General features: G+C 47.9%; 2 protein-coding genes across 5 annotated transcripts in view; both read right to left on the reverse strand.

The window, feature by feature from the left end:
* Positions 1-16,910: 16,910 nt before the first annotated feature.
* Positions 16,911-78,258, reverse strand: rnf4 (ring finger protein 4). Of its 3 annotated transcripts, none has more exons than XM_038805885.1 (8): positions 78,103-78,258; positions 58,190-58,478; positions 50,932-51,031; positions 42,350-42,426; positions 39,250-39,262; positions 37,249-37,438; positions 24,763-24,829; positions 16,911-18,133 (listed from the first exon to the last, which is right to left on the reverse strand). In XM_038805885.1, exons 2-8 carry the CDS (start codon positions 58,196-58,198, stop codon positions 17,984-17,986), a joined length of 606 nt encoding a protein of 201 aa, XP_038661813.1. In that variant the 5' UTR covers positions 58,199-58,478; positions 78,103-78,258; the 3' UTR covers positions 16,911-17,983. The 3 variants fall into 3 exon arrangements, with proteins under 3 accessions (XP_038661813.1, XP_038661815.1, XP_038661814.1); XM_038805887.1 differs by lacking the exon at positions 78,103-78,258 and adding an exon at positions 61,158-61,399; XM_038805886.1 differs by lacking the exon at positions 78,103-78,258 and adding an exon at positions 60,608-60,865.
* Positions 78,259-106,817: 28,559 nt separating this feature from the next.
* Positions 106,818-144,179, reverse strand: part of cfap99 (cilia and flagella associated protein 99) — a 252,550-nt gene continuing 215,188 nt past the window's right edge. For both annotated transcript variants that reach the window (XM_038805891.1, XM_038805892.1), the window contains 4 exons: positions 138,953-139,104; positions 122,095-122,306; positions 120,901-121,078; positions 106,818-107,097 (listed from right to left, as the gene is read on the reverse strand). In XM_038805891.1, the coding sequence (XP_038661819.1) occupies positions 106,987-107,097; positions 120,901-121,078; positions 122,095-122,306; positions 138,953-139,104 (653 nt within the window). In that variant the 3' untranslated portion in view covers positions 106,818-106,986. The remainder of the gene's footprint in view (positions 107,098-120,900; positions 121,079-122,094; positions 122,307-138,952; positions 139,105-144,179) is intronic.

Consider the following 144,179-nt stretch of genomic DNA (forward strand, 5'->3'; position numbering starts at 1 on the left):
CCAGAACAGGTTTCCTTCCCAAAAGGACGTGAGTGAACCAGATGGGTTTTTACAAGTGACAATGGTTTCATGGTCACCATAACGGAGACTAGCGTTTAAAAATATATATTTTTATTAGGCTCTTTTTTATTTTTTTTACAAATAACGCAACATATTTTCAATGCAAAGCAGGCATGGTGTAGAACAAGAATTATTGCAAATATAAGAAAAAAAAACACAAACAAAATAAAGAAAAAGCGAATAACTTAAACTCTGTCCCTAACAACTGACAGTGTCTAGATTTTGAAAAAGGAGATGAACAGTTGCCATCTCGGAATTTAATTTTCTCCAAATGCGAGAAGGACATGGAGTCCCTTACCAGCCAGGGGCACTAGGCGGAGCGGGAGACCTCCAGCCGAGCAGTATGCGTCTCTGGGCTATCAGTGAGGCGAAGGCGATAACGTCCACCTCTACTCCAAGGTGAATTGTCGGAGAGTCCGAAACCCCAAATATGGCCACCAGGGGGCATGGCTGTAAATTTAACCAGAGAATATAATGATGTGGAGATGCCGGCATTGGACTGGGGTGAGCGCAGTAAGAAGTCTTACAACACCAGGGGACTTTAACCTGGTGTCGTAAGACTTCTTACAGAGAATATTAGACACTGTTAAAGGAGCAAGTCCAGGAGCTGCAGAGTCTGGGGCACGAACAGAAACACATGCATGTGATCGGCGGGGCAAGCGAACAGCGGTCACATCTGTTCTCAACAATCGGGGAAAACCTGCTCACCCTTACCTTGGTCAAGTGAGCCTATGTAGCACTTTGAACTGAATTAGGCTCAACCGGACACATGAGGACATGGAGTAGACCCTGTATAGGGCCTCTCTCCAAACCTTGCTTGTGAGTGTAAGGCCCAGTTCGTTCTCCCGTTTCACCTTCACCCTGTCCAGTGGAGAAAGGTCAGATGAGAAAGTGTGGTCACATAGGCCAGAAAAACCAGCCCCAGGGGCTGGTTTAGCTCAGTGGGCTAGACAGCTGGTTTGTAATGCAGAACAAGGCCAGCAGCGCGGGTTCAATTCCCGTACCAGCTTACCCGAACAGCCGCCGGAATGTGGCAACTAGGGGCTTTTCACAATAACTCCATACTTGTGACAATAAATGATGATGATTATTATTAGGTAGACCCCCCTGCCTGGCAGTGGAAGGCGGAGTCAGAGGAAAGGAAGGGAAAGATGAACAGATGAAATTGCAAACTTGAAAGTAGCGAAAGTTGCAACTTAGGGTTCGATCCTGGCCCCGAGTCACTGTCCGTGTGGAGTTTGCACATTCTCCCTATGTCTGCCTGGGTCTCACCCCCAAAACCTAAAGATGTGCAGGGTAGGTGGATTGGCCACACTAAATTGCCCCTTAATTGGCAAAAAAAAGAATTGGATACTCTAAATTAAAGAAAAATGTTTAAAAGGAGTGGTTGAACATATCTAATAGCAAAGGTGTGAGTTGTTCTTAGAATTTCTACAGGAAATCTCGTTGGGGCGTAACGGGAAGTTCAACTCACAACTCTCGTTTCGACAGATGGGATGGGCAGGCTGTCAGGAATACAGGCACGGTCGGCTGGAGGCTCAAAGTTTTACAGGTCACAGGTCATAACAGACACATTGACCTGGAGAGGGGCGGAAACGAGGCTGTGCAGGGTTGAGTGTCTGGGGGAGCCTCACGGGAGGCCGGTTGGTGTTTAAGTTGGTGTGGTAAAGCATGACTGGCCTCTCCCCATATTCATAGAAAGTACCCCTGGAGCGCTGTAGCTGGCGTACGGCCTTATTGATGGTCAGTAGCTGAAACTGGGTTTCCCACTTTATTTAAAAAAAATCTTTTTATTGGTTCTTCTCGTTTGTGAACTGTTGTGTGTATACATTACATTTTTCTTGCCCGCGCTAGTTTACTTTACTGTACAGAGATGTTTGTTTTGACTTTCATTTAACTAACTATATACATTTCATTGCCCTCTGAATCAGTCTATAATCCCCCCCCTCCCCTTGTGGTTTCCCTGCCTTCCTTCTGCCTCCCCCCCCCCCCCCCCGGGTTGTGCAGTTCTTTGGTTCCTCGTCTATCGTGTTGTTGTTTTCTTTTTATTCTTAGCTTACTCCTTGCTGCTGGCCTCAAAAGAGGTTTTGGAACAGGCCGATAAACTGCCCCCAGGTATCCGGGAATCCCTCCTCCGACCCTCGGATGCCATCTTCTCCAGGTGGAGAAATTCCGAGAGGTCAGGGAGCCGGTCTGCAGCTTTGGGTGGTGCTGCCGATCGCCAGCCGAGCAGGATTCTCCGGCGATTAGGGAAGCGAAAGCAAGGGCTTCGGACCCCTTCCCCATGTGTAGCTCTGGCTGCTCCGATACCCCGAAGATTGCCACTATTGGGCATGGCTTCACCCTCACAACCTTGGATATTGCCTCGGAGAAGGCTGTCCAGAACCCAGCCAGCTTGGGGCAAGCCCAAAACGTGGGTGTGGTTGGCCGGGGCCCTCTGGCACTGTTCACATTTATCCTCCACCTCCGGGAAGAACCTGCTCATTCGGGTTCTGGTCAGGTGCGCTCTGTGCATCACTTTGAGCTGCATTAGGCTGAGCCTTGTGCAGGAGGAGGTGGAGTTCGCCCGGCTCAGTGCTTCGCTCCAGAGTCCCCATCCCACCTCTCTCCCCAGTTCATCCTCCCATGTTTGTCTGGTCTCGTCCAGTGGTGTTCGGGCTCTGCCCAGTAGCTGTCCATATATTTTCCCACATAGTCCCCCCTTCTTGCTGCTTGTGCCTATCAGGTCCTCTAGTAGTGTGCTTTCTGGGGCCCCGGGGTACCCTACTGTCTCTTTGCGGAGGAAGTGCTTTATTTGGAGGTGTCTCAATTCCTGTCCTTTTGCTAGTTTCCACTTCCTCGTCAGTTTGTCCAGTGTCGCCAGTCTGCGCCCTACGTAGAAGTCCCCGACCGTCAGTGTGCCCCCATCCCGCCTCCATCTTTTGAAGGTGGTATTTGCCGCAGATGGGGGCCATAGGGGACATTTTAGTTATCCCAAAGTGCTGTCTCAACTGGGTCCACGTTTTAAGCATGGCCGCTACCACTGGGCTTGTTTTATATCTTGTTAAGGAGGATGGGAGTGCTGCTGTGGCAGGATGCCTCCTCCATTTGTACCCAATCTGTGTCGGGTTCTTGTACCCATCCCCTCACTCTTTCTGCCGTTGCTGCCCAGAGGTAGTATTGTAGGTTTGGTAGAGCCAAGCCCCCTTTGACTTTTCCTCTTTGCAGTGTCGGTTTGGGAATTCTCAGATTTTTACTCCCTCCCCCCACCCCACACACACACACACACACACACAAACGCCATGATCAGACTGTCTACGTTTTGGAAAAAGGCCTTGGGGCTGAAGATCGGGATGGATCTAAACAGGAAGAGGAACCTTGGCAGTACGTTCATCTTGATCACCTGCACTCTTCCCGCCAGGGAGAGTGGGAATGAGCCCCACCATTGAAGGTCTTTTCTTACTTCCTCCACCAGGCTGGTCAGGTTCCACTTGTGGATCTGTGTCCAGTCTCTGGCTATCTGGATCCCCAGATAACGGAATCTGTTCTGGGCCATTTTAAACAGGAGCCCCTTCAGCTCTGCCCCTCCCCCATTTGGGTTCACTGGGAATGCTTCACTTTTGCCCAGGTTAAGTTCGTAGCCCGAGAAGGTTCCAAACTCTTTCAGTATTTGCAGTATTACCTTCAATCGCTCCTGTGGCTTTGAGACATAGAGGAGCAGGTCATCTGCATAGAGTGAAACTCTGCTCTCTTTCTCCTCTCCAGATTCCCTTACAGCTTTTTGCATCCCGCAGGGCTATCGCCAGGGGTTCGATCGGGAGCGCGAACAAGAGTGGGGGCAGCCCTGTCTGTAGCTGGAAGCATTCAGAGCTGGTGGTGTTAGTTCGGACACTTGCTTTGGGAGCGTTGTACAGGAGCCTCACCCAGGCAGTGAATCCCGCTTCTAGCCCAAACTGTTCTAGTAACTCGAGGAGGTAGTTCCATTCCTCTGTCGAAGGCCTTTTCTGCGTCCAGGGAGACAAACACCTCTGGGGCTCTTTCCTGGGGGGGGGGGGGGGGGGGGTTATTATTACATTCAGCCGCCACCTGATGTTCACTGTGAGCTCCAGCCTTTTGGCCAGGACTTTTGCGAGTATTTTCGCATCCACGTTCAGCAGTGAAATGGGTCTGTATGATCCACATTCCATCGGGTCTTTATATTTTTTGGGCATCAGTGAAATTGTGGCTTGTGCTAGTGTGGGGGGGGCAGGGAGACTTCAGTGCCTCCCAAAACGTGGAGGGTGAAACCTCCCCGCTTTGGTTGTTACTAACGTAATCGCCAATGGCTCACGATCTTTTTTGGCAGAAAGCCTTGTCGGCCAGGAGGTCCGCGCTCAGCCTTCACTTGGGACGCTGACATGTCCCGAACCTCACATCCATATAGTGTGGGGCATGGTCGGAGATAACGATCGTGGAGTGGTCCGTTCCCGTGATCCCTGGAAGCGCCAATTTCCCCACTGCAAAGAAGTCGATACGGGTGTATACCTTGTGTACCTGTGAAAAGAACGAGAATTCCTTTTCTCCCGGGTGCAGGAACTTCCATGGGTCCACCACCCCCATCTGTTCCATGAAGGCTCCTAGCTCCCTAGCCATGCCAGATTTCTTTTCCCATTCTGGGGTTAAATCGGTCGATCAGAGGGTCCAGCACGCAGTTAAAGTCGCCCCCCTCATCAGTCAGCGTGTCGCTCTGTCGGGAATTTCCACCACGGTCTTCTTTATGAATTCTGTATTGTCCCAGTTGGGAGCGTACACATTTACCAGTATGACCGGTGCCCCTTCCAGGACACCGCTGACCATGATGTACCGTGCCCCTGGGTCCGTAACTGTCTTGGTTTCCGTAAACCTTGTCCTTTTGCTAATTAATATTGCTGCCCCCCCCCCAGCCCTCATCCCATAGTATGAGTGGTAAGTCTGTCCCACCCAGCCCTTCCTTACCAGCAGTCAGTCCTTCTCCCTCAGCTCCATCTCTTGTAGGTAGATTATGTCTGCTTTTAGGCTTGTTAAGTGGGCAAAGACTCTGGCTCTTTTCCACTGGGCCGTTGAGTCCCCTTACGTTCCAGGTAACAATCCTGCTGGGGGGTTTCTGCCCCCCCCCCGCCCCCCGTCGTGTGGGATCACCTATACTTACCTGGTGCCCCTGCCCTTTGGGGTTTCCCTTTGTTAGGGGTCCATCCAAAATGGCCAGAGTCGCTCTCTCACCATGGGGTCGGGCCCCAGCGCTCCAGGGTTTCCCTTTGTTAGGGGGCACCCAACATAGCCACCAGCTATGTGTATGCCATGTGGGTGCACCCCTGCCCTCCGGGGTCTCCTTTCGCACTGATGCCCTCCCGAGTGGGTGATTGCAGCGCCCTCTTGTTTCCTCACCCTGCTCCATGCCCGCCGAGGCCTATGTCTGCCTTGCTTCTCTATCTCACCCTTCTCTTTTGTTCTGCACTCTCCCCAAGACTCCTCTCCCCCACCCCCCGCCTCAGCCCCGCTTCTCTATCTCAGCCCCGCTTCTCTATCTCACCCTTCTCTTTTGTTCTGCACTCTCCCCAAGACTCCTCTCCCCCACCCCCCACCTCAGCCCCGTCCCTCTGTGTGTCCCCATCCCCCCCCCCCCCGTGTTCTTCCCTCCCCACTCCTTGTGCCAGGTGCTCCCTCTCCCCCGAGAGGCACACCTTTTCCTTTCTGCCCTGCCGGACTGGCCCTCCTCGTTGGCACGGTGGCCCTCCTCCCAGTATTCACTCAGCTCTGGCCTTGTCTAACCTTCCTCCTGCTGGCTCTTGTCCCGCCCTCCTGTCTGCTTTTCTTGCCCTCATTTCCCTTGCTTCCCCCCCCCCCCCCCCATCACATTGAGAGAGGAGACAAGCCCCGAAACGAGGCAGCACAGTCCCATGCAAAACATAAAACACATCTGCACAGTTCATGATCTTATTGTCCTGGTTTGTGGTCTGACCTCCGCTCTTTGTACCGATTTTCCTTTTCTTCTCCGTTCCCATGGCTTTCATCGAGATTGCGGCTGCTCCTCCCCCCGTTAGTTCGCTCGAACAAACTCCTCAGCCGCCGCTGGGGTGTTAGAATACAGCTCTTTCCCCTGAAACGTTACCCAGAGTTTGGCCGGGAATAACATCCCAAATTTCACCTTGCTTTTATAGAGTGCTGGTTTTGCCTTGTTGAATTTGGCTGGTCTTTTGGCCAGGTCCGCCCCAATGCCCTCATGTTCTTCCCTTCCCATGTGCTCAATCTCATTTGCCGGGCCCACTTTAGGATTTTCTTCTTGTCTTGGAAGCGGTGCAGCCTTGCCATAGTCACTCTGGGCTGCTCCCCGGCTTTGGGCTTGGGTCGGAACGACCTGTGTGCCCTGTCTGGGGGGGGTTTGGAAATACCTTTCTTCCCACTAGTTTGCCCAGCATTTTGGCGATGTAGCCCATTGGGTCTCTGCCCTCTGGTAGACCCACTATTCTAATGTTCTGCCATCTGCACCTATTTCCTGGTCCTCCACTTTCCCTCTTAGGCTCCCCTGAGACGTTACCAACCTTTTCACCCTGGCTTACAGGGCTGTCACCCTTTCGCTCTGGTCCGAGACAGCAGTCTCCAACTCCAGAATTGTTTTCTCCTTCGCCTCCACTTTCCTTCCCAGGCCTTCGATGGTCTGCTGCATTTTGTGCGTCAGCTCCGCCTGCGCCTCCTTCATCATTGCGTGGAGTTCAGACCAGAGCACCTCCTTTATGATGCTCTCCTCTTTTATCACCTTTCTCCACTCTTTCCCCCCCCTGTGCGGGGGGTGGGGATGCTGGTCGCTGCGTTCTGCTCCCGCTGACCTGTTGGTCCGCCATCCTTTCCCCTTCCAGGCTCCCCCGAACCTCCGTCTGGTCTCGTGGGGCTGCCTGCCTGAACTTCCGCTGCTTGTGCACTTTTCTCCTTGCGTCTCGCCGCCCCTTCACTTTGGTGTTTCTCTCTCTCCACGCTGCTGTTCCTTACCCTGCGGTTACTCTCTCTGCTGTTCCTTACCCTGCGGTTACTCTCTCTCCTGTTCCTTACCCTGCGGTTACTCTCTCTCCTGTTCCTTACCCTGCGGTTACTCTCACTTCCCCACTCTTCTGCTCTCATGTTCTTCCTCGCTCAGGTCTTCCTAAGGTTTCAGATTTTGATTTTATTTTCTTTTTCTGGCCATTTTACTTGAGTTTAGTTTATGTTTTTTGGTTCATTCCCGTCCCTTCCTTTTCTTTCCCCTTCTCTCTCACACACACCCCGGGTCAGGAGGGTTGAGAGAGAGAGGCTTCTTAGCGGGCCAGGAGTCCTCCTTCGTTTCGCCACCGCTCACCTGGTGGTCCCCACCAGAAAGGGGGGGACGCCTCCGACTTTTGTCTGCTTATATATAATTCCGGTGTGGGATCGAGTGCTACCGTTAAAATGGAGTTCACCAGCTTCTGTTCTAATTTCTTCACCTTTAGCACCATAGGAAATTAGCGCTACAGGAAATAGGTTTCCCCCCCCGAAGGACAGCCTTAAGAGCCTCCTAAGGACAGCCTTAATGAAAAATGCTTATTGTCACAAGTAGGCTTCAATGAAGTTACTGTGAAAAGCCCCTAGTTGCCACATTCCGGCGCCTGTCCGGGGAGGCTGGTACGGGAATCGAACCATGCTGCTGGCCTGCTTTAAAAGCCAGCGATTTAGCTCAGTGAGCTAAACCAGCCTCTCCCACAAGAGCCTCCTACAACGTAAAAGGGGAGATGGAGTCAGACATATTTAATTCAATGTAGTCATCAACAGAGGTGGACAGGGGCTCGCAAAGCAGTATCCAACCTCCAGGGTGGAATTTGGGTGCGGCCAGACTCCAACAACAGATTAACAAAGTGTGGGGCGTGGTCAGAGATCAATTGCTGAGTACTCAGCCACCAGCACCAATGGGAGGAGAGCACTACCCAGAATGAAAAAAAATTAATGCGAGAGTACACCTGGTGAGCACGAGGGAAAAAGGAGACATCCCGGTCATTCGGATGCTAAAATCGACAGGGGTCTACCCCTCCCACTAGAGCCATGAAGAAAGACAAAGATCTGGCCACCCCCGATGGGACAAAAGATTTGGATTGTGATCAATCCAATTTTGGGACCAAAACACCGTTCAGGTCGCCTCCCAAAATAAAATAGTGTGTCGAGGTTGGGGAGGGGAGATAACAAAGAGTTGATGAAATTTGAATCATCCCAATGAGGGGTATAGATGTTGACCAGAACTACTGGGGTGTGGTGGTGATGGTAAAGCCATTGATACATTGCAGTAACTCACCAATGTTCCTTAGACAGCACCTCCTATACCCCGACCACTACCCTCTAGAAAGACAAGAGCAACAGATACCTGGGAACCCCACCACCCATAGGTTCCCCTCCAAGTCACTCACTACCCTGACTTGGAAATATATCGGCTATTCCTTCACTGTCGCTGGGACAACATCCTGGAACTAACAGCATTGCGGGTGTACCTACACCTCAGGGACTGCAGCGGATCAAGAAGGCAGCTCACCACCACCTTCTGAAGGGCAACTAGGGATGGGCAATAAATGCTGGCCAAACCAACAACACCCATATCCCGTAAATAAATGAAAGAAAAAGATAGATGGGACACAAAGAAAATGTTTCCTTGGTGGGATCAGAGGGCACAACCTCAGACTGAAGGGACAATCCTTTAAAACTGAGATGAGGTGGAATTGCTCTGATAAAGGAGATTGAGTGGCGACTTGAGAGAGGGTGTACAAGATTGCGTTTTAAAATGTATTCTTTCATAAAAGGTGTTCATCATTGGCAAGTTGTAAATCCCTAAACTGCCCTTGAACTAAGTGGCTCACTCAGTCTTTCCAAAGGGCAATTGGGAGTCAGGTATAGTCCAGACCAGGTAAGGATGGAGATTTCCCCCCCTGAAGGATATTTGTGAACCAGATGGGTTTTTACCACAATTGATGATAGTTTTATGGTCACCGTTACTGAGACAAGCTTTCAATTCCAGATTTATTAATTGAATTTAAATTCCACCAGCTGCTTTAGTAGGATTTGAGCCCATGCTCCCAGAGTATTATTCTAATGTGAGAAATAATAGAGAGCTGGCATGAATTTGATGGGCTTAGTTGCCACCCTAATGTGCTGTAATGACACTATGACTCATGGCTCCAGCACGGAGTACAGTCCTGGTCACCGTATTACAGGAAGTGACGGCACTTGAGAGGGCACAGAAGAGATTCATTAGGATGTTGCCAGGAATGGAGAATTTCGGCTCGGAGGAAAGTTTGGAAAATTGGGATTTGTTCCGTTGGAGGGAAGATTTAATTGAAGATTCTGAAATTGGAAAGGCCCATTCTCTTTAGTACAGGGGTCATTAATAACTGGTGAAATAGGATGAAAGAAATTAATAGAAGGATTCAAGGGGAAGTGAGGAGAGATTTTCTCATCCAGTGGCAGGTGGAGCTTTGGGACCTCTTCCCGAAAGAGTGGTCGAGGGAGAAAACTTCATATTTTAGAAAGTACTTGGATATGTACTTTCTGAATTGCGGAGTGATGGAAAGTGGGATTAGACTGGACAGCTCTTTTTCAACCACCATAAAACACACTGCATCAACTGGCCTTCTTCCAAGTGGACGGTTACTAAGTTTTCAAAAATCAAGCATGGCGTTGATGAATTAAAAAAGTAGAAGCTATTTCCAGTGGCAGAAGGGGGTCAGTAACCAGAGAACACAAGATATAAAAAGGTGATTGGCAAAAGGACCAATGGACATGAGAAACTGTTTTGAAAGTGAGTTGTTGTGTTCTGGAATACACTATATGAAAGGGCGAGGGAAGCAGATTCAGTAGATGCAAAAGAGAATTGAACTGATGATTGAAGGAAAACATTATAGAATGACGAATGGGAGGGGAAAAAAAAAAGAGTAGGGGACTGATATAATTGGAAGAATGAGTACAGCAGGCGCATGGGAACACCATCACCTGAAAATTCACCGCAAAGTTGGAAGTTTGTTGCCATTCAGAACATCAGACTTAGGAGAAGTAGGCCATTCGGCCCCTCAAGCCTGCTGACATTCACTAAGATCATGGTTGATCTGTTTGTGCTTTGAATTCCACATTCCCAACTAGCCCCCCCCCCACATAACCTTTGATTCCGTTGCCTAACCGGAACCAATCTGCCTCTGCCTGAAAAATCTTCAATGACCCAGCTCGCCTCCAGCACCTTCTGAGGCAGAGTTCCAAAGAGGCACAACCCTCAGAAAAAAAATTATCCTAATCTCGGTCCTGAAAGGGTGACCCTCAACTTTCAGAACCGTGCCCCCACGTTGTGGACTCGCCCCCAGAAGGATCACAAACCATCATTGGATCAGAATGCAAGAACTTCTTTCCTGATGTACCCGTGCAAAATGAACTGCAATAGTTCAAGGAGGTGGTTTACCACCACCTTCTAAAGGGCAACTAGGGAGGGGCATAAAACTCTGGCCTTGCCCATGACCGCAACATCCAAAGATAAATATTGAAAGATACTTCTGCCAAAGAGCACCATAGAGGGCCTTCTTGCAATGTTGCTGGGTTCGGTCCTCTTCTAGTCTTGACTTATTTTTGCTGGGATAGAGTTCCACACCTGAGAACAAATATGTTACCATTCTAAACACATCGGCTTGCCTGTGAATCGTCAGTCTGTTCCTGTCCTCACCCAATGCCAAACATGTTTTTCCACGAGAGGGGGGGGGGGGGTCACCAAATGGAAATTAGAAGCAGAAATAGAGGGTCAGTCAATGCTCCCTTGTGACAGCCAGCAAGCTGGAAGGCTTTGCAAACTCCCCTCTCACGGAAATCGCCTCCCTCAGGAGAGCCTTGGTCCTGTTGTGTGTGTTCCGGTTATTGACTACATAACTTTGAGTTTTGAGGGAGGTGAGAGAATCGTGTAGAAGTTAAGCTGGCATGAAGGAACAGAAAGATTAATGCAAAGTTTAAAAATTTTTTTTAGAGTACCCAATAATTTTTTTTCCAATTAAGGGGCAATTTGATGTGGCCAATCCACCTAACCTGCACATCTTTGGGTTGTGGGGGTGAAACCCACGCAGACACGGGGAGAATGTGCAAACTCCACACGGACAGTGACCCAGGGCCGGGATTCGAACCCGGGTCCTCAGCGCCATAGGCAGCAGTGCTAACCACTGTGCCACAGTGCCACCCTGATTAATGCAAAGTTAAGCATCAGCCGATTCTCAGTGGGTAGCTGTCACCTGCGTCAGTAGGGACTGTACTCACTATACACACGACTATGTGGCAAGATTTAACTCCAACTCAATCGATAAGTTTGCGGATGATACGACTGTGGTGGGCCGTATCTCAAACAACGACGAATCAGACTACAGGAGGGAGATAAATCACATGGTTGCATGGTGTACCGAAATCAGCATCTTTCTAAAAGTTGGAAAGACCAAGGAACTGATCATCGACTTCAGGAAGCGCAGCACGACACACACTCCCGTCTGCATCAATGGCTCCGAAGTGGAGATGGTAGATAGCTTTTAGTTTTTGGGAGTCACCATCATCAAGAGTCTGTCCTGGTCCACTCACGTTGATGCAACAGTTAAGAAAGCCCAACAACGTCTCTACTTCATACTAAAGCTAAAGAGATTTAGCATGTGTGCATCGACTCTCACAAACTTCTACAGATGTGCGATAGAGAGCATCCGATCCGGCTGCATCACAGCTTAGTATTGCAACTGCTCGGCCCAAAAGCTCTCCCAGACGTCCTGCTCAATTTTTAATCCTCAAACAAAATCCAACTAAAAACCATGATCTGGCGATGAATTGTTTTTGGAACCTTGCTGTACAAATTTTCCTGCAGTAACTAAACTACAAAAGAAACAGTGAACACTTCATATTGATGACTTCCCATCAGGACCCATGTAATTGGCCCAAAACCTTAACTTCGTCACCCTCCACAAATGCTGCCAAACCTGCTGAGCACTTCCTGCATTTAATCTCAATGTAATATTTAGATGTAGTTCAGAGGGATGGCAACTCGTCAAAAGCATTGAACTGGATTGTGGAGCTGATTTTCTATCTTGTTTCTTCACCAACTGGAGTTATTTTACCCAAGTTATTCTTCACCAGAAGTTTCATTGCCATCTTTAGTTAGTATTGTGAAACTTTTGAGAGGTTTCCTTTAGGGCAATTTGAAATAATCGTCTCGGCAAAGGGTTACAGATATCGGAACCCTCCTGGACGTGGTGCAGGAGAGGCCGATGACCCTATAGTCTGGCCCGGGAAGGAGGCTGCCAGGCACCGCCAACCATCGTGCCTGGGCTTGGTGGCAGAGGCAGTCAGCGGCGTGGGCACCGTCACCTGGACCAGCATGCAGTGAAACCCCACTGAGTTGCGGTTCCCTATGACACATGTCACAAGTTCAAGGTGAGGGGGGGGGGGGAGAAAGATTCCAGAGAGTGGTGGTGGCCTGGAATGCACTGCCAAGTGAGGTGGTTGAGGCAGATAGGTTAGCGACCTTTAAGACTTATCTGGATAGGCACATGAACAGACAGGGCGTAGGATACAGGCGTTTGGTCTAGATAGGACATGTGATCGGCACAGGTTTGGAGGGCCTGTTCCTGTGCTGTATTGTTCTTTGAGTCGATACTTCTCCCTCAGCCCCACACCACAACTCTTGCCCATCTCCATTCCCCCATTGGTCCGCGGTTTAATTATGCATGTTGTCTTGTGTCTTGCAGGACCTGCCGGAGATGGGGCGGATCCATTGGCGTCCCCAGCCCCCTGTGCTGGAGCCCCCCAGTGAGCCAAGCAGATATGTTGAGAGCAGCTCGGACACCAGCCCTCCGCCCGGGGCTCAGGACACCCCAAAGCTCAGATCGGAGGTTGAGAGTGAATTTCCATCACAGCTGTGTCCAACATCCTCCACCATCCCAGAGACTATCACCTCGGTTGGGCACTTTAGTGAATAAGTTCCTGGGTCATTATCTGGTGCGCACCACACACAGAAGGTGGAGGAGGAGCAACCGAGGGGCCAGATGGTCGGTGGGCAGGCCGACTCTAGGAACCAGCTGTGTCCAGACGGGCCCCAGACTTCTGGGGCATCCAGTCCCAGCCACGGTCCAGATGCAGTCAGAAACTCCGGGACTAGAAGAGGGGATGTCGGCGAGCATCCAGCACCTGCAGGCGCATGTGGAGGAGACCAACCTCATGCAGGAGCGGGAAGTGGTGCCAACCATGCATGCCATCCAGGCCAACACTCACAGATGACATCTGCTTTGGAGGCATTGGGGGGGCGACGGTTTTGTCTATGGATCAGCATGTCCAAGGCCTGGGGTGTCTTGTACAGGCACTGGCCGAGGCCCAGGACAGAGCTGCCCTCTCACAGACAGCCATGTGTAACAGCCACCTGGACATTGCAGCGACGCCGGCGTGGCACAGACAATGAGGGAGGTGGCGCAGTCACTGACTAATGTGATGGACCCAGAGGGTGGTGCCGCGGTTGCAGTGTGATGTGGTGCAGCCCCAGAGGGAGATGGTTCATTCCCTGTGCTCCATGGCCACGAGCATGCAGATCCTGGCTGTGATCAGAGCAGGCCTCCAGGACTGAAACTGCCAGGAGGCAGGGAAGCCTCAGAGGATTGCACCGCTCGCATCCCCAGCCCATGGAGTGGCCCAGGGGCTATCGGGCACCCCAAGGGAGGAGGAAGTGATGGGGCCAGTTCCTGTGTCCGGCAGATCCTCGAATGTCAGGCGGTGCCAGTATTCAGTAGGCCTCATGCCGCTCCTCCTTGGCTCCCCCACGGCCTGTTGGGCGGTCAGCTCTCCAGCCTGGGCGGCAGCCACCTGCCCCTCTGCAGAATGCTCTGCTGCTGCAGCTTCCACCTCAGCTTCGAGTGGCTCCCGCTCATTTGGCTGCAGGGCATCTCGCAGAGCTGCAGTGACCACCAGGGCGGCCACCATTGCTGGTTGAACTCCAAAATCCATTGTCTGCAGGGGGTGAAAGGCCAACATGGGTGCATACTCCCTGTGCCCGACTAGGTTTGACGGGCTACAGGGTGGCCCCTGTTGGCAATGTGGTCTCTGCCCCCGCATGTCACTTCTCCACCCCCCCCTCCGATATCCACTCGCCCCTGTCTCATCGGTGGCCAGCACCGTGGGTGTCCGTCCCCGATGCCAGGGTACATTGGCAGGCACTGCCCTCTCTGGGAGCTGCTGTGGTTGCTGCCCTGGGTGGTCCAACGGTAGGTGGCGGCCAGTTGGGCGGATAGTTTGGGGCGAGCGGTTGGGGCACCCATACAGCCGGTGCCACTGTGCAGAACCAGTAGCCAAGGTGGGTGGTCAGTCAGGGACCTCAGCCAGTGTCTGGGCCGGCAGCCCACGGTCGCTCCTTTCTGGGTCCTACCTCCCCTCTCTCTCTCGCAGCACCCACCACGCCAGGTTCACGATTTTTGAGCGTACATATGGACTGCACCGTCAGGAACTCAGTCCATCGGAGGCAGAGAATCGCAGGTGGGCCCACTAATGAGATACACACGGCGTCGTATTTACACCATTTTCAGGGTGACTGAATTGCGATTTGGGGTCAAACTGCCGCAATTTTGGCATCGGAAGCCATTCTCCGTCCAATTGCACTTCCTCATTTTGGGTGTCAGCTGACGGAGAATCCGCCCAAGAGCTTTCAACCTAAACTGAAACATCAGAATTAAAAGAGAAAAAAAAGAGACAATTATTGCTTACCAACATGGAACATTTTGTAGCTCAACTATAATCCTGAACATATATAACCTGTCTCTTTTGGTCAGTTTAATGTAAAACACAATGCCCATCAGCATTTTGGATGCCCAGTTGTATAACACTGGATGCTCAAATTGCTGATCGGAAAATCCTTACAGTGCAGGAGGCCATTTCACCCATCGAGTCTGCACTACCCTCCAATCAGCCACCCTATCCCCGTAACCCCAACTCACCCGTTAGCTACTAAGGGACAATTTATCATGCCCAATCCACGTGACCGGCACATCTTTGGACTGTAGGAGGAAACCGGAGTATCTGGAGGAAAAACATGCAGACACGGGGAGAATATGCAGACTCCACACAGTCACCCGAGGTCAGAAGCGAACCCAGGTCCCTGGAGCTGTGAAGCAGCAGTGCTAACCACCGTACACATATTGATCGGTATAATACAGTATTGATCGGTATAATCCAGCCAATCTTAGCTCAGTGTGATAGTTTGATAGCTGGTTTGTGATTCAGAACATGGCTAGCAGCGTGGGTTCAGTTCCCATACCTACTTCCAACCAACTCCACTATGATTCCCAAAGCTAAAAAGGATGGAAATCCCTTTTCACAGGAGACTTATAAAATGGGTCCTTGATGCTATTCAATTTCAGAGTGTTGCTGCTGACTGTACTCATTCAATGCAAAGCTGCTTTAATACCAGGATGGAGGGGGAGGACTCAAGGCAGCGAGCCACTTTCTGGAACTGCTGCAATTGATGCAGCATAGGTACATCCACAGTGCTGTTAGGAAGGGGATTCCAGGATTTTGAGACAGTGAAGGAACAGCGATATAATTCCAAGTCAGGATGGTGAGTGGCTTGGATGGGAACTTGCAGGTGGTGGTGTTCCCATGTGTCGGCTGCCCTTGCCCTTCTCGATGGTAGAGTTCACGGATTTGGAAAGTGCTGTCGACAGAGACTTGGCGAGTTGCTGCAGGGCATCTTGCAGACAGAACACACGACTGCCACAGTGTGTCAATGGTAAATAGAATTAACAGTGCAGAGGGAGGCCATTCGGCCCATCGAGTCTGCACCGGATCTTGGAAAGAGCACCCTACCCAAGGTCAACACCTCCACCCTATCCCCATAACCCCACCCAACACTGAGGGCAATTTTGGACACTAAGGGTAATTTATCATGGCCAATCCACCTAACCTGCACATCTTTGGACTGTGGGAGGAAACCCACGCACACACGGGGAGGATGTGCAGACTCCGCACAGAGAGTGACCCAAGCAGGAATCGAACCTGGGACCCTGGAGCTGTGAAGCAATTGTGCTATCCACAATGCTACCGTGCTGCCACGGTGGTGGAGAGAGTGAACAGTTAAGGTGGTTACTTAGGCCTTGATGATGTTCAGCTTAAGTGTTGCTGGAGCGGCATTCATCCAGGCAAGTGGAGTGCATTCCATCATGTTCCTGACTGATGCCTTGTAGATGCTGAACAAGTTTTGGGGATTCAAAAGGCGAGTTTTTCACCGCAGAATTCCCAGCGTCTGACCGGCTCAGAAATGGCTGGTAGAGTTCAGTTTCTGTCAATGGTAACCCCCAGGATGTTGATGGCGGGGGATTTAGCCATGATAAAGCCAGTGAGCCAATTACATTCGATGTTGTTGCAGGAAGGAGGTGGCTGGGCTGATGTGGTCCATACCTCTCACCGCACAAACGCTAGTGCTCACAGAAATTCAGCAAGAAATTAACGTTATAGCCAACTTCTTACCTGTAATTAAATGAAAGCAAAGGCTGAGAGCGCATGCACAAGATACCATTAGAAGAGATAGTTAAACACTGCTTAGGCACTAAGCGGAAGGGAGGAAGAAATTAAGCTGAAAAGGAGACAAAATGGGAAGGAATCATTCAGGGACTAATACTTTATTAATTTTTTTAGCCCCCGACTTTCCCCCCAGAAATTTTGCCCATCTTTAGGGGAACAAAGGCAGCATCAGAACTGACAAGAGGTTGCGGACACAGGACATTGTTGAACAGTAAACTACCCACATCGATAAAGCATCACTCTGCACAAAGGTTCATAGGCAATGAAAACAAATATTCCACCAATTACTCAAAATACTTTCATTGGAGCATTTTTAAAAACAAATTTCATCTTTATTGTTTTTTTGGAAAGATATCGGAATTTCAACACACGAAATTTGATTGGTTTCCTCACAGCTGCAATTGCCAGGTACCTGTCATCGCCAAGACAAGGAGCAGCCGGATGTACAAAGTATCATTCTGGGAACTTTTGGTCAAAGATACTGGTGGCTCAGACCTCAGTTATAATAAAAGATTGAAGGAAAAAAAAAACAGCAAGATATTCCCAAAATAGAGGGAAGCCTAAAATCATGCATAGAGTATTCCCTGCTCTCTTTAATATCAATTTCTGAATCCCAACCTTCAGCACATGTAAGGCTTTGAAAGATTTCCTGAGCAGGAGTAATCAAAAGCTTGTGTTCCTCATTCAACTTCTAATTGCATTAATGGTACACAACCCCCGCCACCCTGCTTAACCACTCCATTTATATACCGCACACTGTCATGGCGTTTTCCACAGACCACGATGCGCACACAGTTGAAAGAAAAAAGGCACCACTTGCTGTACACCAGGGACACGAGCCAGAATCAGACCAAAACCGCAGCCCTTAATACTGATCTGTACATTAGCAGGGTCCATTAGCGGAAATAGCTTGCAAGTCAACACAATGGAACGCCACCTGTACACAGCAGGGTGACAAATCTTGTGCAGTGATTACCTTTCAGTGAACCGGGGAGGGGGGGGGGTCAGGGAAGAGAGAAAAGAGAGGGAGGACAAAGAAAGAGAAACACATACAAAACACACATGGGAGTTTAGTTGGTGATTGGAATATGCTGGTGCTTTGTTGTATTTCTCACCTTCCCTCTCCACTCCCACCCCCCTCCTCCTCCTCCCCCCCCCCCCCAAATACCATTCTAAATTCTTCACAGGATCAAATTCTTCACAGGATCACGCGGTGACGGATGTTCAGTCGACAATGCGTGCTTTCCTGCATCCTGCAAACTCATTTCCGTCTCCGACAAGGGGTTGCCCGTTTCGGAATAGAAAGCTGAAGAACGGGAGAGGATTTCAAGGTGGCTGACGCTGTGTCAGTTACATAAAGTTAAGGACGACGACCTCACAGTCAAATGTAAATGGGATGGTACTGGCGAGAGTTCAATTTCTTTCTACAGGTCGGACACGTGTGTGAATTTTTGAGACTGTCCCGGATACACTGGCTGCAGAAGATGTGACCACATTTAGTCGAGACGATAAGCCTCCCACTTTGGACAATCTAGACAGGATCAAAAACAATATACGTATATTTTTTAAACACAAGTATCAACAACCGGAGCAGGCCATTTGGCCCCTCAAGCAAGATTGTGGCAGGTCTGAGTTGTGGCCAAACCCCCACTCTGCTTTCTGCAACTCCCCCTCACCCAGAACCCTCAACTTCTGCCTCATCAATCAGAATTCTGTCGGATCGGCCTCGAATCTATTCAGCGACCCAGCTCCCACTGCTCTCTGGGAAAGGGAATTCCAGACTAAAAACCTTCCCGAGAAATATTTCCTCCTAGTCTTGGTCTCAAACGAGACCCCAATTGTTTGGAAAGTGTGCCCCCTAGTTCTAGATTCCCCCACACGGAGAAACATCCTCTCCGTATCCAACCCTGTCAAACGCCCTCAGACTCTTACATGTTTCATTAGGATGTGGAGATGCCGGCGTTGGACTGGGGTAAGCACAGTAAGTCTTACAACACCAGGTTAAAGTCCAACAGGTTTGTTTCAAGCACGAGCTTTCGGAGCGCAGCTCCTTCCTCAGGTGAATGGCGAGGTATGTTCCAGAAACATTTATATAGACAAAGTCAGAGATGCCAGACAATGCTTGGAATGCGAGCATTTGCGGGTAATCAAATCATTACAGATCCAGAGATAGGGGTAATCCCAGGTTAAAGAGGTGTGAATTGTGAAATAGGATTTTGCAAGTCCAGGCCAGATGATGGGGGGTGAATGTAATGCGACATGAATCCAAGATCCCGGTTGAGGCCGCACTCATGCGTGCGGAACTTAGGTATAAGTTTTTGCTCGGCAATTCTGTGTTGTTGCGTGTCCTGAAGACCGCCTTGGAGAACGCTTACCCGGAGATCAGAGGCTGAATGCCCTCGACTGCTGAAGTGTTCCCCGACTGGAAGGGAACATTCCTGCCTGGTAATTGTCGCACGATGCCCGTTCATTCGTTGTCGCAGTGTCTGCATGGTCTCGCCAATGTACCACGCTTCGGGACATCCTTTCCTGCAGCGTATGAGGTAGACTACATTGGTCGAGTCGCACGAATATGTGCCGCGTACCTGGTGGGTGGTGTTTCCACGTGTAATGGTGGTATCCATGTCGATGATCTGGCATGTCTTGCAGAGATTGCTCTGGCAGGGTTGTGTGGTGTCGTGGTCGCTGTTCTGAAGGCTGGGTAATTTGCTGCAAACAATGGTTTGTTTGACGTTGCGCGGTTGTTTGAAGGCAAGTAGTGGGGGTGTGGGGATGACCATGGCAAGATGTTCATCTTCATTGATGACGTGTTGAAGGCTGCGAAGATGATGTCGTAGTTTCTCCGCCCCACGAAAGTACTGGACGACGAAGGGTACTCTGTTGGTTGTGTCCTGTGTTTGTCTTCTGAGGAGGTCGGTGCGGTTCTTTGCTGTGGTGCGTTGGAACTGTCGATCGATGAGTCGAGCGCCATATCCCGTTCGTACGAGGGCATCTTTCAGCATCTGTAGGTGTCTGTTACGCTCCTCCTCGTCTGAGCAGATCCCGTGTATACGGAGGGCTTGTCCATAAGGGATGGCTTCTTTAATGTGTTTCGGGTGAAAACTGGAGAAGTGGAGCATCGTGAGGTTATCCGTGGGCTTGTGGTAAAGCGAAGTGCTGAGGTGACCGTCCTTGATGGAGATGAGCGTGTCCAAGAATGCAACTGAATTTGGAGAATAGTCCATGTGAGTCTGATGGTGGGATGGAACTTATTGATCTCATCGTGTAGTCGTTTCAGTGATTCTTCACTGTGGGTCCAAAGGAAAATAATGTAATCGATTTATCTGGTGTATAACATCGGTTGAAGGTCCTGTGCGGGAGGAAGTCTTGTTCAAACTTGTGCATGAAGATGTTGGCATATTGAGGTGCGAATTTGGTCCCCATGGCTGTTCCATGCGTCTGGATGAAGAATTTTTTGTCGAAGGTGAAGACGTTGTGATCTAGAATGAAGTGGATGAGTTGCAGAATTGCGTCTGGAGATTGGCAGTTGTCGGTGTTGAGGACTGAGGCTGTTGCAGCAATGCCGTCGTCATGGGGGATGCTGGTGTAGAGTGCCGAGACATCCATTGTGACGAGGAATGTTCCTGGTTCAACTGGTCCATGGGTGCTGAGTTTCTGTAGGAAGTCCGTTGTGTCGCAACAGAAGCTGGGTGTACCTTGTACGATGGGTTTCACGATGCCTTCGATGTGGCCAGAGAGGTTCTCGCACAGGGTCCCATTGCCTGATACGATAGGACGGCCTGGTGTGTTGGCCTTGTGTATTTTTGGGAGGCAGTAGAGATCTCCAATGCGGGGAGTACGTGGGATGAGAGCACGTAGGGTGCTCTGAAGGTCTGGATCCAAGGTCTTGATCAGTCTGTTGAGTTGGCGGATGTGTTCCTTAGTTGGATCTGCGGGTAACTGTCTGTAGTGTTCCTGGTTGTTGAGTTGTCTGGATCTGTAATGAATTGATTACCCGCAAATGCTCGCATTCCAAGCATTGTCTGGCATCTCTGGCTTTGTCTTTATAAATGTTTCTGGAACATACCTCTCCATTCACCCGAGGTAGGAGCAGGGCTCCAAAAGCTCGTGTTTGAAACAAACCTGTTGGACTTTAACCTGGTGTTGTAAGACTTCTTACTATGTTTCATTATGACCACCTCTCAATTCTTCAAAACACCAATAAGAACCCAACCTGCTCAACCGTTCCTCATAAAACATCCCAATCTAGTCAAGCTTCCCTGAACTGCTTTCAATGTAAACATTTCTCTCTTGGAATAAGAGACCAAAAATGTACACCGTATTTCTCAGCATGGTCTCACCAATGTCTATACAGTTGTAGCAAGACTTCCTTAACATCAACATTCTACCCGTCTTCCTAATTACTTACTGTACGTGCACGTCAACATGGTGATTCACGGACAAGGGCACCTGAATTCTTCTGTACTTCAGCATTCTATAGTCTTTCTCAATTTAAATAATATAATGTTTTTTCTATTCTTCCTGCTGAAGTGCCAAATTCTTTGGCCCACTCACTTGACCTATCCTCTCCACACAGGAAAATCAGTCATTCGGCACGCTCCAGGAATGGGTGGGTGCCGGTCAATTGTAGGTAGGTCCTGCGTCATCATTCAATGAGTGCCTCAGAATGACCATGTGGATCTTCAGGCCTCGAGGGGTGGGGGTGCACAAATTGAGTGAGCGGCACGGGGGGGGGGGGGGGGCAAGATTGGAGTGAGGGCAAGCCACCAATAACGATTACCAGTGAGTTTGACAGGTCCAACAGACTCTACCTCAGAATTCCAGTTGAGAGTGGTGCGGTTGGTAGGGTGATGGTAGTGGAAATTTTTCTGTACATCTTTGTGAAAACTTGGTATCCACCTCACAACTTGTTTTCCTACCTCTATCGCCAGCAAATTTGGCTAAAAATAAAACCCACTCTTCTAGGTAATTAACATAGATCAGAACTAGTTGAGGCTAGTACTGATCCCTGTGACATTCCACTCATTATAGTTGGCCAAACTGAAAATCACCCATATATCCCAACTCTTCCTTCCTGTCAATTAGCCAATGCTGCATCCAGGGTAATCTATTACCCCAACACCATCAGCTCTTACCTTGCAGTAACCTTTTATATGGCAGCTTATCAAACGCCTTTCGGAAATCCAAGTACATTACATATGTTGGCTCCCCTTTACTTATTCTGCTTGTTACCACCTCAAAAGAGTTTTAATAAATTTGGTAGGCATAATTTCCCCTTCATTCGACCATGCTGACTCTGTTTGATTATATTATGTATTTCTAAATGCTCTGTTATTACATCCTTTATAATGGACTACACTATTTTCACAATGACAAATGCCAAGCTAGTTACCTGTTTTTTGTCTCCTTCCCTTTTTGCAGTTTTCTAATCTATTGGGGCTTTTCCAGAATTTCAGGATTTTTGGAAGATTACTACCAGTGCATGATCTATCTCAGCCCATCAGGTCGAGGGGACCTATTAGCATTCAGCCCCATTAATAATAAACTTTATTGGTGGCACAAGCAGGCTTACATTAATACTGCAATAAAGTTACTGTGAAAAGCCCCTAGTCACCACATTCAGGTACCTGTTCAGGTACACAGAGGGAGAATTCAGAATGCCCAATTCACCTAACAGCGCGTCTTTCGGGACTTGTGGGAGGAAATCGGACGCCCGGAGGAAACCCATGCAGACACGGGGAGAATGTACAGACTCCGCACAGTCACCCAAGCCTGGAATCGAACCAGGGTCCCTGGCACTGTGAAGCAACAGTGCTAACCACTGTGCTACCGTGCAGTTTTCCTAGTACTTTTTTTGTGAATGATAGTTATATTTATTTCCTTCCCCACTTTTGCCCTTTGGTTATTTAGTATTTTTGGAATGCTATTAGCATCATCTACCACGAGGACTAATGCAAAGTATTTATTTAATACCGTTGCCGTTTCCTGGTTCCCCATTATTACTTCCCCAGTGTCATTCTCTACTGGGCCTATGTTCACTTTGACTTCTCTATTCCTTTTTATATATTTAAAGAAACACTTGCTGTTCATTTTTATATTACTTGCTAGTTTACCCTCAGTTTATTGTCTCCCTCTTTATTTTTTTGGTCAGCTTTTGTTGGTTTTTAAAACTTTCCAAATCCTCTGGTTTACCACTAATCTTTGCCACATTGCATGCTTTTTCTTTCAGTTTAATACTATCGCTCACTTCCTTGGTTAACCATGGATGACTTTAGTAAGGCCTTTGGCAAGATCCCTCATGGCAGACTAGTACAAAAAGGTGAAGTCACACGGAATCAGAGGTGAGCTGGCAAGATGGATACAGAACTGACTCGGTCATAGAAGGCAGAGAGTAGCAATGGAAGGGTGCTTTTCTGATTGGAGGGCTGTGACTAATGGTGTTCTGCAGGGACCATTGCTGGGACCTTTGCTGTTCGTAGTATATATAAATGATTTGGAGGAAAATGCAACTGGTCTGATTAGTAAGTTTGCGGACGACATAAAGGTTGGTGGAATTGTGGATAGCGATGAAGACTGTCAGAGGATACAGTAGGATTTAGATCGTTTGGAGACTTGGGCGGAGAGATGGCAGATGGAGTTTAATCCGGACAAATGTGAGGTAATACATTTTGGAAGGTAGGGAATATACAGTGAATGGTAGAACCCTTAAGAGTATTGACAGTTAGAGAGGTCGCCCCTCAACCTCCGACGTTCCAGTGAGAACAAACAGAGTTCATTCAACCTCTCCTCATAGCGAATGCCTTCCATACCAGGCAAGATCCTGGTAAATCTCTTCTATACCCTCTCTAAAGCCTCCACATCCTTCTGATAGTGTGGCGACCAGAATTGAACACTATACTCCAAATGTGGCCTAACTAAGGTTCTATACAGCTGCAACATGACCTGCCAATTTTTATACTCAATGCCCCGGCCAATTAAGGTAAGCATGCCGTATGCCTTCTTGACTATCTTCTCCACCTGCGTTGCTCTTTTCAGTGACCTGTGGACCTGTACACCTCTCTCTGGGAAAAGAGGGATACAGACCCCAGAAATGTAGAAGATTTTAGTTAAGACGGGCAACACGGTCGGCACAGGCTTGGAGGACAGAAGGGCCTGTTCCTGTGCTATACTTTTCTTTGTTCTATGATTTATTCCCTTCCTAGAATCCTTCTTCCTCAGTGGGATATTTCTTTGTGTGAGTCATGAACTATTTTCAGAAACATTTGCCATCGTTGATCAACCGTCTTTCCTGCTAAAATCCGTTCCCAGTCCACTCTTCACTCATTGCTTTGTAATTATCTTTATTCAAGTTCAGGACAGTTGTTTCTGACCCAAGTTATCATTCTCAAGCTGAAGGGCAAATTCTACTGCGTATGGTCACAATTTCCTTTGGAGATCTTTTACTCTGAGACGGTTTATTAAACCTGCCTCAATACACATCACCAGATCCAAAATATCAAGATTCCCGGTTGGATCCACAACATATTGTTGTAGGTAACTGTTCCGAATACACTCTGAATGCTTCCTCATGGCTACCTCTGCCATTTTGATTTTCCCAATCCACTTGAAGGTTAAAGTCACACATGTTTAATGTACATACCCTCATCATTTCCTGATTTATTCTCTGTCCTAGAGTATAGCTACTATTAGGGGCTAAGAGACTAACTCCCACCATTGTCTTCTTCCCCTTGTTATTTCTTACCTCCATCCACAGGGAGTCTACATCTTAAGATCAAAGATAATTTCTTGCTGTCGTATTTATTGCATCTCGTACTAACAAACCTACTGACTGCCCTTTCCTTCCTCCCCTTATGAAAAGCCACACACACCTGAATACTCAAGTCCCACCTCTGATCTCCTTGTAACGTCTACAAGATCATACCCGTTAACCTCAATTTGTGCTGTTAATTCATTTATTTTGTGCTGAATGCTACGTGTATTTAAGTAAAGAGCCATTAATTTTGCCCTAATACTATTCTTTCCCCCCTTTGATCCTATTTGCTGCTTTGTTTTTCGGTTGGTACGCTTTGTCCCTTCCCGTCATACTCTGGGTATTATTATCTAAATAGCTGCCTTGCCAGGAAGGCAGAACAATTTCATTTCTCCACAGATGTCTCTTACCTCTGTATAACCATCCATGCAAATGGGGCAGCTAATTGTTCCTGAGGAAGTCCTGGGGCAAGCAGATCTGCCAAAAAATACAAACAAGCTCAAGCAGGTTATTCAACTATGTGCAGTTACTGGCGAACATCCCCACTTCTGACCTTATGATGGAGTGAAGGTCACTGATGAGGCAGCAGAAGAGATTAGGCTTAGGACACTATCCCAAGGCACTCCCGGCAGTGATGTCTTAGGACTGAGATGATTGACAACAACCATTTTCCTTTGTGCTCGGTATGATTCCAACCAGCAGGAACCTTTCCCACTGGTTCTTGTTGATGCCAGTTTTGCCAGGGCTCCTGGATGCCACATGTGGTCTCATGACACCTTGATGTCAAGGGCAGTTGCTCTCACCTTGAGCTCAGCTCTTTTGTCCATGACACCTTGCATGACTAGACTGATGATTGAGAGTTGACTGATCGAATAGTAATTGGCTGGGTTGGGTTTGTCCGGCTTTTTGCGTAAAGGCCATACCTGGGCACTTTAAGGGGCTAGTTTAGCACAGGGCTAAATCGCTGGCATTTAAAGCAGACCAAGGCAGGCCAGCAGCACGGTCCAATTCCTGTACCAGCCTCCCTGGTACGTTGGAATGTGGCGACTAGGAGCTTTTCACAGTAACTTCATTTGAAGCCTACTTGTGACAATATGCGATTTTCATTTCATTATGGTCAGGTAGATGCCAGTATTTTAGCTGTAATGGACCAACACAGCTCAGGACACTGCTGGTTCTGGAGCACAAATCTTCAGCACTGTTGGTGAAATGTTGTCAGGATAATAGACTAAGCAGTATCTAGCGCCTTCAGCCATTTCTTATATTACGTGAAGAGAATCGCCTGAAGACACAACACCATTTAAAGGAAGCACGGAAGGTGGCAAGGGTGCAGAATATACTCTGGGTGGGGGATTTCAATGTCCATCACCAAGAGAAGCTGGTAGATCCACTCCTGACCAAGCTGGTTAAGTCCGAAAGGACATGGCCGCTAAATTGGATACGTGGCAAGCTGTGAGGGAACCAAAAAGGGGAAAACCACACTAAACCTCACCCTGCGTGCCACAATGCATCACCCATGAAAATATCGGTGGGAGTGACCACTGCACAGTCCTTGGGGAGGCAAGGTCCCATCTTCATATTAACTAAACCCCCCATCATGTTCTGTGGCACTCCCACCATGCTAAATGGGATAGAATTTGAACAGATCCAGCAACTCAAGATTGGGCATCCATGAGGTGCTGTGGGCCACCACCAGCAGCAGAATTGTACTCGAGAGACAACCTGCAACCTCATGGCCCAGCATATCCCCCAGCCTGGCACATCAGTACAAGAGATAAGGCGTTAGTATTTGCTACAATTTTCAGCCAGAAGTGCCAAGTGGATGATCCATCTCAGCCTCCTCCAGGGTCATGGATGTCAGTCTGCAAACAATTTGATTTATTGGAGATATCAAGAAACAGCTGAAGACTCTGGATACTGCAAAAGCTGTGGGCCCTGACAATATTCTGGGAATAGTACTGAAGACAGTACTCCAGAACTTGCCGCGACCCTAACGAAGCTGTTCCAGTACAGCTACAGCCATGGCATCTAGCCGGCAATGTAGGAAAATTGCCTAGTTATGTCCCATACACATAAAGCAGGACAAATGCAATCCAGACATTTACTGTCTACTCTCGGTCATCAGTAAAGTGATGGAAGGGGCCATCATCAAGTGGCACTTGCTCAGCAATAACCTGCTTACTGATGCTCAATTTGGGTTCTGCCAGAGACAGCTCCTGATCTCATTACAGCCTAGGTTCAAACATGAACAAAAGAGATGAACTCAAGAGAGGAGAGGTGACATATTAAATTAAATATTGAATTATTGTTAATATTAAAGCAGCGTTGGACTGGAGTGGGTCAAAGACCCCTGGTAAAACTGGAGTCAATGTGAACCGAGGGGGTGGTGGGGTATTGTACCACAATCATCTTCCTTGGATGTGGTTATTTGGAAGTCAGTCATCTCAACTCCAAGAATTCATTGCAGGAGTTCCTCAGGGGAACGTCCTACGCTTAATCATCTTTTGTTGCTTCGTCAATGACCTTTCTTCCATCATAAGGTCATAAGTGGCGATGTTCACTGATGATTGCACAATGACCAGCACCATTCGTGACTGCTCAGATACTGAAGATGTCAGTGTTTAAATGCGGCTAGACCTGGGCAATATCCAGATGTGGCCTGACAAGTAGCAAGTGACATAATAAGAATAATAATAATCTTTATTAGTGTCACAAGTAGGCTCATATTAACACTGTAATGAAGTTACTGTGAAAATCCCCCTAGTCTTCATACTCTGGCACCTGTTTGGGTACACCGAGGGAGAATTCAGAACGTCCAATTCACCTAACAAGCACATCTTTCGGGACTTGTGGGAGGAAACCGGAGCACCCGGAGGAAACCCACGCAGACACAGGGAGAATGTTCAGACTCCGCACAGACAGTGACCCAAACTGGGAATCAAACCTGGGTTCCTGACGTTGTGAAGCAACAGTGCTAACCACTGTGCTACTGTGCCGCACAAGTGCCAGGAAATAATTATTTCCAAAAATAATCAACTACAAACCGTTCAGAAAGTGACATGGGACCAACTAAAGCTGCTGATTGGTCAGCAAGTCCCAGTGAGTATTTTCAATATATTGAAGTAATTCATTGCTTAATACTAAAGGTAGAGACTAAATAAAAGGAATATAGAAGAGTACTGTACAATTATAATAAAAATGTTTGGTAAGAAACAAGGTTCCTAGCTAAAGCAAATAAGGCCCCTAGCTAATGCAATTTAAAAAAAGGGAGTAACTAGTTTAATCGAGGGATGTCATGGAGACCTCAGACCCGTGATATGCTACTCCTGCACAATGTGGGAAATAAGTGATTGTGTGTGCACAAGGTGTGTACAAATGCAGCTTCGCGATAACACGATTTCAGCAATGCAGAGGAAGTCATGGATAGTGTGTTTTAGCGAGGTGGGCACATTGCAGGTGAGGATTGTACAGACAGAAAGGGAATGGGTGACCATCAGGAACAGCAAAAGACTCAAGAAGGTAGTGCAGGTTTCCCTTGTAGGCATTCCCTCTCAAACTGATATGCCGCTCTGGAGCATTGGGGTGGAGCATTTATTGTGCATCCCTAGTTGCCCTGCAGAAGGTGGTGGTGAATTGCCTTCTTGAACTGCTGCAGTCCCGGAGGTGTAGGTACACCCACTGTGCTGTTAGGGAGAGAGTTCAGGATTTTGACCCAGGGACAGTGAAGTCGGGTGGTGAATGACCTGGAGGGGAACCTCCAGGTGATGGAGTTCCCAGGTATCTGCTGCTCTTGTCCTTCTGAATGGTAGTGGACATGGGTTTGGAAGATGCTGTCTAAGGAACCTTGGCGAGTTTCCGCAGTGCATCTTGTAGATGGTACACACAGCCATCACTGTCTGTCGATGGTGGAGGGTTTGAATGTTTGTGGAAGGGGGAGCAATCAAGTGGGCTGCTTTGTCCTGGATGGTGTCGAGCTTCTTGAATGTTGTTGGAGCTGCACTGATCCAGGCAAGTGGAAAGTATTTTGTTACACTGCTGACTCATGCCTTGTAGATGGTGGACAGGCTTTTGGAGGGGGGGGGGGGGGGGGGGGGGGGGGTCCAGGAGGGGAATTACTCGCTGTAGGATTCCTCGCCCTTTCACTTGCTCTACTGGTCACAGTATTAATATGGAAAGTTCAGTTCAGTTTCTGATCAATAGTAACCCTAGGAAGTTGATTGTGGGGGATCCAGCAATGGTAATGCCATTGAATGTCAAGGGGTGATGGTTAGATCCTCTCTTGTAGGAGATGGTCATTGCCACTGCCTAGCAATGGGGTGAATGTGAATTGCCACTTCTCAGCCCAAACCTAGATATTGTCCAGGTCTTGCTGCATTTGGACATGGACTGCTGATTATCTGTGGACTTGTGAATGGTGCTGAACATTGTACAATCATCAGCAAATATGTGCAATCATCAGCAAATATCCCCACTTCTGATGGAAGGGAGGCCATTGACAAAGCAGCTGAAGATGGATGGGCCTATGACACGAACCTGAGGAACTCCTGCAGTGATGTCCTGGGGCTGAGATAAGTGACCTCCAACCACCAGAATCATATTTCTTTGTGCCAGGTACGACTCCAACCAGCGGAGGGTTTTCCCCCTGATTCCCATTGACTCCAGTTTAGCTAGGGCTCCTTGATGCCATATTCGGTCAAATGCTGCCTTGATGTCAAGTTCAGTCACTCTCACCTCTGGCATTCAGCTCTTTTGACCATGTTTGAACCAAGGCTGTAATGAGGTCAGGAAATGACCCCGGTGGAACCCAAACTGAGTGTCCGTGAGCAGGTTATTGCTGAGTAAGTGCCGCTTGATAGCACTGTTGATGACTCCTTCCATCACTTGCTGACGATGGAAAGTAGACTGATAGGGTGGTAATTAGCTGGGTTGGGTTTGTCCTGTTTCGAGTGTACAGGACACACCTGGACAATTTCCCACATTGCCAGGTAGATGCCAGTGCTGCAGCTGTGCTGACCAGTTTGGCTAGGCCTGCAGCAAGTTCTAAAGCGCAGGTCTTCAGTACTATTACCAGAACATTGTCAGGACCCAAAGCCTTTACTGTCACCAATGCCTTCAGCCATTTCTTGATGTCATGTGAAGTGAATCTGTCGGCTGAAGACTGACATCTGTAGCCACCTGGGGTGGCCACGTCCCGATTTCAAAATGGGCACTTGCAAAGAGTACAGGGAACATAAGAACAAGGAGCAGGATTAGGCCATCTGGCCCCTCGAGCCTGCTCCACCATTCAATGAGATCATGGCTGATCTTTTGTGGACTCAGCTCCACTTTCCGGCCCGAACACCATAACCCTTAATCCCTTTATTCTTCAAAACACTATCTATCTTTACCTTAAAAACATGTAATGAAGGAGCCTCAGCTGCTTCACTGGGCAAGGAATTCCATAGATTCACAACCCTTTGGGTGAAGAAGTTCCTCCTAAACTCAGTCCTAAATCTACTTCCCCTTATTTTGAGGATATGCCCCCTAGTTCTGCTTTCACCCGCCAGTGGAAACAACCTGCCCGCATCTATCCTATCTATTCCCTTCATAATTTTAAATGTTTCTATAAGATCCCCCCTCATCCTTCTAAATTCCAATGAGTACAGTCCCAGTCTACTCAACCTCTCCTCATAATCCAACCGCTTCAGCTCTGGGATTAACCTAGTGAATCTCCTCTGCACACCCTCCAGTGCCAGTACGTCCTTTCTCAAGTAAGGAGACCAAAACTGAACACAATACTCCAGGTGTGGCCTCACTAACACCTTATACAATTGCAACATAACCTCCCTAGTCTTAAACTCCATCCCTCTAGCAATGAAGGACAAAATTCCATTTGCCTTCTTAATCACCTGTTGCACCTGTAAACCAACCTTCTGTGACTCATGCACTAGCACACCCAAGTCTCTCTGCACAGCGGCATGCTTTAATATTTTATCGTTTAAATAATAATCCCTTTTGCTGTTATTCCTACCAAAATGGATAACCTCACATTTGTCAACATTGTATTCCATCTGCCAGACCCTAGCCCAGGGGTGGGCAAACTTTTCCGTGCAAGGGCCACATTCAGAAATTCACAATTTTGTCTGGTCAATTATTACAGTACTGGGCGGCCAACATCGCTATGATAAGGAAGTGGATGGTGGGTACGGGGTCTATTTGGGAGCGGGTGGAGGCGGCTTCGTGCAGGGGCTCCAGCTTAGAAGCCCTGGTCACGGCTCCTCTACCGCTGCCGCCGACCAAGTACACCACCAGCCCGGTAGTGGTGGCGAATCTGCGGATATGGGGCCAGTGGAGGAGGCATGTGGGGGAGATGGGGGCGTTTGTCTGGGCGCCAATCTGCGACAACCATCGGTTTGGCCCCGGCAGTATAGATGGGGGGTTCCGAGTATGGCGGCGAGCAGGGGCGGGGAGGGTGGGTGATATGTTCCTGGAAGGGAGCTTCGCGAGTTTGAGGAGCTTGGAGGAGAAATTTGGGTTGGTAGGGGGAAATGATTTTAGATACCTACAGTTGCGGGACTTTGTTCGTAGACAGGTCCCATCTTTCCCGCGCCTCCCGCCAATGGGGATCCTCGACAGAATAGTCTCTAGGAGGGAAGATGGGGAGGGCAGAGTCTCGGGTATATATAAGGTGCTCATGAGGGAGGAAGGGTCCCAGACAGAGGAACTGAAACTTAAATGGGAGGAGCTAGGTGGGGAAATGGAGGATGGGCTGTGGGCAGAGGCCCCGAGTAGGGTAAATTCGACCGCGACATGTGCTAGGCTCGGGCTGATCCAATTTAAGATCGTTCACCGGGCCCATATGACGGTGGCTCGGATGAGCAAATTTTTCGGGATAGAGGACAAATGCGCTAGGTGCGCGGGAGGACCAGCGAACCATGTTCACATGTTTTGGGCATGCCCTAAGCTGAGGGGGTACTGGGAGGGATTTGCGGGGGTCATGTCCCAGGTGCTAAAAACAAGGGTGGTGATGAGTCCAGGGGTGGCAATTTTTGGGGTTTCGGAAGACCCGGGCATCCAGGGGGAGAAAGAGGCCGATGTGTTGGCCTTTGCTTCCCTGATAGCCCGGCGACGAATATTATTGGCGTGGAGGGACTCAAAGCCCCCGAAGACTGAGTGGTGGCTTGCGGACATGTCGAGTTTCCTGGGGATGGAAAAAATTAAGTTCGCCTTGAGGGTATCTGTGCAGGGGTTCACCCGGAGGTGGCAACCATTTATTGACTTCTTTGCAGGAGAGTGAGCGTCAGCAGGGGGTGGGGGGGAAGGGGGGGGTAGAGTAGAGTAGGAGGGAAAATATGGCGGGTAGTACCGGTGGGAGGGGAGCGGGCTTGTGCAATATGTTACGGTGGAAGTATTGAAAGTACGTGGATGTTTGCACATTTTTGCCTTTTTTGCTTTCTTTCTGATGATGTCTGTAACTGTTTATAAAGCCAAAAACTACCTCAATAAAATTGTTTATTAAAAAAAAAAGAAATTCACAATTTTAAAGGGCCGCATAGTATATTAAGTATAATTAATATTTAAAATAGCCAAAATAAAAGGTTTTTAAAGACAAAAAAAGCTATTAATTTTTATTAATTTATATTTTAAAGTAGAAACTTCACATGAAACATATGTTGTGCCGAGCAATGATCACCCTACTCAAGTCAACGTATCCACCCTATACCAGTAACCCAACAGCCACCCCCATTAACCTTAAAATTAAAAAAATAAATAAATAAAATTAAAAATTTTTTTTTTTTAATTTTTTAATGACTTGATCTTGGTGGGCCGCATAAAGACCTTTGGCCCGCGGGCCGTAGTTTGTCCACCCCTGCCCTAGCCCATTCACTTAACCTATCCAAATCCCTCTGCAGACTTCCAGTATCCTCTGCACTTTTCGCTTTACCACTCATCTTAGTGTCGGCTGCAAACTTGGACACAATGCCCTTGGTCCCCAACTCCAAATCATCTATGTAAATTGTGAACAATGGTGGGCCCAACACGGATCCCTGAGGGACACCACTAGCTACTGATTGCCGACCGGAGAAACACCTATTAATCCCCACTCTTTGCTTTCTATTAATTAACCAATCCTCTAACCATGCTACTACTTTACCCTTAATGCCATGCATCTTTATCTTATGCAGCAATCTTTTGTGTGGCACCTTGTCAAAAGCTTTTTGGAAATTCAGATATACCACATCAATTTGCTCCCCGTTATCTGCCGCACTGGTAATGTCCTCAAAAAATTCCACTAAATAGGTTAGGCATGACCTGCCCTTTATGAACCCATGCTGTGTCTGCCCAATGGGACAATTTCCAACTAGATGCCTCACTATTTCTTCCTTGATGATAGATTCCAGCATCTTCCCTACTACCGAAGTTAAGCTCACTGGCCTATAATTACCCGCTTTCTGCCTACCTCCTTTTTTATACAGTGGTGTCACGTTTGCTAATTTCCAATCCGCCGGGACCAGCCCAGAGTCTAGTGAAATTTGGTAACTTATCACTAGTGCATTTGCAATTTCCCTAGCCATCTCTTTCAGCACTCTGGGATGCATTCCATCAGGGCCAGGAGACTTGTCTACCTTTAGCCCCATTAGCTTGCCCATCACTACTTCCTTCGTGATAAGAATCATCTCAAGGTTCTCAGCTGTCATAGCCTCATTTCCATCAGTCACTGGCATGTTATTTGTGTCTTCGATTGTGAAGACCAACCCAAAAAACCTATTCAGTTCCTCAGACATTTGTTCATCTTCCATTATTAAATCTCCCTTTTCATCCTCTAAAGGACCAATATTTACCTTAGCCACTATTTTCTGTTTTATATATTTGTAGAAATATTTACTATCTGTTTTTATATTCTGAGCAAGTTTACTCTCATAATCTTTCTTACTCTTCTTTATAGCTTTTTTAGTAGCTTTCTGTTGCCCCCTAAAGATTTCCCAGTCCTCTAGTCTCCTACCAATCTTTGCCATTTTGTATGCTTTTTCCTTCAATTTGATACTCTCCCTTATTTCCTTAGATATCCACGGTCGATTTTCCCTCTTTCTACCGTCCTTCCTTTTTGTTGGTATAAACCTTTGCTGAGCACTGTGAAAATCGCTTGGAAGGTTCTCCACTGCTCCTCAACTGTTCCACCATAAAGTCTTAGCTCCCAGTGTACCTTAGCTAGTTCTTCTCTCATCCCCTTGTAATCTCCTTTGTTTAAACACAAAACACTAGTATTTGATTTTACTTTCTCACCCTCCATCTGTATTTTAAATTCCACCATATTGTGATCGCTCCTTCCGAGAGGATCCCTAACTATGAGATCATGGATCAATCCTGTCTCATTACACAGGACAAGATCTAGGACCGCTTGTTCCCTCGTAGGTTCCATTACATACTGTTCTAGGAAACTATCGCGGATACATTCTATAAACTCCTCCTCAAGGTTGCCTTGACCGACCTGGTTAAACCAATCGACATGTAGCTTAAAATCCCCCATGATAACTGCTGTACCATTTCTACATGCATCAGTTATTTCTTTGTTTATTGCCTGCCCCACCATAACGTTACTATTTGGTGGCCGATAGACTACTCCTATCAGTGGAAAATTGGACAGTGCTAGGAAAACAAGCAGCTGCAAGGTTTGCCGGTGGATTGGAACTTGCAGCTCCCAGACAGAACTGATACTACAAGCCATTAGCATAGTAATGAGCTATCTCCGGGGACAAAAGAGAAACATTTAAGCAATCGGTACCAGAGCAGACTCCCCGGCGCCCGTGGAGACTAAAACAAAGGCAGGCCAACGGCCACCTAGGGCCCGCCCAGTGGTCAAGCAAGAACCCCTTTATTGGAGACAATCAATACAAATGATTGGGACATGGTCCAATTAATTGGGGCCAAGTTCAGGAACCGCCCAGAAGGGCGCAAAACCCTTTGGGGTATAAAGAGGAGTCCCAAAAGACAGATTGCTCTCTTCTTCTTCACCTTCATCTTGGCCGTGGCTCTCAGCTACAAGAGGCCCGCCAAGCACCAGCCAAGTAAGTCGAAGATCAACGCACGCTACGAGATAGGCGCTCCTAGCTACTATTCTATATCATTTCGAAGACAGCAGTATCAGAACCAGACAACGGCCATTGTTCCTCTGACTGAGTGGGCGCCCAAAGCTAAGTATAGGCTTTTAGTAGTAGTTGTAGTTTAGTGAGTAGAGTTTGTGCATGAGTAATAATTGACTGTGTGTAAATAAATGTGCATTGATTTAAAACTTACTAACTGGTGTATCTAGTCATTGATCAGTATTCGGTTTTGAACCTTGTGGTGGTATCACAAAGATACCTGGCGACTCTTGAGCAAAGGTAATTAAAACACAGCAAGTTAAGGAAAGCATAACGAGCAACATATCTGTGATGCTGGGGACCTCCGGAGGAGACCAAGGTGGATCATCCACACGCCATTTTGTTGTGAATGCTTCAGCCTCGTCTTTTGCACAGATGTGCTGGGCTCCTCCATCATTGAGGATGGGGATATTTGTGGAATCTCCTCCTCCAATGAGTTGTTTAATTGTCCATCACTGGATTTGGCAGACTGCAGAGCCTAGATCTGATGCATTCATCTCGAGATGGACAAAAAGCTGGTTAGCAAACAGGGAGTACAAAGTTGGAATAAATGTGTCTTTTTATGATTGGCAGGCAGTGACTAATGGGGTACTGTAGGGATCTGTGCTCGGTCCCCAACTGCTCACATTAACAATTCGGATGATTGAACTAAATGCAGTATTTCCAAATTTGCAGATGACACAAAGTTGGGTGGGAGGATGAGCTGTGAGGAGGATGCAGAGATACTTCAGTGGGGTTTGTACAGGCTGAGTGAGTGGGTACTTCCAGTATAACATGGATAAATGTGAGGTCATCCACTTTGGTAGCAAAAATAGGAAGACAGGTGATTATTTGAATGGGTGTAAGTTGCGAGAAGTGGATACACAGCGAGACCTCAGTGTCCTCGTGCATCAGCTGCTGATGGTAAGCAAGCAGGTACAGCAGGCAATATTGGTATATTGGCCGTCATAGCGAGAGAATTTGAGTATAGGAATAGGGACGTTTTATGACAATTGTATAGGGCATTGATGAGGCCACACCTGGAGTATTGTGTGCAGTTTTGGTGTCCTTATCTGAGGAAGGCTGCTTTTGATGGAGTGCGCCGAAGGTTTACTAGGCTGATTCCTGGGATGGCGGGACTGTCATAGGGTGAGAGACTTATATTAGATTCAGATTTGTCACGTGTATCGAGGTAGAGTGAAAAGTATTGTTCTGGCAGATCGATCCATAGATGAAAACATAGAACTTATGATAAATACACAATGTAAATACATAAACATTGGCATTGGGTGAAGCATACGGACTGTAGTGCTATATAGTAGAGAAGGTGCGTAGAGATGGGCGGCACGGTAGCACAGTGGTTAGCACTGTTGCTTCACAGCGCCAGGTTCCATTCCTCGCTTGGATCACTGTCTGTGTGGAGTCTGTACGTTCTCCGTGTCTGCGTGGGTTGCCTCCGGGTGCTCCGGTTTCCTCCCACAAGCCCGGAAAGACGTGCTGTTAGATAATTTGGACATTCTAAATTCTCCTTGTGTACCCGAACTCTCCCTCTGTGTACCCGAACAAGCGCCGGAGTGTGGCGACTAGGGGATTTTCACAGTAACTTCATTGCAGTATTAATGTTAGCCTACTTGTGACGCTAATAAAGATTATTATTATTAACATCCCCACTTTGGACATTATGTTGGAGGGAAAGTCATTAATGAAGCAGTTTTTTAAAGAAGTTTTTTTCAGGGGCCAATTTTTAGCATGACCAATCTCCTAGCTTGCACATCTTTGGGTCTGGGGGGTGATATCCAAGCAGACACGGGTAGAACGTGCAAACTCCACATGAACAGCAAACCAGGGCTGGGATAGAACCCGGGTCCTTGGCGCCATGAGGCAGCAGTGCTAACCACTGTGCTACCTACAAAGCAGTTGAAGATGGTTATATTATTTCTTTGCACGATGTCATTGCATAAAATGCTGGCCTACCAATAGGTCAGTGGGCTGTTCCCATGATCTCCCAAAGAAAATTCAAGCCAGCTGTGCTTTCAGTGAAACAGCCAGTCGGCACTCACTGGTTCCCCATGTGACATGACAAGGTGCCTTCTTTTCACATGTGCCAGAGGGTTGGAATCTAGTTGCTATCTTCACTCATGCAGATGGGAAATAATCAACGGTACAAAAAAATAGTGTGCCTCGGGACATATTTAGGATAAGGACACAATGGGCAGACTGATTTGATGCCAGCTGCAGCTCAGGAGTGTGTGGGTTCAAGTCCCACGACAACTGCACAATCTAGGCTGGCACTTCAATGAGGCAGAGGAAGCACTATACTGTCAGGATGTGTTGGCTTTTGGATGACACGTTAAATTGAAACCCTGTCTGTCCTCTCTGGTGGAAATGCAAGATCCCATGGCACTATTTAGAACGGACAAATTCTCCTCGTGTCCCGATCAATATTTGTCCCTCAACCATTTATCACCAAAAAAACCAGATGATCCAGTCATTTTCACATTGTTGTTTGCGTGGGTTTGCGCAAATTGGCCACAACGCTTTCGACATTACACTGGCTGGAAAGCACTTTTGGATGGATTACAGGGGCTGGTTTAGCTCACTGGGCTAAATCACTGGCTTTTAAAGCAGACCAAGCAGGCCAGCAGCATGGTTCGATTCCCGTACCAGCCTCCCCGGACAGGCGCCGGAATGTGGCGACTAGGGGCTTTTCACAGTAACTTCATTTGAAGCCTACTCGTGACAATAAGGGATTTTCATTTCATTTCATGTCCTGGGGGTTGTACAATTTCTTTTTACCTTAAGCCTTTGTTACACAAGGCAGGATGAAGATGATTTTCCTGAGGTACAGCTGCTGCACTTGTGACAGACAGGCTGCTGCTCCCATCTGCTCTGGCATCTTCTTCATCACTGCAGAGAATACAGCTGTCTGACTGCGTTCGGCCTGGCTGATCATCAGAACTTGTCTGACTATTTGAAGAGGAGAGATCTGCAAAAATTACAATGAGCAGAATGTTCTGCTGTTACTTGATCAATTATGTTAAAAATATATTTATATACATTTTCCAAAAAGCTCTCCATCGTTGCTTTACTGGTTTTGGGAGTAAAATTAGACAAGTATGTAATCCAGTTTGCGAAGAACAAACATATACACACACTCCCTTATCCCCTACCTCTGATTTGCAACATTTTTGACAGGGATCTTTGCACCCTAGCACAAAGCAAGGATTCGACTGACAAAAGCCTTTCACCTCAATATCTTTTGAACACAGAGCAAGTTCATTCAAATGAATGACAAGTGTAGAGCAAAAAAAAAAAAAATCAACTGACAGTGAACAAAAGAGCAACCAATTTATCCATTGTCAATTTACACAGGAAATAAAGAGTACACAGCAAGGGGTGGGGGCGAGGGGATAAATCTCTATTAATCGTTTGCTTTTGAGAGAAGGGGCAAGAGAGACAGTCAAATTATTCTCTAAACAATGGGCTGCATAATGCTTAACCCACTGGATTTTGGAAAAGGATTGGACTGTTAATGACAGTGTCTTCCCCACTTAATGTGGATTATTGATCTTTGAACAAATACAGGTTCAGGAACTGCCACAACATCCATAACAGACTAATTACAACAATGAGATTAGATTAGAACTGCCGCTTGCACTTTCGCTGTGCCCTCAATCACTTTATTCATTACTTGTAGTCTGCAGTGATCATTGCACGAGAGTGAAATCATGGGAACCAACATGGAAACCTATGGTATCTAGATGTGCTGGCGGCCTAAGGGTTGGTAGGAAAGTAAGTTGTGAAGACGACAAAAATGTACAAAGGAACAAGCAAAATGCTGGCAGGTGAAATATGTGGGAAAGTGAATGTGTTCACGTTGGCAGGAAGAATAGAAAAACAGTACCTTATTAAAATGGAGAGAGATTGCAGAACTTGACAGTACAGAAGGGATTTGTGCACTCTGGTACATTAATCATAAAAGGTTAGTATGCAGGTACAGCAAGTGATTGATTAGGAAGGTAATAATGGTTGGCATTTATTTCAGGGAAATGGAATATAAAAGTAGGGAAGGGTTGCTACAGCTGTACAGGTCCTTAGTGAGAGTGCATCTGGAATACTGTGTACGGTTTTGGTCTCCTTATTTGAAAAAGGATATAATTGCCTGAGAAGCTGTTCAAAGAAGGTTCACGTCACTGACTGCTGGGATAAGGGGTTAGCTTATTAGGAAATAAGCTAATTATAGTTCAGAAACTGAGTTGGTATTAATGAAACGCGCAAGATCCTAATGGGACTTGTGAGGCTGTTTCCCCTGTGGTGCAGGGGCAAGGTATAGGACACAGTTTTAAAAAGTAGCGGCCTCCCATTTAAGACCGATGAGCAGAAACTTTTTCACTTGGAGCGCTTCTGGTCCATGAAATCCTCTTCTCCAGAGAGCAGTGGAAGCAGGATCATTGAATATACTCAAGGCCGATGGTTTTTTTGATAGTCAAGGGTTGTGGGGGATTAGACAGGAAAGTATAGTTGAGCCACAATCAGATTAGCCATGATCTTATTATTTTATTACGTTCAATAGCCTCTGCTTATTGAATGGCAGAACAGGCTCGAGGGGCCAAACTGCCTACTCAGAAATCTTATGTTCCGGTGAAACAAGCATCTAAATAGTTTGTCTGCTGCCACTAATACTTGGAAACTAGTTGTTGATTCCCATTCTATCCCTAAACAAAAACCGTTTGCGCTTTTTGCAGAATGCACAACTTAATTTAAAAAAAAAGAAATGCCTTAATTTTCTCAACTCACCTTCATCCACGATCTGGACAGTGCACAATGTTAGTCGCAATAAAAAAAAAAGAGAGAAGTAGATTAGACAAGGCAAGATGCAGCAAATGTAAATTTGATCATGGTGCTCGTAGGTTTGTTCCACAATCCACTGCCTGCATTTCTCTGCACTGCAAATCTTGTTGATTAACAAGGAAGAGAAAACAATGCCAAACAAGTGGCAATCAGTAGCTAGTGGTGTCCCTCAGGGGTCCGTGTTGGGCCCACAATTGTTCACAATTTACATTGATGATTTGGAGTTGGGGACCAAGGGCAATGTGTCCAAGTTTGCAGATGACACTAAGATGAGTGGTAAAGCAAAAAGTGCAGAGGATACTGGAAGTCTGCAGAGGGATTTGGATAGGTTAAGTGAATGGGCTCGGGTCTGGCAGATGGAATACAATGTTGACAAATGTGAGGTTATCCATTTTGGTAGGAATAACAGCAAACGGGATTATTATTTAAACGATAAAATATTAAAGCATGCCGCTGTTCAGAGAGACTTGGGTGTGCTAGTGCATGAGTCACAGAAGGTTGGTTTACAAGTGCAACAGGTGATTAAGAAGGCAAATGGAATTTTGTCCTTCGTTGCTAGAGGGATGGAGTTTAAGACTAGGGAGGTTATGTTGCAATTGTATAAGGTGTTAGTGCGGCCACACCTGGAGTATTGTGTTCAGTTTTGGTCTCCTTACTTGAGAAAGGACGTACTGGCACTGGAGGGTGTGCAGAGGAGATTCACTAGGTTAATCCCAGAGCTGAAGGGGTTGGATTATGAGGAGAGGTTGAGTAGACTGGGACTGTACTCGTTGGAATTTAGAAGGATGAGGGGGGATCTTATAGAAACATTAAAAATTATGAAGGGAATAGATAGGATAGATGCGGGTAGGTTGTATCCACTGGCGGGTGAAAGCAGAACTAGGGGACATAGCCTCAAAATAAGGGGAAGTAGATTTAGGACTGAGTTTAGGAGGAACTTCTTCACCCAAAGGGTTGTGAATCTATGGAATTCCTTGCCCAGTGAAGCAGTTGAGGCTCCTTCATTAAATGTTTTTAAGGTAAAGATAGATAGTTTTTTGAAGAATAAAGGGATTAAGGGTTATGGTGTTCGGGCCGGAAAGTGGAGCTGAGTCCACAAAAGATCAGCCATGATCTCATTGAATGGCGGAGCAGGCTCGAGGGGCCAGATGGCCTACTCCTGCTCCTAGTTCTTATGTTAAGTGAACTCGTTCACATATTCAAGATAGCCAACATTCAATTTGCATTGCTGAACATGGTGGCAATGCTGTGCTGTACTCCTCTCCTTTCCCCTCCCCGCTTCCCCCCACCCCCCCCCCCCCCCCCCCCCCCCCCCCCCCCCCTCCCGGGTCTGTGAATCAGGAAGAACAAAGTCCATTTCGGTGGCACGCAACTGAACAAAGGGCAAAATCAACCCACAGGACTGGAATGTTTATGCAACTGAGAACGGGCAGTTGTGTTTTCAGTTCTTCAAACTGACTGATCATCAATAACTAATGATGTATCGGAGAAACAAAGTAGAGAAGCTTAAAGAACAATGACTTAGAACATTAAGGGCCTTGAGTGCTTGGCACTGTAAGTCTCCCTAATGCAAGAAGTAGGAGACAAATTTTAAGCAGTTGAATGATAGCTTTTATTCATTTGCGATGTGGGGGTCACTGGCAAGGCATGCATTCTTTTGCCCACCTCTTGGAGTGACTTGCGAGGCCCACCGAGGGCAATGAAGCATCAGCCATGTGCAACAAGTCACACATAGGCCAGACCAGGTATTGACAGCGATTTTCAATCTTAAGAAGGACAATGAACCAGTTTGGTTTTCACGACACTCTGGACAACTTCCTGGTTGATTTTACTGACAGCAGCTCTGTAGGAAAAAAACCTCGATTCACAAAAACTGAAAATGGGACTTGCAAGCCTCTAGATTACTGCCCAGCAACATAATGACTGCACCACCTAAAAGTACTGGGTTTGGGCAGCATGGTGGCGCAGTGGGTTAGCCCTGCAGCCTCACGCCGCCGAGGTCCCAGGTTCGATCCCGGCTCTGGGTCACTGTCCATGTGGAGTTTACTCATTCTCCCTGTGTTTGCGTGGGTTTCTCCCCCCATAACCCAAAGATGTGCAGGTTAGGTGGATTGGCCACGCTAAATTACCCTTAATTGGAAAAAATGAATTGGATACACTGAAAAGTACTCGGTTTGCACTGCCCCTGAGAGGAAGTCTGGAAGTTCGTGGCGCTAAAATCAACACCATGTTAATCTCTTAAAAAATTCAAGCTGAACAGGAAGTGAATGGTCGAAGTCTTAAGGCTGCTTCATGAATTACACATTTGTGAGACTAGCTTACAACAAGTCAACTGTAATTTGCAAAGGCTTGGTTTGCAGACACTTGGAAGCCTCTGCAAAAGGAACCTTATTGTGACAACACTAGACAAAACATGAACCTTGCATCCATGAAGGCAGTCTTCTTGCAGACAAACAAAATCAACTCAGTGGCAAAGCACAAATCAATATTGTCTACAACTGGAGCAGGTGGGACAATAATTGGACATGGGTTAATAGTTGCAATTGAGTTCCCATTTTAATTAGGGCTACTGATCCTTGAATGAAATAGAAAACGTTCAAATTTCCTGCCAATATTTGCATTGGAAATGCCCAAGTAAAGCTGTCACATTGAAATTACTGAGAGATGGGTCTAATAACTCAATTTATTTACTGAATGAGCATACTTTACTTTTGAGCACCGACCCACCCCAACGAGATGTTGGACAGTGGCACTTAAAAGGCAGACAAATGACATTGAAAATTACAACAGAAGGCAGAAAAAACATACCATGATGTTCTCAACTATGAAAACTGGTAAGAAACAACAGTGTTTTTAAAAAAATGAGGTCTGTGTGAAAGGGTTTTTTGGTGGTACAGACAGGACTCAAAGAAGTGTCAGTCTCCAACACGTCATTCCTGTGCTGCAAGCTTCTCTTTCCATCTTTGCCCTTATTACTAGATACAACTGATAGCCATTGGCTGCAAACGTGACAAGTGAAGAAGGCAGAAAGCTCATCATCACTTACCTCAACAGAATCATTATTGGTGAGGTCGACAACCACAGGTTCAGAGGATTCACAGGTCAGGTCAACTACCTCAGCACCTGAGGGCACCAAACAAAGAATGTGCTGAGAATTAGACCGTATAATTTGGATTTAATACAAAAAACACAAAAACATGCGTAAATATGCAACAATTGTACAGCACAGAAATATTATACACAAGAGGCCATACCTACACAAAGGAGGCATGCTAAGCTATCGTATTTCCCCTGTTAAAAAAAAATGATTTGCAAACAGGTGGAGTTCGCCCATTTAAACAAATCTTTGTTCTAAAACTAAGTTTGGCATACATACGAGTTAATCCGGCAGCCTTATTTTCATTATGCTCAATGTGAAGGTTGCCAGTTCTAAGAAATGTAACTTTCCCTTTTCGTGTCATTATTTCTGCATTAGTATAACCAATCAGACTTGCAGTAAAGCTTACGACAATCGTTGCTCAGCAGCCGAGCTCGCGCTTTAGACAGGAGGCTGCAGGTTCAAGTTCCAATCCAAAGACATGAGTGCGTAATCCAAGCTAACAGTACCAAGCTAAACAGTGAGTTTAGTTCACCAGGCTAAATCGCTGGCTTTTAAAGCAGACCAAGCAGCACGGTTCGATTCCCGTACCAGCCTCCCCAGACAGGCGCCGGCATGTGGCGACTAGGGGCTTTTCACAGTAACTTAATTGAAGCCTACTCGTGACAATAAGCGATTTTCATTTAATTTCATTTAGTACAGAGGGATTGCTGCATTGTTGGAGTTGCTATCTGTTGCTATCCTTTAGAGGAAATACTAATTTCAAAGCCATGCCTGCACCCTTGAATAGATGTGAACGATCCCACACGTTAGTACTGGAAGACACTGTCCTGGCAAATATTTATCCCTCAAGCAACATCACTAAATTAGTCGGTGACAATTTTCCCTTCAAAAAGATATAACCCATCCTGAAGCACATTCTGCAATTTAGCTTTCTGTTGGAGGTGAAATTTCTCCTAATCTTTTCCTTCAATCTTGTGATTGCTTCAAAGTAATAATTCCTTGTCACAACCACCACCACCAGAAGAAGTGTGTCTTTGTCTATTCATCACATGAAAACCCTTCAGAATTGTAAAATCTTTGCTTAGATCTCCTCTTGGGGTTTCTTTGTGCCATTCGAAATAGATCACTTACTTCTAATCCCAAAGTGTAATCTCCCACCCCCACCTTTTTCTTACCTCCTATTTTCTAGACCCTGTGGAATTTGGGTCAAATTACTTGCATTCTAACAGTGAGAACTGTCATCCAATGGCAGAGAGTAACATTGGGAATTTCGTTATGCCAGAGCAGATATTTGGCCCATCAGCCAGAACAAACTTCAACAGTGAATCCTTCAGTCAGTCACTAAATCTTTATACATTCGTTGGGTGATGCTGCAATTGAAGGTGCAACAGGAAAAACTGGCTGGGCTTCTTTTCTCCAGAAAACATAGTAGTCACTAAAAAAGCAGGGTTACCTCTGGTCACTCGGTAAAGATCCATTCTTGGCCTTGTAAGGCCGGTTTTGTGTTTCTCGCTTAACGCCTGTCCTGCTGACTGGTTTTTAAATTACAGACTTCAGGTTTGTGGGCTGATGCAGCAGATCCCCTCTGATTCAGTATGTTCTGCGGCATAGCCCATGATGTTATGTTGATGGACTTGGCAAGCAGCCAATCAGCTCGTTTAAAATTTGGGCCTTGGACAAATTTGGGATTAGTGGCGCTTTTCAGAAACTTCTGGAACAGGGGAAGCAAGCCCCATTTTGTCAGTTCTGTGAAAGATCCAAGGCTGAAGCAGCTTTAAGGAACTCTCTCTCTGCCAGGCAAGTTAAGAGGCTCCCAGCCAGACCTGTGGAAGGCACTCCTATTTAAAAGACTGCAAGCAATAGCCATACCCGTGAAGGGAACTACTGGTTTGAAAGGCTGCTTGCAGATTCTCCCACCAGGTCCGTCACAGTTCATTTTTTATTAAAAAATAATTAGAGTACCCAATTATTTTTTTCCAATTAAGGGACAATTTGGTGTGACCAACACACCTACTGTACACATCTTTTGGGTTGTGGGGGTGAGGCTCACACAGACAAGGGGAGAATGTGCAAACTCCACACGGACAGTGATTCGGGGATGGGATCGATGCTATGTCCTTAGCCGCATGAGGCAGCAGTGCTAATCTCTGTGCCACCGTACCGCCCCAGTCTGTAACAGTTTAGTCCTCTGTCTGAATGGCGGGTCAAAGCCCAGCCTGAGAACTCTCTTCACAATACAGCCAGAATCTCTGCACACATAACAGACAAGTAGTTGAAAGACAGAGTGGATGTAAAATTTACTGTAAACTCGCAGCAGAAAACTCAGGGAGACGGAGAGTCCTTCAGGTGTCGCATGACAGAATTGCACAGACCTGAATCTCCTGTGTGAAGGTGATTCACCAGAGGAACACCTAAGGTCTGGGAGTTCTAATAGATGGTAGTCAACTCACCGACTGTTTGCAACATCTCACACTCTGAAGAGATCACTGCCTACAAAGCCCTCAAATCTCTGACATCCTTTTAATCCTTCCCCTACCCCCTATCGTATGTTTGTCTTATGTGTCTTGGTTGGAGGGGGTTTTGAGGATAGGTAGATTTGCAGACCACAGTTCTATTATATGTTCATCTTTTACTCTTCTGATAAATAAAATTTGTTAATGTTTTACTTATAAATCTGGTGCCTGTATCTCATTGCAGCAGTCAAGGGTTAAAGATCTCAGGAAAATACACAAATTATTGGTCAATTCCCTTATGTTGGGACTCCGGGATCTGTGGGGCTGGAACTGGCTGCTACTTGCACAGTGTCGTAAAAGCCTCCTTCCGTTTCTCATCGACATGCTGCTCCTTGATGACAATAGCACAATATCAGTTCCCACATGTACCCCGAATCTTTCTCTCCTTGGGAAGTCACTTGGGACGAAGTATGACTTTCTTCCAGTCCAGGATTGTGGGTCCCCAGTTGACTAAAAAGTCCAAAGCTGTATCTGCACATGTTGCAGACGGGGTTTGATGAGGTGCGTGGGTGGGTTGTTTGGATTTTGGTCCACTCCTCCAGCTTGGCCCCCACCTGGGCCTGTTGGAGACATTTGAAAAGTTTGGCACCTTTGCAGATGCTTCTTCTCCAGCTTGGGTGGTCTCCAGAGATTCCCACAAATTGGGGGGGATATTACATTTTTTTCAGGGAGGCTTTCAATACATCCCCAAACCATTTCCTTTGCCCTCCTGTAAGTGCTTGACAAGGAAAAGCTCAGAACGGACAGCTTGGTTTGGGGTTCTTGTGTCAGGCAGGCGGTGGATGTGGCCCGTCCAACGTGGCTGATTAACAATAACCAGCGCCACGATACGGGGGCTGCCGGCCTGAGAATAGACACTGATATTAGAAGGCCTATCCTGGCATTGAACTTGCAGAATTCTACGGCGTTGCTGGTGATATTTCGCCAGCGATTTAAGGTGTCCGCTGGAAGTTGTCCACGTCCCTGCTGAATATACTGCCAATACCTAGTTGTATCTCACCATCACCTCTCTCGACTCCTGTACTGGATGAGCAGAAATTTTCCCCAATTTATTACTGACAAGACTGCAATCATCACTTTCAGTCCCCACTCTAAACTCCATTCCAAGCTACCGACTTCATCCCTCTCACTATCACCCCATACACTCACTGGCGTACAGGGGCTGGTTTAGCACAGTGGGCTAAATAGCTGGCTTGCAATGCAAAACAATGCCAGCAGCATGGGTTCAATTCCCATACTGGCCTCCCCGAATAGGCACCGGAATGTGGCGACTGGGGACTTTTCACAGTAACTTCATTGAAGCAAAAAGCAATTGTTACTATTATTAGTTTTCGGTGAATCAACGTCTTGATTTAAAAGTTCTCATCCTGCTTCCAAATCCCTCCTTGGGTCCACTCCTCCCTAACTCTGTAATCTTCTCCAACTTCACATCCCTTTGTTAAGGGTCAGGGTTTAGAGAACCCCAAAGTGTATCATGGAGTTCACCTAACCCATTTCTTAAAGGTACTCTCACTACAGATATTTATATACATACCAATTTATAAACACCCATTTCTTAAAGGTACTCTCACATGACACCTTGTTAAGAATTCAGGAATATTAAGATTTAAAAAATGAAACTAGGATAAAAGAAAATAAAACAGTGAGATATCTGAAAAGATGTGAATTAGTATATCAGAGGGAAAAGCAAGTGTTTACCTCGGTGACTAGAGGACAACAATGGGAGTTTGGAAAAGGTAACATCAAATTCAAAATGGAGATTAAAAAATTGACACATGTACATCAAAAGCAGACTCCACAGGGTGGATAACATCAAAGGGAAGGAATGATGTATCCATGACTGTGGAAAAAGTGAGACAAACACAGCTACCATCAGCCAGCTGCAGAAACAGTCTCCCGAAAACAAGTTATTGCTAAACAGACTGAAACTTGATTTCACCTTCGCTGACCCTGAAGATCATAACCCATGCATGGTAATTATTTGCTGGATTAAGCTCAGAGTTAAGTGATACTGGATGCTGGTTGGGAACAAAGGAGTGTCCGAGTTCAGGGTAGGTAGGTAGTCGGAATCAAGGGGTAATTTCCTGTAATATTGTGAGAGTAGCTTCATCAGTGTACTCACATGTAGTACCGTATTATCGTCTTTGTCTTGTTTTTTCCCCCCCTTTTATGTTAATAAATATTCTTTATTAAGTGTTCACACAATAACTGGACCATTTTCTCCCTGGTTTACACATTTTTCTCACAACATACCACATTTAAAATATACCACTCAGAACCAGTGCTCCAAGTTACCCTTCTGGGTTTTGTGTGGGTGTTAAGAACACCAGCGAGGTTCTTAACACCCAAGATCTCTATTCCCTTCCAATTCACACATCTTGAGTGACTCAATTTGAATTGCTCCATCATTGGCAGCCACACCTTAGTTATCTAGGTGCCAAGCCTTAGTTGTCCAGTCGACCATGTCTTAGTTGTCTAGGTCCTAAGCTGTGGAAGCACCTCCCTAAACTTCTCTGCCTCCATACTTTCTTTTCCTCCTTTAAGACACTCCACAAAACCTACCCCCTTTGACTAAGCTTTAGGTCATCTCAACTAATATCTCGTTCTGCACTTGGTCGCACATTTTGTTTTATAATGCTCCTGTACAATACCGTGGGACATTTTATATTAGATGCACTGTATAAATTGTAGTTGTTACTGCAATAAATCCAGTAGGGAATGCAAAAGAAATATCATTACCAGGAGATTGGTTACATGGAGTAATTGAAGTAAATATCCCATATTTAAGGGAAGGTGAAAGGAACGGAATGATTTGTTGATGGGGACAGATGGAAAGGGCGTGGGAGGAGGCTTGTGTGTAGCATAGACACCCTTATGGCCCATGTTAGGTTTACATACAATTTCTCCCCTCGTGTTTTTTTTTGTTCCAGGTATTCACCTGTGACAGGTGATGTTATTTTAATGGAATAGAGTTTCTATCTGCCATGCTGAAACATCTTAATGTTTACACCTGGCCAAGTGGCAAAATAATGCTCACCCTGGTCTCACATTTATAGGTTAAAATTACCCTCTCAAAGGCCTCACATTTGCGCTGATCAGTAAGCAGAGAACACATTTTTCAAACAAAATTTTCAGATAGATAGATAAAAGGGAAATTTGCCACATAATAATAATAATAATACTAATAATCGCTTATTGTCACAAGTAGGCTTCAATGAAGTTACTGTGAAAAGCCCCTAGTCGCCACATTCCGGCACCTGTTCAGGGAGGCCAGTACAGGAATTGAACCCGCGCTGCTAGTCTTGTTCTGCATTACAAGCCAGCAGTTTAGCCCACTATGCTACATAAAGCTCAACTTATAATAAGTACTTAAATGCCAGCAGTGTGAAAAACTTATCTTCCACCTGTTGCATACATCTGGTCAGCTCTCAACAGTGGCTAAGGGAATAAACTAGAACCATTACGTTTTCAAGGTGGTGTGGAAAGATCAATTCATTCCAGGGGTGATATCATAAGAAATAGGGCGTGCATGGTCATTTTATAAACAAACTTCATTAAAACAAATGCAAACTTTCAAACTTCAACCCTAACAATAACACATTACATGTAATTTCTTAACTTTAATACACGAGTTCCCAATAAGCATCACTTCAAAATAACATACAGCTTTCATTCCATTTACATAGGCAGACAAAGATGATACTTGTGCTTACGAAGCAATTTTCAGCTATTAATCAATTCCTTTAGAACCCTTTTCGAAAGCCTGCCTCTGGGACAGTTTTTTCACGACATCTCTCGGTGGCTTTTCAAGTCCTTCTCCTGACCTGTTCAAAACAGGATTCTTCTCTCTCCGAGCTCTGCTCAGCCCCTGGGTTGCCCAGACATGAACCTATCATCGTTATCTTGGCCGTTTGATTTCCCACGTTTCGCCAAAAGAGGGCCATGCTATTGATATGCAACTAACCTCCCATTGACAGACAAAGAGACCACCAGGCTCTGTAATGGGCTAATAGCTGGACAGTCAGGAGTGTCCCGAAGGACATTGGCTCTCGAGTGACTCACCCTTGCTGAACAGGGGCATCCTGTGTATTCTCACTAACAAGTTTAAGCCTGGGATGGCATGGTGGCGCAGTGGTTAGCACTGTTGCCTATGGCACTGACGACCCAGGTTTGAATCCTGGCTCTGGGTCACTGTCTGTGTGGAGTTTGCACATTCACTTCCCCCGCCCGTGTCTGCGTGGGTTTCACCCCATAACCCAAAGATATGCAAGTTAGGTGGATTGGCCACGATAAATTGCCCCTTAATTAGAAAAGAATTATTACATTTAAAAAAAAAAAAGTTTCAGCCTGAATGGGGCAGTGAAACTAAGGCCACGTATGGGCAGATCCCTCTGACTCAGTCCGTGCCAGCAGTTTTTTCCCCTCAGTCTGCTTAACCCCTAAATTGCCTGCCACAACTTCAATCCCATTTTTGGATCCAATTTCCTAATATCTCCCTCATTTAAAAAAAATTTTTTTAAATTTTTTTTTTTTTTTTTATAAGAGTACCCAATTCAGAGGCAATTTAGTGCAGCCAATCCACCTAACCTGCACATCTTTTGGGTTGTGGGGCGAAACCCACGCAAATACGGGGAGAATGTGCAAACGCCACACGGACAATGACCCAGAGCCAGGATCGAACCCGAGGCCACAATGCTAAACCACTGTGCCACCGTGCTGCCCATATCTCCCTCTCATAAGATTGTAATAAAACCTTTCATTTTCTTTACATAGCAGTGTTCCAACCATTCACAAGATGAATCACAAGAAAGCACAACAGCGCCTATACTTCCTCAGGAAACTAAGGAAATTCAGCCTCTCCACATTGACTCTTACCAACTTTTACAGATGCACCATAGAAAGCATCCTATCTGGCTGCATCACAGCCTGGTGTGGCAACTGCTCGGCCCAAGACCGCAACAAACTTCAGAGAGTCGTTAACACAGCAGTCCATCACACGAACCTGCCTCCCATCCATTGACTCCATTTACAACTCCCGCTGCCTGGGGAAAGCGGGCAGCATAATCAAAGACTCCTCCCACTTGGCTTACTGATTCTTCCAACTTCTTCCATTGGGCAGGAGTTACAAAAGTCTGAGAACACGCACGAACAGACTCAAAAACAGCTTCTTCCCCGCTGTTACCAGACTCCTAATCGACCCTCTTATGGACTGACCTGATGAACACTACACCCCTATATGCTTCACCCGATGCCGGTGTTATGTAGTTACATTGTATATCTTGTGTTGCCCTATTATGCATTTTCTTTTCTTTTATTTTTATATACTTAATGATCTGTTGAGCTGCTCGCAGAAAAATGTTTTTCACTGTGCCTCAGTACACGTTACAATAAACAAAATTCAATCAAATCTGTATCAATCCAATGGTGTCTATTTAAATAAGCTGCATTTCTACTCAAACGTAAAGTACAAGAAGAAAATTTCCAGATTACTTTTATTAACTCACTGGGATGTAGTACATGCAATGGTTAGACAGAGGTTGGGTGTGTCAGATTTTTTACACTTCCTGGATGGAGTGTGTAAGTATTTGCAGCACTCGTCAAATGCAATATTGCAGATGCTACTTTCAAAGCCTGCTTCACACAGGTGCTAACAAACCCAATGTGAACAGGGGCTGGTTTAGCTCACTCAGCTAAATCGCTGGCTTTTAAAGCAGACCAAGCAGGCCAGCAGCACGGTTCGATTCCCGTACCAGCCTCCTGAACAGGCGCCGGAATGTGGCGACTAGGGGCTTTTCACAGTAACTTCATTGAAGCCTACTTGTGACAATAAGCGATTTTCATTTTTCATTTTGAACTGTGCACCAGAAGGTCTGGTTTAAGGTGGACTGTTCACTCCACGTAAAAGCAAATTGACCTCCAGTGGTCACACTTTCCTGCCAAGCATTTCCACAGTATCTTTAATTGGTTTGGTCTCACCCACAAGACGGTTTGATGGAGACAAACCTTGCTCCTTACCAGTCTCTACGATTTCCGCCTCTGGTTCAGCCGGAGCTCTGCGTTGGTGGCGTACCCGTCTGGATTCCTGAGAAGGCATCATCCTACGTTTTCTGTGCGTCTGAAAATATAAAGCAATATATACTTTATAGACAACGACAATTGCATTGATCTACTTCTCAATTGGTTTTCTCCTTTATTCGAGATCAATTTCTCAACAAAAATAAAAAAAGGCATTCCTGGCAGGGAATTCTGGATTGGCTCTGCTTTTCCTGAAATAAAAAACTTCATTTCTGCAGTAAAGTGAGGACATGGTTCAGGAGGGACTTTATTAAAGTACAGAAAATATTAAGTGACTTAAAAGGGGGCAAATTCAGAAAACACTTTAAAATAAGCAGGACCAGATGGTGAAAAAAAATATACTTCAGAGAAATGAGACATGTACATCTTTCACATAAATGCCGGGAATACTCTGTAAGGCAGGGCAACAAAGATACAAGCTTTAGTTAGGGAGCTTCGGAATACAGCTGAGTCAATTGTACTCCAAGGAGGAGCTCCGTTGAGTAGAATGGTCTGTCTAGAACATTAGTGTTTATTGCAAAAGGACTGGAGTATAAAAGTAGAGAAGTGTTGTTGCAATTGTATAGGGTGTTGGTGAGACCACACCTGGAGAATGGTGTCCAGTTTTGGTCTCCTTATTTGAGGAAGGATGTGGTGACATTGGAGGCAGTTCAGAGGAGGTTCACCAGATTGATTCCGGGGATGAAAGGGTTGACGTATGAGGAGAGATTAAACAGTTTGGGCTTATACTCACTGGGAGTGAGGGGGATGTGATTTAGAATTAGAATTTACAGTGCAGAAGGAGGCCATTCGGCCCATCGAGTATGCACCAGCTCTTGGAAAGAGCACCCTACCCAAGGTTAACACCTCCACCCTATCCCCATAACCCAGTAACCCCACCCAACACTAAGGGCACTTTTGGACACTAAGGGCAATTTATCATGGCCAATCCACCTAACTTGCACATCTTTGGACTGTGGGAGGAAACCGGAGCACCCGGAGGAAACCCACGCACACACGGAGAGGATGTGCAGACTCCGCACAGACATTGACCCAAGCCGGAATCGAACCTGGGACCCTGGAGCTGTGAAGCGATTGTGCTATCCACAATGCTACCGTGATCGAGGTATATAAAATACTAAAAGGGATTAATAAAGTAAATGTAGACCAAATGTTCCCCCTTGTGGGGCAATCTAGAGAGAGAGGTCATGGATCGAAGTTGAGACACGGTATATTTAGAACAGAGATGAGGAGGAACTACTTCTCGCAGAGGGTGGTGAATTTGTGAACTTGCTGCCCCATAGTGCGGTGGAATCCGAGTCATTAAATGGATTCAAAAAGGAGATAGATATATTTCTGATAAAAGACAGGTTAACGGGATTATGGGCAACAGGTGGGAGGTGGATTTGAGATCAGGAAGAGATCAGCCATGATCTGATTGAATGTCGGAGCAGGCGCGAAGGGCTGAATTGCCTACTTCTGCTCCTAATTCGTATATCTTTCCCTATTCTCCACTACCCGTTGGAGAGAAAGTGCAGAGGAGATTTATCAGAACAATTTTGGGGAAAGCAGCTTGACCTGTGAAGATATGAGAGAAACTGGGATTATTCTCCTCCGAGTAGTGAAGTTTAATAGGAGATTTAATGGATGTGCTCAAAATGGTGTCAAGTTTTGATCAGAGTAAATCAGGAGATTTTTTCCATTGGTGGGCGAGTTGGCTGGTAACCAAAGGTCACATAGATAACTGACAAAAGAACCAGTTTTTGTTTTATTTTTACACAGCTAGTCATGATCTGGAATGCTCTGCCTGAAAGGGAGGTGGGAACTGATTCAACAATAAATGTTAAAAGGAGAACTGGATCTATATTTGAAAACAAAATTGCAGGGTATGGAGAAAGAGCAGAGGGAGTGGGACTAGCTGTATAGCTCTGGCAAAAGAGCTGGCAAAAGGAATACTGCCCTGAATACTCCTATGCTGTTTGATCCTCTGAACAAATGGAGCATAAAAAGTTATGTCTTCTGACACTCGTGACATTTTGTTTGGATTACAACTGCTTGTTGTATACAATTGTAGAAAGAGCAAATAGCTTGTGACTGCAAGAAAGTGATGTGGTTCAAAGGGTGTAGCAGCTGACCAAAAATACAGCGCCAAGATTTAGAGTATTCTGTGTTCAATCAGAACAGGCAAATATAAATGGGTTTAATCCAAAATGGGAAAGGTCACAAATGCAGTAAGAATTAGCTGCATGCAATTATCTATATGCATTTAGACTTAGTTTATTTGTTTAGTGTCTTGTTCGTATTCCCCATCATAATTTTACCTGTCTACTTCATAGGAACCCACATATACTTCTGCTTTATCTTTTGAACAAACATATTGTAAACGTTTTTTTTTATATTGCTTCTGAGTTTACCTTAATTCTAATCCCTCCCAACACCCACAATCAACATTTAAGTCACAGAACATAGAACAGTACAGCGCAGAACAGGCCCTTCGGCCCTCGATGTTGTGCCGAGCAATGATCACCCTACTCATACCCACGAAGCCACCCTATACCCGTAACCCAACAACCCCCCCCCCCAACCTTACTTCCTAGGACTCTACGGGCAATTTAGCATGGCCAATCCACCTAACCCACACATCTTTGGACTGTGGGAGGAAACCGGAGCACCCGGAGGAAACCCACACACACACACAGGGAGGACGTGCAGACTCCGCACAGACAGTGACCCAGCCGGGAACTGAACCTGGGACCCTGGAGCTGTGAAGCATTTATGCTAACCACAATGCTACCGTGCTGTCATCTGTTGCTGATTATTCAATACCTCCCAATCTCAGGAGGATTATTCTTTTGGGCAATATTAGAAGATTCCTCTTTTAAAAAATAAATATAGATCATCCAATTAAGGGGCAATTTATCATGGCCAATCCACCTAACCTACAGATCTTTGGGTTGTGGGGGTGAAACCCACACAGGCATGGGGAGAATGCACAAGCTCCACATGGACAGTGACCAGGATCGAACCAGAGTCCTTAGAGACGTGCTGCAGCAGTGCTAACCACTGTGTCGCCATACTGCCCTGAAGATTCCTCTTTTAATCAAATACTGTCCTTAACTTTTCTCTTCAGCTTCAGTTGTAGCTCTTTTCCAAACCATCTAATTTCTCAAACCATTTCAGCCAACTTAGCCCACATAAAACTTAAACAAAGCCTGTAATAGGCAAGATCCCAGTATCCGACTGAACCACATCTCTCTTATTCGTATAGCTGGGGAGCAGCTGAACCATTGATTGAGCAGCTTCAGCTGACAGTGTGAATAGATCTCTTCGGGCAGGATTTCAGTATGCGGCCGATGGTCTGACTTTGGCGGCTGCTGTCACAAATTGAGCTGCTTCTACAAATGGCCATATCTTCCATAGCAAATTGGCCTACCCCCAGAGGTTAAACTTAATATGGATACTGATTCTGAAAAAGATACCTCAGCAACTGCATTCCTCAGGAAGAGGGAAAATGGATCGCTTCAGGAAGTGGAGGATGATGAGTGTGAGGATTCAAAACCACTCCTGAAGGAGTTGGACATTGATCTAAATGGCCATAAATAGTAGGCCATTTAGGCCTTCAAGCCTGCTCTGCCATTCATTACCATGGCTTCCATGGAGGAACCAGTACAACATAGCCTCCAGTAGAGCATCCAAGTCCAACACCATCAGTCTTCCTTGCATCCCACACCTAGTACAGAATCTTCTGCGAGGGGCTAAGATAAACAACTGTTTATCCCTCCAGAGGGTAGAGAGGAGGTTTAAAAAATAAATCATTTACAGGGTGTAGGTGTCACTGGAAAGGCCTACATTTATTGCCCATCCATAGTTGTCCCGGAGAAGGTGGTGGTGAGCGGCCTTCTTGAACCGTTGCAGTCCATGGGGTGCAGGTACACCCACAGTGCTGTTAGGAAGAGAGTTCCAGGATTTTGACCCAGCTACAGTGAAAGAACAGCGATATATTTCCAAGTCAGAATGGTGAATGACTTGGAGGGGAACCTTCAGGTGGTGGGGTCCCCATGTATCTGTCACCCGTGTCCTTCTAGATGGCAGTGGCCGTGGGTTTGGAAGGTTCTGGAGTTATTTTCCTCTGAAAACATTTCCCGTGCCTTTTGACACAAATCTGTGTAGTTTCATTAGCCTGGTCATTTTGCTGGTTCAAACGTTTTTTTTACAACTAGAGCAAAATCTGCAAAGTTTGCACTCACTCATCCCAAACATCAGACGGGAAAACTAGAAGCCCTTTTAAGCTTAGGAACTGGAGTAGGCCATTCAGCCCCTTTCCAGCAGCGAAATCATAGCTGCTCTGTTCCCCAATTTCTTTGAACTGCCTTCACCACAGCTATCGAGAAGTATGGGCCGAACAGAAAATAATCAATCTCAGATTTGAAATGAACAATTCATTGGTCTGTCAAATTGCTTTTTGTTTGTGGAAGAGAGTCCCAATGTACCACAGCTCTTTACATTTTGACGAGTTCCTCCAATTTCACTCCTAAAGTTCTGGCTCTAATTTCTTGACTCTGCCCCCAGTCTTAAACATAACTAGGTGGAAACAACTTCTCCCCACCTATCCTTTGAACTTAATATCTTTAAAACTGTGCAAATCACCCCAACCTCCAAAATTGCAAAGAATACACCCCTAAATTCTGTGATCTCTCTTTGGCATTTAATCATTGTAGCCCAGGTAACATCTATGTTACACTCCTTCCGAGGCCAATATATCCTCCCTAAGCTGTAGTAACCAGAACTTCTCTCAGTACCCCCAAGTGTGGTCTCACCAGGGCGTTATACAGATAAAATATGTTTTTATGCCATTGTATTTTATTCCACTAGATACATGCACCTCTTGGATTAGCTTCTGTATCTATTCATCCCATAGTCTATGCCTAAATTCCTCCATACAAAGTGCATAACCTCACACGTTTCCACATTGTATTTCATCTGCCACTTCATTGCCCACACTCCTAGCTTGTCCAAGTTCCTCTGCAGCCCCTGTGCTTCCTCAATACTACCTGTCTTCTACAGATCTTTGTATCATCTAAAAACTTCGCAACAGTGCCTTCAGTTCCTTCTTCCAGATCATTAATGTATATTGTGAAAAGTTGTGGTCCCAGCACCAACCCCTGAAGCACACCGATGCTATGTCTTTTCGTCCGACGTCATTTCGTCCAACGACACTTCGTCCACGTCTTTTGGTCCAACGTCTTTTTGTCCGCCCGTCTTTTGGTCCAACGTCACTTCATCCAATTATCCAATTACAAATAGTTTAGTTTAGTTTTTCAATGTTACTGCTCAAGAATCCTCTCCACCTATTTCGCCTCTTGAGGTCGAGTTCTGCTTTTGTGCTGCTTGATCTCCAGACATTATTAAGATAAGCTGCAGGATATTCACCCATGTATGCTCCAGCGTGATGAGAGCCATTGTATCTGATGGAATATTTGATCATTTCAGACCTGTAATGTCAGAACCCACTGCCAACCAGAGGTTTTAATCACTCGACGAAATCGAGTTTAAATCTGCTTCTTTCAGAACTGCACTCATTGTCTAAATCCAATTAGACTCCCACTTATATCTGTGTCTGTCGGAATTGTAGAATATCAAATCATCTTGTCCTCTCCCCATTATTCTCTCTCGGATACAGTTCTGGAAATCTAACTTTTAGGGAATTTCGGGAATTTACAATTTACATCAATTTTAAGTAATTTCGGGAATTTTAAGTAATTAGTAAACTTTTAGATTTTTTAACTGCATTTTTAGATTTTTAACTTTTTAACTGCATTTTTCAACTTGCATTTTACTTGCATTTTATCAATTACTTGCATTTTAGCAATTAAATTCACTTGCTGTATTGTACTTGCATTTTATCAATTAAATGGTTTTATACGGAGTTAATTTGTAATTGGATAATTGGACGAAGTGACGTTGGACCAAAAGACGGGCGGACAAAAAGACGTTGGACCAAAAGACGTGGACGAAGTGTCGTTGGACGAAGTGACGTCGGACGAAAAGACGCAACACGAAGCACACCACTAGTCACCGGCTGCCACCCTGAAAACGACCCCTTTATCCCCACTCTCTGCCTTCTGCCAGTCAACCAATCCTTTATCCATGCCAGGATCTTACCCTGAACACCATGGGCTCTTAACTTATTAAACAGTCTCCTATGCGGCACCTTGTCAAAGGCCTTTTGGAAAGCTGAATAAATCACATCCACTGGTTCTCCTTTGTCTAACTTCCTTGTTACTTCCTCAAAGAACTCGAACAGATTTGTAAGACATGACCTCCATTTGACAAAGCCATGCTGATTCAGTCCTATTTTATCATTCACATCCAAGTACTCCGCAATCTCACCTTTAATTATGGACTCTAAAATCTTACCAATGACCGATGTCAGGCTAACAGGCCAATAATTTCCTGTCTTCTGCCTCCCTCCCTTCTTAAACAGTGGTGTTACATTCGCCACCTTCCAGTCCTCTGGGACCCTCCCTGCCTTCAGTGATTCCTGAGAGATCACCACCAATGCCTCCACAATCTCCTCAACTATCTCTTTTAGAACCCCGAGGTATAGTCCATCTGGTCCAGGTGACTTATCCACCTTCAGCCCTTTCAATTTCCCCAGACCCTTCTCCTTAGTAATGGCCACTGCCCCTCTGATTCTCCTGGAGCTCTGGCATCCCACTGGTGTCTTCCACCATGATGACTGATGTAAAGTAACTATTCAGTTCCTCTGCCATTTCTTTGTTTCCTACTACTTCCCCAGCCACGTTTCCAGTGGTCCAATGTCTATTCTTGCCTTTTATATGTTGAAAAAAACTCATCCGATCTTCTTTTATATTACTAGCTAGCTTGTACTCATATTTCATCTTCTCTCCCCTTATTGCTTTTTTAGTTGTCCTCTGCTCGCTTTTAAAGGCTTCCCAATCCTCTGGCTTCTCACTAATCCTCGCCACTTTGTATGCTTTTTATTTTGCTTTTATGCTGACCTTGACTTCCCTCAGCAACCATGGATGCCTTGTCCTCCCGTTAGCATGTTTCCTCCTCCTTGGGATGAAGTTCTGCTGTGCCTCCCGAATAACCCCCAAAAACCCCTGCCATTGCTGTCCCACTGTCTTCTCTGCTAGTCTCCTATTGCAATCAAAGTTAGGACACCGACGTAAAATGAGTGAGTATTAGTACTTACTGTGCTCATTGTGTTCTGAAATTAAAATTAAGACAAGAGACGAGAAGATTTAAAAAGCTTTTCATCAGTTAAACTCAAGGGATGGCTTCCGACCCAATGCTTAACTTCTGTTTGGCCACATGTCTTCTGCCGGTCGATCCTGAAGATCTGGCTTCCCTTAATTTATAGTTAGTATTAAAAAGTTGTTTGCTCCGTCAAATGAAGTTCAGAATCTTTGATAAAGCTGACAATCCTTTAGGAGAGATAATCTACCAGGATATACGGTAGCTGGACAGGACACGGGGGTAAGCTGTATTAAAAAGAAAAAAAAAACTTGCATTATAAAGCACCTTTCACAACAACCTCTTGCCGAAGTGTTGTACAGCCAAATGACAACACTTGTACTTTTGAAGTACTTTTGTAGCATGGAAAACAGTGATCAATTGATGCACAACAAGATACCATAACTGACAATGGGGTAAATGAGCAGATAATCTTTCAGTGAGGCTGGTTAAGGGACAAATGTTGGCCAGGACATGAGGTGCACTGTGCTTCTTTGTAGTCATGGTATGGAAATGTTTGTGTTCACTGGAGAGAATAGAGCAGATGAGGCTCCTGTTTAAAGCGAGCACCTCCCACCTCAGCATTTCACTGGGATGTTCTCCGAGGAGGATTTTAATTCACATCCTCCTGATTGAAGAGTCAGAAGTTTTTATTTTTATGTGCCACACACCGAGCCACTGACACTCATTACGGTGACACTGCGCCATAATAGTAGAGCAGATGCTGCCCCAGCTAACACAGCCTCTAACAAACTGATGTAAGGAATGTTACCACTTTGTTGCAGTAAGCTATGCTGCAATAATATGGGAAATTTCTTAACTTCCCAGGCAGTAGCTGTGCTGGCAACTTGCTCCAGAAAAATGGGCTAAATTCAGCGACGTTGGCCGTGAGCTTCGTAACTGGTGGTTGAAGAGTGGGCGAGGTGGAGTTCAGGGGCAGATCACATGCTGCTGAAGACTAAAAAGACAGGATGTGAAACATTTAAAACAAACATGAAATTGGGCATTTGGTTGCGGGGCCAAAGGGCAATTAGCACTTACAGAACCATGAGTCAACCAAGATCTAGGTGGGGCAAAAAGCCAGTGAAAACTCAGCCTCTCAAAATAGTGAGAACGATATACCTGAAAACATATTTACATTTGCATTTCACACTTATCACCAGGTAATAATTCTCAAATTTAATAATCCCATTGACAATTTATGCAACGTTCCACACAACAGCTCAAATTAAAAAAAACCTGAAGGATCATAAAGGTATAGAACATAAGAACAGGAATTAGCCACAGTCTCTCGAACTTGTTGCACAATTTAAATTAGTTCATGCTGATCGGTTTCAAAACTGCATTTACTTGCCCTTAATCCTTATCCCAGAATTTCCCAGCCGCTTGTAAATTCAAATAAGCACAATTTCCCAACATATGTTTCACAAATATGTTCAAAGTTACTGTACTGTAGAAGACAGTTCACTTCCATTGAACAAAATAGCCAGGAAACACAAGTCTGTATTCGCATAGATTGATAGTGAGATTCCCTTGCTAATGCGCAACCGTGTACTCCTAGAATATTTCTGGGGAGTACGAAAAACCTGGAAAATAATGAGAACTGGCTTAGTTCATCCACCTTTTTAAGAAAGAATGTGCATTTACACAATTATTTTCACACATTCCAAAACGGTTGATAACTAAAAATACTTCTGAGCGCAGCAAGGTCCCACAAGAGATAAAGGCCGAGGTGCTTATTGAGGTACAAATAGAGTTCTAGAGTCTACATAGTATGGAAGGATTCAATCTGGCCCAGAGTCCATGCCAGCTCTCAGAGCAACCCAGTCAGCCCCATTTCCCCGCTCCATAGTTCGACAAGTGCCCATCCAATTCACTTTTGAAGTCATTAATAGTCTCCATTTCCATCACCTTTCTGGGCATTGAGTTCCAAGTCATTACAACTCTCTGCATCATAAACGTTCTTCCTCACATTCCGCTCAGCGTTTCTTACCCCAAAGCCATGTCCCCAGTCCTCATACTATCAACTAATGCAACCAGTTTGTATTTGTCTACCTTAACTAAACCGGTTATAATCATCTTGTACACCTCTGCCGCATCTGCCCTCAAACCCCTTTGCTCCAAGAACAACCTCAGCTCCTCCAACCTAACCGCACAACCACATTCTCCCATCATGGGAACCATCCTGGTAAATTCTCCTCTACACCCTCTCAAGAGCCCTCACATCTTTCCTAAAGTATGGTGACCAGAAGCGGATGCAACGCTCGGGCTATGACCCAGAGCTTCATAATGGTTCAGCATAAATTCCCTGCTTGTGTACTCAATGCGTCTCTTCATAGAACCCACTTGGTTTTGTAGGCAAATCATCAGAACTCACCTGCCCATCCAAGAATAACGCCATGGGGTCCTTTAGCGTCTGCTATGAGCAGACAATTGAGACCTCTGAAAGTCTACTGGCACACAAATCCTGGTGGTGGGGAGACTCTTGTAACCTTCACAGACCGTGGAAAAGAAGCTTGTTTCACAGGACTGAAGCCTGAGAGTTCAAGCAGGTCTACCGAGGAAGTGAGAGAAATTGTGGCAGAATGGGTTGGGTGGGGGGGGGGGGGTGAGATCCTGATCACGATGGTGGTAAGATCGGCACTTGGCTCATGGATTCAGCTCCCTTGCCTCCTGTAAGTTTCCTGAAGCCTCTGGTTAAATATTAATGATTGTTAAAATGAAGGCACACAGCCTAATTATAATATTTCAATGACTAATCAGTATCCTGCCGGCAGATTGGTTACCCACTTCTGCTAAAACCAGAATGGGCAGGTTCGAGATGGTTTCAGTTCCTGCTCCAGATTTTTTATTTTGACACCTGACAGGAACCCAACTCACTTGCTTTTTTGTGGAATTAAGCATCAGCTCAAACTATTGATACTCACACATCAATAACAGCTGCAGAGAACATTAGGCTCCACTCCTCCTCCATCCATGGTCTCTGAGCAAGACAGGAAGGACCAGGTAAAACCACCACTTCCAAGGGACTGGCATGAGAGCTGAATTTAACAGAGGCATGGGCATATATCTATGGCCATTTTTGGGCTCAGAACATGAAGAGGGAAAGAGTGAGTTTTCAAAGCACAATAGAGGCTTTCACTGATTATCTAGATTATTGCACAGGAATACCTTCGTTTCTCTACTTAAAACAGTCGACCATGGCTTCAACTTCACCCATTTTTCAACATTATGTCACAATGTATCTCAGGGGTTACCTTTGTTCCCCTGTCATCCTGATAACCGGTTTAGCTCAAGTTGGCTGGACAGCTAGTTTGTGATGCATAGCGAGGCCAGAGCGCGGGTTCAATTCCCGTACCAGCTGAGGTTGAAGGCCTGCCTTCTCAACCTTGCTCCTCCTCACCGGAGATGTTAAATCACCACCAGTCAGCTCTCCCCTTCAAAGGGGAAAACAGCCCATGGTCATCTGGGGCTATGGCAACTACTTTACACTTTACCTCTCAATACCAAAGCTCCTATTGCAAAATACATAAACATGGTACACCAGGGAGAAAGATCAACAGCAATCAATGTGGCACAGGGATTTGCTGCACACCAAATCTCCTTTATGGAGCTCTCTGATCACCGAATTCTGCCTCTCTTTGATCACTGTCTTCCTTGCTGTCAGATTCAGAGCCGTGGCCAGTATTTACATCACTAAAATACATCACATCAACAACTTGCAATTCCCTGGCCCTCACCACCTCCTCTTGGCCATATATGTCCAATCCCTCTACCAGGTCGGAGGGCTCTCCGTTTCTTCCTCAAACAGAGGCCCCAACAATCCCCATCCATCATCACTCTGCTTTGTCTGGCTGAACTTGTCCTCTCACTCAACAATTTCTCACTTGTCTCACTTCCTCCAAACCAAATGCGTGACTGAAGGTACGTGCATGGTTCCCTGTTTTGCCTGTCTCTTTATGGGGTATGTGGAACATTCCCTGATTCAGTGCTACTCTGACCCCATCCCACAACTCAGTACATCGAACACTGTTTCGCTATCGCTTCCATGTTCCCATCTGGATCTGAAAAGTTTTATTAAGTTTGCTTCCAATTTCCACCCGTGTCATCTTCACATGGTCCATCTCCGACACTTCCCTTCCTTGATCTCTCCGTTTCTGGTGAGACAAATCCAACTCCCAGAGCTATCTCGACTACAGCTCTTCACACCCCTCATCTTGCAAGGACTCCATCCCATTGCCCCAATTCCTTCGCCTCAGTTGTTTCTGTTCTGATGCTGCCACTTTCCCATAGAATCCCTACAGTGCAGGAGGAGATTGTTTGGCCCATCGGGTCTGCACCTCTGAAAGAACACCCTACCTTGGTCCACTCCCTCGTAACCCCACCCAATCTTTTGGACACCAAGGGGCAATTTGGCTTGGCTAATTGACCCAACCTTCACATCTTTGGACTGTGGGAGGAAACCAGAGCACCCTGAGGGAACCCACACACACATGGGGGAAATGTGCAAACACCACACAAATTCACCCAAGGTTGGAATCGAACTCAGGTAACAGGACTCAGTGCTAACTACTGTGCCACCAAAATGGTACTGCTGACATTTCTTCATTCTTCCTTAATCCTCAATTCTTCCCACTCAGTGGTCAATAAGGCTCTCAACCATGTCCGAACCAACTCCCGCACCTCTGCTCTTACTCCACCCCTCCCAGAATGTGGGCAGCACGGTAGCACAATCGCTTCACAGCTCCTGGGTCCCAGGTTCGATTCCCAGCTTGGGTCACTGTCTGTGCGGAGTCTGCACGTTCTCCCCGTGTCTGTGTGGGTTTCCTTTGGGTGCTCCGGTTTCCTCCCTCAGTCCAAAAATGCTCAGGTTCGGTGGATTGGCCATGATAAATTGCCCTTAGTGCCCAAAAATGTGGGGTGAGGTTACTGGGTTAGGGTGGAGGTGGGGCTTGGGTAGAATGCTCTTTCAAAGGGCTGTACATACACGATGGGCCAAACGGTCACCTTCTGCACTGTAAATTCTATAAACCAGGAGAGGTCCCCCTGTCAGCCCATGGGCCTCAGCATTCAAAGAATCATCCTTAGCCAGTTTCACCAACTCCAGCATGATGCCACCACCAAACACATCTTCCCTTCACTCCCCCGTCACCACCCTCTGGGTAAAAAGGTTTTTTCCTCAAATCTCCCCTCACCTTGAACTTGTGTCCCCTCGTAACCGACCCTTCAACTAAGGTGAACAGCTGCTCCCTATCCACCCTGTCCATGCCCCTCATAATCTTGTCCACCTCGATCAGGTCTCTCCTCCGTCTTCTCTGCTGCAGTGAAAACAACCCAAGCCCATCCAACCTCTTTTCATAACTTTGTGCCATCCCAGACAACATCCTGGTGAAACGCTTCTGCACCCCCTGCCGTGAAATCACATCCTTCCTATAATATGGCACCCAGAAATGCACACAGTACTCCAGCTGTGGCCTCACCAACATTCTGTATAATTCCAACATGACTTCCTTGCTTTGTAATCTATGCCACGATTGATAACGGCAACTGTACCATATGCCTTTTTCACCACCCTATTAACCTGCCCTTCTGCCTTCAGAGATCTATTTATAACCATGCCATGGTCTTTGTTCCTCAGGACTTCCCAGTGTGATGCCATTCATTGAATATTTCCTTGTCAAATTGCTCCTTCCAAAGTGTAAGATCTCACACTTTTCAGGGTTAAATTCCACTTGCCACCTTTCAACCCATTTGACCATCCCGTCTGTATCTTCCTGTAACTCAAGACTCTCAGCCTCACTGTTAACCACCCAACCTATATTGTGTCATCCACAAACTGACTGATCCTACCGCCCCACATAGCCATCCAAGTCATTTATATAAATGAGGCGGCTCCTTCATGAAATGTTTTTAAGCTAAAGATAGTTTTTTGAAGAATAAAGGGATTAAGGGTTATGGTGTTCGGGCCGGAAAGTGGAGCTGAGTCCACAAAAGATCAGCCATGATCTCATTGAATGGCGGAGCAGGCTCGAGGGGCCAGATGGCCTACTCCTGCTCCTAGTTCTTATGTTCTTATGAATAATGGGGGACCCAGCACAGATGCCTGTGGTACGCCACTGGACACTTGCTTCCAGTCACTAAAGCAGCCGTCTGTCACCACCCTTAGTTTCCTACAGCTCAGCCAGCTTTGAATCCACTTTATCAAGTTCTCCTGTGTCCCATGTGCATTTGTCTTCTTTATAAGTCCCCCATGTGGGACCTTGTCAAAGGATTTGCTGAAATCCATGTAAACTACATCAACTGCACTACCCACATCGACTCACCAAGTTACAAGCTCAAAAAATTCAATCAAATTTGTCAGGCATAACCTCCCTCTGACAAAGTCATGCTGACTATTGCTGATCAAACCTTGCCTCTCCCAGTGGAGATCGAGATTCTCTCCTTCAGAATTTTCTCCATTAGTTTCCCCACCACTGACGTGAGATTCACTGGCCTGTAGTTCCCAAGCTTACTCCTACAGTCTTTCGTAAATAGCAGGACCACATTTGCCGTTCTCCAGTCCTCTGGCACCTCTCCCATGGCCAGAGTAAAATTCAGTGCCCCAGCAATCTTCTCCCCCGCCTCCCACAGCAACCTGGGACACAGTTCGTCCGGACCTGGAGATTTGTCCAGTTTTAAGCCAGCCAATACCTCCAATACCTTGTCCCTCCCTATGCCAATTTGCTCAATAACCTCACTCAATCTCTCTGAGAGTTTCATATCTGCCTCCTCATTCTCTTGGGTGAAGACAGATGTGAAATATTCATTTAACAGCCTACCAATGTCCTCTGGCTCCACCCACAGATTCCCCCCTTGGTCCGTAATAGGTCCTACTTTTTCCCTAGTTATCTTCTTCTCATTAATATACTTATGGAATATCTTGGTATTTTCCCTACTTTTACCAGCTAGTGATTTCTCATATCTCCTCTTTGCTCTCATCATTGCTTCCTTCAGCTCCATCGTGCACTTTCTGTACTCCACTGATGCCTCCAAAAGAGGAAATGTTGGGAAATCTCAGTAAGTCTGGCAGCATCAGTAGGGGAGCAAAGAGCTAACGTTTCAAGTCCAGAGGACCCTTTGTCAAAGCGGGTCTGATGCCTCTGTTGGTTTGCTCCCCTTGTACTTACTAAAAACCTCTTCCTTCTCATTGCATCCTGAATATCTCTGGTCATCCATGGTTCTCTGGGCTTGTTACACTTTCTATTACCCTAGAGGGAACATGCTGGGCCTGTACCCTCCCCATTTTCTCTTTGAACACCCCCGACTGTTCTTCTGTCAATCTCCCCACCAGTCACTTGTTCATTAGTATTCGCAGATATCTTCAACACCTAATTTCTCCGCTCTGAGGTCCCCACCTCCTTCAACAAGACCACCATAATACCAGTACCAAAGAAGAAGGTAGCCTGCCTTAACGACTACCAACCGGTGGCCCTGATGTCTGTTATCATGAAATGCTTTGAGTGGCTAGTCACGAGACGGATAAATGCCAGCCTCCCAGATGGTCTCGATCCACTGCAGTTGGCCTATCTCTGCAACCGGTCCACAGCAAATGCTATCTCCCTGGCTCTACAATCAACACTCTAACAGCTTGACAACAAGGACACCGATGTCAAGACTGCTGTTCATAGACTACAGCTCCACCTTCAACACCATTATCCTGCCAAGATTAATAACCAAGCTCTGCAATCTTTGACTTGACCCCTCGATGTGCAGTTGGATCCTTGACCCTCACCATCAGATCGCATCTGTCAGGATAGGCAACAGCATCTCCTCCACAATAGTCCTCAACACCGGGGCCCCGCAAGGATGTGTGCTCAGTCCTCTACTGTACTCCCTATACACACGACTGTGTGGCAAGATTTAACTCCAACTCAATCTATAAATTTGCAGATTATACGACTTGTGGTGGGCCGTATCTCAAACAACGACAGACAACAGGAGGGCGATAAATCACTTGGTTGCATGGTGTACCGAAAACAACCACTCTCTAAATGTCGTAAAGACCAAGGAACTAATCATCGACTTCAGGAAGCGCAGCACAACACACTCCAGTCTGCATCAATGGCTCCAAAGTGGAGATGGTCGATAGCTTTTAGTTTCTGGGAGTCACTATCACCAACAGTCTGTCCTGGTCCACTCACGTTGATGCAACAGTCAAGAAAGTCCAACAACGTCTCTACTTCCTACAGAAGCTAAAGAAATTCAGCATGTCTGCATAGACTCTCACATACTTCTACAGATGTGCCATAGAGAGCATCCTATCCGGCTGCATCACAGCCTGGTATGGCAACTGCTCAGTCCAAGATCGCAAGAAACTGCAGAGTGTGGTGAACTCAGCCCAGCACATCACACAAGCTGGCCACCCCCACATTGATTCTGTCTACACCTCCCACTGCCTCAGGAAGGCAGACAGCATTATCAGAGACCCCCTCCCACCCAGGCATTGCCTCCTTCCAGACCCTTCCATCAGACAGAAGGTACAGAAGTCTGAGGAACCACACATCCAGACATAGGAACAGCTTCTTCCCCACAGCTACAAGACTCCTCAACGACTCTCCGTTGGGCTGATCAGTTCCCTGTAAGAACACTATTCACGATGCCCTATGCTGCTCTTGCTCATGTATCTGCTTTGTTTAGCCCCTTGTTCCGCACTGTAACCAATCACTGTTTGTCGATGCACTCTGTTAATTATTCTTTTTATCTACTATGTACGTACTTTGTACATTCCCTTGGCCGCAGAAAAATACTGTACTTCGGTACATGTGACAATAAATCAAATCAATCTACCATGGCCAAATCCTGCTCTTTTAAGTTAAAGATAGTTTAAATGAAGTCTATGAAGCCTATGTTTTTTGCACCTTTCTGTAAATGTGTTCTTTTTTAGCTTTCCGAATAGTTGGTGGTCTATAACAGTGTTTTTCAAACTTTTGCCCCTGGGACCCACTTTTACCAACCTTTGGGACCCACGCTGGCCAATGTTTGTGACCTATGCCGGCTGACCTGAGCGACACACCATTATTGCTTACCTTTAATCCAACAGGTGAGGCTGCTTGGTCCTCACAATCTTGCTTGCTTTGTCATTCAATGTTACATTTCTGCCAAGGCCTTCAGCTGATTTAAGTTCTTGCTGCAGAAAATAAAATCAGGAGGTTTGTCCTCAAAATCGCCATGCTTAGTTTTCAACAGCCTTTGAAGATTTGAGGGTTTTAAACCTTCAGTTGCCAGTACTTCCCTGCATATAACACACATGGGCACTGCATCCTGATTTGCATTGGCAAGATTAAAGCCATATCGCAAGAAATCACCTTTATACTGCTTTGTTCCCGCTTTTAGTTTCTTCTTAATTGTTCACCAAAGGCCCTGGAGCTCTGGATACCGCACACACCGGCACTGCTTTGTCCTGCCGTGGACTCTCCTGTGACGCTCTCTCCACAGATTCAGTTGCAAGATCCTGGCCTGTTTGTCTCTGGCCCTCTCTTCATTGTTACAAAATAATCCATCTTCCATTCTTCACACAGTCCTGTTGCTTGCTTGCTGGCAGCTACAATATGGAGAAATCTCTCCTCCATGATTTCGCGCCCAGAGCACGGAGGTACAGGGCGTGTGGTGTCTCTGTATGTGCTGGGCGTGTGACGTGCTCGCTGCCTCTGGCGGAATGACTCCATCGCTCATATTTAAAAGCCGGTCGCAGCCGACATTGTTTTGTTTTGCTTTCATAAATACCTGATTTTTCCAAGTTTATGATTTTTTACTACTGAAAATTAAAACAATTTCAGATGACCATGCACATCCTTACATTTTAACACAAACTTTGTTTTAAATATATTCCCATTTCTTTAGAAATTTAAAACAAGTATAGAAAAAAGTACAATCTTGCTTTTACTTTTCAAACTATTACTGTAGACTAGATTAGGTAACTTGTCAAACCCATGCAATGCCACGATATTTCTTACTGGTTCCACTGCATTGCATTATCCAAACATCCAAGTCATCTCCTTCTCACCAAAAGCACGGACTTCCTGGTCGCCTCCCAGCCCCCCCCCCCCCCCCCCCCCCCCCCCCCGGTGCAGTGATCAGCACACATCCCAGCCTCACGACGCCCCCTCAAATCGCCATAGACTGCCCACGGCCGGCATTCTTAAAAGCCGGTCGTGGCCATTGGGGTCTTCTTCCCACGACCGGGGACGCCACAACCGATCACATCATGACCCTGAGTTTGGAAAGCCCTGGTTTACAGAATACACCTACTGTAGTTACACTATTGCTTCTTAACTCTAATATTTTGTCCTTCGCCGTTCTTGGACATCCTTTCTCTCCAGCACTATAATAAAAAGAACCACCCACATTAATACCTGCTTTTCAATCAGGCTGAAAGACTGCTCAGAGCAGCATGATTCAGCGCACATTTAACTTGCAATGTAAACCCTTCGGTCAATAGACTGATGTGTAATCGCTGAGCAAACCCTCACCTCATGTTTGCAACATTAGTGTCAGCAAAACAATCAACTTTTCTTCAAAAAGCTGACTAAAAAAAGTGAATTTAAGATGGGTGACAGATTCCTGCAGCTACCAGTGTATTCCTTTTAATCGCTGACAATTTTCTCTCCTCTAAAGGATAGATCAGAATCCCTACACTGCAGGAGGCCATTTGGCCCATCGAATCTGCAGCGACCCTTCGAAAGACCACCGTACAGAGAGCCCATCCCCGCCACCCGACTAAGGACAATTTATCATGGCCAATCCACCTAACCGGCACATCTTTGGACTGTGTGAGGAAACCAGAGCACCCGGAAGAAACCCACGCAGTCACGGGGAGAACGTGCAGACTCCACACAGTCACCCAAGGTCAGAATTGAACCGTGGTCCCTCGCGCTGTGAGGCTCATTTCCCAACAGGCCTTCATTGATCATATTCCCCAGTCTATGGGCAGGTCTTTCAATTACAGGGCAGTGGGCCGATGAATCAAGTATTACTAAAAGTGCTCAGCAATCAAATTGAGCCCTTGCTTGATTTCCTTCTCCTTAGTCCAACACCAAGTTTAACTGTGGCACCACAAATACTCACTGTCCGGTCTAAAGTCACCTAACTTGGTATGGAACTTGTCAATCTGCCAGAAAATGTCAACACTTTTTCTGCTCCTTAGGTAACAGCACAGATGGAATATACATTCCAAAGATTAATCATATCTATAAATGTGGCTACATCGATCACCACAATATCAGCTTTTCATTGGATGAAATTAAACTGCCAGGAAAGTTAGAAATACTTTTATTTGTAAAACAAAAAGCCCCCTCCACCCCCCAGTGAAGTAGAGAAACAAAAATAAAACAAGTTAAATAATGGACGAAAGAGGAAAGTAAAACTAAAAGGGAGATCGGAGAACAAGTACAGTCAAAATATTTTCTTTTTCTGTAATGGTGCATTGTATAATAAAATGTTTTAAAAAGGTTTTATTACAGAAACAACAGGAGGGGGAAAAAAAAGAGTATTTAGAAATATTGCGAAGTCTTGGTGTCTCTTGTAGGGTTTCCTAAGACTGAGTTAAGTAGCAGGAAGTAGTAATTATGTCATCCAACACTTGTATTATAAACAGAAACTACTGGCTGTACAAGAAAATTAAGCAAAGCCAAAAGGACTCCGCAGTTTTGGGGGTCCCAAAAAGGAACATTGAGGTTGAAAAGGGACTGATTTCAACAGTAAGGCAATGAGATTGCAGAAAGGGGCAAAGAGTGAAATGGATGGCAATTGGAGGCTACAAAGTATAATAACAGGGTGCAGAATGGAAAGTGATAGAGCAACAATGCAGGAAGAGCTCTTCATAGAATCAGACCCCATGAATTGCATCCTCGTGTACTCAAATTGCTAAATTGGATCTTGCCACAAATGAACACATTCCAGCATTTCAGAAGAATTTGCCAAGAAAAATTGCAATTCGTTCCTATGTTTTAATTCGAACATGCAGCAATGCAGGCGAATCTTAACACACCCCCCCCCCCGCTTCCACTGAAATGTCCATGGCAAGCCATTAGGTTCAGGGGGCAATTAGGGATGGGAAACAAATGCTGATCCAGCCAGCGACACCCACAGCCCAGGAACAAATAAAAAAACAAACAAATGTAAAGTCTGCTTACCATTCAATAATAACGTGGCTCATGTGTTGCGGCCTCATTTAAAAAAATGTATTGGTGATGTGGGTGTCACTGGCTGGACCAGGCTTTATTTCCCATCCCAGAGGGCATTTTGAGAGTCAACCACATTGATGTGGATCTGGATTCACATATAGGCCAAACCGGGTAAGGGCAACAGATTTCCTTCTTAAAGGACACGAGTGAACCAGATGGGTTTTTACCACAGTGGTTGGTCATCTTTACACTTTTAGTTCCAGATTTTAGTTATTGAATTCAAATTTCACCATCAGCCATGGCAGGATTCAAACCTGGGTCTCCAGAGCTTCATTCTGGATTATTAGTCCAACAACAATACCACAACGTCACTGCCGCCTCTCAATTATGATCGTAGATCAGACTCCCCCAAGTTTTTTTTGAAAGATCTTGTTAGGGACCAGGGAACGGAGCCAACGTTTCGAGTCTGGATGACCCTACCTCAACGATTTGACAAAGAATCATCCAGACTCAAAACATTAGCTCCATTCTCTCTCTGCACAGATGTCAGATCTGCTGGGATTTTCCAGCATTTTCTGTTTTTGTTGCAGATTCCAGAATCTTGAACCGATGGGCTGAAAGGCAGACTGGGCGAAATTTGAATATTTGTGGAGTTGCTAGTTTTAATTTGATTCAAAATTACTATTTTTAAGCTGATTTGCATTACTATTTCTTGAATTTTAAATCTCACTTAAATAACTATTTTGGATTGATTTAAATTACTATTTTTAAGCTGATTTAAATAACTTTTAAATCTTAATTAAATAACTATTTAATTTGTTATAAGATCAAGCAAGATACTCAGGGATAAAGTTAATTGAATAGTACACGGGGATTTGATTTAATCTGACACAAAAATATCTGAAGTTTAATTTTAAAGGTTTAATTTAAAGGAAGAATTCATGGCAGGACTGGTCCAAGGCGTGGTCTGCTCCTCTTGCTCCATGTGGCAGGCTGGGGACAGTTCCAGTCCCCAGGGTCAGCATGTGTGCAGGAAGTGTCTCCAGTTACAGCTCCTGGAAGCTCGAGTTTCAGAGCTGGAGCGGCGGCTGGAGACACTGTGGAGCATCCGCGAGTCGGAGAGCATCATGGATAGCATGTATAGAGAGGTGGTCATACCGCAGGCTCAGGCTCCGCAGGCAGGAAGGGAATGGGTGACCACCAGACAGAGCAAGAGAGCGAGGCAGGTAGCGCAGGAATCTCCTATGGCCATTCCCCTGCAGAACGGATATACCGCTTTGGATACTGTTGAAGGGAATGGTTTCTCAGGGGAAAACAGCAACAGCCAAACTTGTGGTACCACGGTTGGTTCTGCTGCAGAGGGGAGGGGTGCTAAGTGTGACAGTGCAATAGTTATAGGGGATTCAATTGTAAGGGGAATAGACAGGTGTTTCTGTGGCCGCAAACGAGGCTCCAGGATGGTATGTTGCCTCCCTGGTGCTAGGGTCAAGGATGTCTCGGAGTGGGTATAGGACATTCTGGAGAGGGGAGGGTGAACAGCCAGTGGACGTGGTACACATCGGTACAAACGACATCGGTAAAAAAAAGGGACAAGGTCCTAAAAGCAGAATACAGGGAGCTTGGAAGGAAGTTAAGAAATCGGACCTTGAAGGTAGTGATCTCAGGATTACTACCGGTGCCAAGTGCTAGTCAGAGTAGAAATGACAGGATATATAGGATGAATACGTGGCTGAAGGGATGGTGGCAGGGGGGAGGGTTTCAGTTTCCTGGGGCATTGGAACCGGTTCTGGGAGAGGTGGGACCTATACAAATTGGATGGGTTACACCTGGGCAGGATTGGAACTGATGTCTATGGGGGGGCTATTTGCTGGAGCATTGGGGTGGGTTTAAACCAATGTGGCAGGGGGATGGGAAACGATGCAGGAAGTCGGAAGGTAGTAAAACAGGGACAGAAACAAAAGGCAGTAAGGGGGAAAATGTAAGGCAGAGAAGCCATAGTTAAAAATCAAAAAGGACGGCAGTACAAGGTACAGTGACTGAGGGGAGCTCAGTGAATAGGCCCAGTAACACGAAAAGGAATAAAACGGGAAGTAAAAACATAAATGGAAAGCAACACAGCAGGTTGTTACATGAAGATATGGGTTCAACGACAAGGAAAATTAGGAGAAACGTTAAAAGGAAAAATAACTTGGGAGAGGTTACGGATCAAGGTGTTAAGATTCAAAACGGAGGTATAAAAGCCAACATAAGTGTACTTTACCTGAATGCTCGTAGTATTCGGAATAAGGTAAATTAGTTGATGGCGCAAATCATCATGAATGACTATGATTTTGTGGCCATTACTGAAACATGGTTAAAGGATGGTCACGACTGGGAATTAAATATCCACGGGTATCAAACTATTCGGAAGGACAGAGTGGATGGTAAAGGAGGTGGTGTAGCTCTGTTATTTAAGGATGACATCCGGGCAATAATAAGGGATGACATCGGTGCTATGGAGGATAAGGTTGAATCCATTTGTGTGGAAATCAGGAATAGTAAGGCAAAAAATTTACTGATAGGAGTAGTCTATAGGCCACCAAATAGTCACATTATGGTGGGGCAGGCAATAAACAAAGAAATAACTGATGCATGTAGATATGGTACAGCAGTTATCATGGGGAATTTTAATCTACATGTCGATTGGTTTAACCAGGTCAGTCAAGGCAGCCTTGAGGAGGAGTTTATAGAATGTATCTGCAATAGTTTCTGAGAACAGTATATAATGGAACCTACGAGGGAACAAGCGGTCCTAGATCTGATCCTGTGTAATAAGACAGGATTGATCAATGATCTAATAGTTAGGGATCCTCTCGGAAGGAGCAATTATAATATGGTGGAATTTAAAATACAGATGGAGGGTGAGAAGGTAAAGTCAACCACTAGTGTTTTGCGCTTAAACAAAGGAGATGAAAATGAGATGAGTGAAGAGCTAGCTGAGGTAGACTGGGAGCAAAGACCTTATGGTGAAACAGTTGGGGAACAGTGGAGGACCTTCCAAGCGATTTTTCACAGTGCTCAGCAAAGGTTTATGCCAACAAAAAGGAAGGACGGTAGAAAGAGGGAAAATTGACCGTGGATATCTAAGGAAATAAGGGAGAGTATCAAATTGAAGGAAAAAGCATAGAAAATGGCAAAGATTGGTAGGAGACTTGAGGACTGGGAAATCTTTAGGGGGCAACAGAAAGCTACTAAAAAAGCTATAAAGAGTAAGAAAGATTATGAGAGTAAACTTGCTCAGAATATAAAAACAGATAGTAAATATTTCTACAAATATATAAAACAGAAAATAGTGGCTAAGGTAAATATTGGTCCTTTAGAGGATGAAAAGGGAGATTTAATAATGGGAGATGAACAAATGTCTGAGGAACTGAATAGGTTTTTTGGGTTGGTCTTCACAATCGAAGACACAAATAACATGCCAGTGACTGATGGAAATGAGGCTATGACAGCTGAGGACCTTGAGATAATTTTTATCACGAAGGAAGTAGTGATGGGCAAGCTAATGGGGCTAAAGGTAGACAAGTCTCCTGGCCCTGATGGAATGCATCCCAGAGTGCTGAAAGAGATGGCTAGGGAAATTGCAAATGCACTAGTGATAATTTACCAAAATTCATTCGACTCCGAGGTGATCTCGGCAGATTGGAAATTAGCAAACGTGACACCACTGTATAAAAAAGGAGGTAGGCAGAAAGCGGGTAATTATAGGCCAGTGAGCTTAACTTCGGTAGTAGGGAAGATGCTGGAATCTATCATCAAGGAAGAAATAGTGAGGCATCTAGTTGGAAATTGTCCCATTGGGCAGACACAGCATGGATTCATAAAGGTCAGGTCGTGCCTAACTAATTTAGTGGAATTTTTTGAGGACATTACCAGTGTGGCAGATAACGGGGAGCAAATGGATGTGGTATATCTGAATTTCCAGAAAGCTTTTGACAAGGTGCCACACAAAAGATTGCTGCACAAGATAAAGATGCATGGCATTAAGGGTAAAGTAGTAGCATGGTTAGAGGATTGGTTAATTAATAGAAAGCAAAGAGTGCGGATTAATAGGTGTTTCTCTGGTTGGCAATCAGTAGCTAGTGGTGTCCCTCAGGGATCCGTGTTGGGCCCACCATTGTTCACAATTTACATAGGTGATTTGGAGTTGAGAACCAAGGGCAATGTGTCCAAGTTTGCAGATGACACTAAGATAAATGGTAAAACAAAAAGCGCAGAGGATACCAGAAGTCTGCAGAATGATTTGGATAGGTTAAGTGAATGGGATAGGGTCTGGCAGATGGAATACAATGTTGACAAATGTGAAGTTATCCATTTTGGTAGGAATAATAGCAAAAGAGATTATTATTTAATTGATAAAATATTAAAACATGCCGCTGTGCAGGGAGGCCTGGGTGTGCTAGTGCATGAGTCGCAAAAAATTAGTTTACAGGTGCAATAGGTGATTAAGGCGGCAAATGGAATTTTGTCCTTCATTGCTCGAGGGATGGAGTTTAAGACTAGGGAGGTTATGCTGAAATTGTATAAAGTGTTAGTGAGGCCACACCTGGAGTATTGTGTTAAGTTTTGGTCTCTTTACCTGAGAACGGTCGTACTGGCACTGGAGGGCGTGCAGAGGAGATTTAGGACTGAGTTTAGAAGGAACTTCTTCACCCAAAGGGTCGTGAATCTATGGAATTCCTTGCCTAGTGAAGCAGTTGAGGCTTCTTCATTAAATGTTTTTAAGATAAAGATAGATAATTATTTGAAGAATAAAGGGATTAAGGGTTATGGTGTTCGGGCCGGAAAGTGGAGCTGAGTCCAAAAAAGATCAGCCACGATCTCATTGAATGGCGGAGCAGGCTCGAGGGGCCAGATGGCCTATCCCTGCTCAGAGTTCTTATTTTCTTATCTTGAGATTCAAAACACTTGCTCGGTGAATGAGTTACAAGATTCCACAGGTTTTATAACAAGCAAAAACAAACTTTACAAGAAATAGAAAACAATTTACAATATCTACCTTTGTCCTCAAAACATTTAGGGCAAGTATGAAGTACATGTGAATTAACAAATGGACGATGCAACCAAGACAGAGCCCTTGGATTTAACAACCCACCCAGGTGTCAGAAAGACTTTCTTTGTCAACCAATCTCACAAACATTTGTCTCTCACGAGAGATTCAGTCTCCACCTTCAAAGATTTAAACTGGGAATTCTCTCCAAAAGTCACTCAACTTGGATGACACCAACAATGGCACACCTCGCAAGGTTTCAATCTCATCTCCCGAGTACACACTCAGGCACCAAATTATATGCACAGCTTCAGATCTTCTGCCCCAATGGGGTACCTTTGATCCATAGCGAAGAGTCGCCAACCTTCAGCTGCCTTCTTCACTGACATCTGTTCTCCGCAGCCCTTTTCCTGTTTGTTTCTGAACTGAACAAGTACTTTTTCCTTTCCCCTCTCTGGGACTCTTCCATTGGGACCTCTCCCAGCCCCTCGTCAGGATAACTGCTCTTCCATGGAGCTCTGCTCTCGGGCACCTGATTCAGGCTTCCGTGCTGATTTCCTTACGCAAGGGTGCACTGGGCCCAAGAACTTAAAAATGCTGATCTGCGTATGTGCTGCCAATGCCTGATCTGCACATTCACAAAAGCTCCAAGGTCCTTTGGGAGTTGAAGCTCCTGATCTCCACATGAATGTAAGTTTGGGTTTCAATTGCACATTCTGCCAACCCCACGGTAACCTTCGACTCCCTCGTTAGTCACAAATTTGACTAAGTCTGCCTTAAAAATGTTAATTGGCCTGGCTGCCTCCACCCCTTTCTGGGATAGAGTTCCATGGACTCACAACCTGGAGAGAAAAAAAATTCTCATCCCTATCTTCAATGGGAGACCCCTTGTTTCAAACAGTTATCCTAGTTCTGGTCCCCACCACAAAATCTACCCTGTCAAGTCCCCTCAACATATTTCAATAAGATCACCTCCCATTACTCTAAATGCCAATGGATACAGCCCAGCCTGTCCAACCTTTCCTCAGAAGATACCTTCCAGGTATCAGTCAAGTGAAGATGGCCTCTACCACTCCCTGGGAAAGAGATCCATGGACTCACAAACTAGAAAGAAAGAAATTCTTCACATCTCCATCTTCAATGGGAGACCCCTTATTTTAAACTGCTTAAGGGCAGCATGGTTGCACAGTGGTCAGCATTGCAGCCTCACAGTGCCAAGCACCCGGGTTCGACTCTGGCCTTGCTGACTGTCTGCATGGAGTTTGCACTTCCTCCCCATGTCTGTGTGGGTTTCATAATAATAATCTATTTCCTGTCACAAGTAGGCTTGCATTAACACTGCAAAAGATACTGTGAAAAGCCCCTAGTTGCCACATTCTGGCACCTGTTCAGGCACACAGAGGGAGAATTCAGAATGTCCAATTCATCTGGGGCAGCACGGTAGCATTGTTCAGTAACTTGTGGATAGCACAATCGTTTCACAGCTCCAGGGTCCCAGGTTCGATTCCGGCTTAGGTCATTGTCTGTGCGAAGTATGCACACCCTCCCCGTGTGTGCGTGGGTTTCCTCCGGGTGCTCTGGTTTCCTCCCACAGTCACAAGGATGTGCAGGTTAGGTGGATTGGCCATGATAAATTGCCCTTAGTGCCCAATATTGTCCTTAGTGTTGGGTGGGGTTACTGGGTTATGGGGATAGGGTGGAGGTGTTGACCTTGGGTAGGGTGCTCTTTCCAAGAGCCGGTGCAGACTCGATGGGCCGAATGGCCTCCTTCTGCACTGTAAATTCTATGAAATCTAACAGCATGTCTATCAGGACTTGTGGGAGGAATCCGGAGCACCCGGAGGAAATCCGCGCAGACACAGGGAGAACGTGCAGACTCCGCACAGACAGTGACACAAGCCGGGAATCGAACCTGGGACCCTGGTGTTTTGAAGCAACAGTGCTAACACCTGTGCTACCATGCGGCCAGTTTTCCCCCAACAGTTCAAAGATGTGCAGGTTAGGTGGGGTTATGGGGATAGAGTTTATGAGTGGGCCTAGGGTGTGGATACTCTTTCCGAGGACCCGGGCAGACATGATGGCCCAAACAGCCCCTTCTGCACTGTAGAAATTCTACAATTACCAGAGTCCTGGTGTGAAACATCCTTTCAAGTCCCCTCAGCATTTTTCAATAAGATCACCTCCCATTACCCTAAATGCCAACGGATACAGGCCTAGTATGTCCAACCTTTCCTCAGAAGATACCTCCCAGTTTATCAGTCAAGTGAAGATAACATCCCGCCCTCCCTCTTGAAATAAACATTTGCCTTTCTGCTCAGTGGCTGTACCCGCAACACCCAACTTTGTGATGACTGCATTTGTGTATATTACTGACAGTCTGGCTCAGCACCAGAAACAAAATTAGTCGCAGTGTAAATGGAGTTTAAAAGTGATGTGAAATGGCACAGGGGGCAGCTGGCAGACCGTGCACCAGGCCCCCAAAAGAAATCTCCAACAGAAAATAAAACATTCAGATCACAGGCTCTCCCGACGTCAGCCCGGTCCATCCATCCACCCCCATCCCTGGGCAGCAGGGCCGGTGACCAGCGGAGGCTGAGGCCTAAAGGCCGTGTCAGGAGCCATGACAACAGAAGCAGGCAGCACCCAGTTCCATAGAGAGAGAGACAGAACTAACACACTCACCGAACGGCAATGTCACCGCAGCGCCGTCACAAGCAGGGAGCCGAGGGACCTTCCAGTCACCATTCAAACCTGAAGGAAGTCCCGTCAGCACCCGGCCGGCCGAGAGGAAGGCGGGGCCTCCCGCCATGTGACCGCCCGCCGACCCCGCCGCCCATTGGCCGATCCGCTCGCTTCCGGCCGGCCCGCTCCTCTGATTGGATAGTCCATCCCCACGCGTGCGCACCAAGGAAGGGAGAGCAGGTCAGGGACAGGTCAGTGTGGGGCATGCTGGGGTTACTTCCGGCTGCGGCCGGGGGTACTACAACCCCCAGCAGGCAGTGCGCGATTGACGGTTAGCGGCCGCCCTCCCCCCAACCGCCCTTGGCGACGTCGACCGTCGAGTTTAATTCGTTTGAGGCGCGAACCATTGATAAGCCAGTGGGAGTGCAGGTTGAAGAAGTTGTGCTCCAGCCGGGGCGGGGAATCAGAGCCGTCATAAACTCTAGCCCCGCCTTCGAAAAGGCTGAGAGGGGGCGTGGCCAGAACAGCGCATGTGCGTCACTGCTGTCAATCACCTCCGGTGCCAGCCAGTCACTAAGGGGCGGGGCTGGCATGGAGTTACTGCACAGAAAGAGCCCATGCAGAACACAGCAGCAGGAATGGCCACTCGGCCCCTCGAGCCTGCTCAGGCACTCATGGCTGATCAGATTGTGCCCTCAATTTCACTTTCCATAAACTCCCTGCAGTGCAAAGGAGGCCATTCGGCCCATCGAGTCTGCACCAATCCTCTGAAAGAGCACACTCCCTCGGCCCACTCCCCCGTCCTATCCCGTCACGGCATTACCCCACCTAATCTGCACATCTTTGGACTGTGGGAGGAAACCGGAGCACCCGGATGAAACCCACGCAGACACGCGGAGAATGTGCAGACTCCGCACAAACCAGTTGCCCAAATTATGATCCATCATATTGTGCTGCAGTAGACTTAATACTTGTTATTTAAGAAGAGTAATTAAGGGGTTTCCCCAAATTATTTTGTAAGGTGTTGGTAATTGGGTTAGAGACAAATAATGGGGAGTTAACACAAGCTTTAATGATTCAATGAAAACTTTGCCTGCTGCCTCTATCGATGCAAGAAAAAAATTGCAGAAGAGACATATTTGATCAAAGCTTTTTGTTTGAAATTGGGCATGTTTGTCTTAATGATGCAAGATGGAAAGTTTCAGCAAATGCATCTTTCTTTTCAGCAATATTGAAATCATTGTTAGATAAAACAAAATGCAGTTGTTAATTTGTGTATTGCAAGACTCACAAACACCATGCCAAATACCTTTCACCTGAATGATAACAAATTCCCAAAGAAGTCCAAACCTGTGGGCATGAACACTAATTCCCTATCTCAGAAAGCTATTTTAATTCCCATTTCATACTCAAGCCTTTGCAACTTTTCTTATATCTTTGTTATTGATGTTACTGTGGTTAATTTTAGGTTTCTACTCATTTTATGTCAGCTGAAACTACAGCTTTGCTTTATTTATGCTTTGTTTCCCCTTAACACATTGGCTTGTTACAGAGAAGATTAACGGGTAATCAAATTGAGCTATATAACATGGTCAAAATAGTTTCTCTCTACATGCAATAAACAATTATTTTAAAATTCTCACATCTCTGCATGGTCCTATTCCCTCCTGCCCCCAATCCTCTGAGATGTCAGTGCTCCTCTACTTGTGAAGAGTAGGTTTGCCAGCTTCAAGGAGCTGTTGGAGAAATTTCAACCCCCTGTTTCCAATCTGTTTAGATACTATCAGATTTGAGATTTTTTTGCACAAGGCTTTTCCCTCTTCTTGGCATCACCCTCCTCCCTGTTGAAGAGGATTTTTTCTTTTGCCGCATCTGGTGAGGGATTATTTAGTGCGTGTATGGTCACATCTCATCAGTGGAGCCAACTCGAATGATGTAGAGGTGTTTCTCTGGGGTGGAGGACAGGTGTGAGTGGTGATCTCGTGATCCGGCTAACCAATGCTCTGGTCTTGTCCCACGTTAGTAAGCTTTTGGGTCTCTTTCTTCAACACCATGTCAGAGATACTTAATGTCGATCTGGGGCCATGCCTGCTGCTGGCCATTTTCAGGATATCAGACTTGCCAGTTGGCACCGCTGCTTCACTGCACCAGGGTCCCAAGTTCGATTGTCAGCTTGGATCACTGTCTATGCGGAGTCTGCACATTCTCCCTGTGTCTGCGTGAGTTTCGTCCGGGTGCTCCGGTTTAAGAACATAAGAACTAGGGGCAGGAGTAGGTCATCTGGCCCTTCGAGTCACAGTATAAATCTGAGCTCGTTACAGTGCAGACTTTGTGAGATACCCTCAATTACGACACAGGAGAGCAGATAGGTAATTCAAAGGCTTTAATCATCTGAGAACTGAACAGCAGCCGAGAAGTGTGCTCATCACATGCTGGCGAGTGAGCCTCATCTTATATACCTTTTCCTGGGGGCGGAGCCAGAGGCGGAGTCCCCCAGGGTTCCAAGCCCGGTCTTAAAGGGCCAATGCATTAAAGGTAAGGTACCGTTACAGCAGCTACTGATACCATTCATCACATTCACCCCCTGTTTAAAAAAAAAACATAGTCCGTCGGGGGTGAAGTGGAGTTATAAGTTCAGTCTTGTGGGTGGTTTGACCGTCCGTGCTGACTTTCTCCGCTCCGGTGGTGGTGCCGTGGATATGGTCGGTTTTGATGGTGGCATATCCGGGAGCATGGTCGGTTTTGATGATGGTATATCCGGGAGTATGGTTGACTGAGCCTTTGCCCGCTTTGGAGCGTGGTGGGGGGGGGTGGTATCCGCGGTGACGAGGGTGATCGGTGCCGGCGCCGGCTGGGGGGCAGGAGGCACTATGGGGGGGCGCTGTCGGGGTCGGCAGTCGGTGCGGGGAGGGGAGCATCGGTAGGAGGGGGAGGGTCGGTGGGGAAAGCGTCGGGGTCGGTGGGCGAGCCAGCGGGTGCCAGATCTCGCAGGGAGATGGTATCCTGCCTGCCGTCGGGGTGCTCGACGTAGGCATATTGAGGGTTGACGTGTAGCAGTTGGACCCTCTCGACTATGGGATCCGTTTTATGGCTCCTCACGTGTCTCCGGAGTAGGACTGGTCCCGGAGTCGTCAGCCAACGTGGAAGCGAGACCCCAGAGGTGGACTTCCTGGGTGAGACAAACAAACGATTGTGAGGGGTCTCGTTCGTGGCCGTACAGAGGAGCGACCTAATGGAATGTAGGGCATCGGGTAGGACCTCCTGCCAGTCGGCGATTGGGAGACTCCTTGACCGTAGGGCTAGAAGGACAGCCTTCCAAACTGTCGCGTTCTCCCTCTCCACCTGCCTGTTTCCCCGCGGGTTATAGCTCGTCGTCCTGCTCAAGGCGATGCCCTTGCTGAGCAGATATCGACGCAGCTCATCGCTCATGAACGATGTACCCCGGTCGCTGTGGATATAAGCGAGGAAACCAAACAGTGTGAAGATGCTGTGCAGTGCCTTGATCACGGAGGCCGAGGTCATATCGGGGCAGGGGACAGCAAAAGGGAAGCGGGAGAACTCATCGATGACGGTGAGGAAATAGATGTTGCGGTTGGTGGACGGGAGGGGCCCTTTGAAGTCCACGCTTAGTCACTCAAAGGGCCCAGAGGCCTTTATCAGGCGGGCCTTGTCTGGATGATAGAATTGTGGTTTGCATTCCGCACAGATCTGGCATGCCTTAGTCATGGCCTTGACCACCTCTGTGGAGTAGGGCAGGTTGCGGGACTTGATGAAGTGGGCAAGTCGGGTGACCCCCGGGTGGCAGAGGTCATCATGGATGGCTCACAGGCGGTCTTTTTGCGCGTTGGCGCACGTGCCGCGGGACAGGGCATCTGGGGGCTCGTTGAGCTTCCCTGGTCGATATTTAATATCGTACGTATAGGTGGAGAGCTCTATTCTCCACCTCAGAATCTTGTCGTTCTTTATTTTGCCCCGTTGTGCGTAATCAAACATAAAGGCGACCGACCGTTGGTCGGTGACGAGGGTGAACCTCCTACCGGCTAGGTAGTGCCTCCAGTGTCGCACGGCCTCCACTATGGCTTGTGCCTCCTTCTCGACTGCAGAGTGCCGAATTTCTGAGGCGGTGAGGGTTCGGGAGAAGAACGTTATTGGTCTGCCCGCCTGGTTGAGGGTCACAGCCAGGGCGACGTCTGATGCGTCGCTTTCTACTTGGAAGGGGATGGCTTTGTCCACCGCGTGCATGGCGGTCTTGATGATGCCGGCCTTGATACGGCTGAAAGCCGACTGGGCCTCAGCCGACAGGGGAAAAACCGTGGTCTTAATGAGTGGCCGGGCTTTGTCCGCATATCTGGGGACCCACTGGGCGTAATAGGAGAAAAGCCTCAAGCACCGTTTGAGTGCCTTGAGGCTACGGAGGAGGGGGAATTCCTTAAGGGGACGCATGCAGTCGGGGTCTGGGCCTTGGACCCCGTTTTCCACGACGTAGCCGAGGATGGCGAGGATGTGTGGAACACGCATTTCTCTTTGTTGTAGGTGAGGTTGAGGGCCCGGGCAGTCTGGAGGAACTTCCTCAGGTTTGCGTCGTGGTCCTGCTGGTCATGGCTGCAGATGGTGACGTTGTCCAAGTACGGGAAGGTCGCCCGTAAGCCGTACTGGTCCACCATTTGATCCATCGCCCTCTGGAAAACGGAGACTCCGTTTGTGACACCGACCGGCTGCTTCGAAAGCCGTGTAGGGGCGGTCCTCTGGGCGGATAGGGAGTTGATGATAGGCCAATTTTAGGTCGACCGTGGAGAATACTCGATACTGGGCGATGTGAGTCACCATTTCTGATATGCGGGGAAGTGGGTAAGCATCGAGTTGCGTAAAGCGGTTTATTTTCTGGCTATAATCCACTACCATACGTTGCTTTTCCCCGGAGCGGACTACCAATACTTGAGCCCTCCAAGGGCTGTTGCTGGCCTCTATGACCCCCTCTTTTAGTAGCCGCTGAACCTCTAACTTGATAAAAGTCATGTCTTGGGTACTGTACCGGCGACTCCTGGTGGCGACGGGCTTACAGTCGGGAGTGAGGTTCGCGAAGAGGGGGGGTGGCGCAACTTTGAGTGTCGCCAGGCTGCAGACTGTGAGTGGGTGCAGGGGTCCGCCGAACTTCAGTGTCAGGCTCCGGTGGCTGCACTGAAAGTTCAGACCAAGCAGCAGGGGGGCGCAGAGTTGAGGGAGGAGGTAAAGTTTAAAACAGGTGTATTCAGCGTCTTGAATTGCGAGGTCAGCGACACAATACCCCGTGATTTGTACCGAATGGGACCCAGAGGCGAGGGCGATAGTTTGAGAGGCGGGGTGGGTGCGCAGGGAGCAGCGCCTTACCGTGTCTGAGTGGATAAAGCTCTCCGTGCTCCCGGAGTCGAATAGGCAGGGAGTGTCGTGGCCGTTGATTCGCACCCGCATCATCGAGTTCCGCAGGTGTTTCGGCCACGATTGATCGAGCATGATCGCTCCTAGTTGCGGGTAGTCAGAGTCCTCGGTTAAGTCAGACTCACAAAATGGCCGCCGCTGTCTGTCGCACGTGTCGAGTTCGAAGATGGCCGCCCCCTTGACTCGCACGAGGTCGATGGCACGTCAGAAGTGGGCGTGTCCGGCCGCCGCGCGGCCGGGTTGCGGGGCCTGTGAGACCGGGAGCTTGATTTCTGGGCCTGGTGAGGATTTTGTTTGTGGCCTTTGGGCCCAGCCAGGCAGACTTTAGCGAAGTGCCCTTTCCTCCCGCAGTCGTTGCAGATCGCGGAGCGGGCCGGGCAACGTTGCCGTGGGTGCTGACCTTGCCCACAGAAATAGCACGGGGAACCCCCGGAGTGAGCGGATTGCCACACGGCGCAGGCCTGTAGCGTGGCCGAGTCTGGAGGGGATCGAGAGGGGTTTGCAAGGTCCGCGGAGTATGTACGGAGGTTACGGTGGGCCGTTTCTAGAGAAGAGGCGAGCGTTACCGTGCCTTGGAGATCCTTTGCCCCGTCTTCTAGGAGCCGCTGATGGATGTTTGAGGACCTGATACCGGACACAAAGGCATCGCGAATATGCAAGTTTATGTGGGCTTCTGCTGTCACTGCTTTATGGTTGCAGTTCCTCGCGAGCGCAGTGAGTCGCTCCACGTACTCGTCCAGAGTTTCCCCGGAACGCTGGCTGCAGGTTGAGAGCAAATGTCTGGCGTGTACCTCATTAATCGGCTTCACGAAGCGTTTCTTCAGTATCTCGACCGCAGCTTCGTAATTTGCAGCGTTCTCGATCGCGGAGGAGAGCCGGTGGCCCACCCGGGCATGTAGTAAACGCAGCTTGCGAGCGCCGTCGACATCAGTCACTGAGGAGTCAATATAGTCCTCAAAATACCGGAGCCAATATTTAAAAATTTCCGGGGCTTCCAGCGAACAGGCGTCCAGGTTGCGTTACTCCGGCTTTAAACCAGGGGCTGGTTTAGCTCACTCAGCTAAATCGCTGGCTTTTAAAGCAGACCCAGGCATGCCAGCAGCACGGTTCGATTCCCGTACCAGCCTCCCCGGACAGGCATCGGAATGTGGCGACTAGGGGCTTTTCGCAGTGACTTCATTGAAGTCTACTCGTGACAATAAAGCGATTTTCATTTTCATTCATTTTTCAGAGAACTGTCCGTCTTGATGCGTCAGATGATTAAATTGAGATACCCTCAATTACGACACAGGAGAGCAGATAGGTAATTCAAAGGCTTTAATCATCTGAGAACTGAACAGCAGCCGAGAAGTGTGCTCATCACATGCTGCCGAGTGACCCTCATCTTATATACCGTTTCCTGGGGGCGGAGCTAGAGGCGGAGTCCCCCAGGGTTCCAAGCTCGCTCTTAAAGGGCCAATGCATTAAAGGTAAGGTACCGTTACAGCAGCTACTGATACCATTCATGACACTTTGTTTGCACTGAGTGCTGAATTTGTGTGCATCTCTCTATCGTGAGAGTTTGGTGACTGAGGGATATTAAGGGTTTATTTTTATCTAAAGTCTAGTCTTTCTGTTATTTAGTTAATTAACTTAAAAGTTGCTGTTTGATTGAGAAGGTGAATTTTCAATCAGCTTTAAACAAACTTGTAGCTACTTGCAGCTGGAGCGTGTTAATTAGTTAATTGGATTTGGCCAGTTTTCAGAGGCTAGTGTCACAGTATAAATCTGAGCTCGTTACAGTGCAGACTTTGTACTGAGTGCTGAATTTGTGTGCATTTGAGTGCTGTAGTGAGAGTTTGGTGACTGAGGGAGGGCTGAATTTGGGTGGATTTGAGTGCTATAGTGAGAGTTTGCTGACTGAAGGAGTGCTGAATTTGGTGCATTTGAGTGCTATAGTGAGAGTTTGGTGACTGAGGGAGTTCGGTGACGAGGGAGCAAGGTGCTCCTTTCATTTAATTTCCTACATTTCCTCAAAGAGCGTGAAGGGAACTGGGAATTTACAGAGAGTACAGCTGACTAGGAGCAGAGTCGGAGGGTGGAGTTCCAGTTGGTCCACAGGGCAGCTGTATTCTGTAAAGTAAGAGGGGATGGAGGCTAGGGCAGTTGCATGCTCCTCTTGTAGGCTGTGGGTGGTGAGGGATACCACCGGTGTCCCCGCTGACTATACCTGTGGGAAGTCACCCAACTCCAGCTCTATCAGAGACCGTGTTAAGGTACTGGAGCTGGAGCTGGATGAACTTTGGATCATCCGGGAGACAGAGGGGGTAATAGAGAAAAGTTACAGGGAGGTAGCCACACCCAAGGTACAGGACAAGAATAGCTGGATTACAGTCAGGGGAAAGAAAATGAACGGGCAGACAGTGCATAGAACATAGAACAGTACAGAACAGAACAGGCCCTTCGGCCCTCGATGTTGTGCCGAGCCTTGCCCGAAACCAAGATCAAGCTATCCCACTCCCTGTCATTCTGGTGTGATCCATGTGCCTATCCAATAACCGTTTGAAAGTTCCTAAAGTGGACTTCCGGTGGCGGCGATGATGTAGGAAGCCGCACATTTGGGAGCTCCCGTTTCAAACGGACTTTTCGGCTCTTTTTAGAGCCCAAAACGGAATTTTTTCGACGTCTCCCGGTGGGAGAAGGTGTGCTGATCGACTTTCTCCGCATTTCATGACTCGAACTCGGAGTGGAAAGGGGGAAAAAAACGGCAGCAGCTCCCCAGAAAAAACGGGGGAAGGAATCCAAGATGGCGGCCGGCGGAGCTCCAGAGGAGTGGAAGCAGTGGGCCCAGGAGCAGCAAGCTGCTCTCCTGCGCTGTTTCGCAGATTTTAAGGCTGAGGTACTGAGCTCTCTGCAGGAAACAAATTAAAGGCTCTCGGAGATTCAGACGACCCAGGGTGCTGCCATCCAGGCGTTGCAGGCGCAGGCCACTGAACGAGAGGAGGAGGCCGTGGTCCTTATGAGTAAGGTGGAGGGGCACGAGGCACTCCACAAGAAGCGGCAGGACTGCTTCGAGGAGCTTGATCACCGCATGAGGCGGATGAATCTGAGGATCTTGGGCCTTGCGGAGGGGCTGGAGGGGTCGGATCTGACAACCTACGTGGCCACGATGCTGAACTCGCTAGTGGGGGCCGGGTCTTTCCATCTGCCCTTGGAGCTGGAGGAAGCACACAGAGTGCTGGCCAGGAGGCTTAAGGAGAATGAACCCCCGCGTGCGGTGCTGGTGAGGTTCCACCGGTTCAGTGATCGGGTGTGTGTGCTGCACTGGGCCGAGAAGGTGAAGAGCAGCAAGTGGGAGAATGGGGTAGTACGGATCTACCAGGACTGGAGTGCGGAGGTGGCTAAGCGGCGGTCCGGGTTTAATCGGACGAAGGAGGTGCTCTATAAGAAGAAGATAAAGTTTGGAATGTTGCAGCCTGCGCGCTTGTGGGTAACTTATTCGGATCGGCATTATTATTTTGATTCCCCGGAGGAGGCGTGGGCCTTCGTGCGGACGGAGAAGCTGGACTCGAACTAGGGGTTGGGGGTTGCAGGGTCGGTTGTAATGCTTTATTGCTGGTTTCTGCTGTTGCTGTGTTTTGTTTTCTGTATTTTTGTAATTTTGATATGGTTATTTATTGGGGTGTTGTTCTGATGTTTGTTGGGGGGCATTGTTTGGGTTTTGTATCTTGCGGGGGGGGGGGGTTGGGGGGGTTTGTTGTATTCTGTATAGGATTGGGGGTATGGAGTGGGGCAGGTATTTGGGCACTGCGTCAGAAGGGTGTGGTGGGGCAGGGCGAAAGCGCGGGCTTCCCTCTAGTTTCCCGCGTTGCGGGGCTGGGGGGTGGAGATGATGACGGGGGGGGGGGGGCCTTAACTGGTTCCTCCCCGCGCTGGAGCGGTGCCTTGAGGAGGGACAGGATGGGGGATGATTCCACTTTGGGAGGGGTCGGGTTTTTGGCGGGAGTTTCCGGGGTCAGCAGAAGTTAGCTGACCCACGGAAGTACAATGGAGGACGGTTCGCGGCTGGGTTGGTTCCTAGCCTGGGGGGGGGGGGGGGGGGGGGGGGGGGAAGGGGAATACCGGGTTGCTGCTGGTAGGGTCAAGAAGGAGCTGGTGGGGGCCGGGGGGGACAGAGGTGAGGTGTTGTCGCCGTGGGGACTGGGTCAGGCGGGGGGTGCTGGCCTGGGGCGGGCAGTCGATGGGCTATGGCTAGTCGACGGGGGAGGGGGGCGGGACGCCCTCTGATCCGGTTGGTCACCTGGAATGCGAGAGGATTGAATGGGCCGGTGAAGCGGTCTAGGGTACTTGCTCATCTGAGGGGGCTAAAGGCGGATGTGGCAATGCTTCAGGAGATCCACCTGAAGGTGGCGGACCAGGTCCGTCTGAAGAAGGGGTGGGTGGGGCAGGTTTTCCACTCTGGGTTGGATGTGAAGAACCGGGGAGTGACGATTCTGGTGGGGAAAAATGTGTCGTTTGAGGCATCTGAGGTGGTGGCGGATAAGGGGGGTATGTATGTTATGGTTAGGGGCAGGCTACAGGGGGAGAAGGTGGTACTGGCTAGTGTGTATGCCCCAAATTGGGACGATGCGGGCTTTATGAGGCGAATGCTGGGACGAGTCCCGGATCTAGAGGCGGGAGGTCTGATTATGGGGGGGGACTTCAATACGGTGTTGGATCCTTCACTGGATCGGTCCAGCTCTAGGACGGGTAGGAGGCCGGCGTCGGCCAAGGTGCTGAGGGGGTTTATGGACCAGATGGGAGGGGTGGACCCATGGAGATTTGTGAGGCCGAGGGCACGGGAGTACTCTTTCTTCTCCCACGTACATAGGGTTTATTCTCGGATAGACTTCTTCGTGGTGAGTAGGGGACTGATTCCGAGAGTGGAGGAGGCCGAATATTCGGCCATTGCAATCTCCGACCACGCTCCACATTGGATGGAGTTGGAGATGGGGGAGGTGCGGGACCAGCGCCCGTTGTGGCGGTTGGATGTGGGGTTGTTGGCGGAGGAGGAGGTGTGCAGGAGGGTCCGGGCAAGTATTGAGGGGTACCTCGAGGTGAATGATATGGGGGAGGTCTGGGTGGAGATGGTCTGGGAAGCCCTGAAGGCCGTGATTCGTGGGGAGCTGATATCCATCCGGGCACACAGGGAGAGGAGCGAGAGGAGTGAGAGGGATATACTGGTGGGGAAGATGCTGGAGGTAGATAGGAGGTATGCAGAGGCACCAGAGGAGGGATTGTTGGGGGAGAGGCGCAATCTACAGGCTAAATTCGATTTGTTGACCACCAGAAAGGCGGAGGCGCAGTGGAGGAAGGCACAAGGGGCAGTGTATGAACATGGTGAAAAGGCGAGTAGGATGCTGGCTCATCAGCTCGGCAAACAGGATGCGGCTAGGGAAATTGCTGGAGTGAGAGATAAGAGTGGGAATGTGGTGCGGAAGGGGGTAGAGGTGAACAAGATCTTCAAGGACTTTTACGGGGAACTGTACTGGTCGGATCCAACGGTGGAGAGGAGGGGAATGGAGAGTTTTCTCGATGGGCTATCTTTCCCGAAGGTGCAGGAAGAGTAGGTGGAGGGGTTGGGGGTGCCGATTGAGCTGGTTAAGGGGATCGGGCAGATGCAGTCAGGGAAGGCGCCGGGGCCGGGTGGGTTTCCCGGTTGAGTTTTATAAAAAGTTTGTGGACCTAGTGGGCCCCTTGCTGGTGCGGACACTTAATGAGGCATGGGAAGGGGGGACTTTGCCCCCGACGATGTCGCGGGCGCTGATTTCTTTAATCTTAAAGAGGGACAAGGACCCCCAGCAGTGTGGTTCATACAGGCCCATATCTCTCGTCAACGTAGATGCCAAGGTGCTGGCAAAGATCCTGGCCACCAGGATAGAGGACTGTGTGCCAGGGGTTGTGCACGAGGACCAGACAGGTTTTGTTAAGGGAAGGCAGCTGAACACGAATGTGCGGAGGTTGTTGAATGTCATCATGATGCCGGCGATTGAGGGGGAGGCTGAGATAGCTGGATGCGGAGAAGGCCTTAGATAGAGTGGAGTGGGGGTACTTATGGGAGGTGTTGGGGAGGTTTGGATTTGGTGAAGGGTTTATTAGATGGGTGAGGCTGCTATATGAGGCCCCGATAGCGTGCGTGGCCATGAATGGGAGGAGGTCGGAGTACTTCCGGCTTTACCGTGGGACCAGGCAGGGTTGCCCCCTGTCCCCCTTGTTGTTTGCACTGGCAATCGAGCCGCTGGCGATGCCGTTGAGGGATTCAGGGAGGTGGAGGGGTTTGGTGCGGGGTGGGGAGGAACATAGGGTGTCGTTGTATGCCGATGACCTGCTACTGTATGTGGCGGACCCGGTGGGGGAGATGCCGGGGGTAATGGAGCTGCTAGCTGAGTTTGGGACCTTTTCAGGCTATAAACTAAATCTAGGCAAGAGTGAGGTGTTTGTGGTGCACCCTGGGGACCAGGAGGAGGGAATTGTTAGGCTCCCGCTTAGGAGGGCAGGGGAGAGTTTTAGGTACCTGGGGGTGCAGATGGCCAGGGACTGGGGGACTCTTCACAAGCATAATTTCCCCAGGCTTGTGGATCAGATGGAGGAGGAGTTCAAAAGGTGGGACATGCTGCCATTGTCGTTGGCGGGGAGGGTGCAGTCCATCAAAATGACGGTGCTTCCGAGGTTCTTGTTCCTGCCTGCCCATCTTCATCCCCAGGGCCTTCTTTAGGAGGGTGACTAGCAGTATTTTGAGCTTTGTGTGGGCACATGGGACTCCGAGAGTGAAGAGGGTTTTCCTGGAGCGAGGGAGGGATAGCGGCGGGCTGGCGCTGCCCAACCTTTTGGGGTACTATTGGGCAGCCAATGTGTCAGTGGTGCGTAAATGGGTGATGGAGGGGGGAGGGGCGGCGTGGAAAAGAATGGAGATGGTGTCTTGCAGAGATACGAGCCTGGGTGCCTTGGTAACGGCGCCGTTGCCGTTCTTTCCTAAGAGGTATACCACGAGCCCGGTGGTGGCGGCGACCCTAAGAATCTGGGGACAGTGGAGACGGCATCGGGGGGAAACAGGGGGCTCGATGGAGGCTCCATTAGGTGGAAATCATCGGTTCATCCCGGGGAACAGGGATGGGGGATTTAGGGGGTGGCATAGGGTGGGCATCAGTAAATTGAGGGACCTGTTTATTGGCGGGAGGTTTGCGGGCCTGGGGGAACTGGAAGATAAATTTGGGCTCCCCCAAGGGAACATGTTCAGATACTTGCAGGTAAAGGCGTTTGCTAGGCGACAGGTAGAGGAATTCCCTTTGCTGCCCTCGCGGGGGGCGATGGACAGAGTGCTTTCGGGGGTGTGGGTCGGAGAGGGGAAGGTGTCTGACATTTATAAGGTAATGCAGGAGGTGGAGGAGTCGTCAGTGGAGGAGCTGAAGGCTAAATGGGAGGGGGAACTAGGGGAGCAGACAGAGGACGGGACTTGGGCGGATGCCTTGGAGAGAGTCAACTCTTCCTCTTCATGTGCGAGGCTTAGTCTCATCCAATTCAAGGTGCTGCACTGGGCCCACATGTCCGGGACTAGGATGAGTAGGTTCTTTGGGGGTGAGGACAGGTGCACCAGGTGTTCGGGGAGTCCGGCGAATCATGCCCATATGTTCTGGGCATGCCCAGCACTGGAAGAATTCTGGAAGGGGGTGGCGGGGACGGTGTCGAGGGTGGTTGGATCCAGGGTCAAACCAGGGTGGGGACTTGCGATTTTTGGAGTTGCGGTAGAGCCGGGAGTGCAGGAGGCGAAAGAGGCCGGTGTCCTGGCCTTTGCGTCCCTAGTAGCCCGGCGGAGGATCTTGATGCAGTGGAAAGATGCGAGGCCCCCAAGTGTGGAGACCTGGATCAGTGACATGGCAGGATTTATAAAATTGGAGAGGGTCAAATTTGCCCGGAGAGGATCAATACAAGGGTTCTATAAAAGATGGCAGCCTTTTCTGGACTTCCTGGCTCAAAGATAGGTATCTTGGTCAATAGCAGCAGCAACCTGGGGGGGGGGGGGGGGGGGGGTGTTCTTTATTATTGTTTCTACTTTTTCTATGGTTATGTAACTTAACATTGTGTTAATTTAAGTTGTTGTTAATATGTTTTGTTGTTCATTGAGGGTGGGCGAAAGTTTATGACTGCTATCATTATTGTTATTGTTGGTATTTTATTGCGGTTCGTCGTTGTTATATAAATACAAAATTTTTCAATAAAAATTATTAAAAAAAAAGAAAGTTCCGAAAGTGTCCGACTCCGCTATCACAGCAGGCAGTCCATTCCACACCCTAACCACTCTCCGAGTAAAGAACCTACCTCGGATATCCCTCCTATATCTCGCACCCTGAATCTTATAGTTATGTCCCTTGTAACAGCTACATCCACCCAAAGAACTAGTCTCTGAGCGTCCACTCTATCCCCTTCAGGGATCCCTCTGGGCTGTTCCGCTTCAAAACAAGTATACCGTTTTGGATGCTGTTGGGGAGGGATGACCTACCGGGGGGAAGGCCCTAGCGGCCAGGTCTCTGGCACTGAGTCTGGCTTTGGGGCTCAGAAGGGAAGGGGGGTGAATAGAAAAGCAATAGTGACAGGAGACTCAATGGTTAGGGGGATAGACAGAAGATTCTGTGGTCACGAGCGAGACTCCCGGAAGGTATGTTGCCTCCCAGGTGCCAGGGCCAGGGATGTCCCGATTGTGTCTTCAGGATCCTTAAGGAGGAGGGTGAGCAGCCAGAAGTCGTGGTGCACTTGGTACCAACGATGCAGGTAGGAAAAGGGGTGTGGAGGTAATAAACGAGTTTAGGGAGTTAGGCTGAAAGTTAAAGGCCAGGACAGACAGAGTTGTCATCTCTGGTTTGTTGCCGGTGCCACGTGATAGCGAGGCTAGGAATAGGGAGAGAGTGCAGTTGAACACGTGGCTGCAGGAATGGTATAGGAGGGAGGGCTTCAGGTATTTGGATAATTGGAGCGCATTCTGGGGAAGGTGGGACCTGTACAAGCAGGACAGGTTGCATCCGAAATAGAGGGGCACCAATATCCTAGGAGGGAGGTTTTCTAGTACTCTTCAGGAGGGTTTAAACTAATTTGGCAGGGGAATGGGAACCGGACTTGTAGTCCAGCAACTAAGGTAGCCGATGTTCAGGACGCCAAAGCGTGTAGTGAGGTAGTGGGGGAAGGTAACACTGACAAAGGAGAGTACTGGCAGGCACGGAGATGGGTTGAAGTGTGTTTACTTCAACGCAAGAAGCATCAAGAATAAGGTGGGTGAACTTAAGGCATGGATCGGTACTTGGGACTACGATGTGGTGGCCATCACGGAAACTTGGATAGAAGAGGGGCAGAAATGGTTGTTGGAGGTTCCTGGTTATAGATGTTTCAATAAAATTAGGGAGGATGGTAAAAGAGGTGGCGGGCGGGGGGGGGGGGGGGGGGGGGGGGGGGGAGTTGCATTGTTAATTAGAGATAGTAAACAGCTGCAGAAAGGCAGTTTGGGGAGGATCTGCCTACTGAAAAATGAAAAAATGAAAATCGCTTATTGTCACGAGCAGACTTCAATGAAGTTACTGTGAAAAGCCCCTAGTCGCCACATTCCGGTGCCTGTCCGGGGAGGCTGGTACGGGAATCGAACCGTGCTGCTGGCATGCTTGGTCTGCTTTAAAAGCCAACGATTTAGCCCAGTGAGCTAAACCAGCCCCTGTGGTAGTATGGGTTGAAGTCAGAAATAGGAAAGGAGCAGTCGCCTTGTTTGGAGTTTTCTATAGGCCCACCAAAAGCAGCAGAGATGTGGAGGAACAGATTGGGAAATAGATTTTGGAAAGGTGCAGTAATCGTCATGGGTGTCTTCAACTTCCCAAATATTGAATGGCAACTCTTTAGATCAAATAGTTTGGATGGGGTGGTGTTTGTGAAGTGTGTCCAGGAAGCTTTTCTAACACAGAATGCAGATTGTCCAACCAGAGGGGAGGCCATATTGGATTTGGTACTTGGTAATGAACCAGGGCAAGTGACAGATTTGTTCGTGGGGGAGAATTTTGGAGATAGAAACCACAATTCTGTGACTTTCATAGAATTCATAGATTTATCATAGAATTTACAGTGCAGAAGGAAGCCATTCGGCCCATCGGGTCTGCACCGGATCTTGGAAAGAGCACCCTACCCAAGGTCAACACCTCCATCCTATCCCCATAACCCAGTAACCCCACCCAACACTAAGGGCAATTTTGGACACTAAGGGGCAATTTATCATGGCCAATCCACCTAACCTGCACATCTTTGGACTGTGGGAGGAAACCGGAGCACCCGGAGGAAACCCACGCACACACGGGGAGGATGTGCAGACTCCGCACAGACAGTGACCCAAGCCGGAATCGAACCTGGGACCCTGGAGCTGTGAAGCATTTGTGCTATCCACAATGCTACCATGCTGCCCGTACCTTTCACTTTAGTAATGGAGAAAGAAACGTGCGTGCAACAGGGCAAAGTTTACAATTGGGGGAAGGGTAAATACGATGCTGTCAGACAAGAACTGAAGTGCATAAGTTGGGAACACAGGCTCAGGGAAGGATACAATTGAAATGTGGAACTTGTTCAAGGAACAGATACTACGTGTCCTTGATATGTGCATCCCTGTCAGGCAGGGAAGAGATTGTCGAGTGAGGGAACCATGGTTGACAAGAGAGGTGACTGCCTTGTTAAGAGGAAGAAGGATACTTAAGTAAGGCTGATGAACCAAGGTTCAGACAGGGTGCTGGAGGGATACAAGATAGCGAGTAGGGAACTGAAGAAAGGGATTAGGAGAGCTAAGAGAGGGCATGAAAAATCTTTGGCAGGTAGGATCAAGGAAAACCTTTACATAAATGTGAGAAATATGCGAATGACTGGAACGAGGGTGGGTCCGATCCATGACAGTAGCGGGAGATTGTGTATTGAGTCTGAAGAGATAGGAGAGGTCTTGAATGAGTAATTTTCTTCAGTATTTACGAATGAGAGGGGCCATATTGTGAGAGAGGACAGTGTGAAACAGACTGGTAAGCTTGAGGAGATACTTGTTAGGAAGGAAGATGTGTTGGGTATTTTGAAAAACTTGAAGATAGACAAGTTCCCCGGGCCTGACGGGATATATCCAAGGATTCTATGGGGGAAGCAAGAGATGAAATTGCAGAGCCGTTGGCAATGATCTTTTCATCCTCACTGTCAACAGGGATGGTACAAGGGGATTGGAGAGTGGCGAATATGGTGCCCCTGTTCAAAAAAGGGAATAGGGATAACCCTGGGAATTACAGGCCAGTTAGTCTTACTTCGGTGGTAGGCAAAGTAATGGAAAGGTTACTGAGGGATAGGATTTCAGAGGATCTGGAAAGACACTGCTTGATTAGCGATAGTCAGCACGAATTTGTGAGGGGTAGGTCTTGCCTCACAAGTCTTATTGAATTCTTTGAGGAGGCGACCAAGCACATAGATGAAGGTAAAGCAGTGGATGTGGTGTACATGGATTTTAGTAAGGCATTTGATAAGGTTCCCCATGGTAGGCTTATCCAGAAAGTAAGGAGGCATGGGTTAGTGGGAAATTTGGCCAGTTGGATAATGAACTGGCTAACCGATAGAAGTCAGAGAGTGGCGGTGGATGGCAAATATTCAGCTTGGAGCCCAGTTACCAGTGGCGTACCGTAGGGATCAGTTCTGGGTCCTCTGCTGTTTGTGATTTTCATTAATGACTTGGATGAGGGAGTTGGAAGGGTGGGTCAGTAAATTTGCAGATGATACGAAGTTTGGTGGAGTTGTGGATAGTGAGGAGGGCTGTTGTCGGCTTCAAAGAGACATAGATAGGATGCAGAGCTGGGCTGAGAAGTGGCAGATGGAGTTTCACCCTGAAAAGCGTGAGGTTGTCCATTTTGGAAGGACAAGTATGAATGCGGAATACAGGGTTAATGGTGGGGTTCTTGGCAATGTGGAGGAGCAGAGAGATCTTGGGGTCTCTGTTCATAGATCTTTGAAAGTTGCCACTCAAGTGGATAGAGCTGTGAAGAAGGCCTATGGCGTGCTAGCGTTCATTAGCAGAGGGATTGAATTTAAGAGTCATGAGGTGATGATGCAGCTGTACAAAATCGTGGTACGGCCACATTTGGAGTACTGTGTGCAGTTCTGGCCGCTTCATTTTAGGAAGGATGTGGAAGCTTTGGAAAAGGTGCAAAGGAGATTTACCAGGATGTTGCCTGGAATGGAGAGTAGATCTTACGAGGAAAGGTTGAGGGTGCTCTGCCTTTTCTCATTAGAACGGAGAAGGATGAGGGGCGACTTGATAGAGGTTTATAGAATGATCAGGGGAATAGATAGAGTAAACGTCAGAGACTTATTCCCTGAGTGGAACAAACCATTACAAGGGGACATAAATTTAAGGTGAATGGTGGAAGATATGGGGGGATGTCAGAGGTAGGTTCTTTACCCAGAGAGTAGTGGGGGCATGGAATGCACTGCCTGTGGAAGTAGTTGAGTCGGAAACATGAGGGGCTTCAAGCGGCTATTGGATAGGTGCATGGATTACGGTAGAATGATGGAGTGTCGATTAATTTGTTCTTAGTCTCGGACAAAAGTTCTGCACAACATCGTGGGCCGAAGGGCCTGTTCTGTGCTGTATTTTTCTATGTTCTATGAGCCAGCTCTGCCATTCAATGAGATCATGGTTGATCTTTTGTGGATTCTGCTCCACTTTCCCGCCCTTTATTCCTTTATTCTTCAAAAGACTATCTATCTTTACCTTGAAAACATTTAATGAAGGAGCCTCAACTGCTTCACTGGGCAGGGAATTCACAACCCTTTGGGTGAAGAAGTTCCTCCTAAACTCAGTCCTAAATCTGCTACCCTTTATTTTGAGGCTATGCCCCCCTAGATCTGCTTCCACCCGTCAGTGGAAACAACCTGCCCGCATCTATCCTATCTATTCCCTTCATAATTTTATATGTATCTATAAGATCCCCCCTCATCCTTCTAAATTCCGAGTACAGTCCCAGTCTACTCAACCTCTCCTCGTAATCCAACCCCGTCAGCTCTGGAATTAACCTAGTGAATGTCCTCTGCACACCTTCCAGCGCCAGTACGTCCTTTCTCAGGTAAGGAGACCAAAACTGAACACAATACTCCAGTTGTGGCCTCACTAACACCTTATACAGCTGCAGCATAGCCTCACAAGTCTTAAACTCCATCCCTCGAGCAATGAAAGACAAAACTCCATTTGCCTTCTTCATCACCTGTTGCACCTATAAACAAACTTTTTGCTAATCATGCACTGGCACACCCAGGTCCCTCTGCACAGCAGCATTTTAAAATATTTTATCATTTAAATAATAATCTCTTTTGCTGTTATAAGTTTTGTCCCACAAGTCCCGAAAGACGTGCTGTTAGGTGAATTGGACATTCTGAATTCTCCCTCTGTGTACCCGAACAGGCGCCAGAATGTAGCGACTAGGGGCTTTTTACAGTAACTTCATTGCAGTGTTAATGTAAGCCTACTTGTGACAATAATGATTATTAATATCATTATTACCTCCCCTCTTCCATGAAGGAAGGTAGTGAGGGAGGAGGTGGAACACATACATTCAGCACGTTAGAAGTTGCGAGGAAAGCCCAATTGGACTTTTTGAAGTTCATAAGGAGGATTCTGAAAAAGAGTAGCAGGAAAATCATATGTGAAGACATAAAATTTCTGACAGGTGAAGACTAGAGCAAGGATTTCCTTTGCGATCTGAGTACAATGAGTCTCAGTGTCAGTGAGGGCCCTTGATGCAAAGATCTGTCATTCTGGATACAAACTGTGCCAAGTCTGTGCCGGGAGACGTCTGCTGATATGAGTACGGGTGCTAGAACGTGAAAGTATTGTAACACCAATGGGACTGACAGTGCATGTTTGAATCTGTTGTAGACTGCTGTGTGATGCCCCAGCCAATAGCATTCGAGATCTTGGTGGAAGAAGGGGCTGTTTAGCACAGGGCTAAATAGCTGGCTTTGAAAGCAGACCAAGGCAGGCCAGTAGCACGGTTCGATTCCCGTATCAGCCTCCCCGAACAGGTGCCGGAATGTGGTGACTAGGGGCTTTTCACAGTAACTTCATTTGAAGCCTACTTGTGACAATAAGCGATTTTCATTTCAATTCAAGTGCAATGGAGAGTGGCCACGCCTTCAGTGCGGATGGATTGTCTGCCATGAAGTCCACCTGAGTATTAGGGTCCAGTGCTACTTATGAGTCCAATTCGATATAACACGTTATATTTTGCTTCAGTGTGTGATCAATGTAGGAATTTCAGACATATTGTACTATCAGTACTTGGTGCAGTAAGGGCTAAAGGTCTGGGCTAGAGTGTGTTTAATTGCTGCAGTAATGTTTTAAAATAAATTCTAGTTTGAAAGGCAAGTTTATTTTGGGAGCTAGGGGTGCAATTGAAGTATGATAGAAAGTTTGGGACAATGGAATTTTGTTTTGATTAAGGGGATTCCCTGTGGAGTTAATTAGTTTTCAGCTTGGTGAGATGATGTCATTGCTGGGTGGAGCTGAGGCATCAGGCATTTTGAGAAAGTAGTTCAGTTCTGAGCTGAATGAAGCTGTGTGCACAAGTGAGGCCGTTCTGCTCTCATTGTGGGTTAGTATCAGAGATTAACAGTATTGAAAGCAGTGCTAAGTTGTCCGAGAACAATGGGGAGCTGAAACAAGCCAGCTGAAAAAGCTTTTGAAGATATACAGCCAGAGTCTCTGCATGGGTCTGACAGGAGTCAGATCTTTTCTGTAAAACAGTGTAATGAGATCTCTCTTTCTCAATGGACATCTCTGTAAAGCAAGTATTCCTGCCTACCACCTAAACTCCCTGCTGCTTTTTTCAAAATTTTCGTTGAGCATGCAAATGCTGATGGACGGGATTCGCAATCCCTGAACCGCGTGTTTCTCGGTGACGCACTGTAAGCCGGTGGCGGGATTCTCTACTCCCGCCGCTTGTCAGTGGGATTTTCCCACGCCGCATGGAAACCCAGTGGGAAAAGACAATTCCAATGGCTGGAGAATCCCAGCCAATGACTGTAGTGCTTAATTTTTCTCTTGCAGCAGCGACTTGAGGACAAGTGGATCCCACAGACTATGCGATCCCTGACTAACTCATTGGGAAGGCTGCCAAACACACATTTTTTGCTACATTTTTCAAAATTGGCGCGTATGATTGTATGGGTTCATCAAATCTTTGACTTGTAGAGTTAAATGTGTGTTTGTTGATTATGATGTCTTTCACAGAATCCTTCCAGTGCAGAAGGAGGCCATTCAACTCGTCGGATCTGCAACGACCCTCCGAAAGAGCACCCTACCTCGGCTCAGACCCCTGTCCTATCCCTGAAACCCCGTAACCCAACTATCCGTTGGACATTAATGGACAATTTTAGCATGACCAATCCACCTAGCCTGCACATCTTTGGACTGTGGGAAGAAACCAAAGCATTGGAGGACATGGGGGGAATATGCAAAGTCCACACAGACAGTCACCCAAGGTTGGAATTGAACCCGGGTCCCTGGAGCTGTGAGACAGTAGAGCTAACTAACCACTGTGCTACCATGCCGCCCTGGCAGGGAAATGTTTTCAAATATAAAAAAAAATTTTTGGGGCTTTCTTTCTGCTCCTCTATTTGAAAGACAAATGATTCAAATTTATCAACTGCCTCAGCGCCTGCTAGATTTAGTAAGGTGTAAGTTGTACCTTTTTTGATTTATCTGATAATCCAACACCGCAATATATACGCCACTCCATTTCAAAGTTGTCCGCAATGTCCTCACCGAATATGAGATGCGGCAAGTACTAGCACCATGCTGCCACTCCTGACACCATGCTGCGTTCCCAAAGACCGGTGACCAAGGACTTAAAACAAACAATAATTTATTCAGTCATCTGAGAAACCCTTACATGCTTATACTCTGCCTGGGCTTGGGGTAGAACTCCCATGTTTGGGGTAGAACTCCCAAGGTGAGGACCTTGAGAGGATTGTTATCACTAAGGAGGGAGTGATGGGCAAGCTAATGGGGCTAAAGGTAGACAAGTCTCCTGGCCCTGATGGAATGCATCCCAGAGTGCTAAAAGAGATGGCTAGGGAAATTGCAGATGCACTGGTGATAATTTACCGAAATTCACTAGACTCTGGGGTGGTCCCGGTGGATTGGAAATTAGCAAACGTGACGCCACTGTTTAAAAAAGGAGGTAGGCAGAAAGCAGGAAATTATAGGCCAGTGAGTTTAACTTCGGTAATAGGGAAGATGCTGGAATCTATCATCAAGGAAGAAATTGCGAGGCATCTGGATAGAAATTGTCCCATTGGGCAGACGCAGCATGGGTTCGTTAAAGGCAGGTCATGCCTAACTAATTTAGTGGAATTTTTTGAGGACATTACCAGTGCAGTAGATAATGGGGAGCCGATGGATGTGGTATATCTGGATTTCCAGAAAGCCTTTGACAAGGTGCCACACAAAAGGTTGCTGCATAAGATAAAGATGCATGGCATTAAGGGTAAAGTAGTAGCATGGATAGAGGATTGGTTAATTAATAGAAAGCAAAGAGTTGGGATAAATGGGTGTTTCTCTGGTTGGCAATCAGTAGCTAGTGGTGTCCCTCAGGGATCCGTGTTGGGCCCACAATTGTTCACAATTTACATTGATGATTTGGAGTTGGGGACCAAGGGCAATGTGTCCAAGTTTGCAGATGACACTAAGATGAGTGGTAAAGCGAAAAGTGCAGAGGATACTGGAAGTCTGCAGAGGGATTTGGATAGGTTAAGTGAATGGGCTCGGGTCTGGCAGATGGAATACAATGTTGACAAATGTGAGGTTATCCATTTTGGTAGGAATAACAGCAAACGGGATTATTATTTAAACGATAAAATATTAAAGCATGCCGCTGTTCAGAGAGACTTGGGTGTGCTAGTGCATGAGTCACAGAAGGTTGGTTTACAAGTGCAACAGGTGATTAAGAAGGCAAATGGAATTTTGTCCTTCATTGCTAGAGGGATGGAGTTTAAGACTAGGGAGGTTATGTTGCAATTGTATAAGGTGTTAGTGCGGCCACACCTGGAGTATTGTGTTCAGTTTTGGTCTCCTTACTTGAGAAAGGACGTACTGGCACTGGAGGGTGTGCAGAGGAGATTCACTAGGTTAATCCCAGAGCTGAAGGGGTTGGATTATGAGGAGAGGTTGAGTAGACTGGGACTGTACTCGTTGGAATTTAGAAGGATGAGGGGGGATCTTATAGAAACATTTAAAATTATGAAGGGAATAGATAGGATAGATGCGGGCAGGTTGTTTCCACTGGCGGGTGACAGCAGAACTAGGGGGCATAGCCTCAAAATAAGGGGAAGTAGATTTAGGACTGAGTTTAGGAGGAACTTCTTCACCCAAAGGGTTGTGAATCTATGGAATTCCTTGCCCAGTGAAGCAGTTGAGGCTCCTTCATTACATGTTTTTAAGGTAAAGATAGATAGTTTTTTGAAGAATAAAGGGATTAAGGGTTATGGTGTTCGGGCCGGAAAGTGGAGCTGAGTCCACAAAAGATCAGCCATGATCTAATTGAATGGCGGAGCAGGCTCGAGGGGCCAGATGGCCTACTCCTGCTCCTAGTTCTTATGTTCTTATGTTCTTATGTTCTTATGTTTCCGTCAGATGACCTTTTATGCGACCATACTATCACATGACCACCTGGTCAATAGACCCCTTAGGCAGAATTTTTCCAGTGGACTTCTGGGCCACCCATGTCTGGGTCAAATTGGGATCAGCAGCCCGCATTGTATGGGAAACAGTAACCTCACAGTGATTTTCCCCAGATTCACCAATTAGTGGCTAAAAGGCCACCTTTTGACCACTAATTGGTCAATCGGGGGAAAATCACTGTGAGGTTACTGTCCAATTAAGGACAGTTGACATGCTCCCAAAACTGGCAGGCCAATCGGAAGCCTTCCAGCACTGAATAACAGCAGAGGGCTTTTCAAAAGATTTTCAAAAGTCAAAACCAGGGCTGAAAAGCCAGGGAAAGGCAGGGCTACAGGATGATTAACTCCGCTTCCTCCAGCATGTTGCCCCACTGCTGTGCCAGATTGTGGAGGGCACAGCAGACCACCACAAAGCGGGAGACCCTCTGGGGGGTGCATTGCAAGGGACAGCCAGAGTGGTCAAGGCATAGGAACTGCATTTTCAGCAGGCCGATGCTCAGCTCAACAACAGTACAGGTGGTAACGTGGATCTCATTATAAGGGTCTCCACCAAGGCTCAGACCTCCTCACCAATGTCTTCAGCCATGACCTCAGTGGGTATCCCTTGTCCCCCACATGCCAACCCATCATCCTGGGGTGGATCTCGAAGGCACCAAAGAAACTTCCCACGCCATGATTGGACGCGCATCAACGTACAACCCCTCAACTCCAGCAGCGGCAATGGCACCAATGACCCATCCCAGCCTCCTCTTTCCAGATATCAGACCCATCTGCAGCCATGTAGGAGCTCAGAGTGGATTTGTCATACCCACCCTTACATAAAAATGAAAGAAAATACATGGAGACTCCAGCCCTAAGGGGAGTTACATACATATCATACAACATAACTAAAGCCCAAAAACAGGCCCAGGGCAGAACCAAAATCATTCTGTGGAATTGTGAAGAGAGGGCCGACAACAACAAAATGTTCAGCCTATGGTGTAGCCTTCAGGGTCCCCCAGGGAGAAAAGAAAGAAAGGAAAGAGCTAAAACTACTAGGACTATCCCACCAGATGACAGCACCCACCAGTGAAGAGAAGAAGCCACTGAATCAACAAGAAGGTGACGCACCCCCCCAGGAGGTGACAGGATACCCATCAAGGCACAGAACACGACCCATCCTCAGGCCCCCTTGTACCAGAGAAGCAAAGAAGTGAAACCCAGCCCCCCAGATACCCCTACAGACAACAGGTTAATCTACACAGTACAGGGCCTGGCTAAGCCCAGCCCCAAACGACATACAAGAAAGTATACCCCCAGGACCTCCAGCACACCCCAAGAACCTGCACCTCTGCCAAGCCTGTACTTTTCCAACTCCATCCAGGTAATAGAATGATTATTGCAGCCCTGGCCAAGTGTGGGGTGGGGTGGGGGGCCAAGTGTGGACTGAGCGTCTGTCAATGAGAACCATCAAGACGCCCAACAACTGGAAGGGAAAGCCGACATTCTCCTTCCTGGCACAACCAGGAAAACACCTTCCCTCAAACCACCGGACCAGGTCAGGATAAGAACGAACGTAATGCTTACCTGGACGAAGAGAAGCAAACAAAAAAAACCCAAGGAAGTGGCATCAGTTTAAGGCGACCATAATCGCAGGACGGATAGCCAGAGAAACCTCCCTCCGCCACAATCCAACTACCATAATCACTCAGGAGAGGGGCAAGGAGAGAGACCCAATCAACCAGAGGGAAAGAAAACCTCAACCTGAAGAAAGAGTCAGAAGGAACTCAGTCCTCCCCAGGATTCAAACTCTGCCTGGGCCAACGCGCCCAAAATGGACTCTTTTATCTTGTTAATTCGCGTCCACGGCTTCTTACATTCAGAGAACACAAAATAAAATCCAAAACCAAAAGAAAAACCAAAAGGGGATTAACTTTAATTTGGGGGTGGGGATATCCTCAATCTCCTGAGTGAGGACTGAGTTAACCCCGCCAACCATATCTACCCACCCTTCTCCCCATCCCAGCTCCACGTGCCTTCTTCGTAAACAAGGAGGTGTGAAAAAAACACTTCCCTCTCTCAACCATAACAATAAAAGACAGAATAACCAGAAGAAGTAAAACTGCACAAATCATATTTCCCATAATTGATTCAGAATGATTGTTCTGGAACAGGATAATCACTGACTCAGACCATCACACTCACATTTTGCACTCCCCTACAGGGAAAAAAGACAGCAACAAAAAGTCAACAGCATGATCAGCAGGGGGTAACGTTCAGAATTATAGAAGAACCTCTATAATCCGGGTAAATTGCCGGATGAAGACATCTTCTATGTCGCATGAGAAGGCAAAGGATAAGGCAGGATCATTGAACACTCCCTCAGGATCACTCAAAGATTGCAACACTGGAAGCATGCTGTCTCTCTGAAGCCCAGGTGGTCCACAGCCTAGGCCCCTGCTGGTGAATGACTCGACCCATTCGGCCACTTCCAACCCCTCACGACAAGAATTGAGAACATGACCATAAAGCAGTGTTCTTCAAACTTTTTTTCCGGGGACCCATTTTTACCAACTGGCCAATCTTCGGGACCCAACCCAGCCGACCTTCACGCCCCACGCCGGCCGACCTTCGTGACCCACGCCGGCCGACCTGCGCGACCCACCATTTTCTCTTACCTTGTTTGCTGCTGACAAAAATGGAGGAAATGGTTTTGGGTCCCTTTGGCCCTCGTACACGTTCCTCCAATGGAACCTGTTGGATGAAGGTGAAGCCTTCCGGTGTCGGAAAGTATGGAGTCTCCATCTGTCCAAAGTTCTGAATTTTTTCCCTGTAAAGTTTTATCAAATAAACCCCCGCCCCGAACTTGTAAAAAAATAAATAAATAAATAAAATGAGTAAAATAAATTTTAAAAATGAAGAATACCCCCCCCCCCCCCCCCCCCCGAACTGGTAAAACAAATCAAATGAATAAAATAAATGAAAAAAAACCACTACAGAACTTGTGAAACAAAAAGCGCATGCGTGCCGATCATCGTGCGTGCATGCGCAGTGCAGCCAAATTTTTTTTTAACATGTTCGCGGCGGCTTGCAGCCGGCATTATGAAAAGCCGGCTGCTGCGCGGGGATTTGCGCCATCGGGAGCACCGCGGACAACGACTCCGCGACCCACCCGCGGGTCGCGCCCCTGACTTTGAAGAACACTGCCATAAAGGACCAGTGATTGGTGGGCTCTTCTGATTCCTGGCTTTGAAGACAGGATATTAGGGGCAACACGGTAGCATGGTGGTTAGCATAAATGCTTCACAGCTCCAGGGTCCCAGGTTCGATTCCCGGCTGGGTCACTGTCTGTGCGGAGTCTGCACGTTTTCCCCGTGTCTGCGTGGGTTTCCTCCGGGTGCTCCGGTTTCCTCCCACAGTCCAAAGATGTGCGGGTTAGGTGGATTGGCCATGCTAAATTGCCCGTAGTGTCCTAAAAAAAAAGTAAGGTGGGGGGGGGGGGGTTGTTGGGTTACGGGTATAGGGTGGATACGTGGGTTTGAGTAGGGTGATCATGGCTCGGCACAACATCGAGGGCTGAAGGGCCTGTTCTGTGCTGTACTGTTCTATGTTCTATGATACGTTGTATTCCATCGAAGCTGATGCACCCAGCTCGCTAATCAAGATTCCCAAAGCATGGCGGTCAATTCTCAAACTCACCTCCCACCTCATCAGGGACTGGGCTCAGGGGCACACCCCATCTGGCCCCCACCTCACAAATCTGTCAGGATAAATGACACACCATGTGTTGTTGCTTGTGTCTTAATAAAGCTCGTAGTCTTAAAGTTGAAGTAGATGCTTTATTGTAAGTTCGTTCTCTCTTCAGTGCTTAACTTAAAGTTACATCGATGCTGCTTGTCTATGTCTTGCTACCAGTTCCCGTTCTGTGAAGTGTGTCCTGACTTCCTGTTTGTCTGTATTTATATCTCTCCCGTGCTCCCTCTAGTGCTTGCTCAGTTGTATTGCATCTACACAGATATAGAATCACCACACACCATGCAGCAGGATTTTAACGACATGAAGGCGGCTACTCACCAGGGACAGGGCCCTTTTGAGTGCAAGGACCCTCTCATGCACCTCCAACGCTCTTCTAAATGTACCCCACAATCCTTCGAAGTGAGCTCTAATGACCTGGCCGCAGGGCTGAGATTCTCAACCAAGGTGATATCTTCGATGTTCGATGGCGGCCATCATCCAGCTGCCCACTGCACCACCCAGGCGAGAGTCCACTCAGCAACAACTGCGTCACCAAAAGCTGTGCCCCCACCCCAGCCCTCTCTGACTACCATGAACAAATGTGGAAAAAAACAATCAGGGACCTCTGTGGACATACGCAAGCCTTAACCCAAGAAAAAGCAAATATGAAATATGCACTAGGATGAAATGAAGGATTAAAAGATGAGCAGGAGCAGAAATCGTTCCCATGCACATATCACGTAACTTCCCCCCCCCCCCATCGTTTCAAAAGTTAATCTCAGTTTCTGCCAGCAACTTTTCTGTATGGCCTCATTATAAGTGGTCCCTCAGCATATTGTTTAATGTTGTCCCAAAGTCACGATGTTCTGCGATTTTCCTAAGCCTTGCTATGTAAGTTGCAATGGGGCTGTCCATATGGAATTGAATTTGAACCATTGCGAAATCGCGCAGGGCTTTGGGCGGTTGTGGCCTTTAGTAAAAGAGCTTGCATCGGGTGAGAAAAATTCTAGTCGCTCAATAGACTCCAACCAATCTTCAGCTGAGGCATCAAAGGATCCACTCTACAAAATTGGACATGTGTGCAGCTATCTTCTATTTCGCAAGTTTGATTTCAACTGGACTAGGTTCTGAGCTGATGATCTTACAATCGGACTTGCTGCTTTCTTTAACCTTGTTACCAAATGTGGTAACTTGGCTCCACCAGTTACCTTTATTTGGACAACATGCTATGTACAGAGTGGTGCTGCCACGATGCTCCCAGTCTGCCACCTGGATTGAACTTGCGCTCTGCTTGTCGATTCCGGGCTCGAACTACTGTCCAGATGAGCGGGTCATATGACCTTCCGAAAATCACCCCTTAAAGGGGTCAGCTACTACAGAAACGAACACCAAAAGTACTTTGACATGTACAGATCACACAAGCAGAATCTTTATATAAAATATGGTCAGATCTTGAACGTATCACAGGAAACCATTCAGCTAAAAGCATTAATGAATTTTGAGGGAGTTGACAGATGGACGGATTCACTGATTATAATATTGCAACTTCCAGTGAAAGCAATTACAATTCACTTAAAAATAAGGTAGATTGAATCGGGATAAATGTTATTAATGGAAAACATCTTATGTCACAGTGCAAAAACACTATCACAATAGTATGTGTACAAAGCCCCACTAAAGTGAAGGACAAGGAGTAAGTCCACACCATTTGTTTCTACGCAATGCATGCCTTCGATTTGTAATAAAAGCAGAAATAAACAGGTTAACGTTTCAGGTCTGTGACCCCATTATCAGAATATATTTGTAAGTCCCCTGTTGCATATAAAAACAGAAATAGATTCAGATATCAATTACTTTGTAAACTAAAGTTACATATTTATTGGGAACATTATTACATGGTGTTTTTGTAACAGTGAACATGTAACATTACCACTTAAAGTGCAGATTTAATTTGATGTGTTTTTTGTGGCAAATGTCCATGATATACAACCTACTCCTACTTCACTGAGCAGTAGTGTATTATGATGCTTTCTGAGTCACACTCGTGGCCACGTTGTGAAGTTGAAGCATTCGGATATTGTTTTCGTGGCTTTCTTCCATGTTCTTCCACCAACGTATTTCCTTTGATTTCTGGATAGAATTGTACACAAACATTCCATTAGATACATAAGATGTGACTGCTATCATGTGGCAGGGAGTCAATAAATGGCCTATTGTCTGAGGCTGTCTGCAATTTTCCAGTCAGCTTCTGGGCCCTCCCTGCCATTGGGAGCAGGTTAGCTGCTTGGAGGTGGCCTCCCAGCATCAGATTAGGGTCCAGTGCTCCAGACAAGGTTTGATGCCCTGTTCTTCCAACTGGTTATAGCTGCGACTACAGGCTGCCTTGTTAAGAGATTTTCCCCTCCCCTTGGTGGCTTCGCTGCTGCGGGATGGGACATGGTGGCTTCGCTGCTGCGGGATGGGACATGGTGGCTTCGCTGCTGCGGGATGGGACATGGTGGCTTAGCTGCTGCGGGATGGGACATGGTGGCTTCGCTGCTGCGGGATGGGACATGGTGGCTTAGCTGCTGCGGGATGGGACATGGTGGCTTAGCTGCTGCGGGATGGGACATGGTGGTTTAGCTGCTGCGGGATGGGACATGGTGGCTTAGCTGCTGCGGGATGGGACATGGTGGTTTAGCTGCTGCGGGATGGGACATGGTGGCTTCGCTGCTGCAGGATGGGACATGGTGGTTTAGCTGCTGCGGGATGGGACATGGTGGCTTAGCTGCTGCGGGATGGGACATGGTGGTTTAGCTGCTGTGGGATGGGACATGGTGGCTTCGCTGCTGCGGGATGGGACATGGTGGCTTAGCTGCTGCGGGATGGGACATGGTGGCTTAGCTGCTGCGGGATGGGACATGGTGGCTTAGCTGCTGCGGGATGGGACATGGTGGCTTAGCTGCTGTGGGATGGGACATGGTGGCTTAGCTGCTGTGGGATGGGACATGGTGGCTTAGCTGCTGCGGGATGGGACATGGTGGCTTCGCTGCTGCGGGATGGGACATGGTGGTTTAGCTGCTGTGGGATGGGACATGGTGGCTTAGCTGCTGCGGGATGGGACATGGTGGTTTAGCTGCTGTGGGATGGGACATGGTGGCTTCGCTGCTGCGGGATGGGACATGGTGGCTTCGCTGCTGCGGGATGGGACATGGTGGCTTCGCTGCTGCGGGATGGGACATGGTGGCTTAGCTGCTGCGGGATGGGACATGGTGGCTTCGCTGCTGCGGGATGGGACATGGTGGATTAGCTGCTGTGGGATGGGACATGGTGGCTTAGCTGCTGCGGGATGGGACATGGTGGTTTAGCTGCTGCAGGATGGGACATGGTGGCTTCGCTGCTGCGGGATGGGACATGGTGGTTTAGCTGCTGCGGGATGGGACATGGTGGCTTAGCTGCTGCGGGATGGGACATGGTGGCTTAGCTGCTGCGGGATGGGACATGGTGGATTAGCTGCTGCGGGATGGGACATGGTGGCTTCGCTGCTGCGGGATGGGACATGGTGGCTTAGCTGCTGTGGGATGGGACATGGTGGCTTAGCTGCTGCGGGATGGGACATGGTGGTTTAGCTGCTGCGGGATGGGACATGGTGGCTTCGCTGCTGTGGGATGGGACATGGTGGTTTAGCTGCTGTGGGATGGGACATGGTGGCTTCGCTGCTGCGGGATGGGACATGGTGGCTTCGCTGCTGCGGGATGGGACATGGTGGCTTCGCTGCTGCGGGATGGGACATGGTGGCTTCGCTGCTGCGGGATGGGACATGGTGGCTTCGCTGCTGCGGGATGGGACATGGTGGATTAGCTGCTGCGGGATGGGACATGGTGGTTTAGCTGCTGCGGGATGGGACATGGTGGTTTAGCTGCTGCGGGATGGGACATGGTGGTTTAGCTGCTGCGGGATGGGACATGGTGGTTTAGCTGCTGCGGGATGGGACATGGTGGTTTAGCTGCTGCGGGATGGGACATGGTGGCTTCGCTGCTGCGGGATGGGACATGGTGGCTTAGCTGCTGCTGGATGGGACATGGTGGCTTAGCTGCTGCGGGATGGGACATGGTGGCTTCGCTGCTGCGGGATGGGACATGGTGGCTTAGCTGCTGCGGGATGGGACATGGTGGCTTAGCTGCTGCGGGATGGGACATGGTGGCTTCGCTGCTGCGGGATGGGACATGGTGGCTTGGCTGCTGCGGGATGGGACATGGTGGCTTAGCTGCTGCGGGATGGGACATGGTGGCTTAGCTGCTGCGGGATGGGACATGGTGGCTTAGCTGCTGTGGGATGGGACATGGTGGCTTCGCTGCTGCGGGATGGGACATGGTGGCTTCGCTGCTGCGGGATGGGACATGGTGGCTTTGCTGCTGCTGGATGGGACATGGTGGTTTAGCTGCTGCGGGATGGGACATGGTGGCTTAGCTGCTGCGGGATGGGACATGGTGGCTTAGCTGCTGTGGGATGGGACATGGTGGTTTAGCTGCTGCGGGATGGGACATGGTGGTTTTGCTGCTGCTGGATGGGACATGGTGGTTTTGCTGCTGCGGGATGGGACATGGTGGCTTAGCTGCTGCGGGATGGGACATGGTGGCTTCGCTGCTGCGGGATGGGACATGGTGGCTTGGCTGCTGCGGGATGGGACATGGTGGCTTCGCTGCTGCGGGATGGGACATGGTGGCTTCGCTGCTGCGGGATGGGACATGGTGGCTTCGCTGCTGCGGGATGGGACATGGTGGCTTCGCTGCTGCGGGATGGGACATGGTGGCTTCGCTGCTGCAGGATGGGACATGGTGGCTTCGCTGCTGCGGGATGGGACATGGTGGTTTAGCTGCTGCGGGATGGGACATGGTGGCTTCGCTGCTGCAGGATGGGACATGGTGGCTTAGCTGCTGCGGGATGGGACATGGTGGCTTAGCTGCTGCGGGATGGGACATGGTGGCTTAGCTGCTGCGGGATGGGACATGGTGGTTTAGCTGCTGTGGGATGGGACATGGTGGCTTCGCTGCTGCGGGATGGGACATGGTGGCTTCGCTGCTGCGGGATGGGACATGGTGGCTTCGCTGCTGCGGGATGGGACATGGTGGCTTAGCTGCTGCGGGATGGGACATGGTGGCTTCGCTGCTGCGGGATGGGACATGGTGGTTTAGCTGCTGCGGGATGGGACATGGTGGTTTAGCTGCTGCGGGATGGGACATGGTGGCTTCGCTGCTGTGGGATGGGACATGGTGGTTTAGCTGCTGTGGGATGGGACATGGTGGCTTCGCTGCTGCGGGATGGGACATGGTGGATTCGCTGCTGCGGGATGGGACATGGTGGATTAGCTGCTGCGGGATGGGACATGGTGGCTTCGCTGCTGCGGGATGGGACATGGTGGCTTCGCTGCTGCGGGATGGGACATGGTGGCTTCGCTGCTGCAGGATGGGACATGGTGGCTTCGCTGCTGCGGGATGGGACATGGTGGCTTGGCTGCTGCGGGATGGGACATGGTGGTTTAGCTGCTGCGGGATGGGACATGGTGGCTTAGCTGCTGCGGGATGGGACATGGTGGTTTAGCTGCTGCGGGATGGGACATGGTGGCTTTGCTGCTGCGGGATGGGACATGGTGGTTTAGCTGCTGTGGGATGGGACATGGTGGCTTCGCTGCTGCGGGATGGGACATGGTGGTTTAGCTGCTGCGGGATGGGACATGGTGGCTTAGCTGCTGCGGGATGGGACATGGTGGCTTGGCTGCTGCGGGATGGGACATGGTGGTTTAGCTGCTGCGGAATGGGACATGGTGGCTTTGCTGCTGCGGGATGGGACATGGTGGCTTCGCTGCTGTGGGATGGGACATGGTGGCTTAGCTGCTGTGGGATGGGACATGGTGGCTTCGCTGCTGTGGGATGGGACATGGTGGCTTAGCTGCTGCGGGATGGGACATGGTGGCTTCGCTGCTGCGGGATGGGACATGGTGGCTTAGCTGCTGTGGGATGGGACATGGTGGCTTAGCTGCTGCGGGATGGGACATGGTGGCTTAGCTGCTGCGGGATGGGACATGGTGGCTTCGCTGCTGCGGGATGGGACATGGTGGTTTAGCTGCTGCGGGATGGGACATGGTGGCTTCGCTGCTGCGGGATGGGACATGGTGGCTTAGCTGCTGCGGGATGGGACATGGTGGCTTGGCTGCTGCGGGATGGGACATGGTGGCTTCGCTGCTGCGGGATGGGACATGGTGGTTTAGCTGCTGCGGGATGGGACATGGTGGCTTCGCTGCTGCGGGATGGGACATGGTGGTTTAGCTGCTGCGGGATGGGACATGGTGGCTTAGCTGCTGCGGGATGGGACATGGTGGTTTAGCTGCTGCGGGATGGGACATGGTGGCTTAGCTGCTGCGGGATGGGACATGGTGGTTTAGCTGCTGCGGGATGGGACATGGTGGCTTAGCTGCTGCGGGATGGGACATGGTGGTTTTGCTGCTGCGGGATGGGACATGGTGGCTTAGCTGCTGCGGGATGGGACATGATGGTTTAGCTGCTGCGGGATGGGACATGGTGGTTTAGCTGCTGCGGGATGGGACATGGTGGCTTCGCTGCTGCGGGATGGGACATGGTGGTTTAGCTGCTGCGGGATGGGACATGGTGGCTTAGCTGCTGCGGGATGGGACATGGTGGTTTAGCTGCTGCGGGATGGGACATGGTGGCTTCGCTGCTGCGGGATGGGACATGGTGGTTTAGCTGCTGCGGGATGGGACATGGTGGTTTAGCTGCTGCGGGATGGGACATGGTGGTTTAGCTGCTGCGGGATGGGACATGGTGGCTTCGCTGCTGCGGGATGGGACATGGTGGCTTCACTGCTGCGGGATGGGACATGGTGGCTTCGCTGCTGCGGGATGGGACATGGTGGCTTAGCTGCTGCGGGATGGGACATGGTGGTTTAGCTGCTGCGGGATGGGACATGGTGGCTTAGCTGCTGCGGGATGGGACATGGTGGCTTCGCTGCTGCGGGATGGGACATGGTGGCTTAGCTGCTGCGGGATGGGACATGGTGGCTTTGCTGCTGCGGGATGGGACATGGTGGCTTCGCTGCTGCGGGATGGGACATGGTGGCTTCGCTGCTGCGGGATGGGACATGGTGGTTTAGCTGCTGCGGGATGGGACATGGTGGTTTAGCTGCTGCGGGATGGGACATGGTGGTTTAGCTGCTGCGGGATGGGACATGGTGGTTTAGCTGCTGCGGGATGGGACATGGTGGCTTCGCTGCTGCGGGATGGGACATGGTGGCTTAGCTGCTGCAGGATGGGACATGGTGGCTTAGCTGCTGCGGGATGGGACATGGTGGATTAGCTGCTGCAGGATGGGACATGGTGGCTTCGCTGCTGCGGGATGGGACATGGTGGCTTAGCTGCTGCAGGATGGGACATGGTGGCTTAGCTGCTGCGGGATGGGACATGGTGGATTAGCTGCTGCGGGATGGGACATGGTGGCTTTGCTGCTGCGGGATGGGACAGAGTCAGCATGGATTTATAAAAGGGAGATCATGCTTGACAAATCTACTGGAATTCTTTGGGGATGTAATTAGTAGAGTTGCCAAGGAGGAGCTAGTGGATGTAGCTTATGTGGACTTTCAGAAGGCTTTTGACAAAGTCCCGCATAAGAGATTAGCATGTAGAATTAAAGCGCATGGAATTAGGGGTAGTGTATTGAGATGGATAGAAAACTGGTTGCAGGCAGGAAATAAGAGTAGGAATAAACCAGTCTTTTTCCAAATGGCAGGTATTGACTAGTTGGGTACCACAGGGATTGGTGCCGGGACCCCAGCTATTACTATATATATATTAATGATTTAGATGAGGGTACTAAATGCAATATATCCAAATTTGAAGATGACACAAAGCTGGATGAGATGATGAGCTGTGATGAGGATCCTGAGATCCTTCAGTATTTGGACAAGTTGAGTGAGTGGGCAAATGAATGGCAGATACAGTATAATATGGATAAATGGGAGGTTATCCACTTTGGTAGCAGAAATGGGAAGACAGATTATTAGCGGAATGGCCATAAATTAGGAGAGGTGAATGTGCAACAAGACCTGGGTGTCCTTGTAAACCAGTCGCTGAACCTAAGCATGCAGGTACAGCAGGCGGTAAAGAAGACAAGTGGTTTGCTAGCCTTGATAGCGAGATCATTCGAGTGCAGGAGCAGGGGTGTCTTGCTGCAATTATACAAGGCCTTGGTGAGAGCACACGTGGAAAATTGTGTGCCATTTTGTCTCCTTATCTGAGGAAGGATGTTACTCTCTGGAGGGAGTGCAGAGAAAGTTTACCAGACTGATTCCTGGGATGGCAGGACTGACGTATGAGGAGAGATTGAGTTGGTTAGGATTGTATTTGCTTGAGTTCAGAAGAATTAGGGGGGATCTCATAGAAACCAATAAAATTCTAACAGAACTGGACAGGGTAGAGGCAGGAATGATGTTCTTGATGGTGGGGGTGTGCAGAACCACAGTCTGGGGATATGGGGTAGACCATTTAGAGCAGAGATGAGGATAATGTTCTTCATCCAGATAGCGGTCAGCCTGTGGAATTCGTTACCATAGAATGAAAAACGAATGAAAATGAAATGAAAATTGCTTATTGTCACAAGGAGGCTTCAATGAAGTTACTGTGAAAAGCCCCTAGTCGCCACATTCCGGCGCCTGTCCGGGGAGGCTGGTACGGGAAGCAGTTAGGTATAGCACTTGGGGCAAAGAGAACTGTAATAAGTCCACGGAGGCAGAAGTCCCGTCACCAGAATTCCTTTTGTTTACCAACCCAACAGTTGAACAACCATGACCATTCAATCTGTTGTCTACACCGGGAGTGCAGAGGATCTGACACCCTCTGTTATATACACAGAAAGGGGTTCCCTGATTGTGCCACTGATCAGGGAACTTGTATTCTAATTGGCCAATCTCAAAGGCCTGGCCTAAGTCATTACAAGGATCAAACGATAAATGGGAGGGGGGGAGGGGGGGGGGAAGGCATATCAGGCTACTGAGTTGGATTATCAGCCATGATCGTAATGGATGGCGGAGCATGTGTGAAGGGCTGAATGGCCTTCTCCTGCTCCTATTTTCTATGTTTCCATGATGACTTTTTAATTTAAAGGTTTTGAAACTTGCTGAAAAGATGCCTTGGGTGGCACGGTGGTTCGCACTGCACCCTCACAGTGCCAGGGTCTCGGGTTCAATTCCAGCCTCAGGTGACTGTGTGGAGTTTGTACGTTCTCACCGTATCTGTGTGGGTTTCCTCTGAGTGCTCCGGTTTACTCCCACAGTCCAAAGGTCATGCTAAATTGCCCTTGTGTCTAAAGGTTAGGTGGGGGTTATAGGAATAGGTTGGGGGTGGGGGTCTAATTATCTTTCAGAGGGTCGGTGTAGACTTGATGGGCCAAATGACCTCCTTCTGCACTGTAGGGATTCTATGATTCTATGAAGATTGAGACACCATCTTTTTCCATTACCCGAAATGGCAGACTATAGCCCCTTTTGAGCGAGAGGGCCTCTTCTTGGCGTTCCAGCTTCAAGAACCCACCCACCGTCCTTAATTAAACAGCAAGTGCACCTTATGGCCACTAATTGGTAAATTCATTGAAACTTACTGCCGGCTATCCATTTCCCATACTGTAAGGGGTTGGGACCCCACTTTACCTCAGAGCTGAGATCATGACACAAAGCTCAAAATGCTGCCCACAATCTCAGGACTAACCACACCCAGAACAGGTACTGCCTCATTAGACACAGATTAAATCTGCTTTGTCTGTCAGTGATATAAATCAATCTCAAAGTCAGGTGAGTATCCCTGACCGTGCCACTTCCAAAGCCATCAAAGCTTACAGCGCTCAGGAAGTGAGCATACTGTCCATCGTGTCTGTGCTGGCACATTGCTGAAGCAATTCTAAACTAATCCCACAGTTGGACAACTTAATATCACCTTGTATCTCCCTCTATTTATGCAGTTAAACAAAAAAAAAGTATTAAAATAGAAGTAATTCAACACTAAATTAGGATCAAACCCATTAGGAACTTTGTTAAGATACTTATTTCGTGTAGATCTCTGTGGCTAACTGACATGAGATTTGGACCATTTATGAACCAGGTCACCCACTTCAATTATGTATTTAATCAGTGACTTCATTGTGTTATTTATGTATAAAATTTAGAGCTTCCCCAATGAATTACTGGGTAAATATATCATACAATGTAATACAAAGTAATTTAGACCGTGAAGTAAAGATTTAGTGCCTTGTCCATGGGCGAGTTAGCTTGATCAGCTTGCAGCTGGGGTCCTGCATCTGTCTCAGTCTCCCGAGGTGAAGGTGGATAACATAAATCATGGTACCTGCTCTTGATTGTTAATCATTGCTAACCTGCTATGGGTGTGGATGAGAATGTGTTTGAATGTGATAACCCAATGGTGTAATAGCCTGCTTTCTCCCCTACACCTCCCATTCTTATGATTCTGACTTCTTGGACATGCCTTGCTTATAAAGGGCCTCGGTTGAGGTAAATCCAGCCTCCCTATGCATCACTGTCAGGGAAATCACAGTCAAGCTGTTCTCATCTAGCAATCACACAGGAACTTTTCCTGCTGCGCTCTCTGGATTGGAATCAAATGCCACCTTTACCACAGAAAGATGTCACATGGTGCTTTGCTGAGGTGTACATGGATGCTGAGCCAAAGAAGTGCGTATTAGAAGCAGTGACCAAACAGTTGGTCAAAGTGATGGTTTACAGAGTATCTTCAAGGGGTAGAGGCTGAGGGATTTGGGAGGTCAATGGTGGGGCAAAGGAATAGAGGCATGTACAATAAGTCAGAATCATAGGAATAGGGGTTGTAGGGGATAACAACAGAATCGGGGAGAGATACCGTCTAAAAAGGAAATTGAACACGAGTGGAATCTCTTGAGGCATCGGTGGATTGGGATTCATTCTAGGTCAATGAGGACAAGGGTGAAGGATGAAAAGGAGATAAATACATTAAAATTCAGGTGCTTAGGAAATACATGAAGTACTGAGCAATGTCTGCTGTTTTCACTCATGCTTATTTTACAGATGATATAAAACAATGTGAAAGTAAAGACACTAGAGGGTGCTGCTGGAAGGATTAAAGGATACAGTTTACCTCCAGGTAGGAAAAGATGAGCACTCCCAGAAGAAAAACACGAGGGAAAGATAAGTCAAAATGTTGACAGCAAAGGCTAGTCTCAACTATGAACACTTCATGCCACAGTAATGGCAGAAGTATTGAAGCAATATCTAATTGCACAGCAGAGCAATTTTATAAGGGCACCAAGTTTGTAGAAACAAAAACATACTTTATTTTACAACTTCTATTATATACAGCTCCAGTAACTCCCTTCTGGGTCTTCACTAGTCGCTGCCTCACTGGCGGACTTTATTTATAGGTAGCCAGACATTAATTATTCCCACCCCGTAAGACTCTTGCGGGATGTAACAACCCCCCCCCCACCCCAAGGTCTAAAAATCCTTCGAAGATTGTGGTGAAGGAAGGTGCTGGACTCTTGGAGTCTGGCTGGGCGTTGTGCACCCGAGGTGCTGGGTCGGGTGGTATGTATCTAGAAGGTGAACGCCGCTTCTGACCGGACGTCGCGGTGGCTGTAATTCCTGAGGCTGCGGTTTGAAGACTCCCTACCGGAAGCTTCTTGTATTTCCACCTCCGGGTCCGGGTCGATGACCTCAGTCATGTCAGCATCTTGACTCCCTTGGGGCTCCAACGTGGCCTGATCAGGTAGCAATGCGGTTTGAGAAGGAGTTCCCGAGGACGAGGAAAGCTCTGAAGAAATGGTCACCGAAACAGAATGTGATCAAAGTGTTTTCGCATGATCTGACCTTGCATTAGCACCTGGTAAAAAACAGGCCCTGTTTGCTGGAGGATAATGCCAGAGACCCACTGGGTGTCATCAGAAAAGGTTTGAACAAACACTGAGTCACCTGGTACAAAATGCCTGGACAGTCGACGTCGGACAGTCGACGTCGAGTGGACCAACCCCTTGCTGCTCCTGGTTGTGGTGAACTTCGCACCTATGTCTGTAAAAATCATGCTAAGGCGGGTACGAAGTCTCCGGCCTATCAGCATGTCAGCAAGAGCCACTCCAGTTACTGCACATGGCGTGGTCCTGTAGCAAAACCAGCAATGAACCAGCCTAGTGTTCATCAATCCAGAAGACTGTTTCTTAAGGCCCCGTTTAAATGTTTGCACTGCACGCTCCACTCGGCCATTAGAAGCCAGGTGGTATAGGGCGCTATGAATATGTCGCACCCCATTCGCTTTCAAAAACCCAACGAACTCCTCAATCGTAAACCGAGTGCCATTATATGTGACAAGCATTTCAGGGATGCTGTGCGTGCAAAACGATGTACGGAACTTTTCAATGGTTGCCCGGAATGTGGTTGCCACCATCCTGTGCACCTCTCACAACTTGGGTATCAATCAACAAAAGGAACATGGATCCTTGAAATGGACTGCCAAATCAGCATGCAACTGTGCCCACGCCTGTCCTGGCCATTCCCAATGACATAGGGTGCAGCTGGTGGGAGCTTCTGATACGCTTGGCAGACAGAGCATTGTTGGACCATTTTCTCAATGTCTGCATCTAGACCCGGCCACCATACATGGCCAGCGTTTTCATCTTGGACATGCCTGGATGTCAGTTGTGGAGGTCCTTCAAGATCAACTCCTGACCACAGCAGGATACCAACCTCCACACTGAACTCGGACAGCTTGGATGAAAATGCCCGTAACTTGTCTGGAAACTGTCGATGCTGTCCTCCGTATAGCACCACACGCTGAACGTTTGATAGGATCGGATCTGTCTGGGTCCATTCATGGATCCGGGATGTCATGGCAGGTAAGGAGTCCGGGAAATTCAGAGTTGCAACTACCTGGAGGTCAATGAGGGGCCAGTTGGTAAAGGCAAACAATAAAGGCAAACAGCTCAGTGCATCGGCATTCAATATTTGAGCACCAGCCTATATTCGAAGGAATACCCTTCAGCGGCGAATAACAGTGCTCAGCGCTGGATTTGCACGGAGGTAATGCGCTTTCCTCCTTGAAAAGCTCAAGCAAACATTTATAAGAACAAAGAACAAAGAAAATTACAGCACAGGAACAGGCCCTTCGGCCCTCCCAGCCTGCGCCGATCCAGATCCTTTATCTAAACCTGTTGCCTATGGTCTGTAATAATAGTGAAATGGTGGCTGTAGATGTATTGGTGCAAACGTTTTACAGCAAAGACAACCTCCAGACCTCTTGTTTTAGTAATTTTTGTACCACACTGGAGGTGGGCCGGCGATACGCCGATGCCCTGACCGTAGAGCTTCCGGTGGAAAGGTAAAAGCTACAAATGGACTTTGGCCTGCTCTTCACGAGGAAGGCAGTGCACCAAATCCGTCAGACATGGGGACCTTCTACGAACTCGCTTGCTGGCTCACCAGCTGAGAAAGCAGGCGGCCACAAGGGAAATAGCACAAATTCGAGACAACAACGGCAGGTGAGTAACCAAACCGGAAAGGTCAACAAAGGATTCAAGGCCTTCCACCGGAGGCTGTACACCTCCAAGCCCTGAAGGGGACTCGAGGGTGAAGCAGTTCCTTGATGGACTTGACATGCCAGTTGTGGGGAAGAATAGAAAATGGGGGCTGGAAGCACCATTAAAACTGAGAGTAGTCATGGAGACCATTAACTCCATGCAAGCAGAGAAGGCCCCGGGACCAGATGGACTCCCGGCGGGCTTATATAAAAGATTTTCGCCTGCACTGGGTCCTCACTTGCGGGGGATATTCACAGACTCGCAGGCGAGAGGCACCCTGCCTCCAATGCGAGCACAAACCTCAATCTCGCTGCTACTCAAGAAAGACAAAGAATCGACTGAATGCGGGTCCATTTTGCTGCTCAACATAGACATGAAAATAATAATAATCTTTGTTGTCACAAGTAGGCTTACATTAACACCGCAATGAAGTTACTGCGTAAAGCCTCTAGCCGCCACATTCCGGCGCCTGTTGAGGTACACGGAGGGAGAATTCAGAATGCCCAAATGACCTAATAACACATCTATCGGGACTCTTGAGTGGAAATCGGAGCACCCGGAGGAAACCTACGCAGACACAGGGAGAACGTGCAGACTCCGCACAGACAGTGACCCAAGCCGAGAATCGAACCTGGGACCCTGGAGATGTGAATCATAGAATCATAGAATTTACAGTGCAGAAGGAGGCCATTCGGCCCATCGGGTCTGCACAGGCTCTTAGAAAAAGCACCCTACCCAAGCCCATACCTCCAACCTATCCCCATAACCCAGTAACCCCACCCAACAATAAGGACAATTTTAGACACTAAGGACAATTTATGACAGCCAATCCGCCTAACCTGCACATCTTTGGACTGTGGGAGGAAACCGGAGCACCCAGAGGAAATCCATGCACACACGGGGAGAACGTGCAGACTCCGCACAGACAGTGACCCAAGCCGGGAATCGAACCTGGGACCCTGGAGCTGTGAAGCCACAGTGCTAACCACTGTGCTACCATGCTGCCCAAGTACTGGCCAGGATCCTAGCCAGGCCACTGGAGAACTGCATGCCAGAGGTGGTCGCAGAGGATCAGACAGGCTTTGTTAAGGGTAGGCAGCCAACATCGAACATCAGGCGCCTTCTGAACGTGATAATGACCCCATCTTACTCGATGCAGAGAAAGCCTTTGATAGAATTGAGTGGAAATACCTCAATGAGGTACTGGAGGGGTTTGGGCTTGGAGCAGGTTTCACCTCCTGGGTGAAACTTTTGTAAAGCGAGCGTGCGGACCAACCAGCTCGAAATACTTCCAGCTGCACAGGGCACAAGGCTGCGATGCCTGCTGTCCCCGCTCTTATTCACCCCGGCAATCGAACCCTTAGAACAGCGAAGAGGATCCAGAGAGGGGACAGAGAGAAGAGTCTCACTCTATGCGGATGACCTGCTCCTCTACATCCTAGACCGTCAAAGCAGGAAGGGATCATGAAACTCTTGAAAATACATAATAGGGCAACACAAGGTCCACAGTGTAAATACATAGACACCGGCGTCAGGTGAAGCATACAGGGGTGTAGTATTAATCAGGTCAGTCCATAAGAGGGTCATTTAGGAGTCTGGTAACAGCGGGGAGGAAGCTGTTTTTGAATCTGTCAGTGCGTGTTCTCGGACTTTTGTATCTCCTGCTCGATGGAAGAAGTTGGAAGAGTGAGTAAGCCGGGTGGGAGGGATCTTTTATTATGCTGCCCGCTTTCCCAAGGCAGCGGGAGGTGAAGATAGAGTCAATCATTTTGGAAGATAGATCTAGCTAGAAGATCAGTGCAGTGTCAGTCCTCAAGGTGATGAAAATGTGGAGGCAATAACTCGGGATTCAAACAGACAATTTCCATTGGGTTGGTGAAAATGAAGAGAGGAGTGAGATAGGCTTACCATAGACCAAAGGTGTGATATGACACGCAGCTCGAAGACAAACAGAAGAACAAGAATCAATCCAGTTGGTGTGAAATCAGAGCCTGATGCATGTGAGTGCTATCAAGGGGCAATCAATGTAGCTTCAGTCTCATTGGTGTTTAACTGCAGAAAGTAACAGCCACCCAGAACTTGAGGTCAGTTGGGCCATCAACACGGTAAGCTCTTGAATTATGAATGGTGGCAGAGCTACCCATAAAAGTTAACCTATTGTTATAACTCACATGAGATCTAATGGGTTGGAGCAATCAACCTCCCAGTGAGTCTCACCGATTACGAGCTCCCCCCGATAAAGGGGCGGGGAACCCCAAATCATCCATCGTTAAGTTCTGAATAAAGTCCACAAGGATGGTACCGACAATTCAGCAAAGAGTTGTTCAAGGTATCTTACCCTATTTGCAACTGAGCTTCCCAGACCCCGTTCGATATTTCCTTGAGTGTTCATGTTTCGTACTTTATTCAGTTTTTGATGCTCCTTTCTCTTTTCTTCCAGCTTCTTTTTGAGCTCAATCAGTTGCTGGTTGTTTTTCACCAAGTCGGATGATCTAAGCTTCTTAAATTCCTCTTCCCTGTGTTGGAAAAATCAGTTTTGATTGTTTTTCACAGCTTTAGGTTGCAGAACCCGATTTCCACCTGAGTGAGTCCAAACACAATGAACTATCCTCTTGCAGTGATACAAAACTCAAAGTACTGTTACTAATAATGCTGGAAATTAGAAATAAAACCAGAAAATGCTTCAAATAGACAGCAGGTGAGACTTTTTTTTATTTGTTCAGGGGACGTGGGCGTCGCAGGCTGAGCCAACATTTATGGCCCATCCCTAATTGCCCTTGAAAGGGCAGTTAAGAGTCAACCATATTGCTGTGGGTCTGGAGTCACATGTAAGCCAGACCAGGTAAGGACAGCAAATTTCTTTCCCTAAAGGACATTAGTGAACCAGATGGGGTTTTACAACAATCAGCCATGGTCATCTTTAGACTTCTAATTCCAGATTTTTATTGAGTTCAAATTTCTCCTTCTGCAGTGGCGGGATTTGAACCCGGGTCTCCAGAGCACTCCCCTGGGTTTCTGATTTATTGGTCCAGTGACAATACTATTACGTCATTGCCTCCCTGCATCTGTGGGGTGAGAACATGAATAATGGTTTAAGGTTGATGACTTTCGCCAGATCATTGACCTGAAACGTTAAACTCTGTTTCTTACTCCACAGATGCTGCCTGACCCACTGAATATTTCCAGCATTTTCTGTTTTTATTTCCTAAAAATGAAGAAAGTAAAGAAACACTGGAATACCCCGGCATTATCAAATCATAACCAGAACCAAAAGAGAGACAGCTAAAAGATTACAAGCAAGAATGAAACAAGGGAAAACTCAGAAATTAAACAATAGTATTTGCATTATCCACCACAGGACTGCATTGCTTGCATATAACCTGCTTTTGGACGGTAACTTCTGTAGAGAGAAAAGAAATGATTTATCATTTTATTTTTATGATAACCTAGAGAACTTGCTTTGATCACGTGCTTTTAGTTGAGCATTGCTTTGGTCATGGATCTGCACGAGCATTGTTCTGATATAACGTACCTATGCCTGAGCACTGCTTTCTTGCTCAAAGCTTCTCTGTGAAGGGAGATCTGCTCCAATTTATCCAAAAGGAGCTGTTCCTTTGCTTGCTTTTCATTCAGGATCCGGTCTCTCTTATCTTCTTCTGCCTTAATCTGTGCCTCCTTCAGCAGTCCCAAGCGTTCTCGTAATTCTATTATTGACATCTCATTCAAAAGATTATGACCAGCTGGCTGAGGTTCAATGACATGATTTCCATGTGAGATACGAGTGCATCATATAAATTAATAAGTTTTAATGAGGCAACTTCATAAAAATTGGACAGTTCTAGTCAGCAAACAATAGATTAAATCAGATGAGAAACAAATACAATTGAAATTTTTTGGGGAAATTTTTGAATTGGACATTCTGAATTCTCCCTCAGTGTACCCGAACAGGCGTCTGAATGTGCCGACTAGGGGATTTTCACAGTAAGTTTTTAAAAAAAAATAATTTTTATTGGAAGTTTTTGAAAAATATATATCAACAGAACAATAATAACACTAACAATAATAATAAGAAACACCCCCTGGCACCCGTAACAACGCATATAACAAACCCCCCCCAAACCCAATAAACAACAAAATAAATTAACAATAAGCAAATTAACTTAAACACTATCCCCCTAAACCCCCCCCCCCTCCCCCCCGGTTTGCTGCTGCTGACCTAGTACCTTATCGTTGAGCCAGAAAGTCGAGGAAAGGCTGCCACCTCCTAAAGAACCATTGTACCGACCCCCTCAGGGCGAATTTGACCCTCTCCAGCTGAATGAATCCTGCCATGTCATTAATCCAGGTCTCCACGCTCGGAGGTCTCGCATCTTTCCACTGCAGCAAGATCCTCCACCGGGCTACTAGGGACGCAAAGGCCAAAACATTGGCCTCTTTTGCCTCCTGCACTCCCGACTCCACCCCAACCCCAAATATCGCGAGTCCCCAGCCTGGCTTGACCCTGGATCCCACCACCCTCGACACCGTCCTCGCCACCCCCTTCCAGAACTCCTCCAGTACCGGGCATGCCCAGAACATATGGGCATGGTTCGCTGGACTCCCCGAACACCTGACACACCTGTCTTCGCCCCCAAAGAACCTACTCATCCTAGATCCGGACATGTGGGCCCGGTGCAGCACCTTGAACTGGATGAGACTAAGCCTCGCGCATGAAGAGGAGGAGTTCACCCTCTCCAGGGCGTCCGCCCATGTCCCCTCCTCAATCTGCTCCCCCAGCTTCACCTCCCACTTAGCCTTCAGCTCCTCTACCGACGCCTCCTCCACCTCCTGCATTACCTGGTAGATGTCAGACACCTTCCCATCTCCGACCCACACCCCCAAAAACACCCTATCCCTTACCCCCCGTGGGGGCAGCAAAGGGAACCCCTCCACCTGCCGCCTAGCAAACGCCTTGACCTGAAGGTACCTGAACATATTCCCCGGGGGGAGCTCAAACTTCTCCTCCAGTTCACCAAGGCTCGCGAACCTCCCGTCAATGAACAGGTCTCCCAATTTCCTAATGCCCGCCCTGTGCCACCCCAGGAACCTGCCATCCATGTTCCCTGGGATAAACCGGTGGTTCCCCCGCAGTGGGGCCTCCACCGAGCCCCCCACTTCCCCCCTGTGTCGCCTCCACTGCCCCCAAATTCTGAGGGTAGCCGCCACCACCGGGCTCGTAGTGTACCTCGTTGGAGGGAGCGGCAGCGGCGCCGTTACCAGTGCCTTCAGGCTCGTGCCTCCACAGGACGCCATCTCCATCCGTTTCAATGCTGCCCCCTCCTCATCTATTACCCACTTACGTACCATTGAGATGTTAATTTTCACAGTAAGTTAAGTGCAGTGTTAATGTAAGCCTACTTGTGACACTAATAAAGATTATTATTATACATCTGCATAATTTTTGTCCGTCGATTTTAATGGAATGAAAATCAAGTGAGATCTGTAACAAGTTGTTAAATTGTTCTGCCGAGTTACCCCACCTCAGGCAGCAAAGTTGAAAATTTCCCGTTTCTATGATTCTGGGAGCTAAGCCCTGCCCACCGAAAGCTACTTGCCATTCAGAGGCTGGCAGTTCTTCTGTACCACACCTCCCGAGACCTTGGATCAATGAGGGACGCAGGCGTGGGTGAATAATGACATAGATGAGAGATGGGGGTCACAGGGGAGGGGGTCGACAACAAGGGCAAGGTGGTGGCTATGTGTCCCAAACCCCCCCTTCCCAATATTGGGTCCTTCAGATGCCTTTGACCAAAGGCCCACTCAGCCCCTCCTGAAGCCTACAGCAAACATGCCATTGTTTCCTTGTCAAGCTCCCTGTGTGATGAACCCCCTTTCTGCCATTTGGTTAATGCCACTGGCAGCAGGATGAGGCCCTTACGTGGCTACTAATTGCCCTCTTAAGGGCTTCGCTTGGCGGTTGGATGGGAAGGCTTACCACCTTCCTGCTTCCAGCAAAAATTTAATTGGGATGGAGACAAGAAGGTGGTAAGGTCTCCACCTGCCCCTAAACTCACCACGGAGGAGGGCACAAGATTCTGAGCACCGACGTGACTGTCATCTCCTCTATCAAGACATAATTGTGAGTAATGGCCACTTGGGCAAATAATGGAATGTGCACAACAGCTATGGAATTGTGTGCTCAGCAATGCCTTCAGGAAAAGGGAAATAGAGAAAGTTATTTGAAAATGTGCTGAGGAAGAAGCTCTTCTTTTCACAGCCAGGAGTAATTTGTTGCTTCTTTCACGCAGCGTGTAGTGGAGGCAGGTTTAATTGAAGCATTCAAAAGGGAATTAGACTGTTATCTGAAAAGGAAGGATGTGTTTGTTTACAGGAGGAAAGGGGAATGGGACCAGGAATTGCTTATTTGGAGCACTGGCACAGGCATGATGGGGCGAATGGCCTCTATCTGCGCTGTAACCACACTGGGATCCTCTGATACCCTGGCATAAGCTGGAGAGATGGGAAGAATGGACTGTGATACTGTACCTGCACATTGCTGTTAACATTCTGCTAACAGCAGGCTGCCCATGTGGCACTGAGAGGTTGGCAGGGGCACTGAGAGGTTGGCAGGGGCAAGGTGGCCGGATGCCAGGTTGCCCGTTCCAGGGATGGGGCCCAGGAGTGCCCTGCCCTTATGAGGTGGGGTGAGGGGGACCCGAAGACGTTGGGGCTTGGGTGGGGGGTGGTATGGAGGCTGCGGTCAGGAGTCTGAGTGTGTGTGGGGGGGGGGGGGGGGGGGGGGGGTCAAGAGATCGGACGGCATTTAAAAATTACGACCTGATCTCTTCCTCCACTGATGAGCTGAGCTGAGGTGAGCGGGTCAGTGCAGGAAGTGAGGTAAGTGCGGCCACAGTGGGGCATTCCTAATCAAGGCCAAAACAAAAACAGAGTCCCATTTGCCAGCAGTGTCGTTCTCGGCATTGCAGGCACCCAAAACGGACTCTGTTTGTCCCCTTAAATTGCAGCCATTGTCTGAAGTGAGAACCCAACTATTTGTTCAAGTGAACATAAAATAACCAATGATACTTTTTGATTATGAGCAATGGTGTTCTCCCTATACCCCAGGTATTTTTTATCCTTCAATCAACGTAACTAACAGATCAAGTCATCATTTATCTTGTTTACTGTTGTAAAACCTTTTGCATGGTTTGACAACATAATAGCAATGAATGCACTTCAAAAGTAAATTTGATGATTATGTAGCATTCTGATTTGTGCTGAAGTAGTGAAAGGCACAAATCTGAAATCAGTAATTGGGTGTCCCTTTCCAGATGGAGTAATTGTGTTTAAGCACACAAAAAACTGCTTCAAATGCCACTGCAGCAAATCCTTGTCGTGAGTGAGTGTGTCTGCCAAAAATAATTGTTATTATGTTTTTTTTATTTTTCCAATTAAAGGGCAATTTAGTGTAGCCAATCCACCTACCCTGCACACCTTTGGGTTGTGGGGGTGGGGGTGACAGCCACACACCCACAGGGAGAATGTGTGGGTGACACAGTGGTTAGCACTGCAGCCTCACATCGCCAGGGATCCCGGTTCAAGACCAGCCTTGGGTGGCTGTGTGGAGTTTGCTCCGGTCTCTTCCCACAGGCCAAAGATGTGCAGGTTAGGTGGATTGGCCATGCTAAATTGCCTCTTAGTGTCCAAAAGGTTCGGTGGGGTTACTGGGTTACTGTTACAGGGATAGGTGGGCTTGGGTGGGGTGCTCTTTCCAAGGAATGGTGCAGACTGGGTGGACCAAATGGCTTCCTTCTGCACTGTAAATTCTGTGCAAATTCCACACAGACAGTGACCCAGGGCCGGGATCGAACCCAGGCCCACGGGGCCGTGAGGCAGCAGTGCTAACCACTGCACCACCGTGCTGCCTAATAATTGTTATGAAGTTGCCCTATTTTTAAAAAATTAACTTACAGGATGTGGGCTTTGCCGACTAGACCAACATTTACTGTCCATCCCTAGTTGCCCATAAGAAGGTGGTGGTGACTTCCAGTGATGGCCACGGAGTGAGCGGTCACACATTTGGTGGCTCCCACTCAAGTGGATTTTGTTGTTCCTCCCACACCTATATGGAAGGCTTTATGAGTGCAAAAGGTGTGTGAGTGCCCAGGGAAGGTAATACTCCTCTGGTGAGATCGGTCAGAGGATAGAACATAGAACATAGAACACTACAGCGCAGTACGGGCCCTTCGGCCCTCGATGTTGCGCCGACCTGTGAAACCATCTGAAGCCTATCTGACCTACACTATTCCATTTTCATCCATATGTCTATCCAGTGACCACTTAAATGCCCTTAAAGTTGGCGAGTCTACTACTGTTGCAGGCAGGGCGTTCCACACCCCTACTACTCTCTGAGTAAAGAAACTGCCTCTGATATCTGTCCTATATCTATCACCCCTCAATTTAAAGCTATGTCCCCTCGTGTTGGTCATCACCATCCGAGGAAAGAGACTCTCACTGTCCACCCTATCTAACCCTCTGACTATCTTATATGTCTCTATTAAGTCACCTCTCAGCCTTCTCCTCTCTAACAAAAACAACCTCAATTCCCTGAGCCTTTCCTCATAAGACCTTCCCTCCATACCAGGCAACATCCTAGTAAATCTCCTCTGAACCCTTTCCAAAGCTTCCACATCCTTCCTATAATGTGGTGACCAGAACTGCACGCAGTACTCCAGGTGCGGCCGCACCAGAGTTATGTACAGCTGCAGCATGACCTTGTGGTTCCGAAACTCAATCCCCCTGCTTATAAAGGCTAGCACACCATATGCCTTCTTAACAGCCCTATTAACCTGGGTGGCAACTTTCAGGGATTTATGTACCTGGATGCCGAGATCTCTCTGTTCATCTACACTACCAAGAATCTTGCCATTAGCCCAGTACTCTGCATTCCTGTTACTCCTTCCAAAGTGAACCACCTCACACTTTTCCACATTAAACTCCATCTGCCACCTCTCAGCCCAGCTCTGCAGCTTATCTATGTCCCTCTGTATCCTATAACATCCTTCAGCACTATCCACAACTCCACCGACCTTCGTGTCGTCTGCAAATTTACTAATCCATCCTTCTACACCCTCTTCCAGGTCATTTATAAAAATGACAAACAGCAGTGGCCCCAAAACAGATCCTTGCGGTACACCACTAGTAACTGAACTCCAGGATGAACATTTGCCATCAACCACCACCCTCTGTCTTCTTTCAGCTAGCCAATTACTGATCCAAACCGCTAAATCACCTTCAATTCCATACTTCCTTATTTTCTGCAATAGCCTACCGTGGGGAACCTTATCAAACGCCTTACTGAAATCCATATACACCACATCAACAGCTTTACCCTGATCCACCTGTTTGGTCACCTTCTCAAAAAACTCAATAAGGTTTGTGAGGCATGACCTACCCTTCACAAAACCGTGTTGACTATCGCTAATCAACTTGTTCTTTTCAAGATGATTATAAACCCTATCTCTTATAACCTTTTCCAACATTTTACCCACAACCGAAGTAAGGCTCACAGGTCTATAATTACCAGGGTTGTCTCTACTCCCCTTCTTGAACAAGGGGACAACATTTGCTATCCTCCAGTCTTCCGGCACTATTCCTGTCGACAAAGACGACATAAAGATCAAGGACAAAGACTCTGCAATCTCCTCCCTGGCTTCCCAGAGAATCCTAGGATAAATCCCATCTGGCCCAGGGGACTTATCTATTTTGACATTTTCCAAAATTGCTAACACCTCCTCCTTGTGAACCTCAATTCCATCTAGCCTGGTCGACTGAACCTGAGTGTTCTCCTCGACAACATTGTCTTTCTCCAGTGTAAACACTGACGCAAAATATCCATTTAACGCTTCCCCTATCTCCTCTGATTCCACACACAACTTTCCACTACTATCCTTGATTGGCCCTAATCTTACTCTAGTAGATCAGAGGATGAGAAGTACCACCAGAAAGAGGGAGCAGCTGGAGCAGGATAATTTTCGTGATGTGCCACAGGTTAAGATGGTGGACAGCAAGGGGGCAGCCCTGCCCGCCCAGTGGTCGACGGAGCAGCTGGTGGAGTTTCTGAATGGGAAATTCCAGCAGCAGAGCAAAGAGGCTTCGGAAGACCTGGCCAAGGTGGTGGAGCCGCTCAGAGCTGCGATTGAGAACGTGGGGCACAGATTGGAGGTTCAGGGCCTGGTGATACAGAAAGTGGAGGAGGTGGTGGGGGAAGCACGAGGAGTGGATGGTCTCATTGGAGACGGAGTTGGGGTTGATCTTGGACAGCCAGAAGAGGCTGTGAGAGAAATTGAGATGTGGAGATGCCAGCGTTGGACTGGGGTGAGCACAGTAAGAAGTCTTACAACACCAGGTTAAAGTCCAACAGGTTTGTTTCAAACACGAGCTTTCGGAGCACTGCTCCTTCTTCAGGTGAATGAAGTCATTCACCTGAAGAAGGAGCCGTGCTCCGAAAGCTCGTGTTTGAAACAAACCTGTTGGACTTTAACCTGGTGTTGTAAGACTTCTTACAGAGAAATTGAGGACCTGGGAAATCACTCCAGGGGACAGAGCCTGAGGATGGTCGGGATGCCTGAGGGCATCGAGGGAGTGGAGACCACCAAGTAGATGGCAAGGATGTTGGAGCAGTTGATGGGGGAGGAGGTCTTTGATTGGGCTCTTGAGGTAGATTGGGTGCACAGGGCGCTGAGGAGGAGGCCGCAGGTGGGGGAGACGCTGAGGGTGATGGAGTTGCGGCTGCACCGTTTCTTGAACAAAGAAAACATTTTGAAATCGGCGTGGCAGACCAGGACGTGCACCTGGGAAGGGAGTGAGCTGTGGGTATACCGAGACCTGGGTGCGGAGTTGGCGAAGCGGTGAGGCGGGTTCAACCGGATAACGGCTGCCCTCGTCAAGAAGATTGAGTGTTGTACTCTGCCCGCCTGTGGGTGAAACACCAGAAGCAAGAGTTTTAATTTGACTCACCAGAGGAGGCGATGGACTTTATGAGAGACCATGGACTGGGAGGACGCTGAATGTTGGAGAGGAACTTTGTGGTGGAGTGTATGGAATGAGTAGTTTGGGTGCGTTATGATGGGGAACGGTGAAGGTAAGTGTGCCTTTTACAGGCCTTGGGTGGGGGCCTCCATGCCTGCACGGTGGGCTAGTTAATAGAAGTGAAGTGGGAGGTCATCAGGAGGAAGGCATTGTGGGGGGGGGGGGGGGAATGGAGTTGGTTCTTTGTTTGGAGGTGGAGGGTGGGAGGAGGGGGAGGTTTGCTGATATGGGTGCTGTTCGAGTGGCGCAGTTGGGAAGGGAGAGATGGCAGTGGACATCCGTGGGTGGGCTCAGAGGGGGTGCGTGATGCAGGCCGGGGACCAGTTCAAGAAGTGGGATGGCTAATCGGCAGTGGAGGGGGCGGGTAGCCCCCTGACCAGGCTGGCCACGTGAAATGCGAGAGGGCTGAATGGGCCGGTTAAATGTTCACATATGTTTCCGTATCCGAGGAGCTTGAAGGCGGACGTGGTGTTTTTACAGGAGACACATCTGAAGTTGGGGGACCAGACCAGGCTGCGAAGGGATGGGTGGGGCAGCTGTTCCACTCGGAGCTGGATATGAAGACGAGGGAGGGTGGTGGTGTTCGTCAGTAAGAGGATGGCGTTTGAGACGGGGAGCATTGTGACCGATCCGGGGGGGGGTAGTGGGAAACAGGAGGGAATGTTGGTGGTCCTGATAAGCATTAATGCCACGAATTGGGATGATGTGGATTTTATGAAGCAGGTGTTGGGAAAGATTCCTGATTTGGACACAAATCCTCCAGTCGATTATGGGGGGGGTGATTTTAATACGGTCCTGGACCCAAGTCTGGACCGATCGAGTCTGAAGTCATCAATGTATCGGCAGTGGCTAGGGAGTTGAGGGGGTTCATGGAGCGATTTGCGGGGGGGGGGGGGGGGGGGGGGGGGGGAAGGGGCGAACAACCTGTGGAGGTTTGGGAGGCTAAGGGTGAGGGGGTTTTCATACTTCTCCCATGTGCACCAGGTGTATTCCCAGATTGACGTCGTCGTGATAGACAGGACGTGGCTGGTGGGAGGTATTCGGTGGCGCCGCAGGAGGGGTTGCTGAAGGAGAGGTTGAGGCTCCAGATGGAGTTTGGATTAGTGTCGACGGGGAAGGTGTTGGGGCAGTTGCGGAGGGCTAGAGGGACAGTGTATGAGGACGGGGAGAAGGTGAGAAGGATGCTGGCTCATCAGCTGAGGAAACAGGCAGCGGCAAGAGAGATTGGTAATGAGGGGCGAGAGGTAAGGTGGTGTTGGACCTGGTGGTGGTGAATTGGGCATTTGAGCCCTTTTATAGGAGGCTCTATGAGTTGGAGCCCCTGATGGCGGAAGAGGAGATGAGGCGGTTCTTGGATGGGTTGGTGTTTTCCAAGGTGGAGGAGGTGCGGGTTCAGGACCTGGAGGCCCTGATTGGGCTGAGGGAGCTGATGGATGGCATGGGAGAGATGCAGGCGGCCAAGTCCCCCGGGGCCAGATGGGTTTCCTGTAGGGTTTTTTTTACAGTTTGGGGCAGAGCTGGGGCCACTGCTGGTGAGGATGTATAATGAGAGGAGGGAAAGGGGAAAATGCCCCCCTACTTTATCACAGGCTTCCATCTCCCTGATTCTAAAAAAGGATAAGGATCCGGAGCAGTGTGTGTCGTACTGCCCAATATCGTTATTGAATGTTGATGCCAAGTTGTTGGCGAAGGTGCTTACATCGCGGATTGAGGACTGTGTGCCGGGGTGGTTGGGGAGGATAAGATGGGTTTTGTGAGAAAGGAAGACAAATGTGCGGAGGTTACTTAACATGATAATGATGCCCTTGGGAGGGGCGGGTTCAGGAAGTTGACGTAGTGGTGGCGATGGATGTAGAGAAAGCTTTTGACTGGGTGGAGTGGGCTTCTCTGTTTGAGGTGCTGGGGGGTTTGGATTCGGACAGGCATTGGGTTTGGCTGCTGTATAAGGTGCCAGTGGCGAGTATGTGGACAAACCGAGTGAGTTAAGGGAACTTTGGGCTTCATCGTGGGAAGAGGCAGGGATGCCCGCTCTTCCCGATGCTTTTCACTTTGGCGACAGAGCGATTGCCAATGGCACTTTAAAAAAATTAATTCATGGGATGTGGGCATCACTCTCTGGGCCAACATTTATTGCCCATCCCTAATGGCCCTCAGACCTTAAGACCAGAAGACATAGGAGCAGAATTAGGCCACTTGGCCCATCAAGTCTGCTCTGCCATTCAATCATGGCTGTTATCTTCTCATCTCCATTCTCCTGCCTTCTCCCCATAACCCCTGATCCCCTTGAGGGGGCAGTTAAGAGTCAGCCACATTGCTGTGGGTGTGGAGTCACATGTAGGCCAGACCTGGTACGGTTGGCAGATTTCCTTCCCTAAAGGGCATCATTAGTGAACCAGAAGGGTTTTCACGACAATCGACAATGATTTCATGGTCATCTTTAGACTTTTAATTTCAGATTTTTATTGAATTCAAATTTCACCATCTACAGTGGTGGGATTTGAACCCGGGTCCCCAGAGCACTCCACTGGGTCTTCGCTTTACTAGTGCAGTGACAATACCATTAATTTAATTTAAATTTAATAATCTTTATTGTCACAAGTAGGGTTACATTAACATTGCAGTGAAGTTAGTGTGAAAATCCCCCAGTCGCCACATTCCGGCGCCTGTTCAGGTACACAGAGGGAGAATTCAGAATGTCCAAATAACCCATTACGCCACCACCTCCCCAAAGCTCATGGCATCGAAGGACTGGAGAGAGGTTGGGTGTGGGTTGCTGAACATAGGGTTTCGCTGTGTGCAGATGACTTGCTTTTATACATTTTGGACCCGTTGGGCAGCATTGAGGGAATTATGGAGATCTGAGGGAAATTTGGCCAGGTTCAGGATAGAAGTGGAACATGGGAAAGAGTGAGATGTTCACAATCAATGCCTGAGGGCAGGAAAGGAGGTTAGGGGAATTAACGTTCAGGGTGGTGGGGGCGAGCTTTAGGTACCTTGATTTTCACCTAGCATGGAGCTGGGCCATGCTGCATAGAGTGAACTTGTCCCGATTGGTAGAGGGGATGAAGGTAGATTTTAAGAGGTGGGATGCTTTGCACTGTTGACGGCTGGGCCGGAGCAGACAGTGAAAATGACGGGGCTGCCTAGTTTTCTGTTTGTGTTACAGAACCTTCCTATCTTTGTCCCTCAGCATTTTTTCAGGAAAGTTAATGGGCTGATCTCGATGTTTGCGTAGGTGGGGAAGGCCCCGCATATGAAGTGGGCTTTTTTGGAACAGGGGCGATGGGAGGGCAGGTTGGCATTGCAAAATTTGATCAATTATTATTGGGTGGCAAATATTGCGATGGTGATGAAATGATTTGTGGAGGATAGGTTGGTCTGGGGATGGGTACACGCTGCATCGTGTAGAGGAACGCGTTTGAAGGCTTTGTTGTTGGTGCCTTCGCCGTTCCATTGGCCAGGTACGCCACGAGCCCAGTTGTGCTGTCGGCTTTAAGGGTGTGGGGGCAGTGTAGGCAGCACTTGGGGTTGGAGGGTAGGTCGTTGTCGTGCCGATCTGCGACAACCATAGATCCAGGCCGCCGAGACTGGATGCGAGGTTCCGGGGACGACGGCAGGTGGGGAATGAGTACTTCAGGGACGTGTTTATTGGTCGAAACCACACACTCCAGGGACGTGTTTATTGGTCGAAACTACACACTCCAGTGACGTGTTTATAGGGGACAAATGTGCGGGGCTGGAGGAATTGTACAGATTGGCCAGGGGGAATGGTTTTAGGTACCTGCAGGTTCGGGATTTTGTGAGGAGAGAGGTGCCCCTTCCTGGGGCTGTCGCCTACAGCGTTGCAGGACAAAATAGGAGGGAAAGGTGTTGGATATTTATCAGGAATTGATGGAGAGGGAGGGTGCTCCGGTGGAGGATGTTAAGTTAAATTGGAGGAGGAGCTGGGAGGGGAGGTGGTGCCAGGATATAGGCTGAGGCCTTGTGAAGGATGAATGTATCCTCATCGTGTGCGAGGTTAAGCCTCATCCAGTTTGTGGTGGTGCATAGGGCCCAAATGGTGGTGGTGAGGATGAGCACGTTTATGAGGGGGTGTAAGATAGGTGTGAGTGGTGAAAGGGGGGGGGGGCAGGTGAATCACCTCCATATGTTCTGGGCATGTTCAAGACTGAGGGGGTTCTAGCAGGGATTCGCGGATGTTATGTCCGAGGTACTTGTCTGGAAGCTGGCCCCGAGTCTGGAGGTGGCGACATTTAGTGTGTCAGAAGACCCGGGAGTCCAAGGTCGGAGAGAAATCGATGTCTTGACCTTTGCCTCGCTGACAGACCGGAGATGGGTTTGTTGTGTTGGTGAAACTTGGAGCTGTTGAAGACAGGGGTGTGGGTGAGCAGACTGGCAGAATTTCTGAGGTTGAAGAAGATCATGTTTGCACTGCAATGATCGGAAGAAGGGTTTACCCAGAGGTGGAAACCATTCATTGATTTCTTCAAGGAGGATTGAGGGCCGGGATTCTCCAACCCTGTACCGGGTCGGAGAATCCCCGGGGGAGCTGTGGATCCCGCTCTGCCGCCCCGACGCTGGCTGCCCTATTCTCCTGCGCCATTTTTCGGGGGCCGTCGGGATTCCCGCCACGCCAGTTGGGCCATTGATAGCGATTCTCCGGGCCCCAGTGGGCCGAGTGGCTGTCCGGCTTTGGCCAGTCCCGCCGGCGTGAATTGCTCACCTCACGCACGGCGGAACATGGCAGGTAAGTGTGCAGGGGCAATCCTGGGGGGGAGGGGAGGGGCGTCAAGGGGGTGATCCGACCCCGGGGGGGGGGGGGGGGGGGGGGGGAGGAGGCCACGGTGGCCTGGCCTGTGATCGGGGCTGAAGGTGGTATATAGAGCACAGCTCATGAGGGCGAGGCTGAGCCGATTCTTTGAAGGAGTAGAAGATGTGTGTGAGCGTTGCGGGGGGGCCCCCGCTAATCACGTTCATACGTTTTGGTCCTGTCCAAAGAGGTTTTTAGGGTAATTTCCAAGGTGGTGCACGTGAAACTAGACCCGGGTCCCCGGGAGGCCATATTCGGGGTGTTGGACCAGCCAGGGTTGGAAATGGGTGCGGAGGCAGATATCGTAGCCTTCGCCTCGTTGGTCATCCGAAGGCGGATCCTGTTGGGATGGAAAGCAGCCTCTCCACCCTGTGCCCTGGCGTGGTGGGGGGACCTGTTGGAATTCTTGACCCTTGAGAAGGTTAAATTTGAACTGAGGGGAAGGATGGAGGGGTTCTACAAGTCATGGGCATTATTCATTAAGCACTTTCAAGAACTGGATAACATTGAACATTAGTTGGGGGTGGTTGGGTGGGAGGGTTGGGGAAAGGGGGCTGTGTATATTAAGGATGACTATGGGTAATCCCTCATTCCTTTTTGTCATTTGTTTATGTTACGATGTGGGCTAATGTTTGGGGGTTGGTGGGAGGATGGGACCGTTGTTATTGTTATGGGGATTGATATATCTGTTGCTGATTTTGTTTATTGTTGGTGGGTGTAAATTCGGGAGAAAATGTGAAAAAGGAGAATAAAAATATTTTTTTAGAAACTGGGGTAGCCGGGACGTGGTATGGGGTTGGGGTCAGGGGGCTGGAAGGTTGTGGTTGTTAATTGGCTTGATGTGTTGTTCTTCTGATATTCTGTGTATTTTTGTGAATAAACCTTGAATAAAAATATTTTTAAAAAAAAAAGTGGTGAAATAAAATGAAAATCGCTTATTGTCACAAGTAGGCTTCAATGAAGTTACTGTGAAAAGCCCCTAGTCGCCACATTCCGGCGCCTGTTTGGGGAGGCTGCTACGGGAGCTGCTTCTCGAACCGCTACGGTCCCGGAGGCGTAGGTACCCCACAGTGCTGTTAGGAAGTAAGTTCCTGGATTTTGATCCAGTGACAGTGAAGAAACAGCGATATATTTCTAAGTCAAGATGGTGACTGACTTGGAGGGGAACCTTCAGGTGGTGGTTGGGGTTCCCAGGTATCTGCTCACTTGTCCCTCGAGATGGTTGTGGTCATGGGTGTGGAAGGTGCTGCCTAAGGAGCCTTGGTGAGTTCCTGCAGTGCATCTGATAGATGGTGCACACGGCTGCCACTGGACGTTGGAGGTCGAGGGATTGAATGTTTGTGGATGGAGGAGCAATCAAGCGGGCTGCTTCATCCTGGATGGTGTTTAGCTTCTTGAGTGTTGTTGGAGATGCACACATCCAGGCAAGTGGAGAGTATTCCATTACACTCCTTACTCCTGCCTTGTAGGTGATGAGCAGGCTTTGGGGAGTTGGGAGGTGAGTTATTGTCGAGTATATCAATAAACAAGAGCTAATGTAGAATGTATGACTCCAAATATATTTGTTCTCTCATTGTGCTCAATTTGCAAATGATACTGTGACTGAATAAAGTATCACTGTATCATATTCATGTCAAGGTATAAATCACTAACACCTCTTCATTCAAATAAATTAACATTTCTCTGTTATTTGGGAGTGTTTCACAGAAAACTGTACAGTAAACATTCATTTTCTTACAATCCTGGACTTGTACCACACTCGACACCCATCTAGAATCCTTGATCTTTTGATAAATGGTCAAGAGTGCCACTGCCATTGAACTAAGGAAGACAGGCAGGCCTCCATGGCTGGTGTTAAGGAATATGTTTGACCAGAGCCGAGGGACCTTTACAATGTGTTTTACCAAAGTTGTATATAACTGTGCAACAAAAACATAAAATGCTGGGAGTACAACAGCTCTGTAACCTCCTGGAAACGGAAAGGAAGTTACATTCTCAGCATGGATGTGGTTGGATCTCCTTTCAAGAGTTGATGGATATGCTGTGTATTTCTAGCATCTTCTGTTTAAATTTCATATTTTTACAGTAAAGTCTTACAACACCAGGTTAAGGCTCAACAGGTTTATTTGGAATCACACGCTTTTGGAGTGGAGCTCCTTCATCAGGTGAGTGAAGAGGTAGGTTACACAAACACAGCATATATGGACAAAGCCAATGATGCAAGATGATTCTTTGAATGTGGGTCTTTGCAGGTAATTAGGTCTTTACAGGTCCAGACAGTGTGACTGGAGAGAGTGGTAATCAAAGGTTAAAGAGGTGTAAATTGTCTCAAACCAGGACAGTTGGTAGGATTTCGCAAGCCCAAGTTTAACGCCCCACCATCTGGCCTGGGCTTGGTAACCAAAGTATCATCTTGCATCATTGGCTTTGTCTATATATGTTGTGTTTGTGTAACCTACCTCTTCACTCACCCGATGAAGGATCTACGCTCCGAAAGCTCGTGATTTCAAATAAACCCGTTGGACTTTAACCTGGTGGTGTAAGACTTCTTACATTGCCCACCCCTGTCCAAAGCCAGCATCTGCACATCATATTTTTTACATTCATAGTGTTTCCATTCTATTACAATGAATGCCATGCAGACCAGGCTAGTTCCACATTCAGTCGTTGTCCACACCAGAATTCTGATCCAGAAAGTGTGCAAACTGGGTACCACTATCACATATGAAATTGTACCTGAGGAGTCAGCATCACAGAGCATTATAAACATGATAACTGACCACCAGACTGATTCCAGGGAGAGATTGACTAGGTTAGGATTGTTCTCGCTGGAGTTCAGAAGAATGAGGGGAGATCTCATAGAGACTTATAAAATTCTAACAGGACTAGACAGGGTAGATACAGGGAAGGTGTTCCCAATGGTGGGTGTGTCCAGAACCAGGGGTCACAGTCTGAGGATTCAGGGTAAACCATTTCGGACAGAGATAAGGAGACATTTTTTCACCCAGAGTGGTGAGCCTGTGGAATTCATTACCACAGGAAGTAGTTGATGCTAAAACTTTGAATATATTCAAGAGGCGGCTGGATATAGCACTTGGGGAGAATGGAATCAAAGGCTATGGGGAGAAAGCAGGATTACGCTATTGAGTTGGATGATCAGCCATGCTTGTGATGAATGGCGGAGCAGGCTCGAAGGGCCAAAAGGCCTCCTCCTGCTCCTATCTTCTATGTATCTATGAGCATATGGGCACTGTCACAGCAGGGTGATGACAGGGATTATGAGAATTATGAGAAGAGAATTGAAATACTGCAACTTTTTCCGTTGGGGTAGAGAAGGCTGCATGGAGATTTAATAGAACATAGAACATAGAACAGTACAGCACAGAACAGGCCCTTCGGCCCTCAATGTTGCGCCGAGCCATGATCACCCTACTCAAACCCACGTATCCACCCTATACCCATAACCCAACAACCCCACCCCCTTAACCTTACTTTTATTAGGAAACTACGGGCAATTTAGCATGGCCAATCCACCTAACCCGCACATCTTTGGACTGTGGGAGGAAACCGGAGCACCCGGAGGAAACCCACGCACACAGGGGGAGGACGTGCAGACTCCACACAGACAGTGACCCAGCCAGGAATCGAACCTGGGACCCTGGAGCTGTGAAGCATTTATGCTAACCACCATGCTACCGACATTATAAATTATGAAAGATTTTGATAGTGAACAGCAACAGATTATGTCCTGTGGTTGAGAAGTCAGTGACACATGGGTGGCACAGTAGCACAATGGATAGCATTGTTGCTTCACAGCTCAGGGTCCCAGGTTCGATTCCCGGCTTGACGGTGCGGAGTCTTCACATTCGTCCCGTGTCTGCGTGGGTTTCTTCCGGGTGCTCCGGTTTCCTCCCACAGTCCAAAGATGTGCAGTTTAGGTGGATTGGCCATGTTAAATTGCCTTTGGTGTCAAAAAAGGTTGGGTGGGTTTTCTGGGTTGTGGGGATGGGGTGGAGGTGTGGGCTTGGGTGGGGTGCTCTTTCCAGGGGCCGGTGCAGACTCAATGGGCTGAATGGCCTCTTTCGGCACTGTAAATTCTATGGTTTTATGACGCTGGGCCAGGATTTTAAAAGTTGTCATTACATTCAATTTCTTCACACAGAGTTGTTGGAGTTTGGAATGCTTTGTCACAGGGAGCAGTTGAAGTAGAGACATTCATACTATTTATTATTTATGTGAAAATTAGATAAACATTTGAGAAGTGAAGAAAGGCACAGAGATATGGGGAGAAGCAAAGGCAGCGGGATTAGTTTGGGATTAAAGTAGTAATGAGCTGACGGGCTGAATGAATGGTCTTCTGTGCTGTTGACATCTGCGATTCCAAGGGAGGCTATGTGATTAGGCACACACATACACGCAAACAAACACACAACTATTTCTACATTACACATTAAATGTTTGTGTGACCAATCACAAAGTTGATCTTCAGCTTTTGATAATTCGCACTTACTTTGGTTAAATCCAGAAGTTTGTGTTTAAACATTGGTGCCATTTGTAATGCCCGAACTTCACGGATCAGCTCAGATTTTTTCCTAAATTCTTCATGCGTCTTCTCCAAGGCTTGCTGAAGCATTTCTTCTGTTTCCTTATTCAATTCCTTAGCTGAAAAAATAATCATCAAGCACTCACTAATAATCAGTACCATTGTCTGGTAATCTCAGGACAAAACCAGTCAGCACTCATCAGGTCGGGTACTAAATAGAGACCATATGAAATGTAGCTACTTTACAAAATATGTACATTTTTATATGTGGTGTGATGGTATGGTATATATGTGGTGGATTCAAGTTTGAGTCTGCAGGCCTTGGAGGCTCAACTAAAACATGGAGCTTTATTGAGAAGATGTTAACACTACAGACTGCGATGATATACTGCCCATTGCCGCACAAACGGCTGGAGTCGTCATCGATGGCATCACGCGATCGTTCTCTTAAAGTGCCCCTGTTCGGCTACAAGACTGCTTGAGAGGAAATACTAAAAACACAATGAATACACAACACGAATGGTTTTCAAGTGATAGGTTACAGGATATGTTGCTTTTGATGAAAGAGCTGTAATGCTACATAACTACAATATTATTTACGATAAAAACAGGAAATGCTGGAAATATTCATTGGCTCGGGCATCTGTGGAGAGGGAAACAAAGTTAATGAGGGAGGATTTTCTGTTCCTGTTTTCGGGGGGTGGGAACAGCGGAAATCGAGTGGAAGTCCCAAAACAAAATTACACTAGCGGCATTTCCCTGCTCGATTGTCTCCGCTCCCTGTCAATGACGTAACGGGAATTCCGACTTTAAAAGCCGGAATTGCTACTTGCATGTATTTAACTGCATATTAGTACATTATGTCTGATAGTCCCCCCACATTAAATTGTTCATTTACAGTCACGACAGGACCCACTACGACGTGCATCTGCCGATAAGAACCTGCTGGAGCACACAGGTGAGTACAGCCCCTGGGGAGAGGGTTTCATGCCCAGGTGGTACCCTGGCAGCCAGCAGGGGGCAGTGCCAGGCGGGCACTCCCATCAGGAGGGAAGTTTTACTGCAGTTTTACTGCGACTTTTTAGTTAAAGTCTCCAACTATTATTGCCCACTTGTTCTTACAGGCAGAAATGTGTCTACATATTTGTTCTTCTATCTCCCTTTCAGTATTTGGGTGTCTGTAGTATACCCCCAATAGTGTCCTTGCCAGCCTGGCAGTGCCACACGGGTAGTGCTAGGGTGTCAGTGCTAAGGTGCCCATGTGTCAGAGGTAATATCAGGGTGCCACAATGCCCAGTGCTCAACCACCAGACGGCTCACTGCCACAGAGGTTAGCATTGCTGCCTCACAGCGCTATGGACCCGGGTTTGATTCCAACCTTGGGTGACTGTCTGGAGTTTGCACGTTCTCCCTGTGTCTGCGTGGGTTTCCTCCAGGTACTCCGGTTTCCTTCTACAGTCCAAAGAAATGAAATGAAATGAAAATCGCTTATTGTCACGAGTAGGCTTCAATGAAGTTACTGTGAAAAGCCCCTAGTCGCCATATTCCGGCGCCTGTCCGGGGAGGCTGGTACGGGAATTGAACCGTGCTGCTGGCCTGCTTGGTCTGCTTTAAAAGCCAGCAATTTAGCCCAGTGTGCTAAACCAGCCCCTCATGTGCAGGTTGTGTGGATTGGCCATGCTAAATTGCCCCTTATTGTTCAAAGGTTAAGTGTGGTTATGGGACTAGGTCAGGGGAGTAGGCCTAGGTAGGGTGCTCTTTCAAAGGATCGGTGTAGACTCAATAGGCCAAATGGCCTCCTTCTGCACTGCAGTGACTCTATGATTCACCCGGGGGCCTCAACTCCCCAGTGAAACCCCCCAAGATACCATCACAACTTTGTGAACCAGTACCAAATAGTGCCTGGTTGAGGCCTCCCTGGCAAGGCTGGTGAATCCTGGACCCCAGCTGAATAGGGTGAGTGCATATTTAAATGAGCCTAATGGATCATTTTAATATCTGCACCTGGATTTAGCCCAGTGACGCGCTGTTGAATTTCGCAAGACGATTTTACTGTCGCGAATCCTTCGAGAGGCCTCTTGCGAGATTCAACGGCTTCCTCCCGACACCAAGTCGGGCGTGACGAGGCCGCTGAATCACTCCCAGTGACGTAACACTTGATCAAGTCCGGGCTGCCAAAATAATAGCATGGATTTCTGCAGGCTAGGTGAAAAAGTGCAAGTGAAAGTGAAAATCACTTATTGTCACAAGTAGGCTTCAATGAAGTTACTGTGAAAAGCCCCTAGTCGCCACATTCCGGCGCCTGTTCGGGGAGGCTGGTGCGGGAATTGAACCATGCTGCTGGCCTGCTTTAAAATCCAGCGATTTAGCCCAGTGTGCTAAACCAGCCCCTCATGTCAGGTCATGTCAAGTGTCCTTATTCTCTCTGAATCTACCCTGTCTAATCCTGTTAGAATTTTGATGAATAGTTTTTATGAAATCCCCTCTCACTCTTCTAAACTCCAATGAATTTAATCCAAACCGAGTTAGTCTCTCCTCATATGACAGTCCCGCCATCCCAGGAATCAGCCTGGTAAACCTTCGCTGCACTCCCTCCATAGCAAGAACATCCTTCCTCAGATAAGGACACCAAAACTGCACACAATACTCCAGGTGATGCCTCATCAATTCCCTCTATAAGAACATAGACAGGCCAAGGGAGTGAGTTAAATGTGTGCTTTCAGCTCTCTTGATGACACCTAATTCAGAGAATAGTTTCCTGATCATGTGCTGCAAATGGGGTGTCGTCAGCCATGGTAATGCTGATTAGAAAATTGAAGACATGCCAGGTGATCTTCCTGGATTCCTCCTTTAAGATACTCCCTCAAAAAAAATCTACATCTTTAACCAAATATTTAGTCTTCTGCATTAATATGTCCTCATATGGTTGAATTTCACATGTTGCTCGATAATGCTTCTGTTACATTATAAAAGTTGTATAAATGCAAGTTCTCTGGATAAACAAGTTTCTCCTGAATTCCCAGTTGGATCTATTCATGACTATCTTATCTTTATTGTAGTGATCCACGGGAGGCAGGAGTTCCGTCACCACGCCAATATTTATTTACAATAACGATATTACAGGAGCAGCTACAAACAGTGCTGCTAGCAGTCCAGTCAACTCAAGACTGGCTCACAAAGCCTACACAGGTGATTATATGGGCCCCCTCAATGAGCTATCATTGAGGGAGCTCATACTCCAATTGGCCAACCAATAAAGCCAATTGGAGTTCATTACACCCCTTCCCCCCCAAAGTCCAAGGAATTCCTGCCAGCTGGCATTCCTCTGAGCTTCTTCCTGCTCCTCATGTCTGGGTCTGTCACCTCTGTCATCCGCCGGGTCGTTCTCCGAAGTGGGCGGGGTGTACCTTATAGGTACCCGTCTTTTCCTTGACGACCTCCTTGGAAGGTGTTCTTCCTCCTCCTCGGGGAGAGGTGTCGCGGCGGCCTCGTCGAGTGTGTCCATCTCCGACTCTGATGACTGGATGACGGGGTCTGGAGAAATTGCTCGGGGCTGGGGTGTGGGTATCCTTTCCGTCTGGGCTATCCAAGCTTGAGGCGGCCCTGCTTCGCCTGCCTCCAGGTGTGGTTCCGCTGCCCTTATTTGGTCTAGGTGTTTCTTCAGCACCTTACCTCCTATTGAAACCTCATAGGATATGGGCCCTGTTTGGGACTCAACCGTGCCTTTGACCCACGTTGGTCCATTCCCATAATTCTTGACCCAAACCGGTGCCCCCACCTGGAAATGTCTCTGCTGCCGACTATTATCATGCCCCCTGCGTTGGGCCTCCTGTTGTTTCTCCACTTTCCCCGTTAAATTTGGGAAAAACAGACTCAGCCTCGTTTGCAGCCGCCTTCCCATTAAGAGTTCAGCTGGCGGTATGCCCGTGTGGAATGCGGTGTGGTCCTGTAATCAAACAGCTAGCGGGAGAGCTTTGTGCCTATTGACGTTGCCGGCTGCTTCTTGAGTCCCGCTTTAAGCGTCGGGACCGCTCTCTCTGCCAGGCCGTAGGTCGCTGGATGGTAAGGGGCCGTTTTGATGTGACGGACTCCGTTTTCCTTCAGGAATTTTCCAAATTCCCCACTTGTGAATGCCGTTCCGTTGTCCGACACCAATACCTCCGGAAGTCCATGTGTTGCAAACGAGGCCCTGAGCTTTTCAATTGTCGATGCTGTGCTTGACGTGTTTACCCGGTGGACATCCAACCATTTGGAGTGGGCGTCCACTGTCACCAAAAACATTGAGCCCATGAAAGGTCCGGCGTGGTCAATATGCAGGCGGGTCCACGGTCTGCCTGGCCATTCCCACTGGTGCAATGGCACCGCTGGTGGCACTCTTTGCCCCGTTGGCACTCCTGGCACCGACGTACCAAGGCTGGTATGTCTGTGTCCAAGCCTGGCCACCAAACGTAGCTTCGAGCTAGCATCTTCATTTTAGACACCCCTGGGTGTCCGTGATGTAACTCAGTTAATATTGCCTGACGGCCCTGAGCTGGGACGATTACCCGGGCTCCCCATAATAGGATACCGTCTTCTACGGTTATTTGGTCCCTTCTGCTCCAGTATGGGTGCATCTGGGGCTCCACTGGTCTTTCCAGTTCCCCTGTTAGCAGTAAATGCTTCATCTTGGCTAAAACTGGGTCTTTTTGCGTCCACAACCGAATATGTTGTGCGTCTACTGGTAGGGTGTCCAAACAATTTAGAGTCATTACTGTCTCCTCTACTTTTGGTATTTGCGGCGGAGTGTCCGGGAGGGGAAGTCTGCTCAAAGCATCTGCATGTGCTACTCGCGTTCCCGGTCTGTGCTCCAGAACGTATCTATACGCCGCCAGTAGCAACGCCCAGCGTTGGATTCTAGCTGATGCAATCGGGGGTATTGACTTGTCTTCTTTTAATAACCCTAATAACGGCTTATGGTCCGTCACTATGGTGAATTTCCACCCGTACAGATACTGGTGACATTTTTTTACTGCGAATATCACCGCCAGTCCTTCCTTCTCGATTTGGGCGTACTTCCTCTCAGCCATCGCCAAGGTCCTCGAAGCATAGGCTATTGGCCGTTCTTCCCCATTCCTTCCTCTATGGGCTAAGACGGCTCCTACCCCGTAGGGGGATGCATCACAAGTGACCGCCAACTCCTTCCTTGGGTCATAAT

This window comes from Scyliorhinus canicula, chromosome 8 (assembly GCF_902713615.1).
Source record: "Scyliorhinus canicula chromosome 8, sScyCan1.1, whole genome shotgun sequence".
NCBI classification, from domain to species: domain Eukaryota; kingdom Metazoa; phylum Chordata; class Chondrichthyes; order Carcharhiniformes; family Scyliorhinidae; genus Scyliorhinus; species Scyliorhinus canicula.

Coding starts and splice junctions, on each gene's coding strand:
- rnf4 (XM_038805885.1), bottom strand. Junction 42,427..50,931: donor GGCGGAAATCGTAGAGACTG/GTAAGGAGCAAG, acceptor TGGTGCCCTCAG/GTGCTGAGGTAGTTGACCTG. Junction 18,134..24,762: donor GCATGGATGGTTATACAGAG/GTAAGAGACATC, acceptor GATCCTGTCTAG/ATTGTCCAAAGTGGGAGGCT.